The following is a 144,179-nucleotide window of genomic DNA, read 5'->3' on the forward strand; positions in this document are numbered from 1 at the left end:
GGGCTGCTGGCCAGAGGTCTGCAGCCTTACGTCATTTGTTTACAGGGTAAGTTTTAGTTATGAGGGGTGATTTCTGGAAGCATGAGAGGACTTACTGGTCTATACGTTTCAAACTTAAGACTCTGTGCTTATACGGACACATTTCTCTTTCCTCTGCATTGATTAAAGAAAACTGAAGAATAATGCTTTTCAATTATACTCTAAGTGATCTTTGGATAATATAGGACTCCATAACTTCGTTCCATTCCATGATCATCTCATCCTCTGAACCGAAGTCAGTGTGAATTTGCCACTGATTTTTATGCTCAGGAGGAGAGAAGCATTATTGCTTCTCACATATAATTTAATTTTGGGGAGTAGAATCTTGGACAAAAATAGTATGTGGAATTTATGAAAACTTTTAGATTAATTTGAATTATAGTCAGACTTCCAATGGATTACCTTTTAGGTCTTAGTTCTCAGAAATGATCTGAAATTAATGTGATTTTATGGGCAGAAAGGTTTAGGGATGAAGGAGGCTAGACCTTGCGTACAGAACTGATGTAATTTTGTTGTCATTATTGTTTTAAAGGTAAAGTACAAGAATTACATTGAATGTTTATGATACAAATGAGGGACACATGAAACACAAATGAATTATGATGTATTAATGGAAAAAAATGCTTTCTGCATTTTTTATTTCTGTATATAGATATTTTAAGATAACTTTTTTTTTTTTTTTTTAGGATCAGTCTAACCACAGTGGGTTAAAAGATTTTTTTTCATATCATTATTTCTGACTCAGCTGTTTCTGATGAGGCTTCCATGTTGCAGTGGTAAAATATTCAAGGAAAAAAACATCGGAGAAACTCAAAAGGAGGTTTATACCTCTTATGAAATGAGAAGACAGTCATTAGTTTGAGAATTTACAATGACTCGAACACAGTTTTCATCTTCTATAGGAGACCGGACTTCGGCTTAGTCCTTTCTCAAAGAACATTGGGGTGTTCAACGAATAAAGAAACTAATAAATTATGACAAGAATATGTTATATCTTTAAAGGCAGATGAGAACCATTTCTGATCTTTGGGTATGAACTTAGGAAGAACAAATTAGTTATTTCCAATCTGTAGGACATTTTATGAAGTAAAAAAGTTGAAATATCCCCAAATGAGATAGTGTCAAGATCAAAAGCCGGGGAGATGTCAAACAGAAACTTTCCAAAAGACAGGGCATATTGTCTTTTAATTAAAATTAGGATGAGTGAAGTTTTAAAGGACTATGAAAAGTTCTGTACAGGCTTAAGCTATATTATTAAACACTGGTCATTTATTCAATAGGATGCAAAATATCATTTTCCTCTTTTAGTTCAGGAATCACCAGTTCCACCTGTAAGCATATATCAGCTGCCCATGCCCTCCTTGATCACACTTTTAGAGTCACTGATGCAGAATGCTTACCTGATTTTGGAAGTGAGGGGTGACATCCATGACATTTTAAGTTGCAAGCAGTAACTGGGTAAAACCCCTCACTCATTGTCAACATGATCTTTTTCAATGTTTCTGAAGATATTTTCAATGGTTGTTTATGATTTTGATCATGAACTGAAGTCAGTTAGAGTGGATCATCTTGGCAGAACTCCAGACTGCTTGATACGTATCACTAGCCATGAACAATTGCTTATGTATTGCAAGGAATACAAATCTCTTAGCTTGTTTTCTGTGATTTTCTCACTTACCTGACTAGAGATATGCTTATACCACTCTTATCTAATGCTAAATATGACAGCATTGTTTGTCCAAAGCATTTCTTATTACTGAATTCCCTACAACTCTACATAAATATTTATTTATTAAAAAATGGTGTCTTTGCATTGCTGAATTAGAAAAATAAAATTTAAAGCATTGTTTTGTTGTAGGTATTAACAGGCAGCTGCCTTTAGGAAATTAATATAGCAGACACCAGGAGAGAGAGATCATTTATGTAACTATGGAATGGTCTACAGAAAAAAGCTACTACATAGTCACTCCACACTTTACAGATGAGTATTAAGTGTTATATTTGTTTACTGGTAGTAAAGTGCTGGAGAATAGAAAGTTTTGCTTCTAAGTGTTAAACTCATACTTAAGTGCTTTGGTTCTGCTTTTTTTTTTTTTGTTTGGTTTGGTTTTGGTTTCGTTTTCTCTGTTTCATAGGACACTATTTATTTAATGGGTTGATATGAAACAATTCAGATATCCCTTGACCTGTTTTGAGACTCATTCACAACAAATAGTCTGGAGTTACAAAAATGGCTTTAGTACTTGGGATAAAGCACATAAAGCTAATGATTCATAAAACTATTGACTAAGAACCTACTCTTGTTTTTTCTGAAGATAATATATATTGGTGTATATATATATATATATATCTCCTAGCCATGGGTTATTATACAGAATATGATACCTCTTATACGGATAACACAAAAAATATTTGAGATCTTGATTCAAGAAAAAAGAAGTATACCTTACAATACTCAAGAGGCTACTGCTACACTAAGTTCAAAATAAATAAACTAACAGATATATTAGATATATTAACCGTATTACAACATTTGTCAGACATCCTTGAATCTTGTATAATTATTGTGAGGAACTGGAATTTCTGTAGTAGTCTACTGGAACAAAAGAAAACAAACCAAACTGTAGGAAACATGAAAGAATCATTGTAGTCTATTTTGTTCTCAAATATGCTTATAGTCTTAAAAAACAGTAAACGTCGGTCAATAGTGAACTATCTCCATGTATTTACAATAGACAAACCAATGCCATAGAGATCCGCTGCATAGGTATCTAGATCAGTTGGACACCTAGGCTTCTTCTATCAGCAGCAGAGAGGAAGAAACACTTTAAGACTGCAGCCTATCCAATCTATTTTAGATGTTTACTTTAAGAAGAGATGAAGTTAATTGTATACAGGTCTATTTCATTTCACTGATTATAAAGGAACTAGCTTAGCTGCAGACATCTACATGGTAGATATCCAGGTTTAGTTAACTGAATGCTATTGGGGAGGGGTTTATTCTACATATTTATTATGTTGTTAAATAAAAGATTTTGTTTGTTCAGATTCTTTTTTATAATTTATCTATCTTCTAATAAGCTGAAAATATTTATATTCTAATTGCATTTCCAGCTGACAGTTTCATACATTTTAAGAATATAGGAGTACCTTGCAAATATGCATTTTAGAAAGGGTATATTCCAGCGAGGTTTTTGAGAGTTTTTCCCAGTAATTCCCATGTCAAGCTCATACTTTTCATTAACTCTAGCAAATTGGAGGTGCGAGGGAGCGCGTTTAGAGGGAGAGATAGAGATAGTGCAACCCATACTTCCCACATGATACCTCGTAAATTGTTCAGATGATGAACTGCTATCACTGTTACATACATTTCACTTAATTTCAGGTTTAAATTTACCTATCTTCAGTTTCTTCCCTTTGGAGATTTTCTTTTCCCTTCTCACAGTACAGTCCTGTTGCAAAATACTTGATATGCAGTAGTTGCAGTTATTACAGATTATGTGTGAAGATTTCATTGAATCTTAGTCTTGAAGCAGTACATTCTAGTTACAGTCATAATCAAAATGAGTTTTACACAATTTAGAATTCTTATATTGAAAAGGGAGTTGGGTTCACTTATTATTCTGCTAGTAACCTAGACCATATAACTATTGCACAGAAAGACAAAACATGTTTTAAAAACATTTTAATCTTTTACCAGCATAAAATATTTCTCATTATACTAAAAAGTGGAGATTATAGAGGATAAGAAATACACAAGTGATATTTATATTTTTGTCTTCTCAGAAATGCTAAAGATGAAATTTTAATGTTTTTGGATTCAGGAACAGAACACAAATTATCCTTCTTGTCTGGATAATTAAGCGTTTTAATAGACCTAGGATAAACATGACAGAGATAAAGTTTTTTTCTCAGAGATATATATTTTTAAAATTTTTTTATATGTAGTAGAACCTTAATTCTGTCTCTGGTACCATTTGTTGAAGCAATATGGAGCAGTCAATTTGGATATGACCAGAAATTGATAAAATGCTGTGCTAGTTTACTTAATCACGAACACAGTATACAATGAGAATATTTCAAAGTGAATTCTGTATCAAACTTTGCAGTATGCATGCAGATAGATATCCAGCCACCTTTGCTTTCTTGGAAAAAAAGCCCTGTGTGAACATATTGTTGATTTAAAAAGGAACCAAACTCAATATGCTTATGCACGTGCACACGTACACACACAGACACTTATCATCTCTATATGAATTAGGGACTGGGATTTTACCTGTGGTGGCCTGATCACACCTCTGCTTCTCCTGATCATTAGGTCACATTCAAAGCAGGAATTTGACTTTGTCTCCTTCATGTCAGTAGACTTTCTTAAGGATTAGTCATGAAGAAGGTCTTCTGTAAGTCTGTTTGATGGAACTGTTCTTCTCTGGGAACAATTAGTCCACTTATGTAAGAGTGTGTCTGTGTGTGTGAGAGAGAAAAAAAAAGATATATACTCTGGCTGTTAAGGTGCTTTGCTTAAATATTGAACACTTTACCTGGTTACCTTCAGGAGGTAGTTGCTTTATAATTTTTTTAATCTTAGATCTAAGAAACTTCTCCTAATGAAAGCTACATTAAAAGTAGCTTGTTTGAATAAAAGATTTTATTTCAAGAAATCTATATTTCCTGTTTAAACAATGAATTGGGAATGTTTTGTCCAGATGGGTATCTAACCTGTAGTAAAATCTATTTGCCTATACAGACTCTGCTGAATTACACTGAATTTATTGTGCATTCTCAAACTGAGTCTATCTGTTTACTTCAGTTATATCTAATCAAGAGAATATTGAATTATCACTAGACCCTCTCCTCTAGTTGACTGCTGAAGTGCACCAAATATTAGTAATTTAGGAACAATACTACTTTAGAATATTGAAACAAACGAAGAATCTGGATTTACAATCTAGGACTAGGAAGGCCAGCAAAGATTAAGAAGGTTTCAGTGTTAATAGAATTATTAAAATATAACATATGTCGTAATATTGGTTGCAGCAGAAGGAATGGCAACGTAGAAAGGGTTGAAAGAAAGGAGGTGATACTAGTTTAAAACATCTCTTTCGCAGTTGTACCAAATGTTGTAAGACTCACGTATACAGAAATGATATTGGGGTTGCTTAGACTAAAATCTTAAAGTGAATATAAATCAGCCACTGGTAGAGGGAGGGCAACTGTTGATCAGCAACAAGAAATGAGAAAGCTCATTAATTTTCACATCACCGATTTGCCATCCTGTGTCACTTTGCTTTCTTGCAGAGATTTAATAGTAGATCAAGGCAGCAGGGAGCCTCATATTACTAATGCTTCATTATTTAAATCACATTTGTGAACATAATGAAAAGTAGTATCTTAAACACTTAAAAGTAGACTACAGGTGTCAGACTAAAAAGACTACATTTTTCTTGTGCTGTTTCCTTGAATTCTTTTTTTCCTTATGTCTGTATTTGGTTTTAAACTGGCTCTACCTCTTTATTACATTCGAGTTTAAGGGCTTTCTCCTCCTTTTAAAATTAGCCACAGCCTTTCATTCATAGTTGCTCTCCTCATTTTGTATCTCATAATGCCGATATGGTATTACACCAGTGTGAAATTGGAGCTAAACAGTAGTCATTGAGACTCTAGATCTTCTTTACAAGGATGCTGTGCATGGTAATTTTATACTGGAATTTGGTAGATGTGGTAATCTGTAAAATAACTATCTGTCACCAGAAAAACCCACACTCTTAGTAGTGCATTGTACACCACAACTAACTAGGGCTTTCATTCCTAACTCTTACTTTCACTGCAGTGTTTTATCATCCTTCATGGATAAAATTTTCCTGTGTTTTAAGCCTGTTTTCATGTACTTCACTTAGATAAATCAAGAATTAATTCTTACTGGCTATTAATTAAAATATTGAGGGAAAGCTACATAGTTTCAGTACTTACTTGTCTACTTGAATTTTAAACGTTTTAGTGCTAATCCTGGTGATATTCAAGGGGAGGTTTTTTATATCTTTTTGCTGACACAGACAATTTATAATGATTAATGTACATAATTACAGGATAAACCAGATCAGGGTATGCTTTTATTGTGTTAAGCCAAAATATATCAGGTACATTATAATGGAAGAAGAGAGTTTTTGTTACCTATGTAGATTTTAAAGGTTGGATTTAATTTCATGTGCATTTTAATAAAAGTAAATTGTGTTTACTGTTTTCCATGTGTGGAAGCCACATTAACTCTGCAGAGAAAGAACTGGTAATAACTTGCTACCAGGAAATCTTGATAATTCAGACCACTAAATCTGCCAGGTAGCAGTAGGTGATAACAATCCTGTTCTCCATATAATCTTGTACAATCCAAAATGATATGAACACTGCAAAGTAAAAAATAACCTACTTTTATACCCTATATATATAAAAAAATAATTAAAAAAAGCCAGTCACATTCAACTAGAATGAAAATCCAGAATAGTTCTACATATGGTTTCACAGAAAAAGGGTTTTGTCCTTTTCTGGCTGTTTTTAAAATTCTCCTTCGGTAACAATCCTATTTTAAACAGAGTGAAACATTCTTTATGAAGACGGAAAAGCAAGAGACTGAGAAATTCACTGTGTATGTTGTTGCAAAGGTCCCACTTTTTTGTTTGAGGGAAACATATATGCATAAAATAAATATATATATTTTTAAATACAGGTGGATACAAGAAGCCGACACTGGATCTGAAGGCAAGGACACATCCCTGAATTTGTTTGTTTGTAGAGTGAAAGATGAAGCCTTAGAGAACCTGATGCTGAAACTGTCACTGTACCACGAATCGCTGCTGCATAAGATAATGCATTATTTTTTATCTGCTTCTTCTTGAATAAAAATGACAACAAATTAAGAGAACAACTTAGCTGAATATGAAGGACAAAAGCCAAAACTGAAACATTTTGCTACCTTTCCTGAGGTCTACTACTTTGTAAAATATTCAGATTTGAAAGATATTAACTCACAAAAGCATATTCTTATTTTTGTTGTAGTTGATAATTTTCATTTTTTTGGCAGAATTCCTTTGGATTGACACAAGGTATGACAGCCTGTTTTAATTATGTGCTCAATTATTAGATCATATTGTATGAAGAATGCGAATTTCTCAGTCACAAAGCAGCTCAGTGATTTTTAATTCATATAAACCAGGCTGCTGAACAGGAGCAATGAGCTAGATTGCTGCCCTGTACAACCATATAAAATATTTTTTTCCACTAGATAGTTCTTCTATGAAATAATAATAATAAAGCTATTCCAGAGAGTAGAGGTATCACATATAGTGTTTTTCACTCTCCTGTGGGATTTTGACCATTGCTGTTGCTGTGGCATTCTCTATTTCACCTATGTAAGTAATGGTCTTGTGATAGCTATACTTCCCCTCTTGGACCTTTTGTTTAATCTTCCAAGTGAGTAACTCAGTATATCAAGTCCATTTGAGGTAATCTCTGAGCTGTCTAATTGTACAATATCCCATTGTTGGTGTTCACTGCCTCATTTAGTAGTTCTTTGTGGATTTGAAATACACAATGCAAAAATTACATACATTATTTTTAAATATATCTTCCATTTAACTACAATTTTCTGAGTCAATATGATTATTAGTACTCTCATGAGTAAAACAAAATTCTCCCCTAATCCTGATAAATTAACAAACAGCATTTGTTTCACCATTCATTACAGTGTGTTTTTAGCCTAATAGCAATGTACTGTAGGTGGTACTTATAATTTTTAGAGCAGTTTGAATATTTCACATAGTGCTCCTGTGACCTGGTGAGTGATAGTCCCATTGCAGGAGATACCTTGAGCTCTTTCTGCTTTGCCTTTAAGGACAGCTCCCTTTTACAGTGTTAAGACATTTTCAAGGCCACAGCTGTTTACCATTAAGTTGTGGTAAATGGAGGTGGTGAGAGGAAGATCTTGCTACTCACAGTGAGTAGACAGAAAGGATCTGTTGATAAACAGTCTGCTGTTTGTTCGTCTGTTCTGCAACTAAGAATATTTCTGAAACTTTGAAAATGAGATGGCCCACAAGACTTGAAAAATAATACATGCAGGAATTGAAAATCTCCATGGATACAATGGTGGATATTTGGATCATCATAATGATTACCATGACTATAGCAATGAAATAGGTTACTATAACACATTTCGAGTTTCAAGGCTCTGGCCTTTTTACAATTATGCTGAAAGCTTATGACAACCTTGTCTAACATGAGAAGGATTTCAAAGCTATGTTTAACCTTTCAAGACTGTGTTTGAGCAATTTACTAGAATGTTTAACTTTCAAAGAGAGTGCCCATTAAAGCACTAGTGGGGGAATGTATGCTAGCATTGATTTATCAACTCAAATCCAAGGCTTAGGTGAAACTCAGGGAAAAAAGAGATGGAATATTTCAAACTGCAATCAAAATGTGAGTAAACTACTTTTTATACTTCTAAAGTATAAAATCACCACTTTGTCATATCTGATCACTTTTGTCAGTTTAAGACAACTTAAACATAACTCACTTTGGAGTTGATATCCACATGCTCAATTCACCAGCAGATAATGAACAGCAGCCAGTAGTATGCTTCAGAGACAGCTTTCAAACTAATTTATTGCTCAAATAGACACAGAAAGCAGAATAAATCCTCTCCAAGTAGAAAGATGAATAGGCAAGTTCACAATTATTAAGTAGATTAATCCACTTTTTAGCAAAAGTATCATTTATAACAATTAACTTCTGAATGAAAATAGTTTAAAAGGAAAATCAACATATTTCAGGATTATTTGTAAAGTGATAGAGCAGATTTCTTCTTTTTCCATCATTAGAAGTTTGATCTAAATAAATCCAGAGTAAGCTCGCAGTCTTTCTCCTCCATGCAGGCTGACATATTTTTCTTCCCTTTATTCCAGACTACAATTTGGGATTTATAAGTTTTTAACATTCCCACCTTTGTTATAAAACTTCTTCCTTAACATCTTAACACCTAACGTTTAATTTTTGCTTATACATACCTCAATCTCTCATTTAGCCTAAATCTCCTTATATTCCACCTTTACTACTGGATCATCCTACTCATCCCTCTCTGATCCATGAAAAGCCTTACACTGAAAGGCACCTTAGCCTGGCGCCGTGGCCACATCCTTCCCTCTCTGCATCCCTGCAGGGGTTCACCATCTGCAGCTCCACCGAGTGCAGTGTTCAAAGTGCTGCTGCACTCTACCACTCCCTGTTGCCATGTCTTCACTTCAACACCGTTATTTTCCCCTGAATGGTTTTCTCATTCCTATTAAATACTTCTTTCTTCTCCCCATTTTGTCTAATTAGACTAAAGCTTTTTTGGACAGGGACTGTTTCTAATAACACACATGCCCAGTGCCCAATTCCATAAGGTACTTATCACAGCTAGAACCTCTTCATTTTATGCACTTATGAGCCTCAATAAACCATCTAATAAAGGTACACCAGGCTACAAAGCAAAGCCACATAAAAAAATGGAGTGGTCAGCACCTGTGCTACTGCCTCTGAGTCTCCAGTGGGAATAACCAGATAGACCCTCACAGCTGAGCTCCCTGCTGATGGTCTTTGGCATAATGCCAGAGCAAGACTTGAGCTCTCAGCTCTGAATCTACAGCAAAACTGCTTATCAGCTCAGCTGACATGCCTATCCATAAAACTGTTGTAAAACAAGTAATAAATAACATTTCCAATAATTAATTATTCCCAGAACTGTATTCTCTGGCTAAGGGTAATTCCTGAAATGATACTGTTGTGTAAGATGGGCTGCTCTCTATTTGCTGGCAGGTGCAGAAAGGAGGAATCTATAGGCTTTCTACAACTTTTGAATTTCTGTCAGTATAAAGACACTTGTCCTTAAGTCTAGGGAGGGAAAGGAAAGGGACCTGAATCTTCCTGCTTCAGGCACAAAAGGAAATACAAGAAGGAGAACTTTGTGATGGTTTTTGGCCCTACTTTACAGCCAAGCTTCTGTGTATTTGAACTTGATCTTTTGCTTTTCTCTACTGGGTGTCTGGCAGACCCTCTGCAGGTGCCCTAGAAAAGAAAGACAAAAAAACCCCATAGAAACATAGAATCATAGAATGGTTGGCTTGAAAGGAACCTTAAAGATCACCTAGTTCCAACCCCCCTGCCATGAGCAGGGACACCTTCCACTACATCAGGTTGCTCAAAGCCCCGTCCAACCTGACCTTGAACACTTCCAGGGAGGGGGCATCCACAACTTCTCTGGGCAACCTGTGCCAGTGTCTCACCACCCTCACAGTAAGGAATTTCTTCCTTATATCTAATCTAAGTCTACCTTCTTTCAGTTTAAAACCATTACCCCTCATCCTATCACTACACTTCCTGATAAAGAGTCCCTCCCCATCTTTCCTGTAGCCCCCTTTAAGTATTGGAAGGCTGCTCTAAGGTCTTTCCGGAGCCTTCTCTTCTCCAGGCTGAACAACCCCAACTCTCTCAGCCTGTCCTCATAGGGGAGGTGCTCCAGCCCCTTGATCATCTTTGTGGCATATCTGAATACTTATCTCAAGGAAAAATTCTCAAGGTATTAGTAAGGAAATGAATATGAAGATAGATTTATAGGTACCTCAGACTATTTCTGGTCAGAAATGGGATTCACAAGCCCTTGCAAGCAGTTCCTCTGCACTCACTTGTATGTAAGACACCTCCTTAATTCTTTTGGTTTTAATGCATTATAAAAGCTTCTTGGTAAAACAGAGCTAAAAATGGGCATTTTTTTATCTAATAAAAGTCACTTAACTATTAGCAGTATCTTGACACTCTCTCTAGGTTGAGAATCTCTTGGGACTAACTTACTGAAGCTCTATTATTGAGGTATTAATCATATCAGACTTCCAGCCATGTCTGTCAACTGCTCAAAATAAGTGTAACATTATTCCTTTTCACATACAATGTCTCCAACTTTCCAATTGTCAGATAAGAAAGAAAAAATCGATGCTGCGCTCATTTGGTATTCAAATCTAATACCACATTCATTCTCAATCTAGTACATTTAACACATTGTGAACCTGATTCTCTGTGGGTGTAAATTAGTGCAGCTTCACTTACACCAATAACAGACTGCTGATTGGCGTCAACTGAGAAGCCCTACAGGGTACACACAACCAACAACCACAAATCTGGAGATGAGTACGACCCTTTCACCTCTTTGCCTTCCTCTGTGAGCTGCAGTTTAGGGGTGCTTGCCACTCTAACACTGATACTTTTTGAAATTAAATTTAAATTTTGTACTTACCTCATGAAGGATAAAAAAAGTGAAAAGAAGAAGACAGTGAAACACTTTGAAAATACAATTGCAAATGGAAAGAAAATATATAAACATAAATAAATTTTCTAAGTAAGAGAAGTCAATAATTTCTGGAAGCTATTCATATAGTGAGAGATTGCCTACAATTATTTTTTTTATATTTAAAAAGAAATCAGATTAGAAACACTAATTTTTTATTTGGATATCTTCTTTCCTAGCATAGCAGATTCTCTCTTCCCAGGTGTTTCAGAAAACACTTTAGAACAGAAAAAAATCAGCTTTCAGGTCTGCAGCTGGTAAAGATGTGTTCAAGTCATAACATTCAGATTTAAGATATGGGTGCTCCTAAAATTTAGGAATACGCTAATTGACATATAGTAATATTTTTTTAACTGCCAAAAGATTTTCCTCTCTTTGACTCCTTTATAACTGGTATTATCTGTCTCAGAAAATTTCTGTCATTTGCAGAAACTCTGACAAAATACCACCACCCTTTCCATAAATAAATTACTTGACCTCCCACCTGCTTGCTTTTTTTTCCCACAGATCACACGCGTCTCTAATTCCCGTGATTGCTATTGCTAGTGTAGTCCACCCCCATTCAGCATAGCTAGCACTGGATAACACACTGGTCATATGGTATCTATTTACATTGGCTGATGTGTCTACTCAATTTATTTATGAGGGTGTAAAACCCTGGAGTAGAAACTCCAGGCTTGCATCCTGTTGGTGCTGCCTATACAAGCTTGCTGTTATGTGGTACTTTTCTGTCACCACACATTAAAGTACTCAGGTCCTAGTATGGGGCAGTGTCTCAGTTTTTCTCCTCATTGAACTAAGATCAAAAACTTTTTTTGTCTTCCAGGAAAAACTTGTCTCTTCTTCTGCATTTTTACTCCAGGAGACAGAAGATATATTTTGTACAACTTATTTCTGCAGGCTTTACCTCAATTCAGATTGTAACATGCCATAATTGTTTACAACATGAGGCAGTTCTGCGCCATTATCACTCAACTTCCTCACTTCCCATGCAAAAGATAAAATTATTGATTAAAGGCTGCTGCTAGGATAAGCAGCCATTTTCAGGCCTGAAATCACCCCAGTGCCTTAGGTTGTATTGACAGCATATGTCTGAGCTGACCCCAGCTTTCTGAGTCAAATATGATTTCATCAGCCAGCTACCTAGCTTTGATTCACACTTTGGCAGGTCTTTCTAGTTGGCAGACAGTTACAGCTCATAGCTGGATCATCAGCATCCAGATATGTGACATCTTCACAAGTATCCAGTATCCCCAATTAGATGGCAAAAGAGGATTCACTTGTTATGCTTTCCCTGGCTATTCAGGGCCACAAATCGCACTTGTATAATGATGCTCACCTGAAAGGATCTATGCCTGTGAAGATATATATACAGCTATCGCTACATCCTACACCTGGTGAGCAACTCCGCACAGCTTTGTAGGTGCATATCTAGGGCACATAGTGCATTACTGTAGATCCACCTGGCCTGTCCTTTCCGCAGCCAGGAAAAGGAAATAGTTTATGTGAACATAAACTTGCAGCAAGATGCATCATACACAGAAGTCCCAACTCTGTAGGCTGGACTTCCATAGCTACAAACACCATTACCTACTGCAGTTTCCCTATTCATATCCTCCCCTTCCTTCTCCGACAGTCGATAACTCCTTTAATTCATCTCCCTCTTTTCATTCAATCAGTGGTTTCTCCACTTTTCTTCAGTCTTCTGCCTCCCCTCTGTTTTGTGTGAAGTATGTCTGCGGTGTGGGGGCACTCTCATTTTCTGGGATCAGAAATCCTTTTTTTAATCCTAAAAATAACATTTATCTTCTGTGTTACAGTTCTTTCCCCTTTTATTCCTCCCCCTTCCCTCCTCTTTAATAAGCATTTACTATCTCCCTCTGGGAAGTATTTTATGTTGCCTATACAGTCTTCCTTGTCTGACTACAGCAACCTGCCATTCTTCCTCTTTAGAGAGCTGACCATGCTGCTGTACTGAAAGCTTCAACAAGGTGAGTGTGTTCATTTTTTTCAGAAAAAGTGCAAAAAAAATAATAAGGAAATTGAGATGCTGCTGGCACATCACACACTGCCTGGAAAAGTAGTAACAGCAAGATATGGTTAATACAGGTTGGCCAAGTCTGAAGGAGTATGGGCAAGTCCTGTTGTGCCAGTCAAGTGCTTGTTGCATCCAGGCAGCCTACAGAGTTGACTCTTGAACATGAGCCAGCCTCTGCTGCTGTCCCTTAACAGCATATCTGCCTGAGGATCCAGTTGCTTTGTTCTGCAGTCAAGCAAAAATGTGAGCCAACAAGCAGTCATTCTGGCAACTGGGAGATTTGGTTTGAGCATGAAATTGAAAGTGAGCTAACATGACAGCAGAAGACACCTGATGAGGGAAATTTCTTAAGGGACACGTATGTTGCAGTTCTCTTCAATTAATCTTGATGGGATTGGTAGTGCAACAAGTCCAACCGTGAAAATAGTAAGACTTTATTCCTTGTTTTTCCTCCCAAATACTAGAAAATACATCAAAAGTGAAGCCATTATAAATGAAAAATAGAATGAGTGAACTTGATTTCACTTTTCAGTCAGAAAATTGAAATATCTTTCAAATGTTGTGACATGACAACCTTCATTTGTATATAAAACCAAAATCATCTGTTAAGGTATGTATAAGTCTGAAATTCAGAAAGACACTAAAAATGAAATCTATTGAGCATAAGAACAGAAAGATGAAAAAAAGAATAGCTTATTAATATTTTGTTTGCCCATCTTAATATTTCTTACATTTCTGTTGTGAATGTAGAATTTTGTCTTAGAACACTTCTCATTTTAAGATGCTGTTATTGAGTAACAACACAGCAAACTTAGTCATCAATGAGTAAAACATTTATATATGTTGTAAGAACAGCTAGACTGATGGGGAGAAAAAATTATTTATTCTATATTATAAGTTGTAAAGTGTTTATTTATTTTTTTGTTTTTCACCTCTACAAGTTAACTTAGTGTATGTAACATACAACTGTATAATCTGTCTGTAATTGGATTAGTGATTTGTTAATGATCCTCAGTGGACACATATGAATGCCGTGCTTCTAAAAGACATTTATTTCCACCTTCTCACTAAAATTTATCTCTTTCATTTGACTAATTTTTATTGCACATAAAAAGAGTGACCTCTGTCATTCTCAATACTTTTATCTTTTATCTAAACAGCTGAGTACTTTGTTCATGTTTTCTGTTTCCATTATACCTGGTAATCTGATTTTAAAAAATACAGCATGTTTTAATTAGAGACCTGTGTGCATTTATGCAAGGGAAGATAATAATATCTGCATTACAGTAGAACCTTGTTAATTTGCATTAATGATAGGAAGAGCTATGGTGAATTAAAGAATTTTGCAAATTAGCATCAAAGTGAATAAATAATGAAAACCAGAGGGTAGTTAATCCACAAATGTTTCATTAATTCATTTTAACAGTTGTAGTTTGGCTGTAATTATCTGTGATTCTGTTATTCTTTAGTTAAGTGCTAGCAAAACATCTGATGTATGCTATGATGCTAAAAATTATACCTGCCCCAAGAAGTTTATTATCAAGAGATCACCTACAGAAGAAAAGGGACCATACTGGGAAACACACAAGGTGAGCATAACCTGTCATTGTTCCTCCTCATCATCATCCACATCTCTTTGCTGGGATGTTCCAGCAGTGAGTATGGTAGTGTTCATATGCATACTGGAACACAGCCTATAAAAATGAAGTATTTTTATTATGACAACTACTTGCCATTTTCTATATTCAGTTTTTAAAGGAGAGACTTGAAGAAGCTGAAGGGAGTTTTGGGCCACTCATACAATGCACAAGTAAGTGGAATGAAGATTAGTGAGGTTTTGGTGTATGATACCATCAAAGTGAAACATATCAAAGAATAACTTCCCCCATTAGCTTAAACTGCAGGGAAATTTAGATGGGATTTGAACAGGACTTGGTAGTATATGAATTCACTTTAAACACTTTTGCAAATAGGGCCTGAGATCTTAAAAGACTGTAGCAGTTTGTGTTTTGACTACAGAAGGTTATATTTCATGCTGCCATTTAAGCACAATAATTGCAGAGAGGGGAAAGTGACAGGATTGATTCTGTTTTTATCAGAATGAAAACATCATGGCAGTAGCACAATAACAAATTCACTCTTACACTGCTTCAGTTATATTGGCAGTGGACACTGAGTCAGGAGCTTGCTTGCATCTGCCCCAGAAATGACAAGTGTGTTTTCTAGTTGTCTGCACGATGTGTCTAAATTAGAAGTGATTGAGAGTTTTTTCATTTTTGGTGAAAATTCTGACCCTGATATTTTGCTGTGTCACAGCAGGTCACAGTAGTACAGATGGTGTTTTCCACACTGTCGTACAAATAGTGTGATAAGCAGCCCTACCTTGCTTTCAGCTTGCCAAGTGCTCAGGCTACCACCATCCTGCAACTGCCAACTGTTTCATTAAATCTTATTCTTCCTGATTGTGGATTGTCAGGGCAGAGTTTAATTGAAGAGAGGCATGGAGGGTGTGAGGAAGGCACAGACTTCTCTTTAGGTGCACTCCTATTCTGCTAAATGATCTAGTTCTGGATTCATTCCCAAGCCTAGTCTCCTGGTCATCTACTTTGCATACGTGTTAGATAAGACCCAGGCTCTCCTGAATTCAGTATGTCCTTCTGAGAAAAAAATAATGGAATAGTTCAAGGGATAGTTCACTCAGGAGTTCTGCTCCCATAGGTAGGATGGACAAGACAATTGGTAACAGTCTTTCTGGGGAAACAGATCTTACCTAATTACTTCACAGCTATGAAGTATTGGTAACCTTTGTATTTGATGTGGGGTTTTTTTGTGTTTCAGAAAAACATGGGCATGTGTACACCATAGAAGTCCTCAAGGTGCTTCAAATCTGCATTATCTCAATGCTAGCTACTATTTCAGCCACCTTTGTCACATTTGAATAAACTGCAGTGCTCGTTGAAGTACAGACTTTCACTACAGTGCTGTTAGGTACTTCACTGGTTGACCCCATACTGGTTACTCATGCAGCTATGGAAATCCACCCTGTCAACTTTTTAGTGATAAATATAACCCATTTCATTTGGATTTGGACTTGTCTGTCCTAGTTTGGGAGCCAGATGAACTTTTACAGCAATTCTATGAGCTTGTACTCCCACAAGTGCAGGTTCTGTTGATATAACTGGTCTCTTTTTGTTTGGATGATGATGTGGTCCTTCTTCATTGCCATAACTACTGTGCACCAGAATTGCTGTTGGTGAATAAGGAACCCATGAGACTGTGTGTGCTCCAGCGGCTTCTGCTCTGCCATCCACTACACAGCATGGTTCAGGGTGCTGCCACTGTAATGCGTGAACCAGTTCAAGTGAGTAACACACTAAGGACCCTGAGGACAGATTATAAAAAACCCAGTGTCACACCTAAGTAACTGCAATATTAATTTGGTTGCAATGGTATGGATAGGTTAAGCATCTAGCTTTGCAGTATGCTGAAACATTCTGGAGTATGCATGGAAGTCTGCAGCAGCTGGGGAGGAAAAGCACCTGCAGAGGAACAGTACCTGCACTAACACTGGACTTATCTGAAAATGGATCGGTTGAACAGCACAGATCATGGAAATGGGATAGTACGAATGTGAGTGCTTGGGAATAGTGAGGGAATAATCAGAACATGAAAAATACCTGTAACACAGGAACCGGAATCAGATATACAAAAGGGTGTTCAAGCTCCAGGTGTATAGGTATGAGGGCAGAACATGATAGAATTTATTCTAGGTTGGTTTGGTTCAAGGAGCAATCTCTATAGTAAACTGTTAATTTCACAAAAGATTTCAAGAATCTCAGTCTCCCATTAAACCAAATAGCAGTCAGAAAATACAGCAGATGCAGTAAACCATTAAAAATGGAGGTTCATTTGATATGGATTTTTCTTGCTACCTTAGTGTACCACTTAATAAAAACCTTAATGTGGGAAACACTATAAATATGTCACTCATCATAAAGCTGCTTTAAAGAATGAGAATGTAGTGACATAGCAGGATGAGTGTAGCCACTAAAATAACATACACAGTAATTCTGCTCTCTCACCCAAGAGATGAAGAAAATGAAGTGGTAGTAAGATTACAATGGCTGCAATCACTTTTATTTTATTCATGCTCCACTGAAGTTTGAGGCACATGCTCCTGCCTGTACTGCACATTTATGTTAGATAACAGGCAGTATTTTTGTAATGGGGATAGATACATGTGAATTTAGGATTAAAGCTTCCTTTCTTCTCTGAATGCTATTTTCAAACCTTGTCATGTCCACTCATGCCATAGCATGATGTAGCTCTCATTTTAGTAATTGTGCTTTTCACTGTCAGCCTACTTGTTTTCTTAGTGTACTTTCATAAGTTTTGTCTGTGATGTCTTATTTCAATTTGTTTATTCCAACATTTCAGCTCAGTTCTTTTCACTTAAGTCTCCAACATAGAACTGTTTCCTTTCTTTACATCCTTTCACTTCACTCTTCCCTTTCTACTACTTTATTTCTCTGTCTCTTACCTTTTTTTCCTCATTCTTCTCTCCAGTTCCTTTTTAGTTCCCTTTTCCCTTTCTTTCCTGTCCTCAGCTCTTTTCTATACTTCTTTTCCTTATTGAATCTTTTCTCTTTTTCTCTCACCTCCTTTTTTTTTCTTTTTTCATTAGTTCTTCAGCCTGACTTTTCTTATTTGTGTTTTTTCAGCATTCTCATTTGTTTGTTTTCATACCTATTGACATATCTTCAAGTGCACCAGAATGGCTGCACCTGTGAGGTTGTGTCAGTTAAAGAACCTACTGAAAGTGAACTAGTCTAATATGGAAACGAGTAAAACAACCCCAACTTGGATGGATGACCTAACAGGGACTGCCAGATGTTCTTCTAAATTTAGAGTCTCAGGCTCAGGATGCTTCTGTGATATAAAGATCTTATTCCTATCTCCCTTTCTGATGACTCCTGACTGCTCTGGAGGAGAAATCATAAGGAAATGATGGGGAACTAGATAACTGAGAAAGGCACAAAGGATTAAGCATGAAATAGGAAAACATGATTGCTTAGAGGAAAAGATGGACAGTTTGCTGGCTGAATGGTGTTGTCCATCACATACTATTGGAATAGCTTCCTTCCTGAGAATGAGGTCTCGGTCTTACGTGTGGGGGAGGTGGACGGCTACCTGAGAAAAGGGGAACAATGTTGCTGTTTCTGCAAGCTGTGACAAAGCTTTCTGACAAAGCATAGACATTTGGTTTTCCTATTTTTATACTTAAGGTGCCCATAATACCTCTGATTTTTCCTCTTAAATACTTTCCTTTTGTGGTTTGAACCCAGAGGGAAACTGAGCATCACACAGCTGCTCGGTCACCCCTTCCCCCTCAGGAATGAAAAGGAGAAAATAAAGCAAAAGGCTCAGGAATCGAGATAACGACAGAGAGGGATGACTCACCCATTATGGACATGGGCAAAAGACAGATTCATTAGGGGAAGAAAAAAGGAACATCAATTTAAATCAAATACTGACAACAACAACACTTAACAGACAGAGTAGAACAGTGAGAAGCATCACTACATCTTAAAAACACTTCCCCCACCTCTGCCTTCTTCCTGGGCTCAGGTTTGCTCCTGATTTCACTATGTCCTCCTCCCCAGAGGCACAGGGGCCAGGGAATGGGGTTATGGTCAGTCTGTTGCTCCTTCCTCCTTGGGGCGGGGTACTCCTTGCATTATTCCCCTGCTCCAGCATGACGTCCGTCTCATGGGAGACAGTCCTCCATGAACTTTTTCCAACATGAGCCCTTCTCACAGGCCGCAGTGTTTCCCATGTTGCAGTCCTCCCAGCGCCGAACTACAACAGCGGGGGCTGCTCCTTCCCTCAGAGTCCGGGCCATCTTTAGGCACAACCACCTGCCCTGGCGTGGGGTCCTCCACGGGCTGCAGGTCAGCATCTGCTCCACTGTGGACCTCCATGGGCTGCAGGGGCACAGCCTGCCCTCTCACCATGGGTTGCAGGGGAGTCTCTGCTCCAGCACACCTCCCCCTCCTCTCCTCTTTTCTTCCACTGACCTCAGTGTTTGCAGAGGTGTCTCCCTCACAACTCCTCCTCACAATTCTCACTCCTCCTCCCAGGTTTCCCTTCTTAAATACGTTATCACAGAGGCACAGCCACCATTGCTAATTGGCTCAGCCTGGGCCAGAGACAGGTCCAACTTGGAGCTGGGGGAGCTTCGAGAAGCTTCTCACAAGGGCCCACCACTATAGCCCTTTCCTCTGCTACCAGAAATCCCTGCCACACACACAAACCCAGCACATTTCCTTCCTGTATCTCAGTATCGTGAGCAAATACAGTATCTGTCAGTGTTTTGTCAAAATGTCATTCTGGAGCAGTGGGTAGTAAGAATGTGTTAAACCTGACATGTGGTGTCATCCATGTTGTCTTATTAATAAACACTTTTGCAAGGTTTGCACAGAGCATGCATATAATACCTACCATATAATAATGATCTCATACAACACGGCATTTCAGGAACTGGTACAACAGCTAAGTTTGGCCCAATTAGTGCAGTAACTTGTGTAACAGTAGAATCACTGTAGAAATCTCTGATGGAATTCCTGTGAGGGTAAGCAAGAGCAAGTAAGCAGGCATAATGTATTGCTATTAATCAGTAAACATTATGATGCTAATATAACATCTCCTTAAGTAGCCCTAGTACAACATATGCTGCATTAGTAACAGATGTCACAGATTCTGAGGCCTTACATAACATGTGCTGTCTCTAAAAAAAAAAAAAAAAAAAATCACTTCCATGTGGAAAATATCTCTGTATGTTAGAATTTTCTGCGCTATTGTTAGGAAACTTTGATTACTTGTACTGTATTTTATTGGGGAGACAGTCTACATTTCTGGCCAAGAACATAGTTTAAATGTAAGGTAGATAATAGATCCAATGTATCACATTGTATGGGAAATATTTTTTCTGCATGCATTAGTTTTGTGTTGTGGAGCAATGTGTCTGGATGGAAGCAAGAGACACTATAGACAGTGAGTAGATGAGAACTGCAAGTATGACAGTGAGAATATATATTATAGTATTCTCGTCAGAGTAGATGCTAAAATTGTTCTCGGAGAAATACTATCATTAACATCATGTCTGAAAAGATTCTATGTTTAGCTTGTGTTAATGAAATCTAGCTGGGTAATGTGGTTAAAGTCAGGTTTCCTTTATGACACCACTTTTTCAGTATCAGAAAAAAACAGATGAGAAGTCAGTATTTACTCTGTGACTATTCAGCTGTTTGAAGCTATATGATTAACTTTTTGTTTGGGTTGATTTTCAGGTTAAGATCCTGACATATGTACATTTTGTAATTAGCTGTATTCACTTAAGATGTTCCTATCCTAAATGCCTTTTTTGTTTGTTTTTTGTTTTAAATTATGGTCTAAATAACAAGACTGACAGGAAGGGAGCATATGAGAACTGGATCTCAGAAATAAAAATGCATTGAAGCATATTGGATAAAACTACTATGAGGACATAACCCCTTTATACAGCATTACTGAAATCTGTACTGGAATGTATATGTTCAAGGTAAATATTTAGGTTTTGCAAATATATTTGGAAAGCTTGGGAAAAAATTAGTAAAATCATTATAAGCATGAGATGAGCTGTGAAACCTCCCACCCCTTCCACTCTGTAGTGAATATTAGAGAGTTTAGAAGCTTAATGTATTTAGTAAAATTAAGGTGTTAAGTACATAAACTTGCTGTCATATTTCTCCCCTGAAAGACATTAAACTTTACTTTGTATTACTGCAGTATAAGACTGTCAAGATAAATTGTTGCCATACAAAAATATATCTGTCCTTAACCATAAGAGAGAGACTGATCATAGTTTATAAACATGCTCATGGCCAGCAACTTTCTGATACAGGAGAACTACTCAGTCTGGTTCAGGAATGCAAAATGTAGATTTTGCTCTAGGTGAAAGAAATCCAGACAAAAAATTAGTTTTAAAAGTTAAAAGAATAAAAGAATTTAATCCTGTTCTTTCTCCAAGGCACAAAGATCACCTCTAGCTAACTTTACTTCCATACATTACAGTTATGTTTACCTGTAGTTCTGCCTACTGAGATTTACTCATTCACCTGGAAATAGGTTTGAATATATAAATGGTGGATATCACTATGCTTATAATAAAGCCATAGGTGAAGAATCTGTTGTGGAGTGCATGAGCCCCCTTAAACTCACTAGTAGAATCATTTGAACTGTGAGTGAAAGCAGAGGTTCAGTTACAGCAGACAGAAGAGTTCAGCCAGATCTGTGTGGACCTGTCCAAGGGCTCCATTTTCCTTTGGGATCTCCAGTGTATGGTGGGCATCTAGGCTGCAACAGACTGGCAGCAGAAAACTGCTTCTGGCTACCTGGGATGCTCACTGGAAGAGTGAGCAGAGCTTCAGAGGAGTGGATATTATGCTGAACAGAAGTGAGACTTTGGGCCATTAGATAACTAGACAGCTGTTATTTGGAATTTCTTTGGAACACCGCTATTCATACCAAGACAGGTTTTCTCCTTCTTCAATATGTTTTTTTCCTTTTCTTTAGGCAAAAATATAGTTGGTGTTTATAGGACAACAAGTGCTACTGATTTGGCAAAGAATTCCTGAATATTGCTGGAGAATAAAGTATTTTTAGGAAGTAGGATAATGTGTTGGTGGGCTGAGCCACAGTTACATTTATTTGCAAAAATTGAACTCTTTAACTAAGGAACTGCATATAAAAAACCTGATCCCAGTTCTCCCTGCTCCTAATATTATATTTGTCTTGCTGCAAAGTTAAAATATGTTTCCATTCAGCAATAACTATGGAGAAAGTTCATCATCATCTCCTAAATCAAAATACATTTAAACATGAAAAAGAATTCAGAAGTTTTTCAAAAGTTTGCTAAGGAGCCCCCTGAATCACTACTTTTACTTTTTAACCAATCTTAGGATGAAGGAAGATTGGAAAAAGTATTGAGTAAATATTGATAGGGAGAAACTGCAAGATTCAAATACCATTTGGTCAGTGCCTCTAACGTCACTCCTGGACACTGTCTCCTATTGTGTTGTGCAGGATTCTTTTATCTAAACACAAAAGTGATACAATGATAATGTTAATATCAATAACTTTGTTTAAGTATAGTTTATTTAAGAACTGAACTTATAACCTCCACTGACAAAGAAAATTGCATTGGTAAAAAAAGAATCTTCAGAGAGATATGGCTTTGTAGCTCTGTGATTCATATTTAAAAATAATACTATACAAAATAACTGTGATATGTACCAAATGAAGTAATGACAGGCTAAGTTATGCGTGTCAAAAGCTATGTCTAATGGAAAATCTTCTGAATCAAATGAAGATTTTCTCCCTCATGGGTTAATGCAGGTTATTTGTCTTGGCTCACTGCCATTCAGTCTCTTTGTTAATGTCCTAGAAAATAAGTGAAAAACATGTACCAGCCAAAGCTTCCAACTGTGAATTTTGAAAACAAAAGTGGTCAGGGCAACTGTTCTGGCAAGTCATGTACATTCAAACAATGCATATTTTAATACATCCAAATTCAAAGCCTTTGATCTAAATCCAAAGAATGCTCACTGATGTTAAGCATACTTCTTTGCTTGCATGTTTTTGTAAATATTCTGAAAAGTTGAGACCTTTCAAACACTATAGAAAGACAAAATAAGTGCATTCTTGCTCTGCACCCATCTCTCCTACCTTATTAAGTCATGTAAAGCATGCAGATTTCAGGTAGCACCAATATCTTTTGATGACTGGTGATGACGATAAGTGTCTTTCTTAAAGAAAGATAGTAAGAAGCAAACACAAGCCTTATGGATGGGGAGGGGTTTTGTCATACTTGTTAATCGTGATTTTCCCTTCTAATTATGCATGTCCTCTTTGCCCTTTTCTACTGAAACGTGAGCATTCCTTGTGTCTGAAGGGGTCCAGCTTCTGTCTGAATAACTGTTTAAGAATCAACTCCACAGATCCATCACCTTCAAAGGAAGTGTTACAATTAGATTATTAAGTGCTGAGATGGTGTTCTTCCCTGTGAGAGAGACAGAAGAAAACAAGGTCCTGCCACCTGCATCTTACAGTCAAGAAACCTACTCCAACAATTCATTCGGCACCTTCTGTGAGGTTTTGAACTTCCAGCTGTCTGAGACTATTATGAGTTATTTCACAGCATCCTGAAGTGAAGAGAACTCTAGGGGGGAAACATTGTTTGTGATGTACTTAGCTAAAGAGCATCAGCTGCATTTTATTAAGTAGTTCCTTTCTGCTTAAGGAATCAGACTATGTCTTCCCATTTAATGGGAATATAATCAGTCTATGTCTTCCCATATAATCCAGTAGAATCAAAATCCAGTGAATAAAATATTGCACTCCATGATAAAATATGATATTAAAAAAAAATACTGGATACATGCAGAGCTTGCTGTGAATACCTGAAATGCTATTAGGTAGGACTGGATTAATCTGCCTGATTCTAGTAGAGTTTATTTGTAGAACATATCTTATTACACTGGCATAAGATATGCTATACTGGCACCTCATCCCAGGATTTTATTGTGATGATTACAGCTTTCAGTAGTCAAGCGAGGAACTCCATAAAAGTACTCTGAAATTGCATTTTTGAAATTCCACCCTTGCCTGTAACTATAAACTCAGAAGAACTGAAATTTCAATGAAATAACTTAGGAGTATTTAATTTTCCTCTATTCTGGATCTGCTACCTTATTATATCTATTCTGTCAGCTATTAAATGTTCAGTCCTGTAAAGCCTGCACGTGATCTTCAGAATGTGCAGAGGTGCCAAGGTATAAATGACTAGAGAAAGCACGAAAGAGCAGAGGTACAGAATGCTACTGACTTTGTTGTGGTAGTTACAACTTCAAATGAGAATGCACAATCCTACTCACTTTCTGTGTCTACAGTAAGGGGAGGGAGAGATGAAGGAATTGAGTTGATTTAATTGTGCAGCCATAAATACATTTTCAGGCCAGGACAAAGAAGCCATTGCATAAACACTAGACCATTTTCTAGTACAACCAGACATGTAAAGAAGGGGCACATGGTTGCATTATGACATAAAATCAATATCTTGAAAAAGTCAGAAATGAGATCATGAAAGAGCAAGGTGTTGTATCTACAAAGGTTACGTGTATCCAGTTTGGTATTTAGGATATCAAACTTAGCAAAGAAAAAAAAAAAAGGCAAAAATCTTTCTCATTCAGAAGTGTGTAACAATATGTGACAAAATAGGCTATTTAGTAAGCTTCTGTTTATGTGTTTATCAAGAAGGATTTGGATGGGTTTGAAGATCTGTACTCTCTGCAATAATCACTCCAATAAAGTGCTTAGAAAATCATGTTTTAGCAATATTTCTGCTATGACAGTAATTAGCAAAATGAAGCAAAACTGAAGAATGCTTGTAGCTATTTACAAGGCAATATTTACTGCATTTCAAAAACATTTTCTAAGGTGTTACCTGAACAACCCTGACCCTGTGAAAGGAGACATGGTGATCAGCTTCCCTGAGCTATATTGGGGACCCCCTCCCCCCCCATCTTAGCAATTATTTATTTGTTGCAACTTTTGAAAGATTTATATCATGATAACTTAAAGTAGTAAAGAAATATTGATGCAACAGGGAATTTACTGTATTATGCCATGGGAACAGCATCATAAAAAGCTCATTAAATCAGGTGTTTGCACAGTGTGGTGGATTTTTTGCATAGATTTTTATTGCATATGCCAGACCTTTACTTAACAATATTAATGTAACCTATCTGCATTCAGTTCATCTGCGCTGGTGTAACTCAAGGTGAAATTTGGCCGTGCAGTACTGGCTGACATGGGAATTACTTAATTTTATCACATTGGGTTTCAGAAGCAGACTTGATCCCATTCCATTCTTCCAAATGGAATCTGATGCTATGTGCTATGGTCATTTACCCATGAGGCACCTTGTCTTCTGCATGTCTAACTAACCATCTCACATAATATAACAATGTACGAAAAATTAGGTTTTCCTTCCTCCTTTTCTCAGAACATTCATATTCAATGTTAGGATGAAACCAAGACTTTTAAAGGCAGAGAACTGCACCTGAATAACAGTGACGAGGAGGCTCATCTGGATCCTAATCTGAGCTGATGGAGCAAGGATTTGAACATGTCCCAGATGAATGTCATAATCGCTGAAATATTGGCTCTTCAGAAAGCGAGTACAGAGCTCTTGTTCTCACTCTGGTTTGATCAGTTCATTCCTGGACTGAGAAACCTTTACTGTCAAAATTCCTTCTGAAAGGAAGTTAGCGTTTTGTATGAAGATTTCCTGATTAGTGCAAGTACATAGCAAATGATATGGGGGATGCTCTCAGTTCCAAATCCAGGACCTATTGTATTGTTTTCCTACTACAGTATTATTACTATGTCCGCTTAAGGATTATTTTAATCAGTCTGTGTTGATTTGGAACATTAACTCTAGCTTTATAATGAAAATGGGCGAAAATATAATGGCTTCTTTAACATATTGATTTACAGTGAAAAAAATATGTGGTATGCGTATTTAATGGAATAAGGGTATGCACTATGCACTGCACATGTATACCTAAAAGGTGGCTTTAAAAATTCTATTTATAACAAGAACATTGGATAGAGATTCAAGAAAATGGAGATGTTGTATGGAAGACACAATAGAATGAGCTATAACTATGGCTTTATTGAAACTACTACCAAAATATATCTCAGATGTAGATTAAAAGGAAACAGAAAAACAAAAGACAAAAAAAAGGGATGTTACAGAGACAAATTTGCAGGTGTCCACTTTGTATCACAATCTGTTGTTAAAGTGGTGTAATTCAGCAGCAAGTCATCAACTGAGGATTCCCCCAGGAGGGGATGACTTCTGTTGCTCCACTCAGTCTCAGCAGAAAGCAGGTGTGTGTGTATTGAAGAGCACTGCTACAATATACAAATTTTCATCTGGTCTGGGATCTACTCACAGATATTGCTGAACCAGAACTAAAATAAATATATATATACATGAGATTAAAGTTGCAGTGTGAATTTGTACATGTCATATGAAGTTGAGGATATGTGCATAAACAATACAGTTGGAGGGGACAAAGAGTAGCTAAAATCCCTAAATCTCCATAAGGTATATAGACTTCTATGTAAAACATTCTAATACATTTTTATTAAAATTATTCAAATCTATGCTGCTGCCTGTTCTCCCAGCAATAAATGTTTCATTGACTTTTATTGTCCAACTGACTTCGTTCTGTCAACTTCCTTTTGACTACTGATATCATTAAGAATTTCACAATCAATGCCTGTAAATATAATAGGTTTAGGGGAAAAAAAAAGAATTACAAATTCTGATTCAAGTCATAAGATGAGTTGTTGAAAAAAAGTGATAAATGAAACAGGGAGCTGTGAAGTCAGAAAGTCTTGCTAAGAAGTAAAAACCCACTATTACCAGATTTAAAGTAGTGATGTGCAATACACTGATATCATAACAGCACTGCAATTGAAACAGAATGCAGCATTAGGGTTAGATCCTGCTGTAATACACTGCACTCACGACACAGCTCTGCTCTGCTCCCTGCCCCACTGTGCCCCTGCCTGCCTCAGGGTTCTTATTCATTACAGTTTTGAAGCAAAGTTGCCCTGGGACAGATTTGGATCAGAAGCAATGTGATTTTCACAGAAGCTATAAATAATTTATTCTTATTTTGTTCTTGGTCTTGGGGTTTAAGCCTTTTTTTTTGTTCATAACTTGACTAGCAGATTTCTCATTTAAGATGATCTATATTTTATAATCACCTCTGAATTACTTTATTAAAATGAAAGACTTGCAGAAGAAGCTTCTAATATTGGTAATGAGACACCTACAAAATGTTCACCCGAGCTGAAACTGTCCTTTGCTGAAAAAGATTGGCAAAAGCCTTGCATCCTTCATGCTTCCTGCACTTGGATGGTGTCAGTGGGAGGTGAGTGATTCCACTGTAAGACGGCTATTCCCAGGTGCGCGACACAAAGAATTCTTTTTGTCTAAAAACTGCTATGTGTCAGGTAGGGGAGAAGTGGAAGAATACAATCAGCATAGTTTTCCTGAAGCTACAAATCTATGGCTTCCAATGTCTGGCAAAGGAGTGGTAGTATAATGACTTTTTTCCTATTGAATAATAACAGCTTTAAAATCTGAGAATATGATATGTCTTGCTCTTTCTTTAATATTTGTGCTTTTTTATAGATGTAGCCACTGAATGTGAATGAGGGATTGAAAGTCATTATTTTTTTCTTTTCATTTAAAAAAAAAAAAAGTATCAGAAGGAAACTAAAGCCCCACATTGAGGAGCAGAAGACAGTCACAAAGCTTCCAAAATTTTGTGAGACTGGCATGCTGATAGTGAGAGCATATAACTTTATGTCTACCTCATGTGGGGTCTTTTGCCTAGTGCCAGTAGCAGTATAATACTGGATTAGTCAGACAACATCTCTGGTCCAGGATAATAGTACCTATATTTGTCCTTAGTTTATTGTTGGCATTATTCTTAAAGAGTTGATCACTGATGTTTGCCACTGACATCTCTGATTTCAGGCTGTCCTGTTGTTGGCTCCTCCAGCACTATGACAGCAGGTAAGGATTAAGGACATCAGACACCTGGAAGACTGAACACTCTTCTGGCCTCCCAAGTTAGCTGGTTGACACATGGCTAACCAGACATCTATACCATGTCTTTTTAGTCTCTTATAAGCTCCCTCACTTTTTCCTGTTTTGTACACTATAGATGCATCACATGAGAGAACATAATATGCTGTGTTGCAAAAAATAATTGTTTTTGAAAACACTTTTGAAATCTGCTGCCGCTAAAGCTTTATTGGAGGATAAAGGTTCGGGTATAAAAAAGATCTGGTGAGAAAAAGTAAACAAATAGTGAAATTGCACGATGGAATGTTGGTATGGTTCCCTTCAGGAAGAGATATGATATCTGGAAGGTAGGATCTTTTTTAACAAAAGATGACTTACTGAAAAAGACATGTCACTAACCCATCTATTTCCAGTCTCTTCACTTCTGCACTGCCTTATCTGCTCCACTTGTGCTACAACTTTTGAGTTTGAAGTTTAGGAACTTACAGATGATATTATGTAATAATTTGTAGGAAGAACTTCAGCAGTAATAATGTTGGATTGCTGCTTTTGGCTGTCCTTTATGATCATGAAGTGATCATCTTTTACTGACACTCCCTAATCTGACAGAGATAGAGGGAGGTAAGGGGAACAATATCTCTGTTTGTCTTTTGGCTTCATTTCATTATCATAGCACACAACCTCATAATATTTAAATATTGTCTGTTGTCTCAGATAAGACTTTCCATTAGCTAACCTCAATATTTGCAATGTTCAGGTTATTTTTACTATGTGCCTATGGAAGTACAAGACAAGATATATGCAGATAAAGCAAAGCAAACATTTCCATCCATAATCTTCATTAAAATTGTCAGCATTTACAATATCATTTTTGTCCTGAGGTCTAAACAACCTGTGGTCTAAAAACCCAGCACAAATCCTCAACAAAATATTTAGATTTGGAAATTAACAGAAAGTCTTTATTAATAAATCTTTCTTTCTCAAAGGCAGTGAATTGATAGTACATTTGGAAATGATGGATCAGATGATGAACACAAATCTAAACTCTACTTTTCTACATGTGAGGATTCATCGTCTGTTTCGTGCATATATTATTTTTGAAAACTAAACTCAAGTGCAATAGTGGTCAGTTTGAGAAAGCTTATAGTATAGGTGATGAATCGAGAATGAATGTATATGTTCAGTGGAGTTTAGACTACAAGCTTTAGATTTTGTTCAACCTTTGTACTGAACTTATTTTTGTACTTGGAAATTTTCTCAAATGACCACCTCATGTGTAGAGTCACTTAGATGACCTGTTTCATAATTCTGTCATTTTTAAGACTAAGCTCCAATTCTAAATAATAATATTCCCTGAATCTATTTCAAATTATTCAATCAAACTAGATGTTCTTCATTAGAATTAATTACAATTTGAAATTGTAAACTCTCTCTCAAACCATGATGACAATGCATTTTTACTGTTACTTTATGCTTTTGATTTAAATCTTGAAATTAGCTGTTTGCTTAAATGTGTTGCTGTAGTGTACATGAATTTTCAGACCTGTAGTCAGCAGCTCATTTATTAGCTTCTTATGTGATTAAAAAATAGCAAGAGAAAATGAAAGGATGTGAAAGCAAAAAAATTTTTCAGTTTTCCAAAGAAAAGAAAGTGACTGTACAAGCTGGGTTTTATTCCACAGTTCTCAGGGTTTAAACATCTGTTTGTGTTCTGTATCACAACAAAACCCCAGCCTTTACTGGCCATTTTCAGGAAATGGAACTGTATCAAATAGGCCAAGTTTTTAATATCTCTCCATCCATTTCTGTTCCTCACTGGCAACAACAAAAGAGTCTGCCTTGGATTCAGAAACCTTTTGTTAAAATGAACACAAGTCCATCAAATGCTTCAGCTTTAACGGTAAGTCATATTGAAAACAAGAGCTAAAAATGCATCTACCAGTTTCAGTGCCTATGTTGTTCCTCCAGATCTGTGTTTCCATTAGGCTCCCAAAGATATTTATGAAATAAAATGTGTACAGCTTTAAACAAGTATATGTAGTGAAGAGTATTTGACCTTTACGAAAAAACAAAGCCTATACACAGCACTGAAGCAATGTCTTTAAACATCTCACTTTAGGAAATATCTTTTATCCATTGGGAGATTAGTTTCTATTTGTGACACTGTGAAAGTTAAATGTGCAGATGAAATAAGTGGTAACATTTTTTAAGTGGTTGTATGTCTTTTTCAAAAACATTTTCAGTCAAGAGAGACTGATGAGAAGCTTTTGTGAAATTCATATGTATACACACACACATTTGTGACACACTGTCACACAGTGCAATTTGCAACTCTTGTGAATTCTGGAAGAAATATTTGAAATCAGGTGGACAGCTCCAGTGTATGGGACAATTATTTGAATGAACAGTGGAACCATAAGGCACCTGACTACTGATACTTGCAAACCAAATAGATTCAACCGTTGTAATTTTTCACAAGTGCCACAGGGGTTTTGGAGGTTGCTTTTTCTGGTTATGGTGTTTTAATTAATTCAGCAAGTCTAAGTATATGATTTCAATTCAGATACTGCTACAACTAGTATATAAGAAAATTAGATACAATCCATATAAGCATAAATCCACCTTCAGATACCTAATAAACCTTCTGTCATTCTCACTACAAAAAACAGCGTGGTTAACCATGTAAAAATATTGGTGCTTTCTCCTAGGAAGTGTGACAGGAACCTTAATTGCATAGAAACTGGAGGGGAAAAAATGCCATTTCTTCAGCATCGGACTTTAACTGCTTTTGCAAGAAATATTGGATGTAGAATATGGTTTTATATTTGCTGTAAGAATGCTTTTGCCATAGTTTACTTCTTTTTTTTCAGCTGAGGAAAAGATTTAGCTATGTAAACATTAAACCTAGTTTATATTCTGCCTTTATCTCTCTGATTCCTCTATGCTGCTTTCCATCCTAATAACTATACAGCGATATGCAGGACAGATTTTTAGAAAATATAACTGACAGACAATATAAACCAGACAATTGTTTCAGACAGTATCTATCATGACTCTAAGTAGCCCTGCTTTGAAGGTTTCCTTGAGATCTGTGATGCAGGCCAAACTTGGTTCAGTACACTATCGTTTTGAGTGTTTATAGCAGAAAATTTACTGTAGTCTTGAACAATCTAAGACCTCCAGGTCTACAAATGTCTCCTCTGTTATGCACTCAGAATCATTTGCAAATACTTGCCATTGATTTCAGGAACTCGTAGCAGAACACAGCACACTGAGGCTTTAAGGGCTACTTCTTGAGTTGGAAGACTAAAGGAGTGTGGGCAATGTTTCGTTAGAGAAAGGCAGTTGCTGTAGGGTATTCTTGTATCTTGAGCATTCAGTGCCTTGTCTGTCTGAAGAACTGGAAGCTAGAACAGGCAAAATGAATGGAAATGCAACCAGTGGGGGAGTCTGGGTTGGAATTGGGTGCCCAGAGACAGACAGCAGATGGCTAATGAGGTTGGTGCTAGACCCTGGGAAGACCAGGACTGGTTAGAATATGAAAGGAGGGACTAATGAAATGGGACAGGAAGATGAAGATGTATGGCATGTAAATTTGATGAGGAGTTGAAGCATGTGGAGAAGCAGAATACCTAGAGAAATTGACTGAGCCAAGGAATTAGGGAAGAAGGGTAAGAAAAACTACAGATTGGAACCAGGTGAGGCAAATTTCAGCAAAAAGAAAACAAAGAAATGTAGAATGTAACAGAGGATATAGGGACAAACTTGAAATGAATGACCAAAGACACTGAATAAAAAGCTGATTGCAAGTGGAATGTTGGGAGGGACTGTAAGAGAAGAGAGGAGGGCAGGCTGGGACTGGAATGGGAGCCTAAACCAGCAAAAATAAAATTTTCTGGGCAAAGGTACTTGGATTGTGATGAGAAGCCTGTGAGAGCATTCTCATGCAACAGTGAGGTGAACTGGCAGGCCTTGGAGGAAAAAAAAAAGAGGACCAGAACTAAAAAATGTGCCAGAAGGATCAAACCTGGCATCAAACCTAATCAGAGTCTATAGCCTGGAGCGATTCTGTTCTCTATCAGCTAATATTTGTGAAACCTGGCTGTCAGGTGACCCATAGGATTTGTTTCATAATCATATGATTGAGGATCTTGTGGATGGCGTCATCAGCTACTCCGAGATCTGTCAAATGTGTGGCAGGTGATCAATATAGGGCCATGCAGAGGATAATAACCTACTCTTTTAGTTATTCTGTTAGAACAGGTGTCAAAAATGTACATGGGTGAGCTAAAATTTTCAAAATTGTAAGTAGACTATGCAGAGGAGGAGAAAATTCACTTTAATTTTGTAAATTAATATATTGCCAAGGTTTTTTTCTTGTTAGAAATGTTAATTTAAATTTAAGTAAAAAAATTATGAATAGTGCAAACTTCAGCATGTAAAAGGAAAAGAATGCTGTAAAGCATCGAATTGCTGTGCAACCTCAACCAAGTGCCTTTCTAACATATTTGCTCTTTCGATGAGTGAATGACACTTTTGCATCAGATGCTTTCTCCTTTATATATAAGACTATCTCTGTGGAAGACCTGAGTACAGATGCGCTGTTACCAGGTTGTAAACAGAATATCAGTCTCATCAGAAAATCCATGTATACAAAACCAAATGTAATAGGGGGCAAGGAATGAAAACCATTGGAAATGTTTTCATGGACCTTGCCTTCCTGTTCATGGGACAATCACCTATTAGCGGGTCCACTGACTAAACAAACATCCTATTTCCTCTTGTACCTTTCAGTTTCTAGTCTGGCTTGTGAGAAGGACAGCTGGGATGCTGGGTCTCCAAACAGGTGGTCTCTGTGAAAGCTCAGTAACCCAGAAAGGTAAGTGTCCAGGAAGTCAAAGCAGCTGGAAAATCGAGAGCCAACCAGCCTGAGGAAATGAGCAGTATGGCCATTTACCAGCTGGGCAGCCTGTGAAGAGTAGGAGAGAGATACCAGGAAACTGTCCAAGTAGGAAACAGGCATGCTGCCAATGCAGTGAGCCTGTGAATCCGAGAGCCTTAAGGAATCAGATGGCATTGTATATGATACCATGGCAGAAAGCTTGATGATTTGGCTGTCTCTCCTGGATTAGTCATTTCTATTGAAAACTGTGACCAGCCATTGGGATTTTTTTCATAATCATATCGAGGGCCTTGTGGATGGCCTCATCAGCTACTCTGAGATCTGTCAAATGTGTGGTGGGATCAGAGTGCTTAAGACAATGTAGTTCTTGGTAATTTTGCAAAAAGTAGAGTTTACTTGGCAAGCTGAACCACAATTTTTCTATCCAGAAGACAAGATTGGAATGATAGAAAAGTGGAGAAATAAGATAAAGAAAGAAAGAAAACAATTCAGAAAGGAAGGAGTAATAATGGGAATCCAGTTTTAACAGGTGGTGTTATGTAGAAATTAAATAAATCTCATAAAATATTTTGTTTTTCCAGCCTAGTCCACTCAGGATGCCTCATAGGATATGGAAATCAAAACTTGAATACAGATGTGCCCAACCCTAAAATCATAGGAATTGGTGTTTGGGAAAAAGTAGAAATGAAATTGCCACATCAACACCCCTTTGGAGACACTCCAGTCAACACTCTGAAGAGTGACATTCCACTCTCATGACTGTCAATAAATCAAAATATTTTGGATATATTACTATAAGCATCTTTTCCAGAAGTATTTCACCTTTGTCTCATACTGTATGGAGTTCTGACAAGGAGCCTGCAAGTCAGTTTATTGCAATTCTTTCAATCTGAGCAATCCATTTTGCATGTTTGGTTTTTTTAATCTCAGTCTTTTGCCTATCTGATAGCCAATTTTATGTAACAGGCTGAACCAGCATTGAGATTGTGAGCTGGCATTTGTTACTTTGGACAATTTAGCCTTATGCACAATCTACCTCTAGAAGGAGAATGAACTTTTTAAGCGCATCAGCTGTAACAACTGATATGTGGGCAAATGATCAAGTAGATGACTCCAGGGCAGTCACAGTTCACTGAGCATCTTTTGTTCCTTCTGCAGACTCATCTAAGTCATCTCCTTCCCTATCACTCCCCCATAATGTCCCAGTCCCACAGACATTTTTATAGACAGGCTGCCCTTTCCAGCACTTATTTGAGGAAAACAAAGTATGGCAAAACAAACAAAACCCTATTGGAATTATTGGGGGAAAGAAATAGCTCACCTCAGATGACTTTTTTTATGATGGGTTAATTTCCATACCATGCGGCTGCCAGTCTGAAAGATCAAAATGCAGAACATACTATGTTTTGAATATTCGGACCAAATATGACTGAATGATTAATCCTGAACAAAACTATCTAGCATGAAACAGAATAAAAAATGTGTTTTCTTTCTCCATCTCACCTCTCCAGCTGTGATTTAGGTCTCTTAGCTGAGATGGTAAGTTTCTGAAGCCTGAAGCAACCTGATCCTGCTCTGTCCATGAACTGTTTCAAAATAATGTTTTCTGCTTTAATGACTAGATTTTCCATTTCAGTGCTATGTGTCTACTTGTATATATGTCCCTTCTGTGAATGCCTTGTCAATGTAATTAAACATTACAAATGTCCATTACAATATATGCTGGATGAGAGTACTCCCAGCAACAATGCCAGATGCGATCCTCCAGCTCACATCACTGTAGTTACTGCACAGACCTTTCAGCAACTGGCAGAAGTGAATGTATCACTGCTCTCATTCACCATGCTGTATCCAAATCCTTTGTTTCGTTTTGCCAGCTTTGATGCTCTTTCTTCTCACATGGATCTTGTTTTTCAATAGCAAGTCCTACTGGTTTCTGTTCCCTTTCTGTCTGACATCAGATCAGATGTCAAGAAACAGTCCTCTCAGTAAAAGGCAGTTAGCAGTTTACAGAAATGAATGAGGTGCAAACACAGAAGTACCCAGACAGGAGGGAGACTGAGATGTCAAGAGGCGAGAAATAGAAATGGTCACTTGTGTTGGACTAGACGGGAATTTCTCTTTGCTGATTCAAAGCTTTGCTTGGGCAATGAGCAGATTTTCATAGTGTGGTACAATTTTGTGTTTCCCTTTTAGAAGACTGAAGTAGCTTCAGTAGCTTTTGAGGAGCTTCTATGTAAACCAGCCCCTAGGCTGTCCATGAATATTACAGATTCCTTCCCCATCCCCCTCCACCCCATGGCAGAAAAACTGGCCTGAAGAGATGAGGACACAAAAAACCCCCCATCACCTGCTGCTGGTGGTTGCAATATTTTTAGTTGCTGAAGTCAGATTATAATTTGAGTAACTGAGAGATGAGTTTACCTCTAAACACAGTGAACACTTTCTGGTTTTTAACTCTCTTGCCTTAAGTGCTGCTTATCTGAAACAATCACGGTTAAGAGATGAGACAGAAAATAATTTATCAAGTACACCACATATATGATATTCTAGACTTCAAAACAATTGTAAAAAGACGTGTTTCTAACTAATGCTTTTATGTAGCTAAGAAAAATGATATTGCTAAAATGTAAAGAGGAGCAGAAAATATATATGTTCTCCTGTAACAGTTCTTGAATACAATCTTGAGAAAAGACAGGGTTGGGTATTTTAATCTTCTTATTTTGTGGTCTATCTATTGATGTAACTGTATTCAATTGTTAAAGAGAGTGTGTCCTGCTATAAAAGATGTCAGAGTACTACTTTGTGGAATTGCCCCCAAGTCAGAGGGGTTTTCTCTTGAGAAGACAATAGAGCAGCTTCTGACCAGTTTGCACTGTTTAGAATTTCTCTCCTGATATGAATAACATTTTTCTGCGACAATTATTCTGAGAAGAAGGGGTAGTAATTTCCCTGAAAACAGACTAAAATTACACTGCAGTGTCAATTGCTTGTGAGAGATAACCTGACACCTGCAAACACTTAGAAAGGGATCTGCCTATATTCAACCCAAAGAAGAGAAAAGACACCACTTTTGAGCTCAGAAGCTTTAACTGTATAAAACCTTGTATATTTAACTATTAAAATAACATAAGAGTGAGTAAGGGAGCAAGTAAGGGGTGTCCTGAGTCGGTGAGGGGTCTCCTCCTTTTCGGAGTGTACACCTTAGTCACTCTTTAAAATGAATTATTTACAAGTGAGACTAAGTTAGACAAAAAAGCTGTCCCCTCTATCCTAGCCTGTCTGCCCTATCATGTTGGTCTTGTGTTTCACCCGTTACCTTCTACCAGTACAGACATGGATGTTAAAAAGTAATTCACACTTTTAAGCCAATGTCTCTTTGCCTGGGGTCTGAGAGTTCATGTGGGCTTTTTTCTCAGGCTTACCTGGTCATGGATTCTCCTTTTCACTTTTCTTATAAGCTGTGGCTCTAGAATATAAATTCAGGTTTGGTGTAATGTGCTGGTTTTGGCTGGGATAGAGTTAATTTTCTTCACAAGAGCTAGTATGGGGCTGTGTTTTGGATTTGTGCTGAAAACACTGTTGATAATACAGGGATGTTTTTTGTTATTGATGAGTCAAGGACTTCTCTGATTTTCACACCATCCCACCAGCAAGGAGGCTGGGGGTGCACAAGGAGTTGGAAGGGGACACAGCTGGGACTGCTGACCCCAGCTGACCAAAGGGATATTCCATACCATATGACATCATACTCAGCATATAAAGCTGGGGGAAGAACAAAGAAAGGGGGGACATCCATACTTACGGCATTTGTTTTCCCAAGTAACCATTATGTGTGATGGAGCCCTGCTTTCCTGGAGATGGCTGAACACCTGTCTGTCAGTGGAAAGTAGTGGATTAATTCCTTGTTTTGCTTTGCTTGCATGCATGGCTTTTGCTTTACCTATTCAACTGTCTTTATCTCAACTCCTGAGTTTTCTCACTTTGACCCTTCTGATTCTCTCCCTCATCCCCCTGGGGGGGAGTGCGAGAGAGTCTGTGTGGGGCTTAGTGGCCAGCTGGCCATGACAGGTAAACGGTGTCAGGTTAGGGATAGTCTCTAGTTTCAGGATGGCTCCATGTTTCTGAGAGCAGACCTGTGTTTGCTTTGGCTCTGTTTGCAACAGCTTGAAAGCTACAGTGTCTGGGAGGAGTTTTAGAGTGGAACACCCTGTCCATGCTTTTGGCATAACACTCTTAGCCGGAAGTGGTGAACTAAGTGGGAAGTGGGTATGCTGAGGCTGGGAGTGTCCTCTGAATAAAGCAGTGTTCATGGAGGTGTGGCTATGTGCTGGCCTATGTGTGAACCTGGAGTATCCTGAAGGTAAAACAAGTATGTGCGAATCTGTTCCAGGGACTGCATTTTTACAGCCCAGCTAAGCTTCAACTTGGTTTCTTAAATTTCAGTCTGCTTTTGAATTAGTGACTTTCAATAAGCTATTTTTAGACATAATTTTTTCCCTTCATTGCTGCATGAAAAACTCCTTCATCCTATGCAGGTGAGTTTCAAAGATCACCAATTAATGAAATATAAGTAATCAATTTATTCAATTAAAGATTCTATTTCCCTTTTGTTTCTAGAAAGGTCTTGTAAGGATAACAACTCAATGGGAGGAGAGCAGAGGAAGAAGTTTCCTGGTGAGATTTGTATTTACGTCCTGGGGAAATAGTAATTTTAAATAATTTAAAGCAGCAAACTAAGACAGTTATTTTAAGCAAACTAGCAAGCTTTTTTCATCAGCAACATTTTCATCATGAATCACAGTCTGTGTCACAAGCCAGGAGAGAGCAACACCCCTCTATATTGTTTGCTGTCACTCTTGCCCAGTATTGGATCTACAATGCTTCTTGCCTGTGTTTTGCTAAAATAAAATGCTGGGCACAATAAAATATGTCTCAATAAAAACCTTTTGTAGAAGTACATGAATAGCAAACCTTATTTCTGGAAAGAAACCTAAGTTGTGTTAATAAATAGAAGGAAAGCAAAACATATCTTGACATGGCTTGAAGGATTTAGCAAAGCAATTTCCAATAATAGGTAGAAGTGCTTTTGTACTTTCCATTTTAACAAAACCCTTCAATGTCTAGGATATTAAACCAGTGAATGCTTTTGGCATAGGATATAATTTAAAATAAGAAGAGTTTATGTGCGTGTGCTTTTAAATAGTTAAGCAGTGCGTGTGCAATTTTCAATGAGCTCTGTTTATACTATGAGGGGTCTATTGTACCCCTCTCTGTTTCTGCCATTTTTAGGTAATTTCCTTCCTTAGTTTTTCTGTAATTTGATTTTTCTCCATTTCTGTTCTCCTCTACTCATCCATCTTTTCCTTCTAAGCTTATCTCTAGTGTCAGTTGGAGACTAGCATGAAAATAAGTTATTATATTAGAATAAATTTGTCTGATTTTTATTATGATGACAGATGTGAAACTTATTTGTCCCTTGGAAGTAATGATTAAATGTATCCTTGCTTTTGCATTGAGGAAACCAAGGCTGAAGTTGAACAGCAATGTTGAATTTCTGCTCCTGGGTCTATTTAATTTGACAGTTTAAAATGACAAGTGCACAAATTATTAGTATATGATATAAATATGTTTTATAATTTTTTTTTTACATTTTACTTTATAAACACATGAATTTTAAGATAACATTACAAAGATTTTCCTTTTTAAATTATAAAGTAAGTTGCTTTTCTATATTTTTCTATAAAAAGATAAATTTTCACACCACTAATTGTTACTGTGGTATATGACAGATTGCCTTTTGATATTTTGTAATGCTGAATGCATAAAGGCAAAACAAGTAAATTTTTGCAGGTTTTCTAACCAGAAATAACATCTACCTCAGAATCTCTGAACAGACTAAAAGCATCACCCATCAGCAGCTAACATGCTTGGATAAATCTAGGAGAAGAAAGTACTAGATAAGCACACTTATGCTTGCTGGTTTAAGTTGGAATTGTGTCTCTTCTTTTTTTCCCAGAAGCCCATGGTAGACATCTCAGTGCTGATAAAGTGATACAGGGTGTTGGTAGGTGCTGTGAATGAACATAGTTAAAGAGATCTAAAAATGAAAGCTTCTCCATGGCTCTTCAGCCATGCTGCATGGCCTGAGGGTGTATTTGCTTCTTGCTCCTGAGCTGATAGCAGAGAAATTTTCCCTCCTGTGCAGTCCTGAGAGAAAGTGAAAGAGGCAAATAATTTTTTTTCATACTAGTTAAAAAATAAATCATTATTCTAAATTTTCCTCCAGTAACAGCACATAAATTACTTCAGCAGAACTTGACTAACACCAGCTATACCTCGTACACTTTTCCAACAGTAGCTATATAAGAAATTTTATGAAAACTAGTGCTTTTCTAATTAGTTACCATATCATCTCATAGCTTACAGGGTTGACAGTCACAATGGCAATACAACAGAAATGAAATACAGTTTTTCATTGCAGATAAAAGATACAGTCCTAGCAATAACTTAAATGTTTTCTCTTTGTAATACTGAGATCACTAATGCTCCTTGGAATTTAGAGACCTGTTTTATTGTATTAAATTATTTTTCATCATAGCCTTCATGCATTTGCCAAAATGCAGGATGTTTTAAATAATTTCAGTCTTCTATCTGTACTAGGAAGATACTGAGTTCAGTCGATGTAAACACTGATATTTATTCAACACAAAAAGTGGGTTCAATAATATGCAGTCTGAGACACAATATAAATCTTGATGTTTTTCAGAACATGGAGGCAGTGTGTGTTGAATACCTCCACAATAAATATTTGCATATATTTTTCTATGATTCATGAATATTTTGAGAGGAACACAACAAAGCTGTAATTCTGGGAGAGTGTCTGAGGCTTGATGTGCCTCAGTACTGGGCGGCCTTGGGGTACACTACTGAGAGGGACTAGTCCCCCTCTGGCAGCTCAGGTCCTCTGTCTGTGTGTCACCAATATGCTTATTGCTGTGATAGCTGAATACACACTGGGGGAAGCAATTGGTTAATCAGAAAACTTGGACTGATACAAAGTTGCCTAAAAACTGCAGCAGATCCAAAAGTAGAAGGGCTTGAAACCTAGTGTGTGCAGCATAAAGTCACATTAGGTGTGTAGCAGGCAATTGGCCAAAATAGTAGAGCTGGCAATTTAATCTTTTTCTACTTTCCATGATAGTATATTGTGTGGGTACATGTGCATTTAGAATCAATTGTGGTATGACATTATCTTTTTATTATTTTTAGGTTACTGTTAGCAAAACTACATGGAAATCCTTTCCAAGGTGTGCTGTTGGCAGGTGCTGCAATATGTCCAGGTGTTGACTTTACATTGGCACCCTGGAGGACTCTTCTCATACAGATCTTACACCTGGACTCTTTTCTTGCAATCTACCATTTCTACATGGAAAGGAGTGTGAAGGCTGTCCTCAGTGAGGTATCCTCATGGGTGCCTTTAAGAGCATGGTGCCCTGAAGACAGCAAGCCTTGCTATGCCATCTGGGGTACTGCCATGCTCCACTGGGTGCTCAAACAGCTACACAATATTTGTGGTTGGGGACTGTGGCCTTAAAGAGTCCTCAGGGTGAATCAACATTACAATGTAAACGCAGATACAGGGAACTGGAGTGCAGGCATGTCCCCATAGGACACTGTTATCTTTATTTATGATTTAGCTCTTAATGCACTGCATATTATTAATGAAGTAGTCAACATTATGCAGCACTGGAGTTTGCTGGCTCATCAGGTGACTGTTTTTATGACATGAATTTATATGCCAGTATTTAATGTTACATTGTGTTTCCTTGCTCCCCATTGCCCTTGTGGCCTGGTGACTGTTTTACATCTATTTACATACTGTTAGAGAACCATAGTCTTATGGTGAATAGAGAACAATACACAGGGTATTTGGAAGCACAATAAGTTTTGCTGGGAATTCATGAGGCTGTATTTTCTGCATGTTTGGCCAGAATGGCTCTTGGTCTACAGGATCCACCTCTTCTGTTTTGCAAAGTCAGTATAGAATGAGTGTGTTTTCAAATCAGGTCTCTGGAAATGGAAGGGAAAGGGGGAAAGGGAGAAAGAAAGGAAACCTTGAAATCTAATTCTGACAGGCTATAATTCAGTAATCACATTCCAGATTCATAGACAAAGTTAATAGAACTGGAAATTATATTAGGCATACCTGTATATTTCTGTCACTTTCTGTCCATTTTTATTTTATAGCCATGTTATACTGCTTATTGAGATTATGATTGTGATGTTCTATCTTTATTACTTGGTGGTCTAACCTTTGAAGTCTATGGAGCTTTCACAGATTAAACAATAAATTTTGCTATAACAACCTCATTTAATTCCCCTATAAAACTGATGTTTCCTGACGCTTGTTCACTAACGTGTACTGTAAATACGGCATCCATAAATTTTAGAATCTAGTCCCATGTGGTCCATACAAAACAATAATAAAAGCCTATATAGCAGGAAGGAGTAATAGGAAAGGATTCACTGTGTCAGTAGTAACTCAGAGTCTAATTCTGTTCTACAAATAAAAAGTATCATTCAAAAATGTCCTGAAATGCATCATTTCCCAAAATTACATTTGCAATATGACTGATTGCTAAATTATTTCTTCAGCTGTTACTTAAGGGCCAGACTGTTACTGGAAGAACATACAGACGAAGGGAATGGTAATGAGGAACAAGACCTCTGTCAGTACACATGTGAATTATGGAGCTGTGTGTGAAGCAGTAAACAATTACTTATCCTCCCCTTAAAGCAAGTAGGTAGATACAGTCATGTCTCCCTCCACTGACAGTGAATGCAGTCCTGCCATAGGGGTCCATAATTAATGGAAAGCACAGCCTAGTGTGGAGCAAGGAGAAAAAGGGAAGCAACTTTTCTGGCAAAAACCTTTCTATATTACAATCTTTTACCAGATTTCCTCAGGTATTGGACGTAAATAACAGCCTAGGGTTAACTTTCAGTTTGTTATAGTCTGTTTCTCTCCTCTAGCTTCCAGATGTGCACTTCTAATAATAATAATGACAAAACACAGCTTCTGATTAACACTAATGATGTAATTGTTGACTGGCACCGTGGCAATGCAAATGTTGTTGGACTGCGTCAACTTTTTACCTTAGACCTAGCCCTGATCTGGCTCCACCTGAGCCATTCAGGCAGCAATCTCCCCTTACCATCTTCCCTGTGGGATTTAGGTAGGGTTTTTTCCCTTTTCTTCTTTTGTTTTCATTAGACTCTGTTGAACAGTGCTCTCTGTACAGTTAGGTCACTTTTTTGTACAATCAGTGGCTAGAATAATGATTTCTTAAAAACAAAGATGTGGAAAGGGGGGAAGCCAAAAACCTATAGCTAGAGTCACTGGGAGTTGAGGCATAAAATTACAAACAAAGCGAAAAAGGAGAACAGAGGCAACTTTGACAGTTGATTATCCCCTATCTTCATACTTCAGCCAGCCCAAGTTTGTCACTTGTGTGGTTGATAGATATATTTTTCTGAAAAATATTTAATAATTTTAAGTGTAGCAAAAAGTTCTAGGTACAAAAGACTGAGTGACAAGACTCAGTTTCAATAGGAAAAAATATGTCCATTCTTTTAACAGCTCTGTTAGCTATTTTGCATATATTTGCTAAATGTTCTTCATTTAGACTTTTTAAATCTGTAAAAGGTTTTATCATTTTAAACAGTAGATTATTCACAATATGAAAAAATGAAGAGAAACAAGTCCGAGAAGGCAAGCGTATCTTTTCAAATAGAACTGAATCTTCTCCTATATATATGGAAATGCCTGCATGATGTCACTGTACAAAATTATGGTGAAAGTGAGAATCCCAGAGAAAGTTTATAGCCCCACTAAAAAATGTAAGCTTAAGGATTTAGGAAGTTAAATCAGCTAAAATTAGGCACACCTCAGAACAGGTTTACAACAATTTTCTCTGCAATTTATGCTAGGTACTCAAATATCATAACAATGAAAGGTGCAAAAATGGATGGATGAACTGACAGATGGATATGAAAAATCAGAAAATTAGCTTAAATTTAAAAGGATTTAAATAAATTAAGCATGACAAGCATAGCACAGGAATGCATTATTTATTCAGTTCATTTAGTTATTTTTTATTATAAAAAAATAAAAATGCCAGTAGATATTGGCAATCTCATTTAATGCAGAATACAAGAACATGAAGTTGGCATCTGATGTTGCAGTAAGAGCAAACCCAGAGCTGCAAGAAAACACACATTCTGCTTGCATGATTAGGGTCTGATTCTGAAAAATGTGGTCATGGTTTTATACAATTGGGCTATTAAAGTGGCAGAGTTAGCTTTAACTGTCATCATTTCAGACTAGACAATCTTTCAATATGCAGAATGTAATATGTTTAGAAGATTCTAAGGATGAAGTGAAGGAGATTACATGAAGAACTAACATACCTTTATTAAAAAAAAATCAATATGAACTCTTACTCAAGTCTGAAAATATCCAATTAAATCTCACATTATTCTAATATTTTTTCTGATGCAATGATACTGCCTTATTCAGGTTGGGATAAGAGGTCATTGTATTATCTGATTCAAGATAAGATGGATTTCAAGATAAGCTCTTCATTTAAAAACATTAACAAAATTCAGAAATGAGGTATCTAACTTTACAAATCACAATGCTACGAAATTATAGAAATTATGCATGAACTGTGATCTGATGCCAACTACTATTGTTCATAGAATTTCATAAGATGTAAAGAAAGTTTTAGTAGGCTTACAGCTGTTGCAGATGGATTAACGTTGAAGAGGATGACTTGCTGAAAAAGTGCAAAGTTATAATACTCATCGCTTGATTGTATCTTGTCAATCTCGGTCCAGCCGGGATCGGGGCAACGTGCAGAAGAAAGACAAACTCACACCAGTTTGTTGAAGGGGGGGCATTGCCAAGAGCAAATGCCGCCGCACTGTGTGCCAGCTCCCAATTTATTTGGTAATTTTTGTTTACATAAGTTTGTTTTTACTTTTACATCCTACTGACCTTCAGGTTTTATCTGTTTACTGCTCACACGTTCACCATGCATTCTGCAGGTGGTGTTCCGGCCTGCTGTTTCTGACACTCGCAACACGGCGTTCTGAATGTTGCCTCAGTTTCCCGCAATCATTCTTCTAACCTCAAGGTCAGCTTACATTTTGCTAACCACCAGTTCTTAATTCCCACATCTCCCCCTTCTTTGTTTTATTGCTTCGTTTCCATGGCGATCATTACAATCAGTCTCAGTTCGGCCTTCTGCACTGTGGATAGAAGGTGTCATACGTGTCACAGCATGGCAAATCCTGTAAAAAAAATCAAACATCCCAGGCCTGCCAAAACCCACATCCGTAGGTTCAGACCTGCAAATAATTGCCAAGGGTTGAGCCATGATAAACTTTTGCCTAACTCTTTCATGATGTCATCATTCATTAATTTCAAGGATGCCAATTAAACTCAGACATCCGAGTGAAAAGAGTAGGCTGATTTCACTATCAATAATTAAAGGATATAACTAAGTACTACAAAGATTAGCAGTAAGAAAAATACAGAATAGTACATTACTTATACTATATATAATTAAACATGGCAAATGCACCTAATCATTACTACACAATGGGGTACTAATATCCAGATCCGCAATTTCTGGGGAACCCCGGTTGCAGCGAGGATTTGGAGTACCTTTCCCTGCAAGTGGGAAGTCCTACACAATGTGTCCATCCGTAGGTGAGGCATCCAAAGTCACAGCAAGCAGGTCCAACCTCATATATCCAAATCAGCAAGCCAGAATAGCTTCCACTTTTCTTTGAGCAGAAACATCTGGTTTCATGCTCCTGTTGGATTCCACCCAGAGCCTGGCCAGTGCTCGGGGGGAGAAAACCAAGGGAGTTTCTAACAAGGTCAAACACTTGGGTTCTTAATCTTTAACACTGCTAAACAAAGTTGGATACACATTCTCACAGCATTTCATCCTTATTAATAACTACATTTTGTCTAAGCTACATCTTTCACTAGTGACTAGTAAGCCTATATATTTCGTTAATGATCAAATACTAATAATGTTAATAGTAATACAGATTTTGCTAATTAACAAGAACTAACAATGGATAATGTTTAGTTATAAAGTTCATTTATAGGTAGTGAAGTACACAGTGGTGGAAAATTGGCACAGAACCTACAAGCATTTCATCTTATTCGTGCCTCTTTTCTAGCCAACAAAATATACGGATGAGTTGCACAGACGGTCTAAAATGCAGATGCACCCCCTCCTCCTGTGGACATACACACAGGGGGGGCATCCTCATACAATGCTATATTAGCAACATTCAAATGATATGACTGATTCTCTGTGTCTCAAGGAGGAAGCCAAGCTCCTCCACTCCCTTGTGTGTTGCTATTGCTACTGGTACCTTGGTATTCCACCACTGGCACCGTGTCTTCTGCCTTCTGTTGTAGTTGTTTCAGACTTCTCCAAGTGATAGCTGCAGTTGCCGAGTTCCTAGGGGAATGTAGCCTGCGTGTCGATTCCTGCATCATCAGTTGAGGGGTCTGTGGCATCGGGTTGGAGGATTGCTCCTTCATCTCACGATATGGTTTGACTTTCCTTGCTGGTATCCACCAAAGACCTGTGGGTGATAAAACACAAGCGTACCCCCTCCCCCATACCAGCAGATCTACTGGTCCTCTCCAGGTTGGGTCTCCTTTGGGATCCTTATGCAAGACCCGTGGTTTAATTGTAGAGTCTGTTGTGGTGCTAAAATGACGTTCTGCTGCTGTCAAAGCAAAATGATTTCTGTTTAAGAAATTAAGAGTATATAAAGCCATTGACAGTTGATTATGTGGTGTGTCCAGAGAATTCCCCCTTTTTTGTTTTGAAATCAAGGCCTTTAGTTTACTGACCACCAGAAAGATTTAAAGTTAGTCCTTTTAGAATGTCTATACCTGTTATATATTCAGGAATGGGGGGAATCATGACTGAATACAATCGTCTTGGAAGGTTTCCTATTTTCATTTCTATTTGTGTTTGAACAGCTTCAATTTGTTTTCCTTCCAAACCTGTGATAATTACAGGTTGTCCTTTAAATTTTCCAGGATTCCCATATATTAAGGAAGCTTCCACTCGAGTGTCAACCAGGGCATTTACAGTTTGTGGGGACCATAATATTGATTCCCCTGCCTTGCCTCCTGCAAAGGATACAAGTCGGAAAACGATGCCCAATCCTCTTTCACCATCGGAACTGTTGATCCACCCACGGGGGCCCTCCGTGAGCAGATGAAGGGTCCTGTTGAGGTTTGAGAAGAGGTGCCGTAGGCTGAGTTGTCCCTGGATCCTTAGTTTCAGAACTATTCAGCCCTCTCTGTGTATATATTCACTAGGGCTGTCTCGAGTGTCTTGATTCCCTGCACTTCTTCGGGAGCTCCACTCGCCAAGGTCACCCAGCTGCTGTATTTTTTTTCTACCACATTAGAAAGGGGATTTTCTGTCTTATTAATCAAAAGAGTCATGATTACATTTTTATATGCCAGTGGGGCACCCTTAATCAGTTTATTTCTCATGGTGACAGACAAGGGACACCGCATCATAGTGCCAGCACCTTCTGTACAAATTGCCGCTTTCGGTGTTCGGGGAGGCAGGGCGGGTGGGCGCGGGCCGGGGGTGTGGTGCTGGACTCAGCCACAGGTGGTCATCCCGCGGTGGGGGGGTGGGCTCAGGGAGGTCCGAGGCCGTTGCTGCCAACTCTGCGTTGACAGGTGGGGGGGCACAAATGCTGAGTACAGAGATCTACATACTTGGTTTTCTAGATAGAATACTGTGCCAGCGTTAATACCATTTTTATAAGAGCCATCCAATCCCATGGGACCAATTGATACCCCTGAGCGATTTCCTCCAGTATACCTGTTGTAAATGAGTTTTGAAGCCCGTTCTCATTAATGTTTTTCCGCAGTTCTTTAAAAACCTGGTATGGCAGGGGCTCAAGCTGCGGCTGTTGGTTGGGTGTTAAGATTGCCAGAAATGCCACAGGATCTCCATTGCTCAGTGCCTCCTTAAGACATGTCTCTATCTTAGATTCTCCTTCCTCAATCTCTACCGGGAATGCCTCCGGTGGGGGAGGTGGAAAATCAGAAGGTACAGATTGTTATTCCTCAGCTTTAACCTTTTCATCCCCGCTTGCTTCTGCCGGGGTAGTAATAGGAGTTATTTCTTTCTCCTGTTGGGATGAGGTACTGACAGGTTCTGGTATTTTTCCTGTCAGTGGGTGTAAAGCCATGTAAATCACTCACCATGTAAGGATGACAGAGGTCAGAAATGCACTCCCTAGGTCTTCATTAGTTTTAAGCTCCTGTCCAACCTTCCACCATAATGCTAAATCAAAAGTTCCGTTAACTGTGAACCATTTACAATACTTAAAGATATAGTGCAGTAACTCATGCAGTTAGTCATCTGTTACTGAATATCAGGCAGTGTTCAATAACTGCTTTAAAACTTGTATATAGTGCTTTTGTTGCTTAGAAAAAACCATGACCCCATGATTTACGAGAAAAAGAGAAAAAGAGAAAGAAAAAACCCCTTATGATTTAAGAGAAAGAGAAGAAAAACCATATGCTAGCATCTTCCCAGAGCCAGGTGTCGCCACCTGGCACCCACCAGATAACTTAAGAGAAAGAAACCAGCAGCTTCCCACAGCCAGGGACTGCTGTCTGGTAGTTAAAAAAAAAAAAACACCTTCTATACTTTCATATGCTGGCAGCTTTCCCAATGCTGGGTGCTGCTGTCTGGTACTTACCAGTGAAATGAGTATTGAAGTCTGGACGCCACTTTCCTCCTTTGCATACGAGCACGCCGCTGTCTTCTTCAATTTTTTATACAGCTCACACGGGACACCATTTGCCACCCTCAGTGCAGCCGGGATCTCGGCAACGTGCAGAAGAAAGACAACCTCACACCAGTTTGTTGAAGGGGGAGCATTGCCAAGAGCAAATGCCGCTGCACTGTGTGCCAGCTCCCAATTTATTTGGTAATTTTTGTTTACATAGGTTTGTTTTTACTTCTACATCCCACCAACCTTCAGGTTTTATCTGTTTACTGCTCACACATTCACCATGCATTCTGCAGGTGGTGTTCCGGCCTGCTGTTTCTGACACTCGCAACACGGCGTTCTGAATGTTGCCTCAGTTTCCCGCAATCGTTCTTCTAACCTCAAGGTCAGCTTACATTTTGCTAACCACCAGTTCTTAATTCCCACAGTATCTGTCTAGATGGAAGATGTTTACTTTGGCTTTGTAAAAAGGAAAAATATAATTTTGTATTTCTTGTCCTTGGTCTTTTCTTTTGGAATTCTTAGTATTTCTGACATTATATGTGTTTCTTTAACTGTTGATTTAGTATTACCATTCATCAATGGGTCTAAGTCTCCTGTGGTTCTTTTTTTAATAATTCCAAATGGATTTTTGTGTTGGACTTCACAGTCTGCAGCTCAATGCACGTGAAACACTCTGGCCTTAGAAATAATCTCAAAGATAATTCGAGGAAATGGGATCTTTGCAAAGACATGAGATCATTCAAGCCTGTTAAGTCCTAAGGGATCTTAAAAATTTCTGCTTACTCTTCCTTTTCCTCTTTTTCTCCTTTTCATTCTCCCCTCCTTTCCTGATTCTCTTTTACTAGAAACTTTTCTTTTACTAGAAACTCAATGATTCTCAAAGGTAGTTTACAGAAAGCTTTCCCTTTCCACTGCAACCTTCACCACTAAGCTATCCAGTGTTTCTATTCCTACCAATCATTCTTGTCCTGATTGTCCAGTTTATTTTCTCTTGTGGCTTTTTAAAACTGTTTGGTTTTTGTATTTGTTAATAGTACAGGGACCTTCACTCCCAGGAATATAAAGATATGAAGGTACATAATATTTTCTTTGGCTTAATAGGTCACCCTCATGCCAAAAAACTATTTGCCTCTGGGTGTCAGGCTGAAGAACTTTGATGAAGACACCTTGAATCATGTAGCTCCAGTTTTGTCCTACAGAATATTAATGTTTTCTGTAGTAGAAACCAAGCTGCAGGGAATTAAGGATTGCTGTGTGCTATCACCCATGGAATGCTACTTATTACATTTTTATTATTTCATTAAGTCTCTGTTCTTATCTATTGAACATATCTTCCTGCTAAGTCTGAATGGTGCCATAGGACAATCCTTTACTAGCGTTAGAAACCATATGCTCAAAGAAGAAAAATAAAATCTGTTTTCAGCTGTAACCTGTACTTCATCCCATGTACCTTTCCTATCATGTTTTCCAGGTAATACCTTACAGAAAACACAGAATATAATCTACAGAAGACCTGCTATTTCTACATTTATAGTGATGACTTTTTAGTGTCATGAACACAAGTTATAACAGAATACTCTTTTCTCAGTGTCCCACTTCAGTCTGAAGGAAAGGTTGGGGTGCCAGAAATTGTATTCATGAACAGGTACCTATAGTTATTCATATATAGATATCTTCGTTCATGTTTAAAGGATTTTATGTAGATAATAGGATAAAATCAATAATAAAATTATAGTAAATACACTTTAAGCCATTTTGAACAATGGAAGTTCATATCATTTGGTTAAAGGCTGGATAAACATTTGATCATGTGTGTGTTATTCAGATATAATGCATTACTGTGCATAAGCCAAAACATGAACTTCTGGAGATTTTGCATATTAAGTCATAGGGGAAATAGTGGTGTAAATATCAGAGATTAGGAGATGATTTGTCCACTCCCACGTAAATGAATGCATATATACATATATATCCTGAAAAAGAAAATAAGATTTGTTTGTTCTTGGACTGTATACTTTGATATACTGTCATCAAAGATTTTTATAGCCTGTTTTGGCTGCCAGAAAGACAAACAAGTGCCAATAACTCTAGCTGCAACTATTCAATGAGAGAACAAGTTTACTATCTTCCCAACTTTTGAAGATCTAATTAAACATGTAAATAATTTTCACTTCTTTGTTGACCTAGTTAAATATTGTGTGGAGGGAAAGGCTAGCAGCTGTTCTGTATATGTTTCAATTTTCTCTTTTCCCCGCTCCTGATTTGACCCTTACATGTCTTCTTAAGTATTTCCGAAGTTAATAGACTGAGCCAACTGTTTGTATCCATAGCAATCCATGGATATTATAACCCACACAATAAAAACTGAAAAAAAGATGCTAGAAATATCTCCAGTATGAAAGTAAATCCCAAAAGAAAACAGATGCTGGTTAAATATCTTCTGGTAAATTATTTTTAAAGAGCTTAGAAAATTAGCAGTAAAAATATGGACACCAAAATCTTTTAACTCCTTGTCCTGGTTTTGGCCGGGATAGAGCTAATATTTTTTTCCTTCTTAGTAGCTAGAGTAGTGCTGTGTTTTGGATTCAGTATGGAATTTGATCTGAAAAGAATGTTGACAACGTACTGATGTTTTTTGTTGTTTCGAAGAAATCAAGGACTTTTCAACTTCCCGTGTCCTGCTAGTGTGCAGTTGTACAAGAAGCTGGGAGGGAGCAGAGCCAGAGCAAGGGACCCAAATCGGCCGATGAAATATTCCATATCATGTAACTGTCATGTTCAGTATATAGAGGAGGGTTGATCGGGAACTGGGGGCTCTCCCTTATGGGATTGTGGTTTCAGAATTTTCTCTTCTCTGGGATCGCTAGCCGGGAAGGGGCTGGGCATTGGTCAGCAGGTGGTGAGCAATCACATTGTGCATCACTCATTTGTATTTTCTATTATTACTATTATATTATTTTAATTTTATTTTATTTCAATTATTAAATTGTTTTTATCTCAACTTGCGAGTGTCCTTATCCTTACGCCTCCAACTGTCTCCCCCATTCCCCAGGGGTGGGGGAGGGTGAATGAGTGGCTGCATGGTATTTGACTGTTGGCCAGGTTTAAACCATTACACTCATGCAGGCAAAACTTACACTGCGATAATTCAGCCCATACCATCCAATGATGTTAATTTTAAAACTAAATTTGAAGTGCACAATTTGATTATTTTGCTTCTTTAAAACACTCAGCAGAGCTGGAGAATGATATATTGTTGTTAATGGCAATCTGATAAAATCCCAGACAGCCCCACATACTGTGATTGCCATTAAAAGACCAACATTTACTATGAGCAGGATATATCTTGGAAGCTAGGATATGTTAGGTAAGCATGGGTTCTGCCAGGTAATTAATCAGCATGACTGACTTATTTTCAGGAGCAAAAACCAATGAGAAAATACAGATCACTCAGAATGAAGATTTTTAAAAAAATAGTCTTCAGCCTAAATTGACTGACAATCAGGCTTCAAGTTCTGTACAGACTTGAGAGTAGACCATAGTTTATGAAAGTTCCTATTTACGTATTGTCATCTGTCGGATCACATTTCACTGATCTTAAGACTACTTTCCTTTTTTATCTGCTACAAATCTTTACAAGACTTGATAATTTGACAAGTTGCTTTTGTAACACTGCAAAAGAAATGGCTTGTATTAAAGAACTCAACAGCTGACAAAAAGCAGTAAGGCAGGCTTAGGTTGATGGGGAAAAAACACAAACAAATCCAAATATATGTATGAAGAAATCTGCAAAGAGAAGTTAAAAAATTGTTGTTGCTGGGAGTCTTCCTGCCAATTTGTAACCATGGAATTAGCTGGTTGTCTGAGTTACTTCTCTAGCAATTGGAAAAAGACCAGCATTTCTGGTAAATACATAATTCCAACTAACTTAGAAGCCTCTCCTAGTCAAGCCTGGTGAAATGTAAATCTAAAGTTTCTACCTCACCTAGAAAGCAGAATATTTGGCATGTTTAATCAGTTTCTAAAATGCTTCAAATGAAGAAGTATAACTTCACAAAAAACAATCTGATAAATACTAATAATATTAAGTATAACAGATCACTTATTTATTTCTACTGTCAATCAGTAGAGATATGACAGGTAGCCATATTTTAAAATCACTTCCCATTGTTGCAGGTTTTTTCACATTCACAAAAAATTTTCTCCATATCTCAGGTTGATGATAGTGATTAGGTATCAACAGACTAGCAGACCTATTCAGGAATGAAGTTATTATCCTATTTAGCAATTCTTAATTATTTAGAACAATATCTATCTTTGAGATAGGCTAGTGGCAGAAAGCACTACCACTCTCCTGTAACAATATCCAAATTATGCTTCAAATATTTCCCTACAGTTACAGAAAAAACTCAATCACCTGACAATCTATTCTGAAGTACAATCTATTCTGAAGTACTCAATATGAAACAACTGCAAATTTTTAAAAGATATCAAATATATCCAACTTCATTTAGTTCTTGCTAGATGCCAACATTTACCGTTGATGGATAGTATATTGGGATTTCTTACTAAAACTAAAATGACATGTTCAGGATTCATGTTTCAAAAAAAACCTTTGAAAACTTTGAGATGATCTTTTCTTTCCTTTATCCAGCTTGGAATTAAAGGCTTTTGGTGGAAGACAAGTTAAAAGAGGTAACAGCTGACCTCTATGTTTAAGTATAAATAATAAAACCATATTATTGTGATTGACATTGCTAAACAATGTACCTCAGTCACTTAACAACAATAGCTCTTTCTGGGAGGTATGGTATCATCTGCCCATCAGGTTGTAATGGGCTGAAATGACCTCTGAAGGTATCTACTGGTTTCTTTAGCCAGCGAAGCCTGTAAACACCTGACCACAGCAACGCAGGTTTGTGACATGAATCTGAGATTGGGTCTTAAATAAAATTATAAATTAATCCACATTACCAGCTGCCTATTCCATTAAAAAAAAAAGAACACACCTATGCACAACAGTCAACAAAAGGTCACAATCCACTCCAGAAGTTTTTCTCTAGCCCAGATAATTTCTTTTGGGCCACTTTGTGTGCTGTCATAATTCTGGAATATCCTGGAGTCTAGAAACATGAACATGCAAGGAGTTTCATAGAGAGCATATTGCAAACAAAAAGCAAAATCCACATTAAATGGTGATATTATGAGGAAGAAACTGGAGATAAGGATTGCTGTTATGACAGCAATAAATTCTTGTTGACCACAGCACACCTTGAAACACTTCTTTTAACCCTTGTGGGTACCATGAGCTGTGTTTTACAAACCAAATGCTCATATGATACCCCCTACTACTTGATTAAGTATGTAGGTAATGTTATTTGTTGTCATTAGAAAAGGCCTTATTATCCCTTCCATGGTGTGCCATGGAGGATAAGAAACGAACTACAAGACAACTGTGGCCAATAAAAATGGAGGAAGGAGAGCAAGAAAAGCAGACAGGTTCTTGATTTGTAGAATCATAGAACAGCCCAGGTTGGAAGGGACCTTGAAAGATCATCTGGTCCAACCTTCCATAGGAAAGGAAGCCTAGATGAGATTATCTAGTAGCCTGTCTAACTGCATCTTGAAAAACTCCAGTGATGAACACTCTACCATATTCCAGTGATTGATTGTTCTCACTGTAAAAAATTTCTTTCTTCTATCAAGATGAAGCCCTTCCCAGTGCAACTGGTACCCCATTGCCCTTCATCTTCTTCATGTGGCTCCTTGTGAATAGAGAGGAGAATCTTCATCCTCTTCTTAGCTGCTCTTTAAGTATTGTAATACTATGATGAGGTCCCCCTTGAGCTTTCTCTTCTCCAGGGAGAAGAGACCTAACTTCTTCAGTCTTTTCTTCTAAGGCAGGTTTTCCAGCCTTTCTACACAGAAGCACTCTTTACTTACAAGTCAAGGAACAGTGTGAAATGCTATTTGTTAGATTTCATTAAGATCTCCTAAACAGAATGAAAAACTAAGTATTGCACACATGAACATGTTCATTCCTATGTCAATAACTGGAGTGAACCATGAGTATGCATCAGTCTACCATCTCCTGCTACAAATGTAATACTCTTGTTCCCACCAGGACACTGCATGAGGTAAGACGCTACACTGAGATATCCCAATCCCGTGATAATCACAAAAGTGATTTATGCTTTCTTACATTGTGTACAACAAGCAGTAACAAGTCCTAAATAATTGATAGACACATCATTTGTATTCACATAGTTTATATATTTTCACATACTTCACATATGGGGAAGGCGAGGCTACATTGCAAAAGCAAAAATCATCATAATGTACACACACCATGTCCTTTTCTAACTTGTAAGATAATTGACTCAGTGAGATGTCAATCGTTCATTTGGTATAACTTGTTCCTAAACAAAGGGTTCGCAACTCAAAAAAATACTCATTTAAATTCATATACTGAAGCCCTGCTGATGCAACATTTTATGTCAGTAAGTTATATATAAAAATACTTTTAGAATAATGGAGGATAAAATTGTGTTTGCATAGGTACTCAGAGTTTTTAATTACCAACTAAGCTATGTGTGTTGCAAGCTGTAGTAACAGCTTAACTGAATGGTACACACTGAGCAGTGTTTGCACTGGCTGTTACCCAAAAAAGTAGCAAGATGGGCCTGTTTTAACTCATTGAATGCTTTTCACTAAGTTTTCCATGGTTCTTTTACTACTGGTTTCCCTTGGACTCTACAAAATAACAGAAGTCTGAATAATCATCATAATTCTTAGTCAAAATGTGATGAAACAGGATTTGGATAGGCTTTAAGACTGGGTTTAAGTCTGTATCTAATGGATAGGTAGCCATAAGAACTTTTCTAGCATCCAGTATTTTCTGTAGTATTGATAACATATTGTTATAATGTATTGTTACTCTAGATTTTAATGCTGCGGACTTCAAAAGGCTAGATTGCCTAAGGACTAAGAAAAAATCTCTTTGATTTGTAAATGAATGTTCATATCTTGAAAAGACTCAAAAGCATTTATCCAGGTAATTAAAGCGGGAATTCAGACTGGATTTAACTCTGCTGACTTAGACTTAATAATTCAGATTTGTGTTTTAAATGACTTTAAATGCAAATATCAACTCTTTGATGGGATATTGCAATTGTTAACTTTTGTCTTGCATGATGTCATTTACTCAGTAACCTGATTCAGCAAGTGTGTAATGAGGTCAATTGGCCTGACTAAGAAAATTAAAAGAACCCAATAAAGATAACATTTTTAATTGAAGTAAAAAGGAAGAGGAAAAAGAAAATGACCTTCAACATTTTGCTGGTGAAATTACCCATCTGACAACTATGGAATTGAAGATGCAAGCATGAAAGCACCCTTCTCTCAGTATATTAACAATAAACTGCTTGCTTCATGTCTTTTCTTTCTATGGCTTTATGTAGGCAAAATGCTCTTAATCATGAAGATGTACTTATACAGCAGTACAGCTTTTCATGGCACTTCACTGCAATAAAAATAAAAGCATCTTGCTGCCTTCTCAAGTATTTCCTTTCTGAAATATGGACTAGAAAGTAAAACATATCACTTAATCGCTTTTCCTCTGTAGTAGTTAGTTAGTACTCTGGGACTTTTCGTTATGTGTTACTATAAAAATAAGCATTATTTAGTGTGATAATAGTGAAGTAAGTGTTAGTGAGTACAAGGTCAAGAGTTGATACAAAAGAAGATCATGAAAGTTGTATTATACCAATAAGTCATTCTGTTCTAAAAATGTTCTACTCAATACTTCAGATAATACTTGAATACTAATATGATGCACTCCATAACTCATTTGTTATTATTTTTACTGCATTCTTTTGTATTAAAATCTGAACTGCATATTTTGTCAACTTTTTCTATGGAAATTAAATCCACAAGTATTTTTGAGCCCACAGGACAACAATACCACTTTTTGGCTTTTACTTTTCATTCTCAAAGAACTGACATTTTGTGAGTCAGCAGGAACATTTTAGGTCAGTGCTGCTAGAGACGCTGCTGTGAAAATGTTATCGTATTCTTACTTTTTTTTTAAGAAAGCTTTTTCAAAAAGGCAGAAAGATTCTACTGAAATAAGATACAGAAGCATAACATTTGCCTTTCATCATATAGTTAAGTGCTTGGGTCAGACAGCAGAATGGTTTGAACTCATTAGGAAAGCAAAATATGAAATGGTATTGATATCTGCAGAAGGTGGACACAAATCAAGGAATAATTTCTTTTTTAATCTTCAGTATTTGAGTTAGAAAAAGGAATGTTCCTTCTAAATGAAAAAGAAAGTAAACAAGATGAGCATAAAAAAATTACTACAGCAATATTGCAACCAAACAGCAGGAATAATGAGCAAAAAGAGAAGCAAAAGATTCCTCAAGGGACTAAATTAGAGCTAAAAGGGTGTCATCTCATTTTCAGTCAGTTATTTGTATGTATCGTTTTTATGAATTTCCAAGAGTGGTGATATAGTGTGTGTATGAAGTCAGTATTCAGAGAGAACTATAGCCATATGCACAGTAAAGAAACAGGAATGTCCATCCTTCTGAAAGGATCTGTATCTTTAGAGCTCTGCTGATTCCCGATATCATTCTTCTACAATTAACTGACTCTTAAGCAGGCTGACTGAAAGCCCTTAGTGACAGGATGACAATGCAGAATGAAGTCATTCTGGCTCCAACAGACCTGGACCTGACTTCTTTTAGCAGATCCCTTTGTGGTTATGATTAGGATTTCATTATGACTCACCTCTTCTTGATTCTATTTTCTGAATCCTTCATAGTTTAGGACACAGCAGAAGAGAGGTGTGATGCTCTCATTGTGTCATTGAACATCTGGGAGAATAACAGAGTTTATCTTGCAGAAGGTCTTCAAGAGAGAACTCTCCTTTGTAGATGTAAAGGTACTTTGTGTAGAAAAAGAAAGAAAGAAAAAAGATGGCATTTCTGTAACAATAGTCATGTGAAAATAACTACAGAAAGCCCAGAGGGAAGGGGGTGTTAAGCTCCTCAAAGGATCAGGAGCTATTAAGTCATTCCCAGCCACTTATCTAAGTAGTATAGGTATAAAGTTAGAACAATACACCTTCTGTTTCCATTTCAGCACTGGAAATAGTACTTTGGAGAAAATAATATATGTTAGTGTGTCAACAAAACATCACACTCCATAGAGAAAGGTATGTCATCTATAAGATTGGTCACTATATTCCAAAACTCTGTTCACAGGGAGCAAAGACAGAAGGCTGTCAGTGCTAGATATACCGGCCTCCTTTACTTATGAATTCTGATAGTTCAAGGTGTTTGGGCTTCCTTTAAATTTATTATATGACCTTAGTTTCCTGGAGTTATAACGACTAATGATTTTACTACTGTACAGAATTTCACTTTTAAACTGGTAACATTTATTTCTACAATCTTTATTGCACATTAGCAACAACATATGGGTGTGATTTCTCTCACTTATCTTTAAACACCTAAAAGTTAGAACATAAATTTTTGCTTTATAGTCAGTCCTTTACAATTAAAAGGGGAAAATATCTGAAGCTATTCGTCTGAACTATATCAAGAATGAATTTTAGAATGAACTGTATCAGACTCAGCTATTGACTCTTGGATATCTACTTAAATCTAGATGTATAATTATTAGATACTGCCATTTTTTCTACCAGTTCCTTTAGTGGTTGGGTATTTCTTCTAAACAAACAGCCATTGAAGAAGAAGCCTAGTTTCTTTAAGACAGGAATTCTGAGTCAGGAAATATTAACAGATTAATGTTCTGAACTCTGAGAGAAATTAAGAAAAATCAAGATATTTTTCCTTCACCAGCTTTTCTGGATGAGGACCACTTACAACAGTGATTAATCTCAGTTTTTGCAAGACTGGTCAGTAATACTGTAGATGCTGGCAAACACGAAGTTGAGACTTGGAAACAAAAAGAATAAAAGAAAAAAATGTGTTTCTAACTTCTACATGAGAGAAATTAATTTACAAGGAAACCTCTGAAAATTTTAATTCTAAAATTCTGAACTCAGATTTTTTTTTCCTCTATCACTTTTATATTAGTATTAAAACAATATTAATTACCTAATCACATGTTAAATCTAGTATTCTGTTATCTAAAAATATCAAATATCTTAATGGAAATCCTTTATTTTTTATTTTACTGATAGAAATTAGATGTTAAACTCCATTTGAGATACTGATTAAATGATATAAATTTACAGTCATCATATAAAAAAATCATATATGTACTGACTTATTTAGTCACTGAATAAAGTTACATGTAAAATATAGTCTGAATATCTGTTGTCTTATGGAAAGTCTTGGTAGGATATATTCTAGTTTTCTAAAAAATACTCCTTCCTTTACTCACTCAGTGTGACTGCTCACATAGCTCATCAACTTTACATCTGGTTTCCCATCTGAAACATGGAGTTAGTGTAAAGATATACCCTTTTTAAAGACATGTTTTAATGTAAACCATTCATATTTCCCATAGAATTAATAAGGTTAATTTTCACAAATAGGTAGCCAAAAACTGAACATGAAGAACACAAAATATGTCACTCTGATCTTTTTCTTTATCAAGATTTTACTGTATTTCTGCCGCCTACCTAACACAAATTAAGATTCTAGACAGGAGTACATAGAAATAGTTCTCACTGAATGTCACTAAGTAGTCTTTTAGAAAAACTATTGGTTTTAGTAGCCTTACTGAGGGCAAGTGAGATGCTAAATATATTTGCAAATCCACATCAAGAAGTTGTGTTTGTTCATCAAGAAGATGCTACCACTCTGAGACTTCTAATTTCTTTACTACCATGTTTTAAATTTTAACTGTTATCATGAGGAAAAAGCAGAAGTCATCCTATTAGACTCAAGGGTAGTAAATCATATGATTTCAAATTAGGGATTTGAATCTGTAAGTTAATATTTTACACAACACATGCTCACTTGAATCCCCAGAATAAGTCATTGGACATCTCTGCTGTATCCCAAAGATTAATTTCACTATGCATTATGATAAGTATAGTCATCCTGTAAGGTTGATACCACCAGCACCAGCAAGTCAGTTAATCTTTAATTTTGAATTATCTGGCTCTTGTTTTTAAATTTAAACTTTCACAATATTTTCTGATGAGTATTTTCATATTTCATTGTAAGATTTCATTCTCGTAAGGATTATTTTCTTGTTTATCCCTCAGTATCATCACATGCAAAATGCTAGTTGTGATTCGTTGTCTGTGAGCTTCCAAGATTTCACTATATGACGTCATTTTGCAAAGATGTGCTGGGAATTGACTTCTTTTTATTGTCCCTTGTACTATCAGCATTTATACTATTCTTATAAATCCGCTTTATATAGAAACACATTATATTTTTGTGCAAAGCAGAGATATTCTTTACCACATATGCACAACAATCTATTGTAAATATAGAGTATTTAATGTAGAGGTAAGAATGGCACTTCTGTTAACAATAGAAAGCAAATGATGTTTAAAGTTCATAAAAGGTAAAAACTCTTAAGAAGATCAGTTTTACTTTTTAAGAGTGTTATTTTTCTAAAGATTTCCGGTTACATCTTGAAGAAGAATTACTCACATGAATTTTTATATCACTTCATTTCAAGGAAAAGACACCATCTGCATTCCTTTTAAAAGCACCAACCTAAGACCCACTGACTGAGCTGAGCTGTTCAAAGTGAAGGGTGATCATTTCAGAGCACACCAGACATGCTGACTAGTTTAAAAACATGCTGCTTCAGATTTATGCTTTGTAATAGACACAGATATCAGACAAGACATTAAAGAAAAACAATCAATTTTAAACTGTAGAACTAAGAACAGCAGGCTATCTGTACTTGTTATTTATTTATTTATTTATTTATTTATTCTTCGGCAAGAGGCATTGCAATGAAATGTTAAATTCATGGCTAGACACTTTTTTAAATTTCTTCTGCAGACTGAAAACCTATTGTCAAAAGTTTTTGCACAGAGACAGAGTAGTACTTCCACCCTCCTCTTCAGTGTTTGCAAAGAGTTACTTGTTTGGTGGACCCTGTTTCTCTCCATTAATCATACAAGGTTGGTGTAAGTGTCATCTAGGAGCCCCAGTAATTGACTTGGTCAAGAGGTGCCAGATGCTGTACAAACACAGAACAGTCTCCTCTTAGTTCTTCAATTTCAGGCAGAAGGTCTGTACGAACAAGGAGTGATGGCTTGTAGGCCTTCCTAGACTTTTCAGTGAACATTAGGATGGCTTATAGAAATTGTGAACTGAATACTTTATAAACTACACTGTATTGCTGAAAGATTTTAACCTAATTAGGTCAAAAAGAAATGTCAAAAGAATAACAGTGTAGTAATGGTTATAGGTAAGGAACTGCAGAAGCAATAATGTTTTTTCCCTTTGACATTAGACTATCCACAGGGTAAAAATTACACTGAAGTTGGATTTTGCTTTACTGCAGATTAGGTAATGAAATTAGATACAGCTACTTGTCTATCTGTATTAATGCTCTTCTGCATTAACGTTTGCAGATTAACACAACACCTTTGCCCTGTGACAGCACTGTGCTGACACTGGTTTTATGTACATGAGGTGTTTTCCACCTGCTGGTGGAACTTTGCTCCTACAGACAGAGCTCAGTATGTGAAACCTGTACAAGCATCATCCATATCAGACTGGCAACCTCCTAACATGCGAGACAGCAGTGAGAAAATTTGCAATGCAAAGGAAGGAGAGCTGGAATCCCAGGGTGACAGGAAGGCAGGCAGTCACACCACCAACCACGGATACAGTCCCACAGCACCCACATAAGAGAAGCAGAGCAGGTCAGAGAGTCAAACAAAAGCCTAGCAACTGCCAGACAAACCCAGTGGAGGTTTGAAGTCCAGCCTCAGCAAAACAAGGTAGGTATTAGGCATATGACAGTATAGCTCAGTCAAGGGTGAGGGCCTGTGATTAAATGCAGTGCCTAAGACAAAAAGCTGGAACTTCACAAGACTTTTTAGAGCTCTTTTCCACAACCTTACTCATTTTCACAAAAGGCTGATCCAAGGTTACACAGCTATCCCGTTCTAGTGCTGACCTTGGCAGCCAAATCCCTGGGTGAGGGAAGAGATTGCAGAGCTGGTTGATACACCGAGGGCCTTGGCATATTTCTCAATATCTTAGAACTTCCATCATCAGTCATTCTGTTCAGTTTATTAAGCTATTGTTCTCTAGATATATTTATTTTACATAATGTTTATATCACATTGCTTTTTGTTTAGATGATGTATTCTATATTAACATTTTCCAGTAACGTTCTCCTCAATTCAATGCTTTGCAGTTTTTTGGGAAACAGGTTGAACTTGAATTTCTCTTGCTTCAGAGCTCTCTGAGGATTAAAAATAAGGCGTAAAGGCACCTAATATAGGACCCTGAAGTTAGATTCTTGCCATTAGTCAGAGAAAGGTAGTACTTTTTTATACCAGCTCTTGTTGAGAATAAAAAAATGTCAAAAACAGAAGCTCAACTTTAAAGCTGAAATAGAAATTTGTATGAAACCCTGCATTGTGACTGAAGATTTCAAAGTAAAGGAATCTTTTTGTTCCAGATCTATTGCTAGCAACTTTTGCTCTCCAGTTCTCTAACAGTATAGAGCGAAAATACTGTTAGCCAAATCCGAGGCACAAATAGTGCTTGAATGTTCCAGGAGAAACATGTGGTCCACATGCTGTTTTATAACGTCACTGAAACAGACTGAAAATCTTGAGTATATCATACCTAGACTAGATGGTGATAGTGTGACTATCAAACCCCCTCATCAGACAAGGAAATGTAGATTGGTGCCACCTGATAAATAAATGTGTTACTTTCAATTCTATTACAGCAGCAGTGAAAACGTGTCACGTTAGCTTAGCATTGATTCATTACATGCCTAAGAGGAACACTGGCAGATTGTTTTAATTAACAGATGTACAAGGGCTGCTGATGTTTTCAAAGTGAAATTTCCTTGCGTCTTGCTGCATACTGTCAGACTGTCATTCTCAGGTGGCAGAATGACAGGATATCAGAGAAACAGCTCTAGAAGCTTTTCATTCTCAGCGCTCTGTCTAAATATCTCTGTTAACAATATGTCCTTGTTCACAAACACTTTTTATTCTGTAGTCTTGAGATAAAAAAAGCAGCAACTCCCTGTCAAAAAAAGCCAACAGTTGGATCTCTTGATTTTTCCTGTAAGATGAAGTAGATTGATTCTGCATGATATTCTTTTGTTCAAACATTTGTTTCATGTAAACAACTAACTGCTTAGATGGATGCATTACAAATCTTGCTACAGAATTATTTCCTGATTTCCACTTACTTCACCTTGGAAAAAAAAAAAGGCATGATATGGTCGAATCTAACATAGATATCCACCTTAAACTCAAATTGTTGGTATCTAGTAAAACACTCCTGCAAAGAAAGTTATCTCAGTTCCTTAAATATTAATAGATATATCATTAGATGTCATTCAAGTATTCACAAGAAAATCTAGTTCACTTAAAAGTGCTTAAATTAGGCAGATAGAACAACCTTCTGCAGGACTCAAAAAGCCAACTTGGTACAAGCGCTGAAACAACAGGTCCTTCTGTAGCTCATTCTTTTTCTGAAATTTGATAGGCTGGAATTACATTTTAGGTTCAGTTCAAATTCTGTTCAGAAGTTTCAGTTAACAGATACCGATGTTTTCTGTGTGTGTGCGTGTGCACATGTATCTGTGAGAAAGGGAGAAATGAAGCTCTGTCTCCCCAGCTTATAAACCACTTCAAAGGATGAGGTAAAAATCTCCTTTAGGCCAGCTGTCATGAGACCATTGTCATTCTGACATTTTGAGGAAAAATCAGAAGCAGAGAAGATTACAAGTTTGTTTTGCATGCTGCATGCTCATTGTTGAGGTTGAAAGCAAGTAACCTCAGATGCGTGTAGGTACGGTGCAGTTCATGCAGAGCTATGCCCAGGACCATGTCATGCATGAGAAGAATACCTTGGAGCAGATCCAGTGAGACTTTAAGCAAATATCCTATTTTATATTGCATGTTGGAATTGTTTGCAAGTCCAAGACCTTCAAATATATAGTTTTAGACCTTAGTGTTTCTCTGTCTATCACACCCATCTATCTATCTGTTGAAGGCTTGAATACTACAATCCAATGCGATTGCTGATAAGGGCATGGCTTACAGGGACAGTATGCTGAGAAATCAATGAACAAGAGGGAATTCTAGTCCACTAGTCACAATAATTTTTATATTCACTAAGTACATGCCTTAAGGTAGCTATACTTCAAGAGGTGATCTCTATGGCCAGAGACATATTCAATAGCTTTATATTTTACTTTCTCTCTGTGGCATTGATGAAAAAGCCATAGTTGAAAATAATTTGTTATTGGGAAAGTTCTGGGTATAAAAAACAAATGCTCTGTTTTGGTAAACAGCCAAGAATACTAGAAAAATTGTTTGTAGTGTCCCATGGGCTTTGAGCTATTCCAGTTATTTCACGCAGGAAAGGTGACCTTGAAGTTTAGAGGTAATTGTTGGCAGCTTTTCTGAACTCCATTAACACTTTAGTAAGGAAAATATCTGCAGCAAAAGACCAGGAATGGAAAAATTTCTGAGTGGAAACTCAGTGTTAAAGAATTCAAAGTCACACCAGTAAACACAGATTCTGGAAGGCAATATCAGGAAAAAAAAGAAAAAAAAAAAGAAATTCCAATAATTGTAAAAATTGGTCTCAGCTAAGTAACTTTTAATATGAGTCATTTAGTGTACTGAATTATCGTTCTTTAACTTACTATGAGACTAGCTTTAAAAATAAAACTGTTCCCAGTCAAACAGTTACTCTCTTCCATTAACGTTTGAAAGAGAAGAAAGGCTTTATTCCTTGTCAGGAGGATGATCGAAGTGCTGACTGTGGGATTCAGCAATAGTTTCCAGGTAAGTTTTGGATAACTTTCTTTGACTTGAAATAGATAGAAAGAGTGAATTTAATAATTTTGTAAAATTTGGACTGTGGCACATGTTAAATATCACCTCTGAAAGTGCTTCAATGAAATCTTGTGCTCATTAAATTATTTGTCTACGTTAACATAAGCAGGGCTGAAATGCCAGTGATTATGTTTTTTCTTCTGAAGAAGCAATTATTTCATCCCAAGAATCTTTTTTTTTTTTAAGATACACTTCTTTTAGTTAATCTTAGTTCTCCTGATAACCTTCACAATACTAACTAGTTAAGAAAAAAGAAAAAAAAAAAAAAAAGGAGCCATTGAGAGGAGCAGTACCACACCATGAAGCTTTTCTTCTTGGGATAAATGCCATAAATATGTTGATAGATATCTTTATATTTTCATTTGTCTCTCTAGAAATTGAAATTTTAAAGATAGAATAATGTAAATATTGTCATAAATAAATAATTTACTTCTAATTTTCATACCACAATTGCATGTATTTGACTGGAATTGTTATAACCTCTTCAAATGATAGACCTATGACTGATGATGCCATTGAATGCTACTGAAATATATGTATTCAATGGAAATAATGTATAATAGAAACATAACATGGATAGGTTTTCTCTCTAACCAATGAAAGACTTGTCATAACTAGAGTTTAAAAACATAAAATCAAAGAAAATTTGTGGAAGCAACAGTAATTTCCATGAAAATTAAGCTTAATATTATATGCATATAAACCTAAGTAATTTCTGAGAAAGCCAAACTCTTATATGTCAGAAATAGTTTTGGAGATATGAAAATGGATCTAGAGATCATTTACCTGCTCCATTGATCAATGATGAAGTATAAATGAGAAAATAAATCTACATTAAATTGAAAGATTTTTAGTTGAATGTTGTCATGTACCACGTATACCAGATTAAATTTTCTGAAGACGGCATGGTTTAAGTGATTTTTTTTGCCTTCATGACACCAAAGTTAATACATTCTATGATACTCTGAAAGAGGGCATCCAGAGAGTATTTTAAAAAGACAGAAAACTGAGGGTTCCTGCTACCTTGAATATCTTCATAGGTAACCACCAAGGAATTCTCACCATCAAATTAACGTGTGATTTTCTATATTTTTATATTTTCCTTTGAAATCTTTTTTTTTTGTCTTCAAATGATAGCATTCAATATTTTAGTCTATTTATCTGTTAGTCTATATTAGCCTATTTAGAGTAATAGAAAAAGACATAGACTGGTAAACTGGCACGTAGCTTAAAATGAGGAGAAAAGCAAGAGGTTTGGATGCACGGGAGTTTTTGTTAAGGCTAAAATTTTAAGGGAGAGGTTTTATTTTAATGAAGAATTCCACAGAGAAACAGATAAGGAAGAGAAGGAAAAGAGGAAGAAGAATACAGAGGGAGGAAGTTTTGGAGGAGAGAAAACAAAAGAACAAGAGATTCAACCTCACCCCAAGAGTACAGTGTGGATAACATCTTTCTCCACTTAGGATCCTAGATTCTATGTGATTTGTCTCAGGACCCCTCATATCCATGACTAATGGTACATCTGGATTCCTGGTTTGTTCTCAGCATTACATACAGTTAAAATATACCTTGACCTATTTCTCAGCCTCATTCATCTGAAAAAATGAATAAGCTAACTAAAGAAAATGAAAAATATCTCTAATTTAATTTTATTAATTACTCCAGAATGCAAGGTAAAAACTCATCTGACAGTCAAAAGAAAGAAAAATATATTGGATTTCTGTTTATGAGTTGATCTTCTCATTCTGCACTTGATCACACAGTTCGACTCCTTCATTAAGTCCAACCAGAGACAACACGAATGTGCCCCACAGAGTAAAACAGATCAATGACTTAAGCTCCCATACTGGGAGGCATCTGACCCCAAACACTTTCATTTGGTATCACACTGGAATCTTTATGATTTTTCTTTGCCTCTTCTTTTTTCTTCAGTCAATTACTAGCCTGGTTCTGCATTATTTATTCCTCTAGATTATGTGAACATGTGAAATAAGGCATGTCCCATTGCTAGAGTATTAAAAAAAATGTTTTCTTAGAAAGCACTTTATAATTATGAAGAGAAAAGTGTCATACCTGTATATTCTTGTTAGTAAAACACAGAATTCCTTGGTATTATTTCAGTAGTGCTATGCCTGGCTTGTATCTCATAAGTATCAGGTTTGGATTCATATAACTTGCTTTACTGGAAAAAATCATGATTTATTTTAATGAGTAATCATCCCGGCAGTTCTCTTTACTAAGATTTACATAGATTACATCATGACCTAATTAAATAATTCCCCTACTCCCCTTGCTTGTGTAGGAATTTGAAGACTTCCAGCTTTGTTTTAAAGATTTTGTATAATTGTGTTCCTACCTATATTTGGGATCTTGTTTCCTATTTTCCCATTCACTTTCAATGATCACAGACCTTATCCTAAACACTGTTTTGGGAAATTTTCCTGTACAACTTTTTTTTCTTTATGTTTAAAAGGTGTGAGTTGTGCAAAACAGCTCAGTAACCCTGGACCTTGAAGCTGATCTCTGGTGGAATCCCCAGCCCTGAGTAAGCAGGAGAGAAAAAAGGAGTTCATACTAATCAGCATGTCATTGTTATGCATGAAATTCTGGCAAGGCAGTTGTGTCTTAAAAAACTGTCACCTTATAGATTTAAAGTATTTATCTCTGAATCCTTAAAAGAGTTAGGGATTTACACCTTTTCTTTCAAGACCCACTCAAATCTCTTCAAAGAATACTTCTGTTGATGCTGCTCAATAACAAGTAACCTATAATTGATGTGGGATCTCATTCCCAGATACAACTCTGGCATTACAGACCAGCCAACATACACTTTCATGTGCTTCTGAAGACTTCCTCTGAAAACCTTGGATGGTATCATTTTTCCTCTGCAGAGAGAACACTGCAGGAGGGATGGGGAAAATTTCAGTATATCTTCTCCTGTCAGCATAATTATGCTAGCAGTGAAGTACAGGATTTAAGTATAGAATAGCTTTAAGCTATTTTAGATATATGAGGAAATAATTCACGTATCTAACCTATGATCGAAAGAATACAAGCATTGCCTGTGTCCAATTTTACATTCCTCATGTACTCAGCTGCAGATCAGTAAAGCTTTAAGGATATATGATAAAGTTTCTGCTAACTACTACTTCTGTTGTGTTCAATTCATCAAATTATTGCATTAATATGTAATAAATGAATGTCTTAAGATTAGAAAGTGGGAAAATACATAGATCTGAAAGAGTGAATTATGTCTCCAAAGCAAAGGTGGAAAGCACTCTGCACGCTTCTTAAAGGCACATCAAGACTTAAACCAAGTTGTGACATTTTGCTGAAATCTGTAACTGTTTTTCATAATGTATGTAACTGACATACACATCCTAGTTGGCCATTACAAAATATGAACACCACCCTTATTTCATGTTTTTTTTTTTTTCTGCTGTTGACAGAGACAATCGTAGGGCTTCTTAGGGCTATTGTGCATTGAACATGGGTGCACACAATTTACTTCTCTTTTACAATGTTGTAAAGATATATGCAAGACAGTTATGAAAACATCTGAAATAAATGGGAATATTCATAGTAGCAGGGCATACCGTTAGTAAAAGAATGTTTTTAAAAAAAACCAAAAACACTAGAATTCTGTATTCTGAGAGTATCACTGAGTCTTTAAAAATATTGACTGTTCTCGTATAAAAATCGATCATGCCTTGAACTCTTGCTCTGTCTTTCCTTTTCACTTACCCTTGTTACTAAATACCCTGAAGAAACACAATGGATATTCTCATCAGAAAATATCAACCGTTCTCTTGAAGAGATGAAAAAAACCCTACCATCTCGTAAAAATGTTTTGTTACTTATGTGGAGAGACTACTCTTATATTTTATTCATTAATAGTTTTAAATTACATGGAGATATCCAATTATGAAAAGCAACAGACATAATAACATCCCTGGGCCTTTGAAGAATGTCTACTAAGTCATCCCCCTTTTGTAAACAAAAAAAGAGAAAACAATTAGAGGAAATGATCCATTATTCCATAAAGTTCACAGGGGCAAAAATTTGAGCCCTTTTTGCATCCCTAAAATAAACAAATAAAAGTGAATTGGACACATGGGAGGATCTTCATTACATTTCCTAATAATGGCATATTTGAGAGCCCATTAAGAGCAATAGCCAAATAGTCTCCTCTGTCAAGATCTCATTTTAGAGAAAACACAGAGGAATGAGAAAAGGATAAAGCTTTTGTAAGGATGGCATTTTCCTTTTTGTTGTTACGACTTATTTTTATTAACATGTATAAATACTGTCCAGCAGGACATTATCCATCAGTCCTTTTACTTAAAGAACCTTGACCACTCCTAAATACATTTACATGCCCATAATATGATGGATTGTGATTCTGCAGATAAATACACCAATATTTATTTTTGACTGAATGTAAAACTTTCTGCTTTCAAAATATGGGGGGAGACATGGATTCTGCTCCAAAATCCAGGCTGAGATGTTCAGAGTGCCCAAAGCAGGACTCAGGCTGAGGCAGGCATCTCTGTACAGCCCCTTCCTCAACTGTTACTAACTCTATAGAAGCCTACATCTGGATTTCTTATTATTATCATACTGAACAGCTCTGTGACTATCTCATGTGTCTCATCCAGATCGAGAAATTGTGGTTCTGTACACATACCTTTCACAAGTGATACTGTGGATGTTTGAACTCAGCCGGCAGCCAGATGCCACGTGGCCAGCCATTCACCTCTCCCCCCCACCCCGGTGAATTAGGGAAGGGACAAAAAGAAGAGAATTCGTAGGTTGAATAAAAAGAAAGAATTTACTAAATATAACAAGAGAACAACAGTAGCAATAGTGAGTCCAAAAAAGAAACGGGTAAAATGCAGCAGTGGCTTACTGAGCGCAGCAACCACCCCCACAGCAACACCCAGGCCGGACACAAAAATCCCGTGCCCACCCCCCTATATCCCTGGGCATGACATCACATGCTATGAAATACTCCAATGAAAGTTAACTCCATCCCGGTCGAAACCAGGACAGTCTCCACCCCTTATTCCATACCATTTACGTTATGCTCAGGTTTCCAAATACATCCTAAGGAATCACCACCCCCTTTTATCCTAGGTCTCACAGATATCATTCCCTTAGTCTATGGGCCATCCTTCCACAATATCTGCTGGGTTCATTTAGTCCATAACTTTGGGTTCCATCTGTCATGACAGTCTATAAGGCTGGAGGAATGAGGCAGAGTTGGCTCAGTCGGTGGCGCAGGAGGCTTTGGATGTGGCAGGAGGATGTTGCAAGGCACCAGTTTCAATAACAGGGTTATTTGACAGTCCGGTTCATTGGCTATTCTCACCTAAAATCAAATCTCCTTGAGGCACACATCAGACTTCTCCATCCTTCTGCATTACCCACCAAGTGCACCCCGGTCCCTGGGCAAAAGTAATCCCATGCATGGGTTTACCTTTACCCAATGCAGGAGTAACCCAGATGGCCTTCCCCAGCATATTCCTAATGCACACTACGGGGGCTTTATCACCATCCACGGTACGTAGGAGGTTTGATTGAGCAAGGCCAGCTTGCTTGGCAGATCCTCTGGTATTGACTAGACAGGTGGCTTTTGCTAAATGCACGTCCCAGTGTTTGAAAGTTCCACCACCCATTGCTCTCAGTGTAGTTTTCAGCAATCCATTGTATTGCTCAGTTTTCCCAGAGGCTGGTGCATGGTAAGAAATGTGATATATCCACTCAATGCCATGTTCTTTGGCAGAAGTGTCTGTGAGGTTGTTTCAGAAATGTGTCCCATTATCTGACTCAATCCTTTCTGGCATGCCATGCACCCATAAGACTTTCTCCTCAAGGCCTAAAATGGTGTTCTGGGCAGTGGCATGGGACACGGCATAAGTTTCCAACCAACCGGTGGCTGCTTCCACCATTGTAAGCACATAGTGTTTGCCATGCCGAGTTTGTGGGAGTGTGATATAATCAATCTGCCAGGCCTCCCCATATTTATATTTTAACCATTGTCCTCCATACCAAATGGGCTTCAACCGTTTTGCTTGCTTGATCATAGCACATGTCTCACATTCATGTGCAATAACATCCATGGTTAAGTCCACCCCCTCGGTCACAGGCCCATCTATATGTTGCATCTCTTCCCTGATGGCCTGAGGAGTCATGGGCCCAGTGAGCCATAAATTGTTCACCCTTATGTTGACAGTCCAGATCTACTTGAGACATCTTGATCTTGGCAGCCTGATCCGCCTGTTGGTTGTTCTGATGTTCTTCAGTGGCCCGGCTCTTGGGTACATGAGTGTCTACATGGTGTACTTTCACAACCAGATTCTCTACCCAAGCAGCAATATCCTGCCATAATTCAGCAGCCCAGATGGGTTTGCCTCTGCGCTGCCAGTTGCTCCATTTCCACTGCTGTAACCACCCCCACAGTGCATTTGCCACCATCCATGAGTCAGTATAGAGGTAGAGCATCGGCCACTTTTCTCGCTCAGTGATATCCAAGGCCAACTGGATGGCTTTCACCTCTGTGAACTGACTTGATTCACCTTCTCCTTCAGCAGCTTCAGCGACCCATCGTGTGGGGCTCCACACAGCTGCCTCCCACCTCTGATGTTTTCCCACAATGCGACAGGACCCATCGGTAAACAGGGCACACCGCTTCTCATTATCCAGTAGTTTATTATATGGTGGGGCCTCTTCAGCATGTGCTACCTCTTTCTCTGGTGCCATTCCAAAATTTTTGCCTTCTGCCCAATTTGTGATCACTTCCAGTATTTCTGGATGTCTGGGGCTCCCTATTTGAGCTCACTGTGTGATTAATGCAACCCATTTACTCCACGTGGCATCGGTTGCATGGTGTGTAGACGGGACACTCCCTTTGAACATCCAGCCCAGCACTGGCAGTCGGGGTGCCAGGAGGAGCTGTGCTTCAGTCCCGATCACCTCTGAAGCAGCTTGGACCCCTTCATATGCTGCCAGTATCTCCTTTTTGGTTGGAGTAGAGTGGTCCTCAGATCCTCTGTATCCTTGACTCCAAAACCCCAGGGGCTGACCCCGAGTATCCCCTGGTGCTCTCTGCCAGACACTCCAGGTAGGGCCATTCTTCCCAGCTGCAGTGTAAAGCACATTTTTAACATGTCCTGTCCAAACTGGCCCGAGGGCTACTGCATGAACTATTTCCAACTTAATTTGTTCAAAAGCCTGTCGCTGCTCTGGGCCCCATACAAAATCGTTCTTTTTCCTAGTCACTTGATAGAGATGGCTGACAATCTGAGTGTAATTTGGAATGTGCAGTCTCCAGAAACCCACAACACCCAAGAAAGTTTGTGTTTCCTTTCTGTTAGTTGGTGGGGACATAGCTGTTATTTTATTAATCACCTCCATTGGAATCTGACAACATCCATCTTGCCATTTTATTCCTAAAAACTGAATCTCTCGTGCAGGTCCCTTGACCTTACCACGCTTTATGGCAAAACCAGCTCTCAGAAGGATTTGGATTATTTTCTCCCCTTTCTCAAAAACTTCTGCTGCTGTATTACCCCATGTAATGATGCCATCAATGTACTGTAAATGTTCTGGGACTTCACCCTGTTCCAGTGCAGTCTGGATCAGTCCATGGCAAATGGTGGGGCTGTGTTTCCACCCCTGGGGCAGTTGATTCCAAGTGTATTGGACACCTCTCCAGGTGAAAAGAAAACTGCAGCCTGCATTCTGCTGCCAGAGGGATGGAGAAAAATGCATTGGCAATATCAATCGTGGCGTACCACTTGGCCACCTTCGACTCTAGTTCATATTGAAGTTCTAACATGTCTGGCACAGCAGCACTCAGCGGTGGCGTGACTTCATTCAGGCCACAATAGTCCACTGTCAATCTCCACTCTCCATTAAGACTTTCACACTGGCCATATGGGGCTGTTAAAGGGGGAGCGCGTCTTGCTGATCACTCCTTGGCTCTCCAGTTGATGAATCAGTTTATGGAAAGGGATTACAGAGTCTCAATTGGTGCAATATTGCCATCAGTGCACGGTTGTAGTGGCAATTGGCACCTGTTGTTCTTCAACCCTCAGCAGTCCCACAACAGAAGGATCCTCTGAGAGACCAGGTAACACAGACAGCTGTTTAATTCCTTCTATTTCCAAGGCAGCTATACCAAAAGCCCACCAATACCCTTTTGGGTCCTTAAAATACCCTCTCCTGAGATAATCTATGCCAAGAATACATGGAGTGTCTGGGCCAGTCACAATGGGGTGTTTTTCCCACTCTTTTCCACTTAGGCTCACCTTGGCCTCCAAAACAGTCAACTGTTGAGACCCCCCTGTCACTCCTGAAATACAAATGGGTTCTGCCCCTTTAAAATTTGATGGCATTAGGGTGCATTGTGCACCAGTGTCCACTAGAGCCTTATACTGCTGGGGGACAGATGTGCCAGGCCATTGAATCCACACAGTCCAGTAAACTTGGTTGTCCCTCCTCTACCTGGCTGGAGGCAGGGCCCCTCTAATGTAGGTCATAATACCCGCTAATGGCAAATGGGTTAGTGTGGTGTGCATGGGTTTCAGTGTCATCTTGATCACTCACTTCTTGAGAATACAAGCCAGAAGTTCTCACAGGATCATGAGTAAAGTCAACCTTTCTGCTCCATTTGGGCACTTGATTACTGGAAACCGGAGCAACATTTCTCCTGAAAGGACCACATTCTGTACTTGTTCTTCCTTCCAGCTCACATACCCGCTTTTCTAGGAGGTAGGTAGGTTTTCCATCCCATGTCTTCATGTCTTCTCAATAGTCACTCTGGCAATGCCACAGCTTCCCCCATGGTGTGTACCGGTTCTCTCGAGTAGAGAAATGATTGCTCCTAATAGCTGAGATTCTGATCTGTGCAGGTGGGGAGTAAGACATGTTCTCTTTAAATTGCTGGACATCTTGAGATAATTTGTTCACAGCGCGATGATGGGGGAAGAGACACTTTCTTCATATTGTTGTAGTCGGCGAGCCAGTTCATTCACTGTTGGTCCCTCTTCATCTCTCCAGTCCATTACTGCTAATGCATTGGCATATGATGATGGTGTGCTCTGTACAAACTTCTGCCACACTGGCCGGGTGCATTGGACTTCATCCGGATCTGTGGGTAGCCGTGCATTATCTGGGTTATAGTAAACTACCTCCCGCACAGCTAGCTCCCTCAAGTATTGAATGCCTCTTTCCATAGTGATCCACTTACTTGGTCGACATGTAAAGTCATCCTTGGAGGGATACCTCTCCCTCATGCTTGACAGAAGTTGCTTCCAGAGACTAAGATTTTATGTCTCCTTTCCAATGGCTTTGTTAATGCCCCCTTACCTAGACAGGGATCCCAGCTGCCTCACCTCCCTGCCCTCTAGTTCCACACTGCTGGCCCTGCTATCCCAGCATCGGAGCAGCCAGGTAACGAGTTGCTCACCTGGATGGTGGCTGAAATATTTTCTTATGTCTCACAACTCACTCAGGGATAAGGATTGGGTGACTATCACTGGCTCTGCCTCCTCCTCCTGTTCTCGTGATGGGCCTGGTTCATCATCACCCTGTACACTGTGAGGGGATTTTCTTGTGTATTTCTTCTTATGTATGGGAGCAACTGACACCGTCATGGGTTGGTGCTCTGGTTCAGCTGCAGCGCCTGTCCTCAGGCTTGTAGCGGCTGCAGTTTCTGTTACTTGGTTACCAGATCCAGAGCCCTTCTCTTCCTCTTGAGGGTGCTGAACAGTGTTTAATAGCACTCGGCTATGCCTCAGCATGTTGCAGTGAGCTGTGTCCATCTGGAATTACCTGGGTGACAACATACTTTTTCCAAATATTTTATTAGTTCTTCAGGATTCTGCACCTGTTCAGGAGTGAAGTTCCAATACACTGGAGGTGCCCACTGTTCTAGGTAATTCCCCGTGCTACTCCACACCCCCAGCCACTCATATTTCCCCAACCTTGGGGTAGCTTTCCAAGTGATACTCTTAAATAGATGCTTAACCATAAACAAAACCAGAACCACATTCAGGAACACACTAGCTCCTAGCAGTAAGATGACCATGTTAATGTCAACATTCCAAAGATATTTGAACTCCTCAAATTTCTCAAACACAATTGTAAATAGCCCCAGGACCGATGACTGCACGCTATCATAGATGAGCATCACATAGTACAACAGAAACAGAGTCTTAACCCAACTCTCCCAGACTGTGAGCAACAGCATGGGAAACACGTATTGCAAATGAGGTGATAAGATCTTAAGGAGCCAAGCAATCCATATTTTACCTGTTTTGTTGTTATCTCAAACAAAAAACCTTAGTGCCCCACATTGGGAGCCAAAAGCTGTGGAGGTTTGAAGTCAGCCGGCAGCCAGATGCCACGTGGCCAGCCGTTCACCTCCCCGCCATGAAATAGGGGAGGGGCAAAAAGAAGAGAATTCGAAGGTTGAATAAAAAGAAAGATTTTACTAAATATAACAAGAGAACAACAGTAACAATAGTGAGTCCAAAAAAGAAACGGGTAAAATGCAGCAGTGGCTTACCGAGTGCAGCAACCACCCCCATAGCAACACACACCTGGGCCTGACTGAAAATCCCGCACCCTCCCGAGAGAGCCCGCCCCCCTATATCCCTGGGCATGACATCACATGGTATGAAATACTCCAATGAAAGTTAACTCCATCCTGGTTGAAACCAGGACAGATACTATCAAACAGGTCTTCTCTGTGAGATCCGTTGCTGCAGAAAAAGTCATGTTACACTTTCTTTCAGAGCATGGCCACAGTGGAAGGAGCCATCAGCTTTTCCACATGTTTCTCATTAGTTCAGTGTTTAGTACTCTAATACACATCTCGTGAGTGTGAATTCATTTAGGCACTGTGAGTATTAGAGTGGTCTGGGAGATGTTCTCATTCCCTCCAAATAAAGCTATATCAGTGTGTCTAAAGATTTATTGGGTATGAGCAAGATTCTCTAACCTACTGGTTGAGATACATTTGGAATGAGGTATACCTGTGTTCCAGTCTGTGCTGATGGTTTATACATTAAACTGCCTTTCCCTGTCACTCTCACAGCCAGCAGTACTTCTGTCTACCTCCCCGTCATATTGCATTATGTTTGTGCATGGTACAAACTTTGACAGATGCATTTGTGTACCACATATACTTTTGAAATACTGGGAACTGCTTGAAAAACTTCTCATTGCTCAAAAGTTGTTGTGAACCAGATGTTTCTAAAACTCACAGCGTTGGAGGATGCTGCAAGAATAAAACACCTTCATTATTGTTGGTATTCTTGTATCCTCCATTTCAGGGAAGATAAATTGTATCCAGCCCTGACTTTTACCTTATTTATTCTAACTGACTATCTGCATTTTACATTATTGTCAAATTAACAGGAATTTTGAGCAAACCATATTAAAATTACCAGTACTGATTGTTTTCATGTAATGAAAGAAAGCCTAATAACATTCCTCTGGTTGATATAATTTATGAGGTCTTGAGACTATATTTGTTAACAGTCTATGGGGACAAATTACTATATAGATTTGTAGAACTTTCCTCATAGACAGAAATTCAAACATTCCTCCCAGGAATCACAACTTATTTAATTCAAGACGGTAAAAAGGTGACAAAGTGGGGTCAAATTTACTGCAGATTTGCTCGGACTCCTTAGGAGAAGCTAAAGAAATAATGGTTTCTATAGCAACTGAATGCACCAACATTACGTTTATTAATTACACATGTGAACAGCAGAAATTGCAGGAAATAAAATGCTAATGATGAGTCAGGACCTCACACTGGGACCAAGAAGCTATTATTTATAATGAAAATTGTGAGTTACTTTGTTCTCTCTTAGTATGAAACAATAGCAGTAAAGCAGAAGCAGCTAATCAGGTATCTGCTGTCCACAGATACGATTATGTCATAGCTGGAGGATTAGATACAGTTACTCTATCATGTGAATGCTCTCCTTCTGCCTTTCTTTTAAGATTTTTTTTTCTTAATTAAATTCCTTTTAGGTAAATTTCATCATAATATTGAGGTCCATGGACACGCCTTCCCTGGTATAGTAATCACTGTCCATAGGGCCAGGGCAAGATTTGGTACTGTAGGACTCCATCTTTACCTCTTGTTTTTTTCTTCTTTTTTTTTTTTTTTTTTTTTTTAATGGGGTCTATTGGACATGAAACCTCTGAAGAAGTGATACCACTTTGGAGTTAACAGTAACTTCTAATACCTGGCCTCATAGGCCTATTCACACTCTAGCCTTTTGTCAGTGATATTAAATCCTTACTGAGATATATCACATTTGCTATTTTCTCTTATCTGTTACTTCTATAATTCTGTCTCTATAACAGAACAAGAAATGAATTTTTCTGGTAACATCAATTCTTTGTATACCTCATCTACTTACTACTTGTAAAATAATTATTCTCTTGCAAGTCTTTTCCCATCCATCCTCTCCTTTTCTACCCTTTTCAGATATTGTCTCTTAAATTGTGAGGACAAACTTTCAATAAATGCTAGAGCTGCAGCTATTATGAAAGAGCAGTAACTTATTTGATTTTCTTTGCTGCTTTTTAACTTCCTAGGAGATTTGGATAAAGAAAATATTTGGAACTTTAAGGATCATAATGATGGATTTCAACACACCCAAACAGCATGACTGGAATTAAGTGGCAGCTGACACTAGAGGTAATAATTGCAGCAAAGAAACCCAAACCGCAGTGTGCCTATAAGATGAATAATTTGTTGCTGCTAGTAGTGGTTTTCCCAAGGAAGAAAGATGAGGTACAGCAGTGTGAATTCTAATAGGAGTAGGAGTTGTGCCAAAGTGATTTCTGTGCTAAGCTTCTGCCCTCCAGATCTGGAGCCGCTCTGCTCGCCAGCCTGCAAGCAACAGCATTTAATAAAATTTCTCAGTGCTGCAGGTTGTGGCAGGCTGGTCCCCTACTCTTTCCCAGTTCTGCCCTTGGATCCTTACCAGCAAGACTGCCTGCAACTGTTTACAGGAGAGCTTTGGGGCTGATGGGTGAGGGTTTGCAGCTCGTTTTCAGGCAGATGTAAGCTCATGCTGACCACACTCCAAGCCCATTTTCCAAACCAGGGCAAATCTGTAGCCACAGTCAGCCTTATGCCAAATCAAGGTAATATGCCCTGTTTGGAGGGCTTTACATCATGCCAGCATGGTGATCTGGGTGATGGAGCACAAGTAAAAAGAGTTTGAGTACTTGCATGAGGCTGTTTAGAGGTATATCCTTGAGTCCAAGTACCACTTTAAAATGATCTAAGTCAATAAAGGGACCACAATGGAGGTGAAAATTTTTCTTGGTACACCTCCAAATTTTGTACTGTTTCAGTTGCTAACTAAGCTGTCAACACAACTAGAACCCCTCTCATTTGCTACAGCTGTGTGGGCGTTAAGAGTAGAAGAAAAAGCTCTGAAAGAGCTTCACAAGTGTTAATGCCAGCTTTTGAGGAAAGCTAATAAAAACAACAGCTGGGACTGGCAAACAAAGAAAATCTAAAATCCAGTATAGAACAACACTGGAAATAAAAGGTAAAAATTTGTTGTTTGTTTTTGGTTTTTTCCCTCAAAGACAGTCTGCAGCACATTTCTGATAGAGAAAATCTTCAGCATTACAGCATTTACAGTGTCAGCTATTGGTAGAAGATGACTGTCAGTCTGCACCAGCCAGTGCATTACCATATTGTTGCAGTTGGTGTGAATGAATTGCAAACAGGCTTCAGCTTAGCTAAGCACATCATATTCAACCTTGAATGATGATGCACTAGAAATACATAGAAATAAATGGAGAGATTTTGTTTCCCTGTTGGAAGCTCATACACTTGGGTACCTGATCAGCTCATAATTTTCATGTAGGAAACTTATCTGTGCAGGAACTCTATGGAAACAAGATGAAAAAAGCTGTCTCTCATTGTACTCACAGCCTGACTCTTCAGACAACTGTGCATTGCTTGACTCAGAAAACTGTGCTTTAGTTGGCACAGAATGTCATTAAAAAAACTCACACAGAAGAGCAGAGAATAAATAATACATTATAATAGCATATATCTCAATGATCTTTAGATCTTAAAATGCTTTATGTAGCTATCCTCATGACACTGCAACAAAGAGAGGTAGAGTAATTTACTCTGTATCACACAGTAGATCATTAGCAAGGCCAGAAATAGTAGCAGGGCATCTTGAGACCAAATCCACTGCCCTATCCCCAGCACCCGTTGTGCCTTCCACCGGCAGCTAAGGAATGCCAGGGAGATAAAGCGCTGACAATCCAAAGCTACAGTTAGTATAGCTCAGTTGATTTGCATGTGCAGTCTAGAAAAAAAGATGCTTAATAAATTTCAAGTTTTTCTAGCTGAACCTTCATCTTTATTTTGATTGTTTCCTTTACTTTCAGGTGAGTTTGACAAAAAAAATACAAAGCTGGAACTGGTATTCAGAGCTTACTTATTAGGTTTTCAAATGTTTTCAAAAAGCATGACCTTTTTAAAATGTTGAACAAATCAAACCAGTTGGAGAAGTTTGTGTGCTTGTGTGTGTAAACAAATATGACTTAATGACAAATATGACTTCATGTGACAGGATCTAACAGGCAGGCACTGTTGAATTTAACAGTCACTGCTGTTTCCATAAGTCTGGGGTTTTTTTTAATAGTTTAGAAGAGATCTGTTTTTAAATAATAATTACCAAATAGTAAAAACATTTTCTCTCAGGCAGGTTACATTTACAGAGCAGGACAGTTAAATTTGATTTGCATGGCAGAACTAACCTTACCCAATGACTCCAAAGAAAATTGTACTGGTGGATGTTGCATAAATTAATCAAAAACATATACATAGGACTGTGGAAAAATTCTGCAGAACTTCAGTACAGTTCTCATAAGACTTACGTAGAAGTGCTAATAGAGCCATTGTCCCCGTACAGCTTTATTAAAACCACCCTAGAGATATAAAGAAGCAGACTGTGACCATGAGTAGATAGCTAACTGTAATAGTAATGGGAAATGTCACTAAATGTCATTAAAGCCAGACATAACTTAAATGATGGTAGTATGTTTAGTATAATGGAAGGATATAATGAAAATATGGCATTTCCTTTAAGGACAGTAGCAGATTCAGACCAGTAAATTAATTCAGTGGTAATTGCCAGCTGAGTAGTAAAGTAACTGGTTGTACTGCCAAAAAACCTGCAAACATAAAACCTTTAAAGGAAAAGAAAAGCAATCACCTGTATGAGGTAAAACAAGAGGTTGAAGCATGAATTGCTAGAAAAACAATCTCACAAAGCCTGTTTCTTTCACACTTTCACAACAGCTAGATAACTAAGGTTTCTAGCAAATAGAGTGAATTTTAATTTCTTCAGAAGAGCCACAGAAAACCTCATATTTATATTAATCCCATGGAAGTTTTCTATTTCAAGCGAAAAGTCATGGAACCAGTTTTATTCCAGAAATCCATTTATCCCTCTAAGTTTACTCTGTCTAAATAGGAAAATTAAGTCCAACAAGCAAGGTCTAAACAATAGCTGTACCACACCTTTAAAGTTTATGTTTGAAGTGAAAGAAGAGGAAGATGTCTTTGTCATTAGGAAATTTACAGTTTGATATGGGTTTGGTTTTCTTTGGTTGGTTGGTTGATTTGTTTTGTACATTTAAAACTTGTGATAAAGGGGCATTGTTTCTGGATAAAGAGAAGTGAAAGAAACAATTACATTAAAAATAAACAGAATAAAAATGTAAAAAGTAATTTAGCAATGGGGAGGCTTTTTAATAGTTATGCCATTTGCTCCTAATCATCAAATGATAAATAAATAGACTTGCAAATGTCCTTAGAATAGCTTAATATTTATCAGGGATAATGACCAAGAGAAATCACCACAATTCACAATTCGCTAGCTTAAATTTACTTTTCAGTGGTCATGCTGATATTAGAAACAATGATGACTGTTCTTCCAAACTGCAGTTATGAGGTGATGGGCCAAATGTATTCTTGGAGCAACTCTGCTGAAATCATTGACACAACACCAAGAATTACTTTAGCTTCATATGTTCAGCCTTTGTAGGGACAGCAAAAGAATCCTGTGGGCTGATGCACAATACAGCAGGACTAAAGTCCTTTAATCCATTCTTTTAGAAAGACAGAAATTGAAAACTGATTGGGAAATTGGAAACGTGTCCAGTTTCTGGTATGCATTTCCTATGTTAGCTGTTAGTGGTGAAATTCCTGATCTCCAGTGAATATTAAAAAGCTGACATTAGACAGTAAAATTAAAACCATTAAGAAAAATCAAAATTAGTTTTTCAAAATCCTCATCTATTTACATATTCTGGGCTGTACCACCATGGTGCAGGACACAGTTATAGCATATTTCTGCCCTCCCCCAGGTCTGTAGAACACCCTGTGATTTTAATAAGAGTGGGAACAAGCACCATGACAGCAGGTGAGACCAATTCTAAGACAAAATCTGTGATTCCCCTCCAGCCCCTGAAAAGTGTTTGACAACTGGGATTGTGAAGTTTTGATGGTTTTTTACATATATGTAAAATAAGGTTTTTTTACATATGTAAAATAAGTTAATTACACTTTCAATTAAAAAATATATATATAACAAGAAGGAAAATGTAAAGATTTTCAGGTATTTGGTCCCCCAACTTAGAATAAAGCCCAGCTTCTGAGATGTGCAGAGCAATTTCTCTTCTTTTGAGTCACAAAGGAAGGATGTTGGGGATAGATGGTTGATATTCTGGAGAAGCAGGATTTCTGCTGTAATGCTTTTCAGAAGAAGGTGGGATGGCAAACAATATTCAAAATTCTTAACAGGAGATATTTGGCAGTAAATGTGTGGCCCTGGAGATTCAGGGATCATCTCTATTGTTGTGTTTCCCTGGCAGGAGACACTGGGTAATTATCCTTCTTCCAAAACATACTTTTTCAGGGGATGAATGGAAGCAGAAACAAATGCCTAAACTGGGGACCTTGGACCTGTGGTAACCAGAATATGGACATGGAAACTACAAGACCTTTTGTTTACCATGATCTTGTCACTTGCCTAGGCTGCTACAGATACAGACAAGTTTTGTCATTGGTCAGATCCTACTTTGAGAGCCTATAATTGCAGTGATACCAGAAAACCCCAGTGGATTTAAACTAACAGTGTTTATTCATGGTTTCTCTGCAGTGTTTGCTGGAAGTGTTGTGGTAACCATGTTTTTTAGGGGTGGGATTGAAAAAGAATGGTTTCTCTGAACCAAGGAGAAGAAACCAAGAATGCAGCTTCATATGAAGAATCACATGGATAGCAGCTTTGCTGTAGTACACAAGGGAAGCTTTTTCAATGAGACTTTTTCTGGTAAATAGTTATTGTTCATACATTCCTTGTTATCACAAAACTTTGGAAGTAGCCTCCTGAAATTCAGTAATTCAGAGTCCTGTCTATCCACTGGACACAACAGTTGCCATCCTGAGATAAAGGATAAAAAAAGGGACTGGATTTGTTATGACGAATTTAAGTACCTTAAGACACGCAGGTATTAGAGTTAAACATTTGGGTTTGGGTGGGATGTCTAAAAACCTGCGAGAAGAAAAAGTGATCCTTAAACAGGATGCCTGAATTACCCCCGTCAGTGGGGAAGGTATGGGGTCACTCCACAGGGTGATGCAACCCAAAAAGTTAAGCATGGATTTTATTTGACTGAATATGGAGTTGATAAACAGTGGGGACCCGCAGGCATCTAAATTTTCTGATGATGATCACTGTCAACTCTGGGGCATGTCCGGATGTTGACATATCCAGGCAAAAGCTCCAGCTGAAAGATGGGCTGCTATCATCACAGATTAGGGTCCCTCTGGGCATATTAAGGCAAATGAAATTAGGTGTCATGAGAAGCTTCAGAACAGGCAAGAAGACATCTAGTACATTTAGATACCTACAGGATTAGATCATGATGGGGACTAAACAATTCAATCCCTGTCTAGAGGCCAGTGGAGTTTGAGGTGACAGAGTCCCAATGTAGGTGGGGTTAGTCAGAGTGGTCTGCGTAGAAACGACATTAAGCATTATGAGTATTGGCAAGATGGGTTATGAATGACCCCAAAGATTGGAAATGACACCTTTCTACAGAGAATATTATTTTCAGAAGCTCTAAATAGATATTTTTAGGGTATATTTAATATAATATTTTAGATTAAAAGACAAGGACAAACAAAAGAACACCTTTTTTCACCTAAGACATATGTAGTTTTCTTTTAAAAATGAATGCTTGTCATTGTTCTTAGTGTTTTTTTTTTCTCTCTTAAGATGCTGTATATAAAAATATTTTTTGAGATAGTTACGTTTAATTATTCAGCTGTCTTTAAAAATACAGACCTCAGGTCACAGACTAGTTTCATTAAACCACTAACGTATTAAGTGTAAAAGAAAAACAGCTTTGTAAATGACAGTCATCCCTTTTCTATTGTAATGTCACTGACCCACATCTTGTTACAGGGCACATTTGCCACAGTGGTTTGAAAGGTCAAGAACGATTTTTTGCTTTACTAAAACAAGTCACTAGACAAGACTAAGCTTAGATACACAGATAACAAAAGCAGCCATTAACATTTCCTTCCAATAAATGGAAGGCTTTTCATCATTATGTCTACTTTCATGTTTGTCTTAGGTATACCGGTTGGTTAAAAAAGGTCAACGTTTATCCAATCTTACTACAGAGTGATATCAGAAACGACAGCACTTTCCTGCATTTAGCAAAAAAAACCCCTAGAATTATGTAAAGATGTTATTAATAATTTTACATAAATGTTAAACTTTTTAGCAGAGACTATTCTGTAGACCTACAAGAATGCATATGCATTTACACATAACTTAGATTAATTTCATAACACAGTACTTGGCCAGCTTAATTTGCTTTTCATCTATGAGTTCACTTATTTGCATGTTTGTCCTATCATTATACCATAAATAAACTAAAGAGCACAATGGTCTAAAAGAGCTTTCCTTAGAAAGCCACCATTTAATATTATTGGGGTTTTTTTTCCCCAAAGTGTGATTACTTATTTTTACATGAATCACTGCTATGTCTCCATCTTTTCTGCTTGCATTTTTGTTATAACCTTTTAAAAATTACACTAAATTTAGAAAAGGTTATTTGATATGCAAGAGGACTTTGTATTATATCTTTCATGACAGAAATCTTTGAGCAGAAAATTATTTCCTTCCCAACTGATAGAATCTAAAACCATAGACAAGAGGTTCCTCCTGTAGAACTGATTGGTACTTTTCTTTGTGGAACTGAGAAGAGGCAGTATGTTAACTGATGTTTGCATACCACATGACTGTGAGAAAAGCACATCTATTGCTATCAGTTTTCAAGCTGGCAAATCACTCACATATTTAATGTGTGAGTAGTCACACATAGTTCCATAAAAATTCCCACCTGCCTAGAGACAACTAGGTACTTAAAAGCTTTGCTAATGGTAGACAGGAATCAAGCTGTATCATCTCCCACACATCTTAAGAGAGGCAATACAGGCATTCATTTGCCTGTACCGTTACATTTTCCTTTTCTTTTTTTTTAAATATCCATGCAAGGATTTAATTATTCCAAAAAATATCCACTGTTTCCTATTTCAGCCCATGAATGGCAAAATTTTTGCAAAATGATCATTTGAATCCCTTATATTTCAGTAGCATTGGGAGAAGGGAAAACAAAATCTTAGAGAAAGCTAAATATTTTCTTTTTTTATGTACCCTTTATTTTCTGCATGCACTATTCCATGTCATTCTTAGCCACAAGCCCTACCAAGGAACAATAAGTCACAGGAATGCAGCATAGTCAGTGAAATTTCATGAGAATTTTCAAGGTTTCAAGGGACAGGAGCCACAATTTTGGGGTTTTGGTTTGGTTTTTTTGTTGTTTTATTTTTTGTTGTTTTATTTTTTTCTTTTCTTTTTTTTTTTTTTTTGTACGGGGAATATTGAAGGATAAGAAGAACTTCAGCATGAATGGATTTCAGTGCCGTGTTTCAAGTCATATACATGCTTAAATATTTCATTGAATTGCATCCTCTCTCTGCTTGGGCAAGAATTAAGAATGAGTTGGACTCTTAATTTGGATTATTTTTCAAAATTTGGTAGATTAAAAACAAAGAAGCCTAGCTTTTCTGTATGCTGAAGTACCAAATTTCAATAGTGCAATTTACATTCCAGATGGGTAGATGACTATGAGATCACTTACATTAATTTTGGCCCTTTTTTTTGTAAATAATGTTGCTACTCTCTAGTTGTTTCTTCTCTAGTATCATTTGCAGGCTAGTCTGAAACTTTAATGTCAGTGGGGTTGTTTTCACTTTAGAGTAACATCTGTAGGATCAGGACAAAACCCAAAGCAGACTTCCCTGCTTCCCCCACATGAATTAATCAAAACAACTGTGATATGAAAAATGCTGTGTTGTTTTTCCCTTTTTTCCTCTACAGCTGCATGTAGTTACAGCAACTTTTTAGTGGACCTTAGGGATCTGAATGCTGCATACCAGAGCTGGTTCATGCCAATTATTATGTTGAGTGATGAAACTGCCTTGTATCATTTCATTTGTGCCTATGAACAGCAGGTGAATGTTATAGTTTATGATTTCCAATTATAAATCAAACAAACAGAATTCTCAGTTCTGTTAATAAAGGCTGTAAAATCAGTGAAGTGTGAGGAGACTACTGTTTCTTGTGAAAAAGAGTTTGAGATTAGAATTTATTGATGTAGGTTTTTTTCCCCACCTCCCTGTCACAGTAAGCTTTTAAGACCAAAATTGAAAAATAATTAGAGAAGGAACTGAATGGAAAGGAACTAAAACATCGAACTACTGAGACTGTATTTAGGGATATAAACCACAGACAGGTCCAACACTGGTACATTCAGGTGATTTAGGTATGAGGTTGGCTTTATGAATAACTGATTTTATTTAGATAGAGTTTCAAGTAAAAATTGTGGAAGAACATGGTAATGGTAGCAGAACTCTCTTTCAGTTAACAATCCAGATTCTGGCATAGACCAAGCATGTAGAAAGCTTGACTTTGAATTTTACTTCTGTCTGAAGAGCTTTGAAAGCTCATCACTTTCGAGAGTGACATAGCCATCAAGCAGGAGGACACTGTTTTGTATCATCACTCTGCAATTGTGTAAGTCATGAGCAGCCACTGGGACAGGGATTGGAGACCCAAAGCTCTGCCCTGTTGGTTGAGTGCCTTACTCACAGGGTTGGTGAGTCAAACTCCTCTTCTGGCTTAACTGTCACCCCCAAAGGTGAGAGATTGCGTATATTCTTGTCTTAAAGTCCTTCCATATCCTTCAGCCTCAGAGTATCTTGTAGAAGAGTGCTTACAAACTTCTCACAGAGAGTAGTTTAAAACCCTTTGAAAAGAGGAAGACATTAAACATGCAGTTTCTATACTTGATCAGTGGCATGCTGGATAAAAGCATTTATATGGCAGAATGTTTTTTGTTCATTTTTTGATTACTTCAGTCCAGATTTGTATATGTTTGCCTTTTTCTCCAGCCAGAATATTTATAGTTTCAAGACTACTACATTTTTGGTCAATAGTTGGCAAAAAAGTAATCCTCCATTAATTATGAGGGTTATTAGACGTCACCATCTATGTAAGAGCATGTAATTCAAGTACCTACCCAAAGATCCTGAGCTCAAATATAGTGAGAGGGAACACATTAATTGAACCTTTCTGTGAAAATATATTTCTTCCTTTTGACTCTATACAGAACATAAACTTCCAATATAGGAACCTAAGTTTTGTATCAGAACCAGACAATAGGAATTCCTCTCTTTGTATGTGCACATACGAGAGGACAGAAGGTGTGGTAGTGGATTTGACTCCTATTTTAGGATCTTACTTGAAATGCATCTGTGGAGGCCTGTGCAAGACTGAGTCTGTAATCTAGACTATTGTGGATGGAAAAGGGCTAAGATTCTTTACAGACAAAACAGACAAGCTTTAATGGTAACAATATGTGAGAAGCAACATCAAAGAGACTGGATTCAGTTATTGAAGGGAAATCTTCAAATTCAGAACAAGTTTTCTGAAATAAATATTCTGCTATCTGTATTTGTATGCTAGTTTTGAGCTTTCCAGTGCAAGAAAGACTGGATATACTGAAGTGAGTCCCCCAGATACCAGCAAGATGGTCAGGGTGGTGGAACACACAATTCAGAAGCTGAAGTCAGCTGATTTAGGTTAGCCTTGAGAAGAAAAGACTGAAGGTGGACTTAATGTTCTCTACAGCCACTTAGAGGAAGGCTATAGAGGAGATGGGACATCTTGCAGATGCAGAGAGAAAGGAGAAAAAGTCATGGTCACAAGTTGCAAAATACGAAATTCTGATTAAATTTATTTAAAAAAAAATCACTCTCAGGTGGTCAAACACAGAAACAGGTTGCACAGAGACATTCTCTGTTCTTGGAAATACTCAAACCTTGACAAGGCAAAGCCCAGCTATGTGATCTAAGTTGTCCCTGATTTGAGTTTGGGGCAGAGGGCAGGGAAGGCTGGACTAGAGACCTCCAGAAATGTCTTCTGACCTAATCACTCCGTCAGTTTATGATTCTATCTACGAGTTCATGATTTATGTTTCTCACATGTTTTTTCATTTGAGAGAGTGACTGAAAAGGGGGGACTTATTCTAGTCATGTGTTAGTCTGAGCACATACGGTAATTTCTTCTAATGATATAGTATCTTCTTCTTGTCCATGCAATTTTTTCTAGTAAGTGCTATGAGAATTGTCACTGAGTGTGTGTAAGTCCTATCATATTAGTTTCCTTACGTGTATGCATTTCATACTAAGCTATTTTTAGAAGGTTTTTTAATCCTATTGACTGGGAATCAGCAGGGACCAATTTGAATTTAGCTCTGTTGCCACTGACAAGAATGAGAAAGAAAGAACAATATTCAGCTCTTTTACCTAGTTTTTCAGAGAGTTATAACATTCTTAGGTGTACATTCACTGACTGCAAAAGAGTCACATATTAATGAGGTCCCAAGGTACATCTACCAACAGACACATACAGTAGTAGAATATTGTGCTTCATTATTTCTTATACGTGTCTGTGGTGCATTATGCAAATTCAAAAAGAGATGTGAAGATTTTTGAAGGGAGTAGCATAAGACTGATTGTCTTCCCCTTTGAGTAGCCTTCTGTTTACATAATACTAGGTGTGCAGAACTGTTCAAACGTCAAATGGAGTGGAAAAAATCTCTTTAAATGATGCAGTGCCACTCAAAAAAAAAAACCAAAACATAAGAAGTATTTAATAAAATCCTGAAATTTGAAAGTCTTATCTGCTCAATGGATTTTTAACAGATTTGCTTAAAACAGTGAAATTACACATCATAAAATGCTTTTTTTTTTTTTTTATAAGAGGAAGTTAGCAACACACTGTAAAGGTTCTGTCAAAGTTTTACAACTGCATAATTAATACCATCTGGTGTTTCAGAAAAGACTAATGTGATTTAGGATGAACTATGAAAATCACAGGTCAGTGTCAAGAAAATGTATTTCTAGGTTACCAAAACCATAAATATAAGATACTGAACTTTTCAGCTCACTATGTGAAGGGTTATGCATGTAATTATGTATTTGTTTGTTTGAAGTTGTTTCTACATTGGAATATCAGAAATTGTCCTGAAAATGACACTTCTAATTTCTTTTTAAGTATAATCATGTTCTTTCTTTGATCCTTTTCATAGAATCATAGAATCACAGATGGTTTGGGTTGGAAGGGACTTTAAAGATCATCTACTTCCAACCTCCATGCCATGGGCCTTCCACTAGATCGGGTCACTTAAAGCCCCGTCCAACCCTACCTTGAACATTTTCAGGGAGGGGGCATCCACAACTTCTCTGGGCAATCTGTTCCAGTGTCTCACCACCCTCACCATGAAGAATTTCTTCCTTATATCTAATCTAAATCTACCCTCTTTCAGTCTAAAACTGCTGCCCCTCATCCTATCACTACACTCCCTGATAAAGAGTTCCTCCCCAGCTTTCCTGTAGACCCCCTTCAAGTACTGGGAGGTTGCTATAAGATCTCCCCAAAGCCTTTTCTTCTCCAGGCTGAACAACCCCAACTCTCTCAGCCTGTCCTCACAGGGGACATGTTCCAGCCCCCAATCATCCTCGTGATAGACTCGCTCCAACTGGTCTATGTCCTTCTCACACTGGGGGCCCCAGAGCTTGACACAGTACTTCTGGAGAGGTCTCACAAGAGCAGAGTAAAGGGGGAGAATCACCTTCCTTGACCTGCTGGCCACAATTCTTTTGATGCAGCCCAGGATATGGTTGGCTTTCTGGACTGTGAGTGCACATTGCTGGCTCATAGTCAGTTTTCCATCCACTAGTACCCCCCAAGTCCTTCTCCGCAGGGCTGCTCTCAATCCACTCATTGCCCAGCCTGTATTTGTGCTTAGGATTGCCTCAAAGCATGTGCAGGACCTTGCACTTAGCCTTGTTGAACTTCATGAGGTTTGCATGGGTCCAACTCTCTAAGCCTGTCAAGTTTCTTCTGGATGTCATCCCTTCCCTCCAGCATGTTGACCTCACCACACAGCTTGGTGTCATTGGCAAACTTGCTGAGGGTGCACTCAATCCCACTGTCCATGTCACCAGCAAAGATATTAAACAGTACTGGTCCCAGTACTCACCCCTGAGGAACACCACTCATCACTGCTCTTCACTTGGATATTGAGCTATTGACTGCAACTCTTTGAGTGCAACCATCCAGCCAGTTCCTTACCCACTGAGTGGTCCAGCCATCAAATATATCTCTCTCCAATTTAGAGACAAAGATGTCGTGTGGGACGGTGTCAAATGTTTTACACAAGTCCAGGTAGATGACATCAGTTGCTCTTCCCTTATCCACCAATGCTGCAACCCAGTTGCAGAAGGCCACCAAACTTGTCAGGCACAATTTGCCCTTAGTGAAGCTGTGTTGGCTATCACAAATCACCTCCTTATTTTCCATGTGCCCTAACATAGTTTCCAGGAGGATCTACTCCATGATTTTGCCATGCACAGAAACTGACTGGCTTGTAGTTCCTCAGGTCTTCCTTTTTTTCCCTCTTTAAAAATATGGATTATGTTTCCCCTTTTCCAGTCAGAGGGAACTTCACCAGAATGCCATGACTTCTCAATTATTATGGATAGTGGCTTAGCCACTTCATCCACCAGTTCCTTCAGGAACCACAGATGCATCTCATCAGGACCCATGGATTTGTGCACCTTCAGGTTCCTTAGATGGTCTCAAACCTAATCTTCTCCTACAGTGGGTGGTTCTTCTTTCTTCCAGTCCCTGCTTTTACCTTCTGAAATTTGAGTGGTGTGGCTGGAGCTCTTGATGGTGAAGGCTGAGGTAAAAAAGTTGTTGAGTACCTCAGCCTTCTCCATATCCTGGGTAACCAGGTCTCCTGTTTCCTTCCAGAGAGGGCCCGCATTTTCCATAGTCTTTCTTTGATCACTGACATACCTATAGAATTTTTTCTTCTTTCCCTTGATGTCCCTCACCATCTCTAACTCTACCAGGCCTTTGGCCTTCCTAACCTGATCCCTGTCTGCTTGGACAGTTACTCTGTATTCCTCCCAGGCTATCTGTCCTTGCTTCCACCCTCTGTAGGCTTCCTTTTTATGTTTGAGTTTGTCCAGGAGCTTCTTGTTCATTCATGCTGGCCTCCTGGGTTTTTTGCCTGACCTCTTTTTCGTCAGGATGAATACATCCTGACTTTGGAGGAGGTGAACCTTGAATATCAACCAGCTTTCTTGGGCCACTTCTGCCTGCAGGGCTTTACCCCATGGTAGTTTACCAAGCTGATCCCTGAGGAGGCCAAAGTCTGCTCTCTGAAGTCTAGGGTTGTGAACTTGCTGTGTGCTGTCTTCACTGCCTTAAGGATCTTGAACTCCACCATTTTCTTTTTGTTTGAATCTAGTTTAACTCAAGGAATATTTTTGTCCATCAGATTTCCCTAAGTCTAGAAATATGCATTGTTATGCAACACGAAACTCTTTTCAAGGAGATACAATGTAGAATGAGTCTGCTGACTGGCCTCTACAGTGCTTGTGCAAAGGCTATCTGGTTGCTCTGCAACTATGATTCAATGATTCCAGTTCCAGATGTAATAACTTTTGCTACTCTGTAGCTTAAATTCATAATTAGACCTGAAAATTTGTGCAGGTTATTACCACAATGTGGTATATTCACAATGTGAATAACTGCCCCAATGACATAGCAGGGAAGAATCTCAAGTGAATTAGGAAGTGGACCTGTCTCATGTTCTGGTAATCCATCGCCTATAGCCATCTCTACCTTCACTCTCCAATGACACTAGTGACTTTCAGCTGATCAGCACCTGGATGAGAGCGATCTGAATAAAGCTACATACAATGTGGGGACAAAATTATGTCCTTTAATCCTATTACTAGGTAATTGCCCTGCATCACCACGGTCAGAACTTGGGAAGCAGGGAAAGAAATGAAGTTCTGGACCCACTTCCAAACAATGTGTATATCATCTACCCACATACAGAGAGTTTGTTAAAACTATCAGATCAGAAAGTTCATATTTTGGAATCTCTTTGTACTGGTCTAAATGACTATTTACTTTGCAAAAAAGTAGTCCTCAAGATCACAGCAACTTTTAGAGAAACCCCCAGTACCTTGTACTTTAATGCTCTCCTATTCTAACTAGTTATGCCATACCCATCATTAGACAGACTTACCAGTCATCTGCTTTTTGTAATGCCAGTCCAGATTTTCAGTCAGGTATCCCACTAGAAATGGTTTGGTCAGTGTCGTGGTTTGAACTCAGCCGGTAGCCAATCACCACATGGCCAGTCGTTTACTCCCCCCCCCCCCCCGCCGGTGAAATAGGGGAGGGACAAAAAAAAAGAAATTCGTAGGTTGAATAAAAAAGAAATTAGTAATAGTAACAAAACAACAGTAAAAATAGTAAGTCCAAACGGGTAATATACAGTAGTTTCTTACCAACTGGCGACGGGTATGCAGCCTGCCCCCAGCAGCGATCTCGACCACACCAGAAATCCCACTGCCAACTGACTGGGAAACCGAAACTGAAACAGAAAACTCAGAGAGCATGAGTCCCATTATATACTGAGCATGTCGTCACATGATATGGAATATGTCACAGGCCAGTTTGGGTCTGTTGCTCTGGCTCTGCTCCCTTCTAGCTTCTTGTACACCTGTGCATGGGCAGGACATGGGGAGTTGGAAAGTGCTTGATCTCTTAGCAACAGCTGAAAACATCAGTGTATTATCAGCATTCTTCTCATACCAAATCCCATACTGAATCCAAACACTGCACTATCCTAGTTACTAAGAAGAAAAATTAACTCTATCCCACCCAAAACGAGGACATTGTACCTGGTACAAAAACAAGTGAGGTTTGATGCCATACTCATCAATGTTGTGTTACCAAAACCACTGGAGGTGAGGTCAGATAGGGCAGTCCCTTTTATGACAGCAAAGAAATTAAGAATAACAAAGGGAAATGAAAAGGACAGTGATTATTTTTACATACAGTTGCTGTTTGCTTTTATTTTCCCTTTTCATTTTATTTTTGTGTTATATTTTTAACTCCTCTTATTTACTAATTTCTAAGTGGCTTGAAATATATTAATTTATCTTAAAACCTAACATTAGCATCAAGTTAATCTCAGATTTTATATATAAACTTACCTTCTGGGGTGGGATGGGAGCAAGATTTAATTAATATTGTCTATTGTCAGGGTTCAGAGGAGCCTTAATTAATTTCTACTCATGAAATTGTTATATTCTTTATAATAACCATGAGAAATATTATTACTGTATTTTCTGAAACATTTGTAACATGTTTGAAGAAGAAAAAAAATCTCTTCTATTTCAGCTGAAGAGCCTGTTCCTTGATACACAAAAATAGCTATGCTTGAGTGACCTAGCTAATGATGAATTCAAAGGAAAATTCTCCATCTCCCCAAACATAACTGCTAAACAAATATGTGCCTACAGGCTTTTCATCACACCTTCCTTGAAAATGGAACAAATGGTTATGTAGCTGAATAGAACTGCTTCATTGCTCTGCTGCTCTTATCCAAGATATTGCTTCCATCCTTGAGCAGATACCAAAAATATTTGAAAATCCTCAGGGACAAAAAGGAGCATTTTAATGGGTGAAATTCTTTACCTTTTGTTGCACTTTTCTTCTGTGTATATTATAAAATAGGTTGCAACATATAAAGATAACAAGTACCACATTTCATTTACAGACATCTACAGAAACGTTGACATTTGGTCTGTTTTCTTGTCAAGCAATGACAAATTTGATTTTGAACAATAAGTTCCCTTGCAAGGCTAGGATGTCTAAACAACATTTTAGTAGCTGTTTTCATTGAATTACACTACCATTAATCATCTACACTAATTCAATAAAAACACTGTCAATACAATAAAACATTTTTTCTATTGAATTAATGAAAGTTGTTGGTTACTAATAGGATATGACTGTATTAGGGAAATCTTTAAAGTAACATGATAGATTAACAAGGAGATATTTAATAAAGATTTCATGTAATTTTTCTGTCTTTCTAAACCCTGTGAGAAAGGAATGGAAATATGTATTACGAAGAGAGCCACTGCATAAACCTGCCGAATATCATCACTTTACTACTTCCCTTGACAGTTTCTTTAAGGGTGTCAGTACTTTGTAACAGTCAAAGGACTCAAGGGACCTGTAGTCCACCCTTGCTCAGACGGGTAAAGCAAGACATATGACTGTCCCTTTCTTGATTTTCTGTTTTATCATTTATAAAATGCGAAGAATTACACTGGCACCCTTTGTTCAGTGCTTTAGATTTCCTGATAGAAATATTGAATGTGAGCCATGTTTTATTCATAAACAGTAAGATTTTATCTTCCTGTGAGTAAAGGTGCTCTAGCCCCACCCCAAATAATGACTGCTTCTGTAACCTCAGGCAACTCATTACGTCCTTCATTGGTTTCAGGAGCTAATGTAATATCTGAGTAGCAGTGTCTCTGCAATTAAGATTTACCTTAAGCTGAGCCTTAAGCTCAGTTTCTTCAACTATAAAATAGTTGCAATAATACTTCTGTCTGTCCAGACTGACTTAAGAATTAATGACTTAATGGCCAGAAATCAATTTCAATATGAGAAGGGCTTAAAAATAATAAAGCCAACTGTTTTTTAAAAGGCAAAATGATAACTTCCTGAGAATGTTTGAACAGCATGAAGTAACATAGCTACTATAACATGAAAAGCAGAGATAGTTAATTGTTCATGGAAGAGCTTTACCTTTCTTTTGTGCCTACGCATGCATAGTGTATCAGTCAAGTCAGTGAAGAGCTACAAATAAAGAGGTAGAAGCAATTCTAGCTGCAGTAAACACTGACCATGCGTTTAACATCGAACATGTACTAATGCTAGTCATAATGAAGCAAATAAGGTCTCTCCACTATTACATTTTGAGACAAATCCTCATTCCTTCAAGAGGTTCTTTATCTGAGCTTGATCTCAGTTTTGCTGTATGTGGTGAAGGTCCTGGTTTAATGTGGTATGAAGCTTATAGTCCTAATCTGAATTACCTTCTTATTGGAGAAGGATTCAAACGTATAGTTTTGCAATGTGTGACTCAAGTATTTTATCCGTCTTTGGCTTCAACTGACTATGGCATACAAAGCATACCATACTGTAATGATATACCATATACCTATGAAACATATATATATATCGCTGTATGTTTGATGCATAAATGCTAAAAAAATTTACTAAAATATTTTACATTTGTTCCACTTATGGTCCTTCCTTAAGAGGTGGAAATATTGAGATGAACATGTTCCGGTCCTTCCATGACAAGCAATCTGTTTGTTAATATCTGTATTAATAGCTGAAGGAAAAAAAAAAAACAAAACCAACAAACAAACCAAAACCCAAAAATGAAAACACATGCAAGGTACCACCCCAAATTGTCTTCTTTACATGGACTGTACTACTGATTTTACATTCCATGTCTCCAGTGGGGAATATTTATCTTAACAGAGTTAGAGGGGAAGCAAGGATTTTTTTGACTCCTTCTTATTTAAACAGAACACCAGAGGAAAGGTATAAAGTTTGTACAATATCACAGAGCTGTGTTGGGGATTCATTTACTTTATTATTCAGGGTCTGTTAAAACCCATAAAGCGAAGTCTATGGTAAGAAATATCAGATCTGAACAGTGTTTTAGCCTTATGAGAAGTAGAATGTTAAAGAAGGAAACAACGCTGATTGTAATGATATGTCAGAGAGTGCTATTATACAGAAGATATTTCTTATGGTTTGGAAGCTTAGTATAATTCAAAATGCAAAAGATGTAAGGTAATTAAGAAAATTCTATTGAGTTTTATAGCCTCTATTGTGTTAATATCCTGTAAAATATTAATTGTTCTACAGGATTAACACTGATTTATAGTTGTTTTATAAGACTGCCCTTCTGCTCTCAAAAATGCTGTGGCTTTTGATGAGAAATAATATCCTAGGTCTTTATTGACTAAATAAAAAAAAAAAAAAAAAAAGGTAAGTGGACAGGGCATTAAAGAGGGCAAAAACATAAAAGCAGAAACTGAAAATGTAATATAATGTCTATGTAGTAATCTGAATTCTGTTTTAAAATCAATGGTTTGATATGGCCCAAAACTGCTATGTAAGGTAGTTATGTTTTTAAAATTCCTCCTCCTAAATAATTTTAAAAATAACCAGAGAAGAATTATAGTCTTTCTTATCAATGCAATCCAGCTTTTTTTCTTCCTTAACATATAGGCATATATTAAAACCTTTTTCTGAGTCTGAGGCATTTTTACACTCCTGATAGGCCATATCATGTGCATAAATTCTCTCAGGCATTATTTTCATTGGTAAAATCACCAGGGAACAATACACTTGAAAGTTAGTGTTAAATATTTGTTGTGTTATACTAACACTCAATGATTTGTGTTTTTATTAAGTGAATGTCAAGGGAAGAGCAATATTAAAGCAATACATTTATCCTTGAATTATTAATCTTCCATGAAAATAACAGTGCTAAATAATTCATGTGTGTGTATTACCAGCAAGATATAAGCTTGATTCCATGTGCTTTGCAAATGATTCATTAGAGTTAGCAAAATGTTTCCCTTCACAACACTGAAGTATGAAGATCTGCAAGATTTTTGTGAACTACTGTTAATCAGCTGCTTCTCAACAATTTTATCAAGGCTCTAACATTACTGCTTCTCTTCTGGTGCTTGTTCACCACTCTACCACTTTTATCTTAGTAGAATTTGCCAATTAAAGCTGAACGACTGCAAAATGTGGTCAAGGACGAAATACCCATTGCAGTCTTTCTTTCCAAAAATTAAATAACCAGGAAACCTCAGTAGAAAATCAGAAAAAGAGAACAGTGCTTAAATGTGTACATTCTTCTGGTTAGTGCCACTTTGAGAGCTTTAAAAAGTCTTGATAACACTTAAAGGCAGAATGATCCTGAGAGTGTTTTACAACACAACTGATATTTAATTAGCCTCAAATCTGTGCTAGAAAGGCATATTTGTATACCCAGAGCACTACTCTATCCAAGAGTATGCACATTAGTGTTTATATCACGATTTCATGTCTCGGTGGTACATATTATAGTGTTGTGTTTGGGGTGGGGGGAAAGCAATCAGCTGTAAAAGACTCTGGTGAGAACACAGAGCAGAAATACCATTCAAGGAGAGCTACCAAAAATGTTAAGATGACACTTCACTATTGCTGCTGTTTGAAATATGGTTGTCAAGATTATAATATTCATATTGTATGCACATGTGCATCTGTGTATAGCTACACTTTAACTGTTGGTGGCTTATGTATGTCTACTTTCGTGACAGAGGGGTGTAACTACCAGAACAGTGGGAGTGTATTTTACCTGTCTGCTTTACAAACTTTCACAATAACATGTTAAGAGGAACAAAGGGTCAGCTGAAATCAATCAGACTTCCACTTCCAAAATACAAAGGGCTTTTAGCATTTCAAAAAAAGTAAACACAATGACAGTGGAATACCCTCTTCTTTGCACTTTTTCAGATTAAGAATCAGGAATGTGAGCTATCTTAGTTTTTTTTGATATTGGTACTGGGAAGAATAATTTCATGGGTTATGTCCCTGACTTGTATCATTAAGACTGGAATTTACAGCAGCTACATAGTCAGCTCATGGGACAAGCCAGGTGTCCCTCACCCCTTAGGACAGATTACACTAATGTAATCTCCATACAAACATCTGGTTTGTACTGTGTGAATCTGGTTCAGTAAAATTAGGTTCGTTCCTACTAGGATACCTACACTTTTCTATGGACTTTATGGTCATCATATGTGACAGAAAAGTGCATGAAGGGGTCCAGCAAGAAGAAAGAGGAAATATTTGAGATGTGGAATTTCATTCTGGAATGGCATTAATGAAATTAAAAGTATAAACACTTTGTTTCTACAAAGATGTGCTATGTGGCTGTGGGCAATAATGGAATGTTAGTCCAGAATTAAACATGAGTGGAGTTCCCACATGAATATTTCTATCCTCCAGCAAACTAAGTGAATTGGTCATTTTTGCACCACTGACTCTGTCAGCTATTGTCATATTTCTGAGTGTGTGGTGAGGCAGGACATCAGAAAAAAAAAAAAAGGGCAGCTTTTTTTTCTCCTCTCCTGACAAAATTATTAAGTTTTCTCTAGGTTCTAGAAGCTGCTGGACTTCTAGAAACCATTATAAAATAAAGAAAATTAGTATTAATTTGGATCAAAATGATATGTGAAAGGATTTTTCTTTATTCCTCTGTTCCTCCAACCCAAAATGTTAAATAAAGATTTTTTTTTCTCTTTTAAACCTCAGATTTAATTGGGGTAGGGGGGTGAGAAGGGTGAGGCTTGTCCTGTACTCCAGAATATGCTCTACCTACTTTCAGCTGAGTAAGAGACCTTGCTTTCCTTGTTAAATAACCTAGGAATATTTATTACCTCAAGCAAGAAGTTAATATATGATCTCAATTATAAAATGCTTTTGGATAAAACCTGTCAAGCTCTCAATAAATGGATGCAACTCCCAATGTCTTTGATTAACAAAGTAAATATAATTAAAATTATTATAGTCTCTAAATTTAATTATCTGTTCATGAACATTCCTTTACCTCTTTTAATATAATTTTCTGAAGAACTTAGGCTATCTATTAAGGGTTCCTCTGGCTATATAAAATATCAGAATAGGTATAAAAGCATTGACTTTACTTCTTAAGAAGTAAATTAGTTTCATCAGACTTTTACTATACTGAATTCCAGCTATATATATAAAAATATATATAGACAGAATTCAACACAGCTCCACCTAGAGCTAGAATTGTGGAAACAGTGGAAGATAATGTGAAGTACTGCTAGAGAAGTTATTCACCTGTTTCATTTGTCCCCAAAATTTCCCAACAGATTTTTTGCCTTTGCTTGTGAAACCAATGGAAAAAAAAAAAAAAACAAACCAAACCAAACCAAAACCAAAAACTCTCATGCAATTACTATTACTGCAAGATAAAGTTTCTGATTATGAACCGATGCAGTATGATTAAGTTGGTAGGATTTGGGGCACTTTGTGGGAGAAGGGGGATGCCTTATTCTTTTCAAAGAGCTGATAAAAAATCCCACTTCCCATTCAGCACTTTGCATTGACCAGAGCTGTGTCCTGGGATGAGAATCTGGCTTTCTATCTGTCTGTGGCTGAATTCCTTGGTCCTCTTTGTCTGGCAAAACTATTTGCATGGTCTCAGTTAATGTTCCAGGCCCCCAGCCCTCCCCAGAATGATTGCCTTCTGTGGATGCCTCTATACAGTTGTACACAATGAACTTAAATATAGCAAAGTACAGAGATTTTGAAATTCATATGCTGTGCAAGTGTCACATAATATTCACCGTATTGTTAGATGGACAGGATAGAAATACAGAAACAATATCTTTTTGCAAAATGAGTTAAAAGAACATAAGCTATAAGCACTAGGCTACCTAACACAGCTCTTCCTGTTTGCCTTGTGTGTGAGTCTGCCTGCCTCATCAACTTTCTGCTCCCTGAACAGGAAGATAAAAATATCAAGCTTTTCCTGGGCGTCTTTTCCAAGGAGAGGTGTATTTTCTGAGACTGAAAGTTCCTACCAGACTTCTCTTTATGATACTTGACACATCTTCTGAATTTAACCTTGTGGGTGGGACCCACTTAAGGCTTTTTGAGGCCAGTCTGCAAGATGTTTATGTTGTTTTGTTCCTGAGTCTTCTGTGTGATAGTTCCCTTAATAGTCTTCTTTGCACCATACCTTACTGCAGCAGCAAATTGCGCACAGCATCCTTTCTCTCCATCTGTGAGCGTGTCACACACTATGCAGATATCTGATTTTTTCCGAATCCTTCTCTGAAAATGTATTTCAGGTGGTGGAGGCATTTTGCCATGGTAGAACTATTCAGCATGTAAATGCTGTTAGGATGTCTAATCTAGCAGTGTGAAGACACTTCTTTCAGATCCGAGAGATACTGGTTCAAATCTTTTCTTTACAGTATGCATAGCAGGTTGCCTTTGACCAGATATCTAAGCTTGATAGGGCTTATATGAGAATTTCCATGTTCAGCACCTAAATCCAATTTAGTTATCAACCAGTGAATAAAATTGCCTCAGTGCCTGATAGCATTTTCCAGACTATGCCTGGAATCATCTATATTTGGAGATGTTGAACAGCTACGACCCTTAAGACTTGGTGGGGCTGAAACATAGGCATTCCTCTGCATCTTCCAAGCAAGAGATGAACTAGTGCTCATTCTTAAGGCACTCCTAATTGTTGGTATCACAAATGGTAACAGGTCAGTATCCACATTTTATGCAGTGCCTCAATATTCAGGTGCATGCCCAAAATACTAGAGCCCTATAATGAATCTCTCAGTCTTCTGCAGCTTTCAAACTCATGTGGATTTCAGTAGTTTCCAGTATGTAAGAGATGTATGTGCTGTGAACAGTGAATACCGTCTTACATAGTGCTTTAATGGGGGACCAGTGCTTAGTGCCTCTTTGTGCTTTATCTCCCCAGCAGCAAAATGGTGAAGCAGGATTTTGCTGACTTATGAGGGTGGTGAGGGTACATCACATAAGCCTTTCAGGTGTGCAGATGTTCAGATGATGGTAATATAATCCATCCAGAAAACCTAAGTTATTGGCTTCAATATTTCTATGACTGACAAGTTACCGATGTGGAGATAGATTAGTGGCATTCTCAGTACTATGACCGTGAACTTTGAGGCACTTGCAAAACTATGTCGATTTCAGCTGTGTTACTTGCATTTTCCTGTTTTTATGTCATTCTGTTAAGTACTTCTATCTAAAAAAGTCACTTCCAGGAATTTCATTAAGGTATTGGGAAGCCCAGTGTACTGGAGCTGAACTTTATTCCCAGAACTATCAGCAATCTGTCAGTGGCAAGGTTTCCTGGAATGATATCAAAACCCCTGCCTATAATGGCCAATGGAATGGTGTTAGTCCCTCTCCAGCAAAATGTATTTAAGTGTAGTTCACTGGGAAAGTGACAATTGTTTAGAAACCCCACAGGCTCAGGTACCTTACTAAACCTTAGACAGCTAGACAAATCCTAAAGGTTGTAACTGCTGAATACTAAGGCTTTCTGGTCAATCTACAAATCTACACAGTGGTGAAATATGAGTACAAGGAGGGATGAAGTGAGAATGAAGGTAAGGCTACATCTCTCACTGCTGCCAGATGAGAAAAATTTGAAATTTATATTTTTCCAAATATTCGTTAAGCATGAATTCATGGCAAATAGATCTAGTAAAAACTCAAGATTCTGGTTTTGTATCCTCTTTTGTTGTAAATTAGAATGAACAGCTCAGACATAAGACTTTTTATGGAATGAAATTTGCAATAAAAGAGATTCGTTCAAAAACGTGAAAGATTTGATTCTGAATAATTAAAAGACAAGTTGAGATACAAAATGAATATGTAAACAAAATATTTTGACATTAGTGAAATGAAACATTTTTACACTAGTGATATGAATGAGAAAGTCAGGCTTCCTTTTGACACTGATTTTGTGATCCATATGACATTTCTGCAAAACATTTTTGATTACAAGACAACAGCATTTTCTGCAGGATTTTATTTAGCCACTTCTGGCTTAAAAAAAAAAAAAACAAACTCTCGAAATAATAATGAAAACTACTCTCTTTACCTAATTAATTGCTATAAAAAATACTGCCTGTATATCTTAAGTCCTAAACTGAGTCAATTTTGAGAATGCTGGGGAAAATGCTGCAGAGAAGCAAAAAGCAAGAATATGTGAGGGGATGACAGTGGAAGACAAAAAAGGGCATCCGAATTCCAGTAACTTTAGAGAGGTTAATTTCTGAATCTTATTCTGAGCCTTTTGACATATTTGCTCTATTTGGCAATAAGCTGCCAAAGGAGGAATTTTCATCCAAGTGATATTCTTTACCATCATCAATGGATCCAAATTTATATATTGAAGAACTGAATGTCTTTCTACACTGTCTATTCTACTCTGAACAGTTTTTATTTAGCACATAATAGTTATGATAGCAGAATAAAGGCTAAAATAAAAGTAATAATTTTTATTTTTCTCCTTTACGTTATCGCAAATTATTATTGTCTGGGAGATCTCTACCTCTAAACATTTAAAAGTGCACTGTGATTTATGTCGTCAAACACAGTCTGAAGGATAAGAGATCTGTCACCTCTGTGATTGGCTTTGTTTTGCATAATATAATTAAGGAGATGCATGCCAAAATAAGGATGATGTGCAATGAGTCCACTAATTGTACTAGTTGCATTTATTTTCATTCTTTTACAGCACAAATTCATTTTTGGATGTAGATTCTTTACACCTTCTTTAATTGCTGTGCTGACTCTCACATGGTGGAGTATAATCATTCAGAATAAACACAATCTGTGCACCAGTTTGTTTTCTTCAATTTTTTTTTCCTTACAATTTCTAAAAATGTTACATTTTTACTGTTAAGGTATACCCTTAGATTTCCAGTTTTCTGAGGCTGGTGACAGTCTGTAGGAGTGAAGTATTACCCACATTAGAGGAAGATCAAGTTAGGAATCACTTAAGCAAGATGAGCATACACAAATCCATAGGACCAGATAAGATGAATCCAAGGGTGCTGAGGGGGTTGTTTGATACAGTTGTGAGCCTACTTTTTACCACTTTCAAAAGTTTATGATGACTCGAAAAGCTTCCTGATGGATAGAAAAAGTCAGATGTAAAGCTTACCCTGAAGAAAATAAAATAGATAATGACCAGCCTGTCTTCAGTCTCTAGGAATGTTAAGAAGCAAATCTTCCTAGAAGCCGTGGCCAAGCACATGAGGGACCATATAGCTCGGAACAGTCATCATGACCAAAGGTAAGTAATACCTGACCAACCTGATGGCCTTCTATGATGAGGTGACTAGCTCTATGGATGGGGGGAGAGAGTGGATGAGATTTACCTTGAATTTAGAGATTTTTGCCACAGTCTCCCATAGTATCTGTACAGCCAAATTGTAGAGACATGGCTGGATAGCTGGTCTACATCATTCACATGTTCCAACTTGTAGATCACGACCTTTAGTGTTGGCGATGCTCTGCATAATGCAACCCAACAGTCAGATAGCCCTCTTTGCTAAGGGCATGTTGCTGACTCATGGTCAGGTGTCCACCAGGACCCACAGGTCCTTCTCTGCAGAGCTGCTTTCCAGCTGGTTGTAACCCAGCATATATCAATACATAGGGTTATTCCTCCCCAGCTGCAGGATGTCCCTTGAACTTCATGAAGTTCCTGTCAGCTGATTTCTCCAGCCTCTCAAGGTCCCTCTGGATGACAACATGACTCTGGCATATCAGCCACTCCTCCCAGTCTTGTGTCATCAGCAAACATGCTCGGGGACACTGCACCATCATCCAAGTCATTAATGAACCACGTTGAACAGGATTGGACACACTATAGCCCTGTGGGTTACACCACTTGTTACTAGCCTCCAACTAGTCTTTGTGCCACTGATGATGGTACTTTGGGTCTGGCCATCTTGCTAGATTTCAATCCATCTCACTGTATGTTCATCCAGCCCATATATCAACAGCTTGTCTGTGAGGATCTTATAGCAAACAGTGTGCAAAACCTTACTGAAGTCCAGGTAGACAATACCCACTGCATTCCCCTCATTTACCAGGCCAATCACTTCATCATAGATGTTGGTCAAGCATGACTTCCTGTTGGTGAATCCATGCTGACTACTCCTGATTATTTTCTTGTTTTTTATATGCCCAGAAATGACTTCCAGGATTAGCTGCTCCATCACCTTCCCAGGAATCAAGATGGGGCTGATCGACCTGTAGTTCCCTGGGTCTTCTTCTTGCCATTCTTGAAGATAGGAGTGACATTTGCTTTCCTCCAGTCTGGGCACTTCTCCTAGCCATTATGATCATTCAAAGATTTCTGGAGAGTGATCTCATAACAACATCAGCCAGCAACCTCAAGACTCATGGGAGCCTCCCATCAGGATTCACAGGCTCATGCACATCCAGTTTGCTTAAGTACTCTCTGACTTGATTCTCTTCTACCAAGGGTAAGTCTTCCTTGTTCCAGACTTTTCCCTTGGTCTCTGGAACCTGGGATCCCTGAAGTCTGGTCTTGCTAGTAAAGACTGAGGCAAAGAAGGAATTTAGTCCCACAACCTTTTCCATGTCCTGTGTCTCCAGATTCCCTGTCTCAGCAATAGGCCAACATTTTCCCTAGTCTTCCTTTTGTCACTGTATACTTATAGAAGCCATTCTTGTCTTTGCCAGATCATTTGCCATCCCTTGTCAAATTCAATTCCAGATGGGCTTTACCTTTCCTAGCCTCATCCCTGGATGCTTGAATAATGTCTCTGCATTCCTCCCAGGTTACACATCCTTGTTTCCATCCTCTGTATGATTCCTTTTTGTGTCTAAATTTGGCTAGGAGCTCTTTGTTCATCCATGCAGGCCTCCTGACATTTTTGTCTGACTCATTTGGATGGACAGCTCTTGAGCTCAGAGGAGGTAATCCTTGAATATTAACCAGATTTCTTGGGCCCATCTTCCCTCCAGGGTCTTATCCCAAGGGAGACTTCTCAGCAGATCTTTGAAGAGGTGAATCTACTCTCCTGAAGTCCAGGGTTGTGAACTTGCTTTTTACACTTATTTCTCCTTCAAGTTCCTGAACTCCACCATCTCATGGCCACTGCAGCTGAGGATGCCTTTGACCTTCACAATCCTAATGATCCCCTCCTTGTTGGTGAGTATGAGGTCAAGCAGAGCACATCTCCTTGTTGGCTCCTCTATCACCTGGAGGAGGAATTTATTATTGATGCATTCCAGGAACCTCCTAGATTGCCTATGTCCTGCTATGTTGTCCCTCCAGCAGATACTGAAGTCATTAAAGTCTTCCATGAGGACCAGGGCTTATGAATATGAAGCTGCTCCTATTTGTTTGTAGAGGGCTTCATTCGCTTGTTTTTCCTGGTCACCTTGTCTGTAGCAGGCACCCACTACAATGTCACTCTTACCTGCCTTCTCTTTAATCTTTATCCATAAACTCTCATTTGGCTCATCATCCATCTGCAGGCAGAGGAACAGATTCTATGAGTCTACATTTCTATATATTACAGTACACAAAATGTTCCTTTTCTACTTTGGGCTATGCAACTCTTTCTCTTCTCACACTGATGTGTGATGAGGAGCTTATTTCCATTCTCTTTCTGCTCTACATGTCAAAGCTCTCTTTGGCAATTTTGTTTCTAAATCCTCCTGTTCCTATGGTTAATACTGTTGATTTATTGTTGTCATCTGGCTTCATCTCAGAGCTTAACTATTACAAATGCTTCCTTGACACTGATATAACCTGCTAGTCAAGTAGGTTGCTGCAGACCATCAGGATCTCAGGTAGGTAACCTGCATGTGTGTGTGTGTGTGTGTGTTTGAGCATCACCTGCAACCCACTAGGGTTTGGCAAATACATGGTCTTCTACCATTTATATTATTTTCATAGGGATAACTAGTTGCCATATGTGCCTTATCATTCTTATATACTCAGAACTCAGCTGTTTCAGGTAAAAATATTCATAAAATAAAGGGAAGATTTCAGATTCATTTCAACTCTGCAGTTCTTAGTCTCGGAATGACATAAAGCAAGAACCTCAGCCCCAGCTAGTTATATTTAATTCAAAAAAACACCTGACTGATTACTTGAAATACCATATATTGCTTCATTCCAGTTTAATCCTTTGTTGTTAGATTTTTCTGGGGGGAGATTACAATTGTTTAAATGCTCTCATGTCTAGATTGCTGGACCGGCAAAGCAAATGCTCCAAATGGTCAATCTGTCTGGTACCTCAGCAGCGATATAATATGAATCCATGATAATTTAAAATTATAGTTCCAGTCAGACATCTTTCTGTTTCTGTTCTCAAGTGGGGGTCCACTTTATATAGAAGTATTGAACTACAGAACATGTGATTATTTTTTTCAGGTTGCTAACACTTAAATAACAATTGTGCTGAAAATAGTAGTCCATTGAATTTCCATAACAAAGGATCTCATCACGTGGTAGAATGAATCATGTCTGTGAGTCTGTTTGCATATGTGTATATATGTACAAAATCCAGAACCAGGACTCAACTATGTCCAAGGGAGAAAGCAGGAGAAGAAAAAAGCAGAAATTGTAAAATAATTATTAGAAATATAAAAAATATGTAGTGAAATGAGAAGTAGTTTAAAATCCTTCAGTCTTAAATGTTAATTCATGTTGTTGCTACATTGATGGTTTTGTGCCACTTTTGTAAATCCATGCAATATTCAGTGGTCACTTACTGCTCAGCCTCTTGCATTGGGCCACAAGTTGCCAAACTTGTATCTTCTTTACACAAAGAATTTTTTTTTTTTTTTTCAAAAAAACAGTATTGACGCAGAATGTTTAATATTATACTATCTTCTACATGTGACAATATTCTCAAGCATCTCTTGTGAGCAGTACAATATGCTTGACCACTCAGGCTTAGCATGTGTTATGAGCTGTAAGGGGGGCAAGTATGGCAGGAACTCACAGCCATTGATTTCCCCAAGCCTGCAACAGATATACTCTATTTCTGAAAGCATTCAATAATATGCATTACTTTCAGCTTGTACTTTTTCCAAAGTGGAATTTTTTAAAAACACCTTTGAGTTTAAGGAGACCGAGAGAAAAGGATTTGATTCAGCATGATATTTACCTGACTGCTGAAATTTAGGCACGTATTTGAGAACCGTGCTGAAGCAAAGTGTATTATTTTAATTTAATTTCATTAGAGTTGTAGTACTGTAAAAGAGGAATAAAGCAGCAACAAATTAAAATCTAAATGACAAACACATGTCTCCATAATAGCAAAAGAGAAAAAAATGTGGGTTTTTTATGATTTCAAGCAATTGGCAAAATGATTTTTATATGATTACAAGTAATTTAATGCTTTCTAAATTGTGCAATAATAGATGATCATCAGACTAATTAATCTGAAATATTCCAGCTCCTCCATTTTTTCAATAAATTTAGATAATGTCAATCCTTAACTGAACATGTAAGAAACTTGTTTTATTTGTCCCTCATTAGGTTTGACAAAGATATATCAATCATAGGGTACAAAAAATATGACATGTATTCCAAGTATCATCATAATTCTACAGGACTTTCTGAATTTTTTAACAAAATATCAACAATAGCACTGGTGATAATTGTGATTATTGTGATAATATAGCTCATGACGGATTGTACCCTGCTGTTCCATATATTCCTCACAGGAAACACTTGATAGAATGTGCGATATTAAAGGATCTGACCATAAATACTTAAGAAAATCCCTTTACCCAGGTTCCATGATATGAAATTTTGAGGTAATAGAAGTTTATGCTATAAAGGTTCTGGACTTTGTATAGTATATTGATTGGTTTGATGGAAGGCACTTTGTATTATTACTATTGCTATTGCTGGTTTGATGAATAAATTAACAACAGTGTTAATATATTAATGATAGCATATTTTAAACAAATAGTCATTTTATTAATTTAGTAATTATAACTTCTGTTAATCTTGCATTTTCATAATATAGCAAGTCTGTTTCAATGGTTTAAGCCATCTGCTTGTTGAAGTTGTTCTTTTCAAGCTCTATTAATTTTTTTCTGTTTATTGTTATTATAAAATATTCCTGATGAGAAACTCATATTCATTCATGTATTTCTTTCTCATTATTATTAGCAGTTATCAGACACCTCTGATGCAATAATACTTAAAATATGCTAGGCTTCTTCAAAGCATAAAGTTAGCACAGAACATTAAATTTAGCTTTAACTCATATCTGGTCTGAACGGTGTAAAATCAAAAAGGACAGAGAAGTAGAAAGGGGAGATGATGATAGGAAAGGGGTAAAATAATAAAGCATGCAATGAGATCCAAGTAACAGCAGATACCAGTAGGCAAATAATTTCTTGGTTATCCTCTCTGGGTGCTTGACTAAGTTTCATTTTATTTTAATGTTAAAATATGCTATAATATCCATATTCCTGTTTATGCCCATATATAACATCCATAGCAGGATAAACCTGTTACACTTATCCATAGCCCCTTTCTCCTGTAACTAAGTAAAATACATTATTTTATAAAGTAAGTAAAATAGATGAACAGCAGTTTTCAAAATCAAATTTGAATTAAGGAATCACTATGGGAATGTTTAAGATCTGGGGGGATTTTAGAATTTTGGGAAAGAAAAATAGACTTTTCCAGATCTTACAGAAAAATATTTTCTATTACTTCAGTGAGGTGTGGTACTGAAGTGAGTAGTTTTGCTAGATATTCTTGAGCTTTATGAAATGAAAGAGCATCTAAATATGAGAAGCACTATGGATACCTGAGAAGATACCAAAACTGGAATCAGAGGGAAAATAAAAAATGAAAAAGGCAATGTAAAGAAAGAAACGGGAGATAATAAAAACCTTCAACTCTGTGCCCTGAAGATGATGCAAAGGGAAAGATACAATGAAGAAGTTGTGGGCAGATCAAGGGCTGGGACAGCACCCGGAGTACTCAACAGCTCCATTTTGTTTGAGCTGATGAGTGTTAGGAAGATTAATATGTGGGATATTTTGCTAAGAGAGAAAATAAATGAAACTTTTGTTATCAAGTCAAAGAGAAAAAGTTTGGCCTTAAAAGTATTGTGAAGTTAGAAACAAAAAGACTAATGGTTTAGATATACACAATGTACAAGAGCTGAAAATATTTTCTGAGACTGCAGGTCAGTATTTTCAGAATCTTACAGTTCAATACTATTGGAAAAATAGGGCGTTAGACCGTATCTATGTTTAACATGCCAGAGACTTCTTCGTTTGCCATGACAAACAGTGAAATCATCCATAACACAGACGTCTATAGCTGAATGAGCCAACGTAGTTAATATAATCAATGGAGTTTGGGGGTGATTACATCTTTTGCTGAAGTTGACATTTAAAATAGATTTGATGAATCATAAAACACAAAAACCCTGTTTTCTCTACCAACTACAAAGAGAACAAAGAGTAGCCATTTGGAATGACTAAGGGATTCATGGATTAATTTTGAAATTAATCATGCATCTCAGTAAAATGCTGAAACGAGTCTAAATATGAGATACTGACTTTAAAACTGCATTTATTTTTAGTGCATTTAGTTAATGAGAAAACTAAAATAATTCAATTATCAGACATATATTTGGTAATATATACCAAAATCCCTTTGGTAAAAGGATAGATGAAAAGATTTAAATCCACATAAAGAAAGGAAGAGTAAAGAAGTAAAAAATTCCTAAAATTATAGTTTTCTGAATTAAAAAATATTCTTTATAATTTCCACAGTACCCTAATTCTTCTTCCTCCCACAAAAGTATTGCTTTTTATTATTTCTGTAATGTTTTAATGATATTGCATGGCCCTAAGAAACAGCTCACTATTTAATATGCTTAACATGCCAGGCTTTGGTTATATACTACACTTGTCACTACATTCTTTAATTTAGCATAGATATAAAAAGGAAAGAATGTATCAGAAGAATATTTTTGGCAGCAGATTTTGAAAAACACATTCTCTTGCAATGCTGGCATATAACATAACTGAGTATCCCTCTGCTTAGCTGTGATCAAATCACAGTTCCCAGAAAAAGAAGCATAACATTAGAAAAGCATAACATTTCAGTGAGCACTTGAAGAGAATGACACATTAAATACATTTGCATCACTTAGCGAACAAGCACCCTTGAATGGAGGGAAAGTTAAAGAGCTGATTTTAAAGCACTAACTAAACATCTACTCTAAGGTATGGTTATCCGTTTTCTCTCCACTGACTCTACAGAATGTACACAGATAGTGGCAAGTAGATAGATATAGTAACTGGGTAAGTAGTAAATAGTAAAAGTAGTCGAGATGAACCTGTCCTGAAATGGTAGGATTGAGTGGCTAGGATTATTAACATAATATATAATCCTAAATGACTACAACTATAATTAGATACCAGCTTCTGGTTTTTGCCTCCACATGATTTAGACTATGTATCTGCAATTCTAGAATATCTTGTTCTTATGTTTCCTCAAGCTGGTCAGAATTAGAAATGCAAGATACCCAAAATATTCAGCAATTACAAGTGGATTCCATCCAGACTACTATCTGTAGGAAGACACACACAGTCTGCTGAAATCATGGGTTTATTTGTACCCTGTGAGAGATATGATTAAGTATCGTCACGGGCTAATATTGGTAAGAGAATTATACTGAAGTGTTCTGTAAATTAAAAGTTTATATTTGCTTTTTCAAATGCAGGCAACAGTTTTACTCCATACTTATTTGCTGAACAGATACAAAATAAACCAAGAGAAATATCATGCTAACTTGCTAATGCATCTCTTTACGAATACTGAGAGGTTATCTTTCTGGCTGAAATTCACTTGAGTGACTAAGGACCTAGATCTGGCTATGTGTCCCTTATAGTCAAAGAAAGGTTAAAACACGTCATTTACCGGCCAGTGAAACCCGACGGCCTGCATCGTTGGCTCATTTTGAGCACTCACTAGCTCAACAGAAAAGGGAAATAACCTGAGCCCTTCTTAGAAAAAGATCTATGCATGAGAGCAATTTTTTTCTTCTATTCCAGAAAACCAGTCTCATTGCAGACTTCAATGAGTTCTTTATCCAAATGTTATTCTATTCACAGGAGTGAGACTGCCTTGAGTGAAAAAGATGAGAGACGTAGAAAGCTCATGTCAAATGCCCTGATCTTTGCCTTGTCACTTTCACTACATATAATGAATATTCAAGATATTGTTGAGACCCACAACTAGATTCAATCCTGCAGTACATCTCCCTTTTAAAATACAGATTGAGAAGATTTTCTCCTTATCTCAAATCTCCAACAAATATTTTCTAAAGCTTAGAAATACATATTGAAAAATTTCATGGAAAAGATACTGTATGGTAACTCATAGTTATGTGTAAAATACGTCTGCATTCTCTGCCCTACAGAATTACTTGGGCATCAGACTTTTTTCCAGTGCCAGCAGTGCAAACAAGGAACAGACCTATTGAAGTTATCAAACATGGGAAGGGTTGATGTGACAGGAGAATAATGTCCCTTATCAGTTTATACCTCCTTCACAAAAAAAGAAGAGCATTTTCAGTTTTAATCTAAATTCATTAATGTCCCTGGATTTTGGATATTGTAGACAGAGTCAGCTAAAGTTTATTAATAATTAGTGATCTTCCAATGGGACACACCTCTTGTATTATACACATGAAAAAACTACTCTTGTGAGCCCTGATTATGTTTTATCCCCCTCCTATCAATTTAATGTTATTTATTGGCATCACTTGTAATGGCACTATTGTTCTCAAAATATCATGTCCTTTTCCATCCTGCATGCTATGTTCCTATTTATGAAGATGTTTTCCTTCTAGCAAATCTTTTCTATTACATTGTTAGAGTTCTGTAAAGGCCTAATTCTGTCCCTGCTGTTGAGCACTTTCACTTGTAGCTGAGATTAACAGGAGCACTCAACAACTTCAGCAAAAGCTCTGTGCCTGGCAGGATTGATCCTTTTGTTGTTTTCTTTCATCTTCCTCCTGCCATTTCTTTGCTACTATAGGACAGAGAAGCATCAGCTCCTCCTTCAGCTCCTTTTCACTACTCTTTTATTTGCAGAGGATACAAAGTTCTACAAAAGTCAGAAAAATATCTGTATAATGCAGGAGCAATTCTCTCCCATTGCATATGACCCACCACTTACCTGCCTATAGGTTCTAGTGTAAGGGAATATCTGATCACAGCATACTACCATTTTGCAATGTCCCGTAGATCAATGCAGACCAGTTAAAGGTGTTGAGAACTTAAGCAGAAAATGGTGCTAGTCTGAGCTGGGGAGGGACCATATATTTTTGAAAGACCCTGTAGAGAAACTTTGTTCTTGGCCTTCTGTGATCACAGGCATGTGCTTACGTACATACTAATTTCCAAGAGATGGTCCAAAATGCCTTTCCATGAAATTCTGGAAAATTCACATTACAGCAAAGAGTTTTGATTCTAAATATAGGTTTGATGTTATTTATTGGCAAAATAAATAGGCTAATCTAACAGGATTTTTTGAGGGGGAGAAAATCCCCCCACTCCAAAAATACCCAAAACATTCTGAAATGTGATTAACAGCTAATAACTTGTGACACCACATGTAAGATTGGATTTCATGTCTTTCATATTTTGTATTCAATATATCTCATCTTTTATTTAAGGAATCATGATTGTGCCTGAGGTTTTCTTCATTTCTCTGTAGGAAAATTTTTCTTTGGTTTATAAAGAACTTGTGCTCTACAGAGACAATAAAAATTTGAATTATTTTGTTGTGTATTCAAAAGAGTGAATATTTTATGTTTTCACTGAAATTCCAGAATGTTCTCAGCAGCTTTATCATCCACATGAAATGTCTGATGTTGTACATTGTTATGGAAACTTTCCATATAAGGGAAGATTATGAGTGTTTCAGTAATCCTGGTTCTGGAAGGCAGATTTGAAGAAGTGTGATTTCCCAGTGCTAGGAAACACATATACCATCCTGAAACTGGATCAGCTGCACACTCAGGACTTCTTCAAATAGGGCATGCCAGGCTTATGCCATATGTCCACAAACTTCACTGCATCATTGAATGCATTGTGCTGTTAAACTAATGGATCAATTTTTAAGAAAGGTATCAGTGCCGATGTCTCAGTACGTGTTTGAATTCCTTACCGATGTCTTACAAAGGTAAAAAAGAATCCAAGGTTATTTGGTACCTCTACAATCTCATCACTAGATGTTCAGATGCTTGTGTTTGCTTTTATTGGAGAAGTACTCTTTATGTGCAGTAGCTTGAACTAAATGAGTGAGTTGTCAGTGTCAACTGTTTTTCTTTGCTGTCTTAACTACTTTCATGTAACTAGGCAGCTGAGAGACACAGAAAATCTATTTTAAAATCTACAGTGATTGAACAGTTAGATATTTGCACAATGTTCTGCTGCTCTGCATATTTATTTTTGACCTTCGGCAGTTACCAAGTACATAATTCTCCATCTTACTTAAAATGAAACACCCAAGAGATGGAAAGAGGGCTCCAATAAGTATAAGTTACATCCATGACCTAGCTAGGGAGAGCCAGTAAGGGATGTAATGGCCTTTCTTTGTGGAAGCATCCTCACTTCTGATTTGTTTCAGTTAATATTCATCTGAAAATTATAAAAGTGAAGTCTTGCTGCTTATGGTCAAAGCATAGTACATTGCCATAAATATACTGGTGAATTTAACCTTTCAAAAAATCTCCATCAGCTTTTCATGATATTTTTTCAAGGAATGTGGCTATTCATATTTATTTTTAAATTTCTGTAGGATGGTCCAAGTGCAGAATGATAGTTGTACTCCTTTTAAATAAACGCAGCAGTGAAAGAACTCGCAGGCTATTGAAATGAAGCTAATCCTTCACCTTCTGTGGTCCCTTTTTATTCAGTTCTCCTGCCTCACACACAGAGAAGTGTTTGGCAGTGTATTTTTAAGAGCCTTAACATACGAGTTTTCTCAGAGCAGAAGAAACTGAGTGTCATTCTTGAGATATCAAAAAGGAGTGTGACAGTTTCTCTTGGACAGTCAGGCCTCATCTTTTTATCACCACATTAAAAATCAGCTGACAATTGATGCAGATTATAAATCATAGGTGTAATACTCTGTCTTGAAGAAATACTGTCTAAATAATTAAGCAATGGCATTCCTTCCTTGCTTCAGTTTTCTGCGGTGTTAAGATATGCATAATGCATATATGCACAGCTAACTTTTGTAATTAAGTCAAATGCTCAGGTGAAGTGAAATGTATATAGAAAAAAAAAAAAAAGGCAAAGAGAAAATAGAGAACATTTGACAGTCATTGCTTTTCAGTATGTGAAAATAGCTACAGAAAGACAAGTCGCAGGCACACTCCACAAAAGAAACTGTAGAATGATGCCCCTAACAAGAGATGGTATAACACAGTGATATGGTTTGGTCTGGTTTTTGGTTTGTTTTTTTTTTTTTTTTTGAATGGCAAAGCAATTATATATGTCCTTAACTTTAAGTGTGTTCCCATCACTATTCAGCAAATGCTTAACAACATGTTTCAGGTCAAATATATGCGTAGGTCCCTCAAATTCAAAACCACATTGGTAGCATACAATTATACATTAGGGAGAAGATTTTGTTTTTATCATTTAAATAGATGTTGGGAAGCCTGAAAGCACTTTTACTGTTTTTTCAACAAATGCATTTCAATAGACACAGCATAAATGAATGTCTCTGTGAAAACTATTGGAAAAAAACCCCCTTATTCCTCACCACAAAATCACAGAATGTTTGAGGTTGGATGGGATCTCTGGAGACCATCTGGTCCAACCCCCTACTCAAGCAAGGCCACCTAGAGCCACTTCCCCAGGCCCATGGCCAGACGGCTTTTGAGTGTCTCCAAGGATGGAAACTCCGCAACCTCTCTGGGCAACCTGTGCCAGTGCTCAGTCACTGCCACAGTGAAAAAGTGTTTCTTGTTGTTCACAGAGAACCTCCTGTGTTTCAGTTTGTGCCCATTGCCTCTGGTCCTGTCACAGGACACCACTGAAAAGAGCCTGGTTCCACGTTCTCTGCACCTTCCCTTCAGGTATTTATATATACTGATGTGATCTCCCCAAGCTTTCCCTTCTCCAGGCTGAACAGTCCCAGCTCCATCAGCCTTTCTTTGCACAAGAGATGCTCCAGCCCCTTCATCATCTTTGTGGCACTTCACTGGACTCTCTCCTGTATGTCCATTCCTCTCTTGTACTGGGGAGCCCAGAACTGGACACAGTACTCCTGGTGTGGCCTCACCAGTGCTAAGTAAAGGGGAAGGGTCACCTCCCTCCACCTGCTGACAATACCTTGTCTAATGCAACCCAGGATACCATGCACCTTCTTTGCAGCAAGGGCAAATTGCTGGCCCATGTTCAACCAGGTATGCACCAAGACCTCAGGGTCCTTTTTTGCCAAGCTGCTTTTCGGCTGGATGTCATGTGTGCCCCCTCACCCCCCATCAGCATGCAGCAAGAATTTCTGGATTTTGTAACTCACAATAAAAGTAGATTTGCATTAAAGGGCAGTAGTTAGAGAGAATATTTCTAATAAACTGTTATAAGTAGTAAGTTCCTGAATTTTATGCAAATGCATTTCGAACACATCTAATGGATAACTGTTCAGGTAAGGATGGATGAATTGTAAAAAGCTTAGCAGTTGAATTTTATTCCAAAATAGTGCGTGGTTATCCAAAACATACCTATATTTGTCCACAACTTCTACCCAGCAATGGTAATATTTGTTATACCACTATGTAAATTCTCCTTTCAGGAAGTTCAAGGATGAATAGAAAACAATATTTTTACACTGAAAAGATAGTTGAAACTTCTCTCAGCCTTTGATGGACATTTTAGTGAAAGAAAGTTTTGTTTTATCTGGACCAACATGATCATCCTAAACTCTTATTATGGGGTTCTATCCTGAAGTTCATTGTGAATTTCCACTGCTGAACATCACCTATTTTTCATGCCAAACATGTTATAAAAGATTTGACGTCACCTCTTTGTAAAGAAGTGATGGTGTTCCTGACTTGATCATTTTCTATGCTTTCCTGAGCAGTTTTGAACCAGACCTCTCAAGCTGAAAGATGGTGGGGATACCAGAATAGGCCTTATACTAAAACTTTGTATGACGAAAGCAGTGATTTTCTACTACATCTGCCCAAATGCATCAAATGCCTGGTTGCTGCTTTAGATTGTAAACATTTGAGGACATGAACATCTTCATATACGATTTTAAAATCTTACAATATTAGATCTGAAATAGGACTTTTGAGAACTATAATAATAATAGTAATAAAAGAACTAATAACTCTCATGTCCATTAAATTGAATGATAAGTATGATGACAAAGAGGATTAAATTTTCTACTAAAAATATGAAATTATATTGAAGAGAGACAATAGGAAATGAAGTCTGATTTCTGTGGTCTGACTATAATGGATAAAGCTTCAAAACATGAAAGACAAGTGACTGGAATTCAGCAAAAGCTTTTGCCAACATCTTGGGGAATTAAATGCTTTCCATTTTTAAGAACAAATTGTGGATTGCTGCTTTCTGTAGATAAAAAAAAAAAAAAATTATCAGTATTCTAGTTTTGCAAGTTTTGTACCCCAAAAAACACATTGTTTTTAATGCTGCATTGGTTGAGATAATCTGTGGTAAGTTAGCTACATTTGCTACAGAAAATATGATGTTTAAGTCTTACATAAGAGTAATGGAAAACATCTAAAATTATTTCAGTGTGTTTGTCACAAAAGGATTTTTAAAATATAGAAAATGTATGAAAATTAAAGTACAATGCAGTAAATGGAATGTTCCTTATGTTATTTTAAAAAGTATCAGGAAAAGTAACAGTATATCAGTGTGATGCATCATTTATTTTGTGTTTGAATTTCTAAAATATGTTTGAATATTCTTTTTAGAGGATCTTATGTGTGGTGATAAAAATGGAATAGATATTAAGTTGTTTAACCAAAAGAAAACTCCAAATAACATTAGAATTTATTCATCTTTGTTATTAATAATAATGGGCAACTGCATTGCGTGGAATCACCAGAAAAGAATGGAACAGGACTCAGTTGTGCTGGGTGCTGTATAAACACAGAGACACTTGGCATTTTCCATACTCTAATCAAAAGGCAAAGAAACTGATATGTAGGTCAGTGATCTTTGGCAGGAGGTGGTATTCTGAGCTTCTGGCACAAATAGCACAAGACTCCTGTGAATCACAAGCAATACAGTCAGTTAAAAAGAGGCTGTAATTAAAGAAAAAATGAGTTGACATGTATGGTCAGATAATTAATGATATGAAATTGTTGCCATTTCTTTAAGGAATTCCTCATAGATTTTTACAGTTCTATTGATTTCCACATCCCTCCCAGTTTGGGATCCCCAGGTTTACAATCTTACCACTTGCAAAGTTCAGGCTGATCTTCCTGGAAGTGGCATCTATAGTTTCTTGATAGCCCGTCAATTAGTATGAATGGTGAGGTTTGTTTCTTGTCATTATCTCCATGTTTGTTTTGTCAGGTCTGTGTCTCTGTATATTTTGTTTCTGATTTCCCCTTTTTTCTCTAAATTTCCTAATTGTCAAGATCCCTTATCAGATAACCTTCTGGAATAAACATTCTCACACTCTCACACGTCCTCATCAATTAGTGTGACTGGCCAGCTTTGGTTGTGGTCACTGCCTCTCTTACCATTTGTCAGTGAGGTTTGTGTCTCTGAATGTGTTGTTTATAGCTCGCTCCTTTTCTTATTATCCCTTGTTGTATTGAAAAAGTTTCTTGACCTGATACCCTAAAAAAGCAGATTCTCTCCTTCCACATACCCTTACAGAAACATATTACAAAAGCAGCTATTTGACTGCTGGGTCCCACTGGGACTCAGGCTCTGAGATTCAGTAAAAGATCTTGTGGATTTCTTGGCCAAAATGAAAGGGCCTCCAAAAGCACCTACCTGCCCCTTAAGGGACTGAAAGTTCATAGGTAGTCAGTAAACACTTTAAAGTGTGCAACATTTGCCTAAATTTGAGATACTTTGAAAATATGGTTAATAACTTGGAAAAAAACAATACAACATTACAGTAATAGCCAGATGGTATAACTCAGTACTCCTACTAAAAGTCGCTAAAGTTGACCAGAAGGTAACAGAATAGTAACAGTATACATGACAAACTAAAGACATCACATGCGAACATACAAATTCCAGCTGATCCTTTCTCAAAAGAATCAGTCAGTGCTGAGGGCTGTCTGCTTTTTCCCTAAGGTCCATGTTCAGATTTCTATCCTATCTTTGTAATGAAGGTGCTGCAGATTGCAGCCAGGAGGAACCAGATTGCCTCTAGCACACAGGTATCCAAAATCATACAGCAATATTAAATACATCGATATTAACACAAGTACAGATTAACACAGATTTCATTTCTGCCTTTGCATCTATAGACAGAAACAATATTTTCATCTTTTTGGTTCTTTAGTTTGGTGCCTTATATTTCTGACAGGCAGAAGGGAAAAACAAGGACAGGTGGAATAAAAATTGGATGATAATTTACATTTTCCCAACCAGTTCACCAGTTTGAAGAACAGTATTAAAACTGCCTCATTGTAGTGCTACCATTCAAGGTATTGTCGATGACATTGTTAATATTTTGGCTTAAAGTGGGTTCTGCAAGAGGTAATAAGTGTCACCTGTAACTTTTCATTATATGATGTTAAAAAAGGTTATTGTTTCTCCTAAGAAATATTAATATGGACGAACTGCATTGTAGTAATGTATTTCTTACTGTGAAGAGCTGTTATGTTTTCTACTGAATTCTCATCCAGGTGTAGGTAAATTTAAAACTATGAAAGTAATCCTTATGTCATCTTCTAATCTGCATTCATGTGTTCATAATTACATATCCTGCTGCCTCAGATGAACCAAATATGTCAATCTTTATTTTCAAAACTATATACACAAATCTGCAATTTTTGAAGAAAAGTATTGGTGACCACAGACCCAAAAATTGATACTGTATAGTTCCTTCACTCTGAAATGCATAGGTCCTTCACTCCAAAACACTAAACTGTTAACTAAGAAAGTTGTACTATAGTTATTTGCCAGGTAGCTTCCTCAGTATTTACACCAAAATAGAGACAATATAGAGAAATTTGTGAATTTGGAGCATGCTGGTGAAACAGTTGTACTGAAGAAGGAAAACAAACCTTCCCATAGAGTTATGAAAACTCAGGTGAAAAGGATAGGGACAAAGAGACACCATCCATACACTTTCAGCAAGAGAGAACCCCTTCTTCCAATCCCAGCTTGAGTGCAGAAGGCATAATAGTCAGAAGTGTTTACTCCTACAGCTTAATTTACTTTTAATTTCAATGCGTGTATCCCTCTATATGGGGACCCTTAGGCTGCTTTACCTGTCTTGCCAGAAAACTGATTGCTAACAGGATTATTTCACCAGTCCACCCATAATGCATTGTTCAGTTTTCTTCTCATCTCTCTCAAACTGACTTTTTGGTCTTTGTCACATGCTTCAGCACCTCTACTTGCTTGTCCTGACCTTTCACCTCCCCCATTACTCTATTCACAGTATAAATTGTGGATATTGACTTTCACCTCCCGTTGTGCACCATCATATTTCTACTTGGTCTAAATAAAGTATTTCACCTAGTGATAGTTTTAGCAGTCTCACTCCTTGCTGCCTTTCAGTTCACAAAAGAAAGGACACTGAGCCATAGTGGTACAGAGTTTCCTGTGGGTGACAGCTTCTCTTAGCAAACAGCTGATGCTGGAGCATTCAACAGACACTTTCTTCTCCTTTTCACAGTACATGTAAAGATCTAATTTCTCATGGAGAGTTACGCTTAATTAAACAAACATTCAGCTCAGATCCAGAGGGTTAAAATATCTAGGGTTGATTCTCATGCAAGGATCTTATCTAGTCTGATTTAAAAATGTGTACTATGGCTCCCAAAAGGTGGAAATAAATGCAAGGGAACATATGGGATGAAATGAATCTAATAAAAATAAACACACTTCCTGGAATGTTATTGACTTGTAACAGCATCGGATGACGTGAATATTTGCAAGGGTTCAAGAGAGACTGGGAAAATATGCCAGCTCTAATCTGGTAGGTTCATAATTTTGAGAATTAGAAGCTGAGGTTTCAATTTTAAATAAACAATTAAATAAATTAAATTAAATTAAATCTTGAACGATATAGATTTATAGCAGACACTGTAGCTGAAGTGTATACAATCCTACCTTCAGGGTTTTATTGCATGTAACAGGATCTTCTTTTGTGTAACGAAGTCTACAAATCCGTTCCATGACTATACATGTTATGTAATACATGGAAAACTTCAGTATCCCTGCTGGTACTGCTAACATAAAATAAGTTTTATACAAAAGACAGACAGGGACTTAAAAAAATAATGTATCTGAAAATGAGGAGTGTTTTTCCTCATAATTGCTCAGAAATGGAAAAATTTTGTCTACCAAGAACTGGAAAAAACCTTTCCTGAATATTGTATGCATCCTAACCTTTTAGGTTCTCTTACAGAGATAATCACTGTGCTATACCAGTTGTATTTGGCATAGGCCAAATATTTTGTATGGACACTGTAGTCCTTCAGCTTTTGCTTTAGTTATCAATTACTCTCCTGCTCTCACAATTAAATAATAGTGTCCATTCGTGGGATAATGTCTCTTTGTCTCAAGTTGCATTGAACTCTGATAACAGGGTTCCTTTTCTCTATATTTGTATATGAACAACATCACAGAAAGAACAGTTCTTATCAGCCCTGCCAAAACTGGTGAGCAGTGCTTCTTACCCTCAGGCACTGTATCCTGATGGGCTATTTCTTAGCTTTTCATGTGTCTTCCTGAAGAAGTCTTTCAGGACCCACAGTACACAGCACCCAGTTGTGTTGGAGATTTAACCCCTCTGCTGAGAATAAGAATAAAACTGGGGATACAGTGAAAATCTACTTATCATGAAAGAATAGTTCTGATTCTATAGGATGGGAGATTCTGGCCTATGTTTTCTCCTTCTGAACTTTCCTCTATTATATTACCACTGGATAAATTAATTTGTTCCTGCAAAAGAATGCTGAGTACTCATACTAAAATCTTTTACGCAGGGAGACTGGTGCTAGCTGAAGATCTGTCAGGCACGGTGGGTGTTGCTACCTCTCTTCACAGTTAGGAGCTGCAGTTCTGAATTGTAGACGTTCATCAAGAGACTGGATGACTAGTACAAAATTAAGTATGTCCCACGGGAATCTGAGATGTCTGAGATGTGTTAGGGCAGGATTTACTTACTCACCAAATCTGGGTTACTGTTTGCCAAAATCCACATTGCTTGAGAGTCTGGTTAAGTGCCTGCATGTTTCAGAATACATGAAATAAGAGTTGGTGCAGTCTACACAGTCCTTCTAACTCTCCATTCAGAAATGACCCTGTGACAAACACTTTTGTGAGGGTACTTTTTGGGATTAATTTAAGAGAAAGAGCAGTATATGAGATGTGTAGTAGTAAAGTGAAATAAAGGGCAAAATACGTTACTTTGGCCACATAACTACTTTAATGTTTGTTAGGCCAGCTCTCTCTCTTGTGGTTATGTAGCTTGCCTTAGTCAGGAATGGCACTAAATGTAAGAGATGTCACTGCAGTAACATACCACAGTAGTGTTGCTTGTGCCCAAGAAGCAGTCCTGTAAGATACTAAATAAATGCCTGCCATTTTAAAAGAAATAGCAATTGGAAATGAAAATAAAATGTATACCATAAAGATCAAGTTGAAGAACATTTTAGAGTGCTGTTTTATACAGAAGAAACCATAGAGGAAGCCACGGGTCAAAATCAATCAGTTTTAAAAAGATTACTACTGGCATATTTGAGGGATTACATAACCACAAGTCATTAAATTCAGAAAATTATTGTGATGTATTTTTGGTGGCTACATGCCACAAATTCTCAACCATTTCAAAGCTGAAATACAAGGGAAACATCATGTTTTATTACTTCCAGTGATCCATACCTTTAAACCATCAGTTTGATCATTATAGCGGCTACTGAGAATTGGTTGCAGAAGACAAATATAGGTCACTGCAATCTGCTATGCAGGCAAATGCCAGGGTGTATTTCTGCCGTTATTGTGCTGCCTGTTTGAGAAAGTTGTACCTCTGATGTAAGGCAAAAATTGCTAATGCTGCAGAATTTGCAGAAGTGCTGTTTTGGCTTAAACCGGTAGTTCAGTTGGTACAGGTTTTTTTTCTGAAAAATAAGTAATGGCCAATATTTTTGAGAAAAGTCCTAAAAATTCTGTAATGCACAACTGTCCAGAAGGAAAATATACGCCTGACCTCAGGCAGTTTAGTGTTTGACTTATGCCCTAAAGCATAAATATCTGCACGCTGTATATTTTTAACTTGGTTTATGCAGCAGTGGGTAATTTTAACTTATTTATACTTTTTAAATGCATTTTTGAATTAAAAAAATATTTACATCCTGATATTTTGTGCCTAGGTACTGGTCAAGAATTCATATAGGACAAGTCCCACCTCCCATTGTAAACACTATTTATATGGAAGAGTACCCTAAAACCTTAGGCATGGCAAAAATATATGTAGCCTCACGTAATTTCATCTTCCCAGGCAGGCTGGAATATGAGGATGTGTAATGTTGTCCTTTCACAACACTGACATCTTCTGTGATACTAATTTAGGTTTCTCTTTCAAATTTCATAGTGTGATCTGGCAGACAGATTACAGCAGGCAATATCCAGATCATAGAGCTGCCAAAATACTCTTCAACTGTGTGAAAGAAGTCACTGTTCGGCAAAGTCAACATCCACCCATCACAGGAAACACATTGAGCAAGATAGTCCAAGAGCCATTTTCAACTTTTTTTTTTTTTTCTTTTTTTATGTTGGAGACAATATTTTGTCCTATTGAAAGAGTTTGCTCATTAATTATTTCACCAAAATTTACATAGTTTAAACCATTCACTATGGTTCTGAAGCAACTAAAGAGCTTGTCTAGAGGCTGCAGGAAAAAGTACCCTATGACTACGAGGTTAAGGGCAAACTGAACCTTCATACAGCTGAATGGAAACAGAGAGGAGAACATAGGAAACAGAAGAAGCCTTCCTTCCACTCATCCTCTCATTGCACTCAAGGGAAGTCCCTAGACTCTACAGAGACTTTGCATGCTGTGAAAAAATGCACATCCCCAGACTATCTGTAAAGAGGGAGACAGAGCAATGATGTAGCCATTTGTACATATCTGACCCAGGCAAGGTTCCATGCTGAGAAAGCAGCCTTGAAGAGGCAGTGTCCTTGCCCTGTCCCTCTCCATGCTTCCTTAGCTGACACAGAGCTCTGCTCAGACAGCACAGGGAAAGTCTACGTGAAATGGAAACAGTCTAGTCCCACAGAAATTTAGGGAAACTATCTATTAGAGAAACAGATGAATTTTGCTGGTTTTTCAAATGTCTCTATCACAGAGACATTTGTGTAAGAAAAGGCTTTGTGTAAGAAAACCACCATCACCATCACATCTTTATTTGCCCAGCTAGGGAGACTGAAAGTTTTTATTAAGTCTCTGTGTTCAAAGGAAAGTGCTGACAAAGGATGACTGACATTGAAGATTAAAGACAGACCCAAATTTCTCCAGTATATTTCTAAGATGACAGGGTCATGAAATGAAAAGTAGAATAAAAAGAATACAGAGGACAGTTTTAAACATATGAGTCTTAAAATCTTATTGGAAAAACTTGCGGGAAACTTGCAAAATGTGCATAAATTCAACTACCATGTATATCTGTAAACAAGAGAGTTCAAAAAAGATAAAAATCTGGGGAAGAGAGTGGAAATATTTGAAAAATATCGATAGAAGTAGTATTAGTTCCTTCTACTGAACTGATATATAGCTTCTCTGATACTGTACATGGCTGCATATGAACAATTTGTACTGAAAGTATTTGATTAAACTACATGCTCAGTGGCTTATTTTTTAAAAATAGGAGGGACAACCTTTGCCCTTAAGTATTTTGTTCCTAAATTCTGTGAAATTGTTATGATATAAAAATAAAGGTGATTGGACCACTACTGTATGCCCAAACCCAAAATCAAACAAATAAACAAACCCAACTCATCCCAAACAAATTATCATTGAATTCTTCCTTAAAATATGTTGGTGGATGAAGTTACTCAAAAAATACACAGTCTGAACTGAAGAGAACTGTAATACAAAGTTTCAGAGCATTTCAAATTCTTTTGAACAAAGGGAAAAAAAGGTCATTTGTGAGTCTAAAGAACTGGTGATGACAATTATAGGAAAATTAATATATGCTTCTTCCTCTCTTCAGAAAATAATAGCTTCTTTCAAAAGCATTAGAGTAAAATAAAAAATACTTTGGTAATTATGTACACAGTGTTCCCACTAAATAATGTATTATATAGAAGCAACTGAGATGAACTCCTGGATAAATTCAAGTAGATGAAGAGATCTTTCAGACACTGATTGGATGACCTTTACTGAACTCTGTTTAATAAATCCTGTTAAAAGGTCTTTTCATTTTCTCTGCAATACCACAAAAAATATGATCCTCCTAAATAAGGGCATATAGCTGATATATGCTAGAGTTTTTACAGTTTCTACACCTTTTCAATGAGGCAAGGAATAAGGGATTAACTTTACAAGTTGTTAACATCTAATAAGAGAAAGTACAGTTCTGGGTTTGAATTTGGCAGTATGTGATTGATAACTTCTTCACTATGTAAAATTTGTTGGTATATAAAAATTTTAATTTTAATAACTAGTTGCCAGATATTTTCAAAGCTAAATAAGTTCTTCTTATCTTAGTGTGAAACATTGCAAAGAAATAATGTACAATGCAGAAACAAGATACACATGTGCATGTATATTTTCATTCTATTCTAGTTTAATGTATACATCATTTTAACACGTCTCTGGACCAAACACAAATCAAAGTCTACAACCTTCATGATTTTGTTGATGGTTAGCTAAATGAATCTGCACATAGTAGAATATGTAGATTTTTCTGTGTAGACATGCACATAAATTAGTTCTATTTCTATTAAAGTATTGCTTCATCAATCAGTAACACCCCAGAGGCCAGTTATGACTGTTACAGAAATTCATCTTTAGAACAGAGTAATGTTTCATCATTATATTTGTGTCATGATTACTCTGACAGGTTAATTTCAAAGATAAGTTATTGAGCATTCAGGAATATTTGTCAAACAGACAAATGAAAACACTGTGTATATTCATTTTCCGAAACAAGAAAACGTATGCTGAGGAGTTGGCAAGGACTGAAGTTGAAAACATTTACTGTATTCTGTATCAGGAATTTCTTAACATTCAAACATGGAGAGAAATAAAAAGCAAAAGTGAGCCTTCACTGAACCTAATAACCAAGGTTCTGTGGAATTCCCAGGGCCCAGATTATACCTGTGAAGTTCTAGCTCTTGAGTTATAGAAAAATCGTCAAAACCAGAACACATCTTCTTCTTGCTTCTGAGGCATTCAGAAATAGATTTTTCCTTCACACTTGTCACAGATAGAATGCTCTTCAAACTCTTTATCTAAAGGATTCCTACACCGAATCTTTCAAATGTGTTCTCAGCAGGCACAGTTAAACACAGTGATTCTGTGAACTAGACATCAGGATGGGATGAAGTAACTAGACCATTTGTCTAAACACATGCAGTTCTTCACCTGCTTTAGAAGGCCTGAGTGCAAATGCTAGTCACGTACATGTTAGTTCTTTTGTTCTCTAACTTAAAACTTCAAATATATCTCTGTTGCTGGAGACATTTATGTTTCACAAGACCATTTCTGAATGAGGTAAACCAGAGAAACAGAAATATTACTCAGTTTTCAAGAGTTCAGAAAATAACTTCTGAATGCCTTAGCTCAAAACCCCTTAACAAGGCATGTTGTCCATTAAGTGCCAAAAAGTTATTCCATAAAAATCAGCTCTCATCCCAGATGTGTCATAATGGAAGCATCTAAAACTTTGAATCAGTTTTGAAAAAACTGGGCAATATTTATACCTGCTAATGGTTTCAGTTGACTGCATGGGAAAAAGAATGAGAATCACAGAAAATAAGTAACTTTCCCCCTAAATGTACACAAGTACATATATATGTGTTTAACAGGACTATCTAGCTTGTAATTCATTAGACTTGGGATTTCATAAGATTTGGCACTGAATTAATTTTTAATTTATGGTGTGTAATATAGTTGATAAACTTTTATTTAAGCTAGTTACCCATAGGCAAAAATATCAAGACAAATAAAAGACAAAAAAAGTGACAAAGAAGGGTATTATCAGGAACTGTGCTTTGTATAATGTTGCAAGTTTTCTTGTTATTGAAAAGTTTTCAAAATGAAGAGGTTTGTAATCTTAAATGAAATGTTTGGTATCACTAGGTAACAGCTTTCAAAACCAGAACTTCTACATACATACACAAATAGTCAGCACATTGCCGCTTCCTAGTCAACTTACTTGACTTTGCAATATAGAACATATCCATATATCTTGATATCTTAATTAAAATGAAGCTGAATGTGACTGGAAGAGACATTCCTAAAGTTGGCCCACTCTGCAATTTTCTGAGACATCTGTGAAACTTCATCTGTCTGTCTAGAAGCTTGAGGTTGCACATGACAATAAAGGTGACAGAAAAAAGCTGTAGGCAGAAAATAAAATTAGAAGATTAAATGCAGATTGCAGCTATCCCCCAAAAGTCACAGCTTTAGCTTTCATTCCATCATCCTGAAGTCCTGATTCAACTGACTGTAATGAAGCATATTTCTCATAGCTGGTTTCTCTGGAGCAGTCATTACTGACCTAAAAAAATACAAACACACATTCATTACGCACACCTGGAAACATTTTTTTCTGAGAGTGTGACAAAAAACATCTCTTTTGACAGGATTTTGGAAAGTGTTTGTGTGTGTTCACATGTACCAAACTGAAGATTGTTCCTCAGTTGAATAGTCAGGGCAGCTCGGCTAAAGAAAAGAGATAAAAGTTTAGCAGAACTGGATAAGCTCCAGGAAACATATTTGACGTATGGGACTTCTTCTTTCTTTCAAAGCTTTTAGGTTATATTTATATGTATACTACTTCATTTTCAACTGCTCTTCCCACTTATAATAGTATGAAATATAAGGACTCTGCCATTTTTATCTGATGCTTGATTTGAGTCACTTGCTTTGGCCTAGGTCAAGCAGGCCAGTCTATCCAGGGTCCCAGGACAGCAAGATCTGTTCGTTTCTACACCTACATGAGTTCTCATTTCACCCATCTATGGCTCATGCATAGGGAGGGTCTGAGACTTATGCTGTGAACTACAAATTAATTTCCAAAAATTCAATTTTATTTACCAAGAATTTTGACATGTGATAAAAATACCAAGAACAATATAAATGCCTACTTTAAAAGAAATCAATCATGATATAACACTGCCTTGTGTCCTGTTCCACTGATACTGTGGTGGAGAGAGGAAAACATTTCTCAGTCTTGTGTCTTCCTTCATCAAAAAAACCATAGGAAACAAATGCTCCACTTGCAATATGAGGCCTTAAACAGCCCACTATACTGATGCAGGATGTATTTTATGCTCTGTGCCCATCACTCACCTTGTGTATGTGCTGTAATCAGCAAAAGATGTAACAATATATTTTGTTCTGCTTGGAAGAGCAGAAAAGTGGCTCCCACAGCACATTACTGCAACATGCCCTGAAGAGTCTTACAGTAGGAAGCAAGCACTTTTATTCAGAAAGTGGTATGTCTATTCCTTCATTCTTTATCATTACTTGTGTTGATAACAGGAGCCCTGGAAATGTATTTGCTCCTAGAATTATACATATAATGAGAAAACAGGTCAGGATTTAGCATTATAACTATTGCTATAATTTTATCCTCATTCCATGGCTAACAAGAAAGTCAGCTACTTTTTGTGTTCACTGCACAATTGCAGAAAGCAAGATGGGTTGACTTTAGCAAAGAATTAATAATTGGATGACGAGTGCTTCTTTTTCATGTGATGTCGTACAGTCCTTTCTTATTTGGATCAACATTCAATTTAAAATAGATTTTTCTGTAGCATTTGCAGGTCAGTGGGCAAAAGCTTTCCTCCTTAAAATACAAGAATAACGTTTCCATTTCCTGTAATGTATATAGATCTTAGTGAAACAACTGCCAAACAACTTCAGTAGCACAGAAAAACTTCATTTGGGGAATTTTTGGCATGACAAGAAAGGAAAAGTGAATTGGGCTAATTTGAGGAAAACTCATGGAAAATTTTGGAAAGACAGAAATGTGATTAATTTGGAGTTGTATGGTGATTGTTTCTGAATATGATATAGCTATATATATTTGTCTGAATATTGTAAAGGGATTGACCTGCATAGGGAAATGTTTAATGACATCTTGTACAGAATTAATTCAGTGAAAATCCGCTCATATACAGGAAGGTAAGTGGACAGAAGTCCAGAAAACAACCTCTTTGCAAACAGAACCATTGACTCTAATGTTGTGGCTTCTTCCAAGTTATCTGTAAAGGTCTAACCTGTCTCAGAAAAACACCAGGATTTAGGCCAAGAATGGCATATTCTCTGAGAGAGGAGAATGAAGGTGCTGTCATTTGTCAGGCATTGGGTGATCTGCAGAAAGTCAGACAAGCTCATGAATGTTATAAATCTGGGCTGCTGCATAACAGTGTGGTGGTGCAATTCTTACACCACCCCCCCCCCGCCCCTCTTTGTTGGGCTGCTTGGTGCTAGGTGTGATTCCACCCACATCCTCTGAGCTATACACCAATCTGTGGAGATAAGGACTGACAATGTTAACGAGCCTGGCTCCTGCCCCTCCTGATTGCTTGGAAATGGTTAAAATAGCCCATCAACTCCTAAGGGCCTGGCACACCTGTGCCTGGGATGTGGTCAAATGGGAACAATAACAGTCTCGCACATTAATCAAATTCTTTTGTAACTGCTGGAAGGCACCAGAAGGTATTTGACGAAAGTCAATTATCTTGGACCCTATAAATGGTGACCACAAGGGAGACCCTTTGAGCTCTCCTGGATTGCAGTGGGCCTGTGACCAGCATCTCCCCTGAGCTGGGATGCCTCTCAGGTACCAAAACCCTTAAGGTGTTGTCTGCTCCAGATAGAAAGCCAGGGCAAAGTCCCCCACTTGAGTCTCAATTATCGCCCGTTGAGGAATGCCAAGGCATTGTAAGTATTTGCTCTAAACTCAAGAGGGAAATTTTCTTTGAGCTAGCTTCTCTTTACTCTGTGTGTGTGTGTGTGTATGTACCCTTGTTTCTGTGTGTGCATGTCCGTTCTGTGTTCATTCTACTGAATCCAAACACCTTTGTTTCTGTATGTTTGTCTGTTTTGTTATGTGCATGCATGTATATATATAGGTACCATTAAGTAAGTTAGTGTGAATCTTGTCATTTTAGAATCTGAATAAGTCGCTTTTCTTTCTTTTAGTATTTCTGAATTATTTTATAATAATAAATTGCTGTTAGTTATTAATAAACCTAGATTTCTTACTAAATATTACCGTGTCAATACTTTCATCAGCGACAAACAGCAACAATAAAAATGAGAGAATACAGGGCAAGATGCACGCAAGAGGCACGATTTCTTGCTCTTCCTCTCTGTGCCTCCAAATACATATATTTGAATAGAACAACAGGTTATGATGGGAATAATCTTGCCTGCATTCTCCATATGGTATTGGCTCCAGGATCTGACAGCACACTCCATCCACAAACACAAAGAATGAACTGTACCAAGATGTGTTTCTTCCTCAACATTTCCTCCATCTCTCAACTCATTCGCTCACTCCTTCAGAAGTACAGCAGTGCTCTGGCTAGGCTACAGACCTCCTCTGGATTCACTTCCTTTTGTTCATGGTGGAATGAGGCAGCTCTGATTCAGTTTTGCAGAGGAAAAGAAGCACATTCAGCCTGTAGCTGCTTCACAGACAGCCTCTCTGTCTCCAGAAAATAAAAAAAAAATGAATGCAGGTTAAACAGAATCCTCTTGTACACTAGACTGATCTCATCTTAAATTATATTTTCTTTTAAGAATGAATTTTAAAGTTATTGCATTCATACAGTCATTAAGTGATGAGCACTACATAGCTGAATTTGTCCTACCTACTGAGGAAAATGCACTTGATCTGCTTTCTGACTGAAAATGACAGAATCACAGGAGTCCATTCCAGGAAAAATAAAGGCTTAGTGAACACATGTGTATGTATTTATGGGGGGGAGAGGGGTAGGAGTGAGAAGGGGGATTCACTCAAGTAGATAAAGAAAACCTCAGAGGAACAATGGTCTTACACCAATGTAAGTATCAGAGTATTCAATGCTTTGATTGAAAGAATCATGTTTTAATTTCTATGTAATTAGTAAATCTGAATGACTCACTTTTCCAAATTGTGAGTTCACATTTTTTGCAATATAATGTTTAATATTAATCTTGATTTATTATGTGTAAAGTAGCCAATAATGCATGTCATATAGATGTCTTCTCTGTACTTCATTTAAGCAACTGCAGTGTGTGATATAGATCATTATTTGAGGTAAACAGCAAGTCACATTGATTTACACCAGCTGAGAATGTGGCCTGGTGACTGTAAATCAGAGAGTTATATATTTAAGTCTAATAAAATCAGAGGAGGATTTAAGGTACTTAAAAAACCTGCTAGCTTCAATGTCAGCCAAACAGAAGCTCTAGTATTTCAGTAAATGTGAAATTAACCATAGGGAAGGATGCATGACTATTATTAATTCATAACAACATTTTGTCTTGGAAAGCAGTGATTCAGAGAAGGATATAGGGGTCATTGTAGCTAATTGCCTCAGCATAATATTTTAGCACAATACTGCAGGGAAAGGGCCTGATGCAACCTTCATATATATATAGTGGGTAATATCAAGAAGTAAAAAAGCGATTTTGCATCTTTACATAGCACAAAATTGCTGCTGAAATACTGTTCTCCATTTTAGTATCCTCACAACAAGCAAGGTATGGTAATGTTGAACCCAGTTCAAACAAGAGGTACAAAATGATCAAACACTGGACACAAACCTTATGATGTAACATTGTTTTTACTGATTTAGGAAGTGTGTCCCATCACTACCCCATCAGTACTGGCATGTGCTACTCATGAACAAAAAAGAACTTGTTGGAGATATAGTAAAGAGTAGCAGTCTTGGCTGTAGTGGCCATGAAATAGTAGAGTTCAAGATCCTAAGGGGATGGAGGAAGGAGAGCAGCAGTGTACAAATCTTGGACTTGAGGCAAATTATGGCTGCACACATGAGGACAGAGGGATCTCAAGTATAGGAGAAAATCACAGAGACCCAATGGGCATGATTTGTTTCCAAACTAAAGATGGGCCATCTAGTCATGCAGTGGAGCTGAATGCTTGAACATGTGACAGTTTCAGCCCTGATTTATCCATGGCAAGATGCAAAACTGCTTTTTCTTGTGTTACTACTTGTCAGATTTTAAACCTTGAATGCCTGAAGAAGATAGTCTTTTCATTATATCTCTAATTCCTTAGTTACATAGGAGTTTTGACAAAAAAAAAAAAAAGGCAAAATAAAATACCCTTTCCTCCAAAACAGTGTCTGATTATAAAGAAAATAATCTACTGTTTTCATAGTTCATATTCTTTATAATCAGAAAGTGTAACAGGATATATTGCCAAAAAATATTTTAACATTTGCAAGAAATATAAAATTATCTTGAAATACATTTATTAAGGAAATTACACAATATTTTCATAGTTTATTTTCTTAATGATCAGAGACCATTTTTACTTTTTTTTTTTTTGTAAGAGTGAAGGCAGTATGTCCTTGGCACTGTCAGAAACACATTCCTTCTTCCAAACTTGAACTTAATCTTTAAAAACTTGTATGTTTTAAACATTTCCATTTCTTCCTGTGTGAAGTTTCTCAGTTTCTCAGTTGTGCATTATAACAAATTCAGCATAATGGATTATAATTCCCCCTTTCTAATGAAAGAGGTTGTGTCAGTTTTCAAAAACATATTACAGTCTCAAGTAGATGGCAATGACTGTAGAAAACAAGCACAGGAGTTTTGTATTCAGAACAGCGATGCTGGAAAACAGCACCAGCAAAGAAATATATACTAGCATACTAGTATTTGAAGAAAAAGATATCAACAATTTAAATTAGTATTTTCCCAATAGATAATAAGCATCTAATCACAAAGACACCTTCAAATATTTTCTGAGTTACACATTCTTCTTTCAAAACTAAGAATTAGAACCTGTAATCATTCCTCAATCAGGGAAATATTATGATATTATTATTTTAGTGTTATTATTCAGATAGATTACCAAAGACGGCTAGATCTGAACTGCTGATTGGAGGTGCTAATCTTTGTCCAAAAGCCTGTCTGTGCAGCTGGAACATCAGTGAGATGACCACGGTTAGTCAGGATGAATCCAGTCTTTGGTCTTGAAATTCCCATGCCAAAAGTTGTGCACTTTTAAAATATATTAGGCATTGTTTGTTCTTAAATAATTTATTCTTCTGATGACAAGCTATTACTATCAAACATTCAAAGTGAGTTTTAATTGACAGAAACAAAACTTAAAACCAATTAATCTTTTTGTTTGACCTCAATATAATGCGTAAGCAATGAGAAATGACAGGATGTGAATAATGAAGCTATAATTCACACCTTTTGCATGAGTAGGTACAACACTGGAGTCTGAGTGTTGTTAAATTCACAAGGTGTGAAATATTATACCATAACTCAACAACTATTCAGCTCTTAATTTAACAGAAAAAAATTATAATTGAACTTGGTACAACAACAACAAGCAAAACTTCACACTACCAGCTTGGTAATTTTGTGTAATATTGCAGCAAAAAAAAGAGGAGTTTCTAGGTATGCATTACTCATACACAGAAGATAATCATTTTCCTGTAGGTTTTCAGAGGATTCAGAAGTGTTTATCTACATGCTGCCAGAGCAGGTGAGCTCTGAGTGATGTATGCTGTGTTTGTTCTCAGCTGCTTGTCGGCTGCTGTGAGATGCATTGGTTAGTGCTCTAGCAGCAGCTGGGGGGAGAGGTACCCCGACCTAGAGAGCTAGACCATTTGTGCAGAGATAAGAAAGAACCAAGGGGAAGATATTAAAATTCTAAATTCTGAGGATGTGAGTGACAGGTGATATAGGTAACCAGGGGGTCTGCGTTACCATGCCCTTCTTTTGTATTTATAAAAACTTCCAAGTCACTGACTGCTGATTGAAATTCAGCAGTCAGTATCTGTGGACCTTTTCAAAAGATTATTTAACTATCTGTTTATTCAGCCTTCAACTCAAAGAGAGGATAAAAAGCTGTAGAAGTTCCTTGTTTGTTCGGGTTTTTTAACATACCCTCACAATTAGTTTCTTAAGCTACTTTGTCATTAGTCCAGTTCAGAATAATACTTTCACTGAAAGTTTTGCATAAGAAACGTTGTGGTCTGGTGATGTTTATTTATTCTTTCAATGACCTCTTCATACACTTTTTTCAGAAATTTAAGATTTAAAAAAATTATTTTTCTTTGTTCTCATTACGATAATGAAGAAACAACAAAGAAAGTCAGACCTGGCTTCAGAATATGAAATCAAGGCTCAGAAACTTAAACAAATTCAGTCAGTCAATTAGCCATTCAGGAGGCTATTTTGTCCCATTGCAGTGAAAATAGTTAGGTGTAACGAGTCTGGACCTTGATACAGATTCTGTCATTGTCTTTTTCAGTCTCTACAAAGTTCATAATAAGGGAGTTTTGATTTAGGTTTTAATAGAAATTTCTCTGAGGAGTGCAAATACTTAGTTTGTATTCAAAGGCTTAAATTATTATCCTTTATTTCATTTCCTGCATACCCAAACAAAATCTGGTGGCAGTTACATCAAAGGTCTTTTTCATTGCTGACTTTGAATAATCATGAATTCTGAGGTTTTAATTTCATTTCTCTTTCTATCTTCATTGTATGTGCATTTAGCTTTCCATATGGAAACATTTTTCAACTACTCCAAGAAAAATATTAACCTTAAATGTTCAAAATGCAACAGTTAAAAGTATTTAATTCGTGTTGCTCATTACATGATCCTGTGAAAATTTTCACCAAAGAACAAGATTTGCATTGAACTTGGTATAGCTACAGGAAAAATGAAGTGCTCAAAGGTCACACTGGTAGGACTTATAAGAGTCTTAATGCAGCTAGGATTCAATAGATAGAATGTGAAAAGCTAATTCTTTAATAAGTATGTCTGTTAAAAATTTAAATGTCCCATCTAGTTCTGAGCAGTGAAGGAACTAAATGGAAAGTATTTGATGAGGGGTGGAGGGTGTTCCTGTTTTTCAGAGAAAGCAAGTTTGAAGAAAACATATTTGTGAAAGAGAAAGCAAACCATTGAATATCGCTATGCATGCAGAAGTATTATGCTGTGTGCCCCTTGTTCAACTTTAATAAGCAAATTGTTATATGTGAATAATAATAAAATACTAACAAATAATGAATATGTGATTTAATATGTAACTAAGCTGTTGAACAGGTGAAAAGAATATTTTGACCTCTATATTCATACTGATATAATTATCTTAGAATATATTGCTCATGACAATAACATAAGATATATTCATTATTTACCAAACTTTCTAAAATAATAATGTATGTTTCTTTAAAATGTGCCTAATACCATTTTTATACCCACTTAACATAAAATAATTAACACTTAACGGTTCAAGGACATCAAGCAGAATTGTGGTAGGTTTCAGCATAATCAGTGGTTGGTTGGTTTGACAAAAAGGGCTTATAATTAATTATCTAACCTCTCTCCTCCTCTTTTCTAAAATACTTTTAGAAACAAATAACTGCAATTTTAAAGAAGATAATCATATTTAGTGGTTCTAATACTTCAGGCTGTTAAACCAATTTTATGCAATCTTATCAGTTAAATCTGCATGATTGAACACTAAGAACAAGTGTTACAAGACAAGAGCCACAAACTTTCCTCATTTCTTCAGAAGAATATGAAAAATGAATACTCATGGAAATTAAGTACTTTTTATTACATTAGAAACACAATGTAGTAGCAGACAAATCAGATAAGTATCAAAATGTTAATTTGTCAGTCTGATAGCAAGTAATCCTTCTCTGATCTAAAACAAGGTCTCATAGTAAAACTTTTAAAAAAAGAAAGAAAGAAAAAGTGCAAGTGTACTCTATTCTTAAGTATACAGACAACATATATTCTTAAGTATACTGGACAACATTTGGAATAAACAATTTAGATCATCAGAATCACTTCAGTGGTCCTTGTTATTTACATTAAGAGAAACTACTGGACTAATCCCTTTGGGTACTAAAAATGGAACATTGAAAATTGCTTGACATATCAATGGCTTTAATTTTTTAATATATATATTTTAAATTCAAATAATCCAAAGAATGTCTTTGTTTTCTCCTTAATTGTCTTTCCTTCCAGCCTCTATTTCTTATCTTCTCAGGTAGTTTTCCCAATTTGCATGTTTTGTCTTCTCACAAAGAGCCTGGATGGTTTCTCCTTCAGCTGAGAAGTATATACATCATAGTCAACATACTTTTCATGATTCATTAGATTACACTGTAACCACACCCAGAGATACTAAAATGTTAGGAAATGTATCCATTATTACATCCCTTTAGAATGTATAAAATTATGGACAATTTCAGTGGCTATCATGCATGTCTACTCTGTATCTTATCCCTTTACACGAAAAAAGAACAGAGAAACATCAGATGCTGGTTTGTAGTATTGCAGAATGGACTATGAAGTTGTGTGTCTATTGATAATTATCAATTTCTAATATTTTAAGGCCTTCTGTCATCTCATGTGAACAAAAGAGCAGCTTTCCAGCAAGTAGAATAGAACTGGTATTCCAAAATAGCACAGAAGAGTGCGCAGACTTTTATACGCCTAAAGAGTGCACAGACTTTTATAGACCTAAACAGTCAGGCACTAGGAATTCATAGACTTGATGGCAGAACATGTTTTAAGAACAGACGTAAGAGAAGATAATGAGGTTACGTTACAGCCATGTATAGAGAACTCTTTCTAGTTCTTGTTGTCTTGGGATGTTAACTACCTGTTTCTTTCCTCCGCAAAAGTTAGTAAGTATTAGCCAGCTGGGTGCCAATTACTATTGCTAAATAAGTCTAAATGTTAGCTGTTATTCTTCCCTTCTAGAGAAAATAACAGTAGCTAATAAAATGACCTGACAGTGCTCTCAAAACAAATATGGTTTAATCTTCCCCATGGGAAAACATCACAGTACAAGAAAAAACATACTTAAACCAAGACAAATTCTGCCTTCTTCAAATCAGGAAGGCCCTGTGCTTCATATCTCATCCTTCATAGAACTATAAACCAATTCAGATTGCAAGGTACCTCTGGAGGTTTCTAGTCCAACCTCCTCTCCAAAGCATGGTCAGCCATAGTTGCTTAGGGCTTTATCCAGTCAAATCTTGAAAACATCCAAGGACAGAGACTTCACAGCCTCTCTGGAAAACCTCTTCCAATGATTTGCTGCCTTCATGATGAAAAGGTTTCTCCTTTACCCAGTTGGAAGCTCTCTTGTTTCAGTCTATTTCGTTTTCTCTTTTCTTCTCACCATGCACTATTGTGAAGAACGTAGCTCCAGCTGCTTTACAATCTTTTCAGAGTTACATCTGTCCAAAGACAACCTCCTCTCCAGACTGATCAAGGCTGGTTCTCTCTTATTCCCCTTTCAGGGCAAGTGCTCCAGGCCCTGATCATTGTGGTTGCTCTGTGCTGAATGCACTCCTGTTTAACAAGTTCTTTCTTCTAATGGGGGCAAAAACTGGACACTGTATCACTCCAATAATGTATTTAGACTGAATAATAGATATCCCATTAAATGACCTGCCATAGTACTTTCAATTACAATTGCAAGTATTTTTAACTACAGTTTTTCCTCACATATTCCAAAGATTCAGCAGAAGAAAACATGGTAAGATGCTGGAACTGGAGAACGAGGTCTCCTAAGAAACAAAGGTACCAGAAAATGAATGAAGTCAACAATGGCAAAACTAGATACTGAAAAAAACTTCCTGTGTAAAGCAGTAGAACAACTACAAGAGAAAAACACAAAAAAAGAATGATTTAATGTCGGAGTCACCATTAGCCGGGGTCCTTATTTCTCCGTGCGGGAACAGAAACGACGCAACACCAATGTGATGATCAGGTCGTCCATCTTTTTATTGTATATTATTGTTCTTGTTGTTTTTCTATTTCTTTTCTGGTTACATTTATACTCTACTAAGTTCCGTACATGCACTCATCTATCTTCTAATAGGCTACGGGTCATCTACACGCGCTGTTCACGCGCCTCTACAAGCATTTGCATTGGTTAATTGCAATTAGCACGTAAAGCCCAAAACTTGCCAAAACTCCCTTATCTCATACCCTGTTTTGCTCAGACTTGTGTGCTTTTGCTGACCACAGGTGTTTCTCACTTATCTGCTGTCTTGTGTGTTTTTGCCAGCCTTATTTTGCTGGCCTTGTCTTCGTCCTTGCATTCTTCTGTCTGCACTAACTTTCTCCCAGCGCGGCCCAGACTCCTACAATTTAACAAGAATGATATTACAAGAATTTAACACCTATGTTTTAAGAAATCCTTAAGGAAGAAATCCCCTGGAGTTAATAACAAAATACCAGTGCCTTGTTCTTTAACAATTCTGTACTTTTCCCGTAGCAGCAGTTAAGAATAGGATAAATTACTATACAAACTTTAGTGTGACTTGATGTAGGTTTGCCCTTATGAATTGAGAAAGTTCAGTATTGTAGCTGTTCTGAAAGCTAGTGCCTTCTTTTTCAAGAGAAGTGCTACAAGTACCTGTTTCCAAGGGTGGAGGTATCTGCACACAAGCAAATTACAAAGTCAGTGCATATACATATCCAAGATCTTGAAGTCCTCTCTTATTGTAAATGAGTGGTCTGGAAGAAGTCATATCACTGCAAGGTTGTGAAAGAAGAGTAATTTACTGTGCAGTTTGTTAACTGACAATGTATTATCAGTGCTGAATAACGGAACTGTTATGCATTTTTCATGTGCAATATTACAAACTATTATAAAAATACTTTCCTTTTGACAGGTCTCCTGCTTGTTCCTCAGGTGATCTTTGCGGACTGTTGACAAATTTGACAACTGTAGGTAGCATCAGCAAAAGATCTCACTTCAGTAAGAACTGCTTGAGAGAATAAAGATTTCCAGATCAGATTCTAACTTCTAATTTTACTACATACCTGGAATCTTACTCAAATGACAGCATAAGCAGTAACATATGCTAGAATTTGTAGTCTGTTAAATAATACACTGATTTTAGCAATAATTATAATATCATCTTTAAGTCATGACAACTAGTATCTGGAAGACTATAAAATATTGAAGTTTGTTGAATTAGCAAACAAAAACATTTGAAATACAAAGGATAACTCATGAAAATATGATACTCCTTTATTTTGACAATGAAATTTCTATTATTTTTTATATTTGATAAAATGATATATGCTGTAATGCATTGTTTTTTAAAGTGGTAGTTTAATATTTTGAGCTGTCACTAAAACACTAATATTTAGTCTTTGTTGAGAGGTGGAAAGTAATTTCTAAATTTTAGATTACACAACATGTAGATTAATGAAATGAGGAAGGTAATGCTGTATTACAAATGATCATTTTACCAGTATTTATTTAGAACATGATTTCTGAAATTAATCTTGCTATTGACATCAGAAAGGGAAGGCTGAACTCATTAACTGGTTTCTCTTTTTTTTTTTTTTTTTTCTTCAGTTTGTTCTTAAGAGTCACTTACTTGATCAGAGTGGAGTATAATGATGAAAAAGCCTCCTGGATGCTGTGTTATCTAAGGGTAGGACTTATCCTATCATTAAGCTTTACAGATGCTTTTCCTCCTGCTTTTTCCCAAGAAGAAAGAGAAAACGTAGGAGTGGGAAATTCATGGCACTGAGAAGAGGTCAAACAGAAGGAATCAGTCTTCCCTTTAAAGTATGATGATTTCTTCTCACTGTGAGTGCTGCAACTAGGATCCATGCTTTTGTAATCTCAGAGTTTGTTACAGTGTATGTTACATGGACTATATGTGTAGCCTGTTTGGAAACTAAACTTGGGCCCAAATGTAGCAGTTCACTCACTACAGAAGGGATTCAGAGATGGACTGACAATGTGACTGGAGATATGAGTCAGGTCCTCAGACAAAAAGGAAGCTAAGAACAAGGTATTATTAATTTAAAGCTATAACAGATAAGAGGAGAAACAGTATAGAGAAAATAGCAGATCATATATAAAAAGTCAATCAGAAATTCCTTTTTAATCTTTTACTATAAACGGATACAGCAACTTGTATTCCAGGGAATAAATTTATCATTGATTGAACTGGAAAATGAGCTACTATGGGCAGGATGGTTTTAATCACTTTTTCTGCCTGAATCTTTAACATCTACTACTAGTCGTTGTGTCAGTCACAGGAGAGTGAGCTGACAGGATAACTGCTCTTGCCTACTGTAGCTGTAGCCTAACAATGACCCTCTAGACCTGACATTGGTGAGGAGAATTTAGTCCATGCCTCTAGGTCTGCTTCTTTTGCTCTGCTCTGGAACTTTATTTCAGGGCTCTAAAATTAAATGAGAAGAGTTAGATTTGTCTTTAAGACATATTTATTTCCCCTCCAAAATAGGAAGCTGTCTCTTCACAAATTGTGTGGAGTTCAGCACATTATTTGATGTGTTTTTTCAGACAATTCAGTTTTTCCTTAATTCCTGGGGACATGTTTGTCCTCTGGAGCTTTGGCTGTCTGTGAGAGAAAACAACATAAGAAAATGGAGCTCTTGAAGGCATGTGTTATGGAATACCAAAATGTCTTGCTTTAAGCTTGATTATTCCTGCTTACTTTCCAAGAAGAAGTAAATCACAAATCTGTTCTACATTGGTCTAAGAAAGGCATAGCAATATGATATTTAATAGAACTCACTAATTTATCTAAAGTTTTAAGTTATATGAAATCCTTTGAAACTTTCTGAGATGTTGTGTGTGACTTAGAAACCAAAGAGATTAAATGAGTACAATTATGTAAGGTATTGTTGCTGAGTGACTTGGCAATGTTGTTTGGGTTTTGGATATATATATATATATATATATATATATAAAAAATCTTTCTGTCAGCTAATATTTTAAGAATGATAAGAAAGGACTTGTTATCTCTACAAAAGCTTGAATTGCGCTTGACAAATTGTCTTTAGCCAAAAGTTCTTTATAGGACATAACTGGGAGAAGTCATGCTAAGTTTCAGCAGCTGTATCAAACTGAATGGCTACTTATAAAAATATTTTTACCCTGTAGCTAGAGGAATGAACAGTAGTACATGTGTGACAGATTGAGCTAAGATGAAACATCCTTCTACTTCAAGCATAACACAAATGAGAATAGCAGATAGAAGCTCTAGTATATGCCAAAAGTAAATTTACTTGAAGAGCTTAATACTGATAAAACACCCCAAAGAAAAACATCCTCAGTACAGAAAGAAGCTGCAGAGGAAACAGGAGGAGGCTTGTTATGACAAATATAAGAGTATAAAGAGGAAAAAGCACACCCCCGTTTTTCATCTAATGATTTCAGTTTGTAGTTACACGTACAGGTTAATTGAACACTCATTGGTGTTTAAGTTGAAACTGTAGGAGTTTTAACTTAGGCATGTATGGCTAAATTATGGCTAAATTTTAGATACTGTTGAAAAGATCATATTTAATTCCCTGAATAACCAGGAGACACAGGTGCCTTCAAAGACCTCTACAGGGACAGACTTTCTGGCTAAGTGTTCAAACATAACAAGGCACGGACTTTTTCCAGAGATTTTCAAAGGCATCTTCTCTCCAGTGACTATTGACATTTTATTCAAGAGCACTGCTTTGCTCCACTGCCATCTACATTTTAGGCATAAGAGCATTGATGGAACCATGCAGGCTAGTCAGGCAAACTCACCATGCATTGTTAGTAGAATTGGAGCAATATGTTGGTACAGAGACATACATTTTGTACCTGTCCCAGTCGTTAACAAAATTGTAAGTTTATTAACTAAATAATATTACCGGTTTCAAAAATTAATACCTGAATATCTCAGCCTCATCTAAAACGTGATAATAAACTTTTTCAGTGGTCTTTCACTTTGTAAATCTCCAAATACATAAATGACTATTATTATTATATTCCTATGTACTATTCAGGAAAGTAATAATTTTTCTCTAGTGGAGTAGAGCTGCAGGGAAAGAAATTACATCAAATTAATTTAACCAGTAGAATTGCACAAGGAGAAGGTATTACTCCATACAGAAGTACAAGAATCAGGAGTTTATCTCAGATGATATATTGGACTTTTCTCCTTGGAATGACTTTAGGCAAATAAGAATTTTGTTTTCTGTTAATGTTTTATGGTCTATTTGAAGTATATGACATATGACAGAGATTAGGTTTTACTCTTCTCAGGAATCATAGACGTAGAAGCACACTGGCCTAAAGTGTAACTATGTATAGGCATCAAGAGATATCTGATCCCACATCTTACCACATTCTGTTTATTTTTATTTAATTTGCTTTCATTTTCTTTCAGAGTAAGGAAATATAATTGCCAGTCCTTTACATGCTTCTCTGTGATGTCAAGTCACATCAACATCATTTGCAATTAGAGTAGCAAAAATGGAAGAAATTTATAAATTCAACTAGATAAGACATATGCCAGTCACCTCTGACCTTCTCTTTGAATGACCTACTTGTTCATTTTGAGTTTTTTTCTGCTCCATCTATCAATATCTCCTGCACAAACTTCTCATAAAGCGATTACCTCAAATTGACACACCCATTCAGAACCAACTGGATATTTTTGACATCTCCCAGCTCCATAAATTCTTGATGGCAGAGATATCAAAGAGCAGAGTCAATCTGAGTCTCATTTCACTTTCCTTCTAAAGCAACATTAAAATACTAACTTTTAACCAGGTATGTTAAAAAATTATGAGCCTTAAAACACTATGAGCCGTCTCATTTTCAGGAATAAATTTCTCATTAAAACAGAAGGAAAGCAAAATGGATTAAGAGAAATAAACAGGAGATGGTGCTACTTGCTTAGAGGAACAGTTGTCACATAATGGTAGAGCAGAGAGCTACCTATTTGCCCTGCACTGAGAAGACTTTTGAGGCCATAAAGCAGTTCATCAATGATTCATTAATCCTAGAAATTAGGATTAAATCTATGGATAAACAATTTATATTGTTCTCAAGATAAGAGTTTGTCTTACACAATGTCCTGGAATTCAGAGAAGATGAAGATGTTCTAAAGCTTTATTTGTTTGCCATGTCCACAGGTTATTTCTGTAGCTTGGAATCTGCAATAGAAATATACTTACCCCCACTCCAGGTTTCTCTCTCCAAATTGGATGATACTTCTTTTGGCCGTTCTGCTTGTTTGCAGACAAATTAGATAATCTGATTTCCAGGGGTTACTCTTCATACTCTTCTATGCACAGGGAGAACTGAAATTAGTTTTAGGAAGAATGACAATCCTTCCTCTTCCTCATAAAGTCTTACCATTTAGTAGCTAGGTTTTCAAAATACTACTTTCAGTATGAAGAATATGCAAAAGTTTCAAAAGCAGCTGTTTCACATTAAGAACTTCTCAGAATGTCTTATTGTATCAAGGGACTCTCTGCCTTGTAAACTTTGATATAGATATGTGAGAGAAATATAATTTAGCTTTAGAACTCTGGTCTTTCACACATGAATATTCTCTGTATTCAGACTTGTGAACCTGAACTCTGATTTGTCTCAGCTTCTGAAACCTGTGCACAATACTCATGCTGTCTGCACAGATTAACTGAGGTGATGATTTTAGCCATCATTTTCTTCCACTAATTCCCCATATTACCAGGTCAGTAGAGCTCAAGAAAGAAGCAAACAAGAATTAAGATGAGGACAGTAGAGATAACCCTCTCAAGACAACTGCTAAGGTTAAGTAACAGGATTTTTTTCTTCAAAAGGCTTCTGCAGACTTCATATAGGGAATCTGAAAAGGAATTCACTTGAAGGAATAAATGTGAAGAAACTGAATTAAGTAATAAAATGCAGGACTAGTCTCTGAAAATCAACACAATATGTGATGTTTTGACAAGTAAACAGTGTTTCTAATCATACCTTGAATTCTAGGTAGTAGTTCAAAAGATTTTGCTGATAAAAAAACAAGCTATGAAGGTATATGTTTAATCATGTTTTAGGTCTGGAAGAATATGCTCTTTCCAAATTTTCTTAACTGAAGACTAATAACCATAAATTCAATTTACTTAAGCAATTGTTCAGAGGAAATTATGCTCAAAAGCTGCAGTATGACATGGTAAATTTGAACCCTGTAAACCTCCTAAATCATGCTTACTTAGTCTTTTAGAAGATGGAACTCAGATGGTCTAATGTGAAATTAAGGAGAAAAAAGAAAAGTTAATTAATGATTATTTCCGAAAATAACGGTGATGACAAAGTACTGGATTTGAACTACAAAATATGTTGTTAATCTGCCTTTCTGGCCACAGCTGCACAGAAATACTTTGACTTTACCTTTACTAAAGTCAGTGCTTAGTATATTTCCATGAGAAGCTAGGGCATATGCTTAGTATACCAATATTACACAGGTGTCACATTCATCTTGAAATGAGAGATGTTAAGGACAGCTGCATGACATAATGGGAGAAACTTCATTGTGGGAAGGAGTAAAGAAGGTGGGCTTATTTTCATTTTCTGGCCTGTCATTTTTTCTAATAGTAAATGTGTGATATGGTTCTTGTACAGAGAAAGGTCTCAGTTCAAAAATTTTTTTTCTATATAGTATGCCTGTGATGCTGTCGCTGTGGTGCGGTGCAGTGAGATGTAGGCTAATCCATGCTGAGTTCTTGCCTTCCGCAGATGAAGTAATTCAGCCTAATGTTAGATTAAGTGTGTCTTCACAGTGACTGCAATGAAAAGCTTGCCAAGGATCTGTTCTTCCTTTTGTTGTTAATGGAATACGAATTGTAAATAGATTTATAATTGGAATGGAATTAGAAATCTTTGAGAGGGACTCTAAAAGGAATTTGGAGTCTCAGATCCCTTTCTTATGTTTTTGTAGTTGTGTTAATTACAAAAGGTAGGTCTAATGTGGGCTAAAATGTGTCGATGTCAGGAAAAGAATCATGAGGTCTTTGGAAGAAAATGAAGAGAGCTTTCATGTCAAATTCATTTGGACCAAGTTTTGCCCACCATGTATTTTTATTTGTAATTGTCTTGGTCAAAAATCAAATGAATGGCATAGGAAAATGGGAGATATGCTGCATTCATCTCATGTAAAATATAACTGATTGTAGAAGCTGTATCTGAATTGCCCTTCTGAAATCGGACTGAATTAAATCCATGATAGATCATGTGAAAGATTTAGGGAGACACCAAGAAAGATAGTTTTGATATTTTAGGACTCCTTTCCTGTGGAAGTGTATTTTGGTAGTATGAAATCATCTGTGATAACAATGGTTTCAAATGGATACCTTGGGAAGGAGGGAAGGAAGGAAGGAGGGAAGGAGGGAAAGAGTCAGTCATGGTTTGAGCTCAGAGGGCAACTGAATACCACGCAGCCACTCACTCCCTCCTTCTCCCCCAGCACTGAGAAGGGGAAAATAAGCACAGATGCTGCTCACTCCCACATTTCCCCCCAGCACTGGGAAGGAGGAAAGCAAAAGGTCCAGGAAGTTGAGATGAGGACAGTGAAGGACAACCTCATCCTTTAAGGCACAGGCGAAAACCAGACTTGTTAGAAAAAAAGAAGAAAAAAAGATCAAAAAATGAAGAAAAAAAGAACATGAAATTTAATACAGACACTCACAGCGACACTTAACAGACAGAGTAGGGCCATGAGAAGCATTATTATGTCTTGAAAACACCTTCCCCCATCCCTCCCTATTTCCCGGGCTCAGCTTTGCTTCCGATATCTCCATCTCCTCTCTCTCAGTGACGCAGGGATCAGGGAATGGGCAGTGCAGACAGTCCTGCTGCATCTTCCACCTCAGGGTGGGGGAACTTATGGCATTCTTCCCCTGTTCCAACACAGTCCCCCTCTCACAGTCCTCCACAAACCAACTCCAACATAAGTCACTGCCATGGGTGTGTGGGTCACCCCCACGTGTTGCAATCCTCCCAGCACTGAACTACAACAGTGTGGGCTTCTTCCCAGAGGGTCCTGGCCTTCTTCAGGTGCAGTCACCTGGGTTGGCGTGGGGCCCCCCTCATGCCATGAATAGGCATCTGATCCACTGTAGACGCCCATGGGTGGCGGCAGGCAGGAAGGGGTGGCCCTGCAGGATACAGGGGAGTCTCTGCTCTGGTGAGCCTCCACCCCTTCTCCTCCTTTCCTCCACTGACCTTGGTGTTGACACAAATGTCCTCATCACGAGTCCTTCCAGGTTCCCCTTCTTAAATATGCTATCACAGAGGCATGGCTACCATCATTAATTGGCCTGGCCACAGGGAGGGAGGGAGGGAGGGAGGGAAGGAAGGAAGGAAGGAAGGAAGGAAGGAAGGAAGGAAGGAAGGAAGGAAGGAAGGAAGGAAGGAAGGAAGGAAGGAAGGAAGGAAGGAAGGAAGGAAGGAAGGAAGGAAGGAAGGAAGGAAGGAAGGA

This window comes from Strix uralensis, chromosome 5 (genome assembly GCF_047716275.1).
Source record: "Strix uralensis isolate ZFMK-TIS-50842 chromosome 5, bStrUra1, whole genome shotgun sequence".
NCBI lineage: Eukaryota > Metazoa > Chordata > Aves > Strigiformes > Strigidae > Strix > Strix uralensis.